The sequence below is a fragment of the Gouania willdenowi genome, chromosome 6 (genome assembly GCF_900634775.1).
Source record: "Gouania willdenowi chromosome 6, fGouWil2.1, whole genome shotgun sequence".
NCBI classification, from domain to species: Eukaryota; Metazoa; Chordata; class Actinopteri; order Blenniiformes; family Gobiesocidae; genus Gouania; species Gouania willdenowi.
This window is the reverse complement of record NC_041049.1, coordinates 72,005,705-72,149,883: the sequence shown is the minus strand read 5'-3', so window position 1 is coordinate 72,149,883 and position 144,179 is coordinate 72,005,705. Positions and strand designations below refer to the sequence as shown.

The 144,179-nt window shown below is 36.5% G+C and overlaps 7 protein-coding genes, 1 non-coding gene and 1 pseudogene across 13 annotated transcripts in view; 2 read left to right on the top strand and 7 right to left on the bottom strand.

The window, feature by feature from the left end:
- Positions 1-4,164, bottom strand: part of LOC114466019 (transmembrane and coiled-coil domain protein 3-like) — a 26,150-nt gene extending 21,986 nt beyond the window's left edge. The window contains exon 1 of the mRNA XM_028451440.1: positions 4,119-4,164. Coding sequence (XP_028307241.1) covers positions 4,119-4,121 — 3 coding nt within the window. The 5' untranslated portion in view covers positions 4,122-4,164. The remainder of the gene's footprint in view (positions 1-4,118) is intronic.
- A 6,955-nt stretch (positions 4,165-11,119) lies between these two features.
- Positions 11,120-31,754, bottom strand: nr2c1 (nuclear receptor subfamily 2, group C, member 1). Of its 3 annotated transcripts, none has more exons than XM_028450865.1 (14): positions 31,473-31,754; positions 28,022-28,161; positions 27,693-27,908; positions 27,495-27,573; positions 25,646-25,825; positions 25,411-25,561; positions 22,194-22,290; positions 19,766-19,953; positions 16,512-16,665; positions 14,142-14,263; positions 13,899-14,041; positions 13,672-13,809; positions 11,886-11,991; positions 11,120-11,800 (listed from the first exon to the last, which is right to left on the bottom strand). In XM_028450865.1, the coding sequence occupies exons 2-14, from the start codon at positions 28,091-28,093 to the stop codon at positions 11,629-11,631; spliced, it is 1,818 nt and encodes a 605-aa protein (XP_028306666.1). In that variant the 5' UTR covers positions 28,094-28,161; positions 31,473-31,754; the 3' UTR covers positions 11,120-11,628. The 3 variants fall into 3 exon arrangements, with proteins under 3 accessions (XP_028306666.1, XP_028306668.1, XP_028306667.1); XM_028450867.1 differs by having other exon boundaries at positions 19,766-19,950; XM_028450866.1 differs by having other exon boundaries at positions 28,022-28,144.
- Positions 31,755-33,091: 1,337 nt separating this feature from the next.
- On the bottom strand, positions 33,092-50,558 carry LOC114465920 (FYVE, RhoGEF and PH domain-containing protein 6-like). Of its 3 annotated transcripts, XM_028451289.1 has the most exons (21): positions 50,408-50,558; positions 48,058-49,900; positions 43,890-44,052; positions 43,262-43,314; positions 42,949-42,979; positions 40,322-40,473; positions 38,945-39,101; positions 38,773-38,860; positions 38,330-38,380; positions 37,795-37,853; positions 37,649-37,720; positions 37,446-37,514; positions 37,281-37,364; positions 37,115-37,188; positions 36,902-37,004; positions 36,078-36,224; positions 35,826-35,931; positions 35,660-35,754; positions 34,542-34,670; positions 33,779-33,918; positions 33,092-33,694 (listed from the first exon to the last, which is right to left on the bottom strand). In XM_028451289.1, the coding sequence occupies exons 1-21, from the start codon at positions 50,415-50,417 to the stop codon at positions 33,658-33,660; spliced, it is 3,663 nt and encodes a 1,220-aa protein (XP_028307090.1). In that variant the 5' UTR covers positions 50,418-50,558; the 3' UTR covers positions 33,092-33,657. The 3 variants fall into 3 exon arrangements, 2 of the variants coding, with proteins under 2 accessions (XP_028307090.1, XP_028307091.1); XR_003674365.1 differs by lacking the exon at positions 33,092-33,694 and having other exon boundaries at positions 33,899-33,918; positions 35,660-35,714; XM_028451290.1 differs by lacking the exons at positions 33,092-33,694; positions 33,779-33,918 and having other exon boundaries at positions 34,511-34,670; positions 35,660-35,714.
- An 8,720-nt stretch (positions 50,559-59,278) lies between these two features.
- Positions 59,279-70,229, top strand: LOC114464847 (methionine aminopeptidase 2-like). Of its 2 annotated transcripts, XM_028449466.1 has the most exons (11): positions 59,279-59,426; positions 59,954-60,076; positions 60,229-60,291; positions 61,948-62,050; positions 62,772-62,933; positions 65,565-65,746; positions 65,833-65,927; positions 66,181-66,277; positions 66,348-66,451; positions 67,699-67,814; positions 69,485-70,229. In XM_028449466.1, the coding sequence occupies exons 1-11, from the start codon at positions 59,303-59,305 to the stop codon at positions 69,735-69,737; spliced, it is 1,422 nt and encodes a 473-aa protein (XP_028305267.1). In that variant the 5' UTR covers positions 59,279-59,302; the 3' UTR covers positions 69,738-70,229. The 2 variants fall into 2 exon arrangements, with proteins under 2 accessions (XP_028305267.1, XP_028305266.1); XM_028449465.1 differs by lacking the exon at positions 59,954-60,076 and having other exon boundaries at positions 59,302-59,426.
- Positions 70,230-73,378: 3,149 nt separating this feature from the next.
- LOC114464314 (netrin-4-like) lies at positions 73,379-86,096 on the bottom strand (annotated as a pseudogene).
- A 1,528-nt stretch (positions 86,097-87,624) lies between these two features.
- On the top strand, positions 87,625-87,711 carry trnay-gua (transfer RNA tyrosine (anticodon GUA)). Its single transcript is given in 2 exon segments — positions 87,625-87,661; positions 87,676-87,711. It is a non-coding gene; the product is annotated as a tRNA-Tyr (tRNA).
- Positions 87,712-89,176: 1,465 nt separating this feature from the next.
- hal (histidine ammonia-lyase) lies at positions 89,177-105,024 on the bottom strand. Its single transcript, XM_028449872.1, is given in 22 exon segments — positions 89,177-89,477; positions 89,561-89,630; positions 89,707-89,815; positions 93,713-93,847; positions 93,969-94,134; positions 94,202-94,267; positions 94,423-94,503; positions 94,591-94,649; positions 94,828-94,923; positions 100,570-100,602; positions 100,605-100,716; positions 101,513-101,560; positions 101,731-101,870; positions 101,995-102,120; positions 102,233-102,270; positions 102,362-102,428; positions 102,507-102,536; positions 102,539-102,578; positions 102,654-102,728; positions 102,815-102,842; positions 104,222-104,282; positions 104,397-105,024. Coding segments are annotated over 22 exon segments (1,968 nt in total). The 5' UTR covers positions 104,644-105,024; the 3' UTR covers positions 89,177-89,336.
- Positions 105,025-110,458: 5,434 nt separating this feature from the next.
- Positions 110,459-123,808, bottom strand: cav1 (caveolin 1). Its single transcript, XM_028451023.1, has 4 exons — positions 123,534-123,808; positions 122,687-122,854; positions 111,590-113,529; positions 110,459-111,267 (listed from the first exon to the last, which is right to left on the bottom strand). Exons 1-3 carry the CDS (start codon positions 123,567-123,569, stop codon positions 113,188-113,190), a joined length of 546 nt encoding a protein of 181 aa, XP_028306824.1. The 5' UTR covers positions 123,570-123,808; the 3' UTR covers positions 110,459-111,267; positions 111,590-113,187.
- A 3,396-nt stretch (positions 123,809-127,204) lies between these two features.
- cav2 (caveolin 2) lies at positions 127,205-132,206 on the bottom strand. Its single transcript, XM_028450316.1, has 3 exons — positions 131,848-132,206; positions 131,148-131,335; positions 127,205-128,365 (listed from the first exon to the last, which is right to left on the bottom strand). The coding sequence occupies exons 1-3, from the start codon at positions 131,968-131,970 to the stop codon at positions 128,215-128,217; spliced, it is 462 nt and encodes a 153-aa protein (XP_028306117.1). The 5' UTR covers positions 131,971-132,206; the 3' UTR covers positions 127,205-128,214.
- Positions 132,207-144,179: the final 11,973 nt, after the last annotated feature.

The following is a 144,179-nucleotide window of genomic DNA, read 5'->3' as shown; positions in this document are numbered from 1 at the left end:
TGAATGATAGTAACACGATCAGAATCACTGAACAAGACAAACTGATAAAGAGGATATTTGACGCATGGTGGAGGTTTGTTTTCTTAGGGTTAAGGTTAGGCTAACCCTAACATTAGGGTTAAGATTAGGATTACTATTGCATCAACACTCAGTAGGGTAAAACTAACCTGTCTCACAATGGTCTAACCCTAACATTAGGGTTAGCCTAACCCTAACATTAGGGTTAGACTAAACCTACAAGTGACATGAGTAGTTAGCAAAGGAAACTCTAATGCTAATTAATAATAATCTGTTCCATGCAGAAAGTAGTAATGTTTTTTAGCCTTTGTTTTGATACTTTAAAAATGTAAAGTAGAGCTGTAAATGAAGTCATAGTTTAAAGTACAAAGCTAAACTGATCTAGACCAGATGATCTAGACCAGATGATGGGTTTGGACCTAATACAGGGTTAGCATAACTGTGAATAAACACTATTAGAGGGTGGAGAGAAAACTTTACTAACCATTAACAACATTTTTAAGACACACTTTTATTTTGAAAGTGTATGAATTTGGTGTTTGATAAGACAATCTTTAAGTGCAAAATATATTAGCCACGCCTCTGTTGAACTGTTTCTGTGAAGCTGTGGCTGCAGATGTAGTTTACCTTCACTGGTGTGAAGGTGTGAACCCTAACCCTAACCCTGGTGTGACAGAATACTAAAACATTAAATAAAAGAGCAAAACAAATCCAAGCTATTACAAGAAAAATACACAATTTGATGTAAAAAATGTTCTTTCTTTCTAACTTTGACATTTACAAGTCATTGACTATGTAAGAGATTTAATGTGTTTATCATTAGTGTTAAATTATGTATGTCAGCATGTTTATCTTTAATAATGTTAGTTATATTATTGTTTATTCTATCGTCATGGTAGTAGTAAAAATGTTCCTCATTGTTTTAATCCACTACATTTTTTACAAGTTGTCACTTAGTAGTAGTTATTGTCACGACTATTATTAAGTGACAATAACTAGACTATGACTAATTAAAAAAAAAATACATGTGAATGAAAACTATTAGAAAATATATTGATATTTTTGTCAACTAATAAAAAAAAAACCTAAAATGTTCACAAAGAATCTAATCAAAGGAATTCAATCAAAACTACTCTTGTTGCATGGAAGGCGGGACAAGACGGTCAGTCATCCAATAGGAAGCAAAGACGTCTCATATGGTCTTAAATTAGTCTGTTTAATTACAAACATTAATATTATCCCATATCACGTTGATAAAGGTTATTTAATCTTTAAATATGTTTGTAAACTCTTATTCTTTATATTTTAGTCAACAATATCTGTAACAGATTTAGTCGACTAAAATCTTAATATAATTTAGACTATAACTAAAATAGTCCTGATGACTAAAACCAGACTAAAATGAATCAAATGTGTCAGTTTTTTGAATAGAATAAACTAAAAATACTCTTTACCTTCAAAACAAATCTATAATTTTTTACAAATACCCCAAAGGGAACCCTTACCCCTGTTTGAGAAACACTGCCTTAGAAGGTTTAGTTATACTATTTTTATTTACACCTTTGAGTTATGTAATAACATTAATAATAATTAATAATAATATAAACATTTATGTGTATACGTACACAGTTAGACCGACCATGTAAAACTTTATGCTAACATTACAAACCACATGTTGACTCACTGACGTTGAAGTTAATACTTCTATAATTAGTATCATTTGTTTAATACATGATATTATTTGTATAGATATGTGTGCTATAGATATGTGTAAACTATAGATATATGTAAACTATAGATATGTGTGCTATAGATATGTGTAAACTATAGATATATGTAAACTATAGATATGTGTGCTATAGATATGTGTAAACTATAGATATATGTAAACTATAGATATGTGTAAACTATAGATATATGTAAACTATAGATATGTGTGCTATAGATATGTGTAAACTATAGATATATGTAAACTATAGATATGTGTGCTATAGATATGTGTAAACTATAGATATATGTAAACTATAGATATGTGTAAACTATAGATATATGTAAACTATAGATATGTGTGCTATAGATATGTGTAAACTATAGATATATGTAAACTATAGATATGTGTGCTATTGATATGTGTAAACTATAGATATGTGTAAACTATAGATATATGTAAACTATAGATATGTGTGCTATAGATATGTGTAAACTATAGATATATGTAAACTATAGATATGTGTAAACTATAGATATATGTAAACTATAGATATGTGTGCTATAGATATGTGTAAACTATAGATATATGTAAACTATAGATATGTGTGCTATTGATATGTGTAAACTATAGATATATGTAAACTATAGATATGTGTGCTATAGATATGTGTAAACTATAGATATATGTAAACTATAGATATGTGTGCTATAGATATGTGTAAACTATAGATATATGTAAACTATAGATATGTGTGCTATAGATATGTGTAAACTATAGATATATGTTAACTATAGATATGTGTGCTATAGATATGTGTAAACTATAGATATATGTAAACTATAGATATGTGTGCTATAGATATGTGTAAACTATAGATATATGTAAACTATAGATATGTGTGCTACAGATATGTGTAAACTATAGATATGTGTAAACTATAGATATATGTAAACTATAGATATGTGTGCTACAGATATGTGTAAACTATAGATATGTGTAAACTATAGATATATGTAAACTATAGATATATGTAAACTATAGATATGTGTGCTATAGATGTGTGCTATTGATATGTGTGCTATAGATATGTGTGCTATAGATATGTGTAAACTATAGATATATGTAAACTATAGATATGTGTGCTATTGAATGTGTGCTATAGATATGTGTAAACTATAGATATATGTAAACTATAGATATATGTAAACTATAGATATGTGGGCTATAAATATGTGTGCTATAGATATATGTAAACTATAGATATGTGAACTATAGATATGCGTAAACTATAGATATGTGAGCTATAGATATATGTAAACTATAGATATGTGAGCTATAGATATATGTAAACTATAGATATGTGAACTATAGATATGCGTAAACTATAGATATGTGAGCTATAGATATATGTAAACTATAGATATGTGAACTATAGATATGCGTAAACTATAGATATGTGAGCTATAGATATATGTAAACTATAGATATGTGAGCTATAGATATATGTAAACTATAGATATGTGAGCTATAGATATATGTAAACTATAGATATGTGAACTATAGATATGCGTAAACTATAGATATGTGAGCTATAGATATATGTAAACTATAGATATGTGAGCTATAGATATATGTAAACTATAGATATGTGAACTATAGATATGCGTAAACTATAGATATGTGAGCTATAGATATATGTAAACTATAGATATGTGAACTATAGATATGCGTAAACTATAGATATGTGAGCTATAGATATATGTAAACTATAGATATGTGAGCTATAGATATATGTAAACTATAGATATGTGAGCTATAAATATGTGAGCTATAGATATATGTAAACTATAGATATGTGAGCTATAGATATGTGTAAACTATAGATATGTGTGCTATAGATATGTGTGCTATAGATATGTGTGCTATAGATATGTGTGTATGTGTGCTATAGATATGTGTGCTATAGATATGTGTGCTATAGATATGTGAACTATAGATATATGTAAACTATAGATATGTGTGCTATAGATATGTGTAAACTATAGATATGTGTGCTATAGATATGTGTGCTATAGATATGTGTGCTATAGATATGTGAACTATAGATATATGTAAACTATAGATATGTGTGCTATAGATATGTGTAAACTATAGATATGTGTGCTATAGATATGTGAACTATAGATATATGTAAACTATAGATATGTGTGCTATAGATATGTGTAAACTATAGATATGTGTGCTATAGATATGTAAACTATAGATATATATGTAAGCTATAGATATGTGAGCTATAGATATGTGAGCTATAGATATGTGAACTATAGCTCTTTGTACACACACGCACGCACGCACGCACACACACACACACACACACACACACACTCACCATCGGCTGCTGACGGTTCGGTTCCACTTCAAACAAACTCTGGATCGCGCTGCCCCCCCCCCCTCCTCCTCCTCCTCCTCCTCCTCCTCTTCCTCACCTCATAAACCTGGAAACAAGTCCATGTTTGAAGCTGGTTTACGCTGCTCCAGCTGTCCCACACACACACACACACACACACACACACTTTACCCTGAGTCCCTCCTTCAACATACAAAAAGTGTGTGTGAACACAAGCTCCGCCTACTGGGTGGGAGGAGGTTTAACTCTTTCAGCGGCTGATAAGCAGCGTTGCCCGTTTGGGCGGGATTTCCGGCCAATCGGGTTGCATTAGGAAAGGGGTGGAGCTGAGCGATGAAGGCACATTTCTGTTTTTAATATTCAATCAAAAAATGTGCTTTAATCAGAAAGAATAATAAGAATTTCAGTCAAAAAGAAAACAAAACTGTTTAATGAAAAGAACAAATGTTTTAATGCAAATATTTGACAACCAAAAATTTGTGTTTGAAGAATTTTTTTATTTCTTTTGATCAAAGTGATTTAAAAAAAAAAAAAATATATATATATATATATATATATATATATATATATATATATATATATATATTATATATTTATTTTTTTTTTTTTTTTTTTTTTTATTGAAGTCATCATTTATGTATTCTGGTCATAGTATGATTCATTATTCAATCTCAACAAAAAATAGTGTTCAATGTTTTTTTTTTTTTTTTTTGCCTTAAAAAACGTTTTATTTTCTTCTCATTTTTTTCTTCTTTTGATTAGAGTGAAGTTTTTTTTTTTTTTTTTTTACATTTTTTGATTGAAGTCATCTTTTTGTATTTGCGCTATGTTACAGGTAGAACAGTTTCCTCTTTATAATTCAATCCTCAAAATATTGCCTTAATCAAAAACAAATTCAACAACAAAAACCTCACTTCAAAAAAACAAAAACATTTTCAATTAAAGGAGAAAGTGTTCAAATGCAACTTTTTGTGTTTCAAATATTTGTTTGCATTTAAACCCTTTTTTCTTTGTTTGAAATTGTTTTTGTTTTTTTTATTGAAGTTTTTTTGGTTGATTTCTTTTTGTTGTTGTTGATTGAAACGTTTTTGATTGAAGAAAAGTTTAATTTTTTTATTGAAACATATTGTGCAGGTTACAAGGTCAGCTATTGAAATGGTTTCTCCCGGCAGAGTTTAGCAGGATTAATACAAAGTGACAGACATCATATTTACACAATTTTCAATACAAATAAATAAGTAAATAGTAATAATTAGTAAATAGGTACAACACAGCACTCTGCCTTTGACTTACCTGATGATAGATAATGTGGCAAGTTCCATTAATAGCTTAGTAAATAATATAAAATACATTTTATTAAACATTTTATTTAATATCTGGGTTGTATTGGATTTTTATTAGAATGTTCTCCTAAATAAATGGCTTTTGGAAAAATCTGGAGTCTATTTAAGAACCAGCGTTAGAGGTGACAAAATGTATTGTTAAAAAGAGTGTGAGCTACATTTTCAGATGATTATAATGTAAAATTAAAGCTGTAAGCAGTGATGAACAGGCCTTAGCAACCACACACACGTCTGTACGTGATGCACGTTGAGGTGTGTTGATGTTGGGGCGTGGCAGAAATGTTAAAGTGTTGAGACGTAGCTGATTATTTTGAATAATTATATCACAAACTTTCCTGCATTGTTTTGTGCAAATATAATGTCTATGATTTCCTTTTACCAATAGGTGGCGCTATGACTATGAATGACAGTTGGGTTAAACTATAACTCATTTTTTTTGGAATACAAATGAAAGCTGCTATACTTAATTAGCATCTATTAGCTCTACAAACTGTTAATAACTTCCATAAACATAGCACATCATCCTAGTGAACAGGCTGCTAAGAGGAATATTTACATCTATAAACATTAAAGATTAAATCGGGCTTTCGCCTTTAATCGGCCATGTAATGTTAGTACATTAATGGAATTTGTCTTCTGCACTTAACCCATCCCTGAGGAGCAGTCGGCAGCCATTTTGCGGCGCCTGGGGAGCAGTTCGGGGTTAAGGGACTTGCTCAACATCCCACAGTGACGGCCCGGTGAGGCTTGAACTGGCAACCCTCTGATTACAAGCCCAGCGTCCTTAATCACTAGGCCAACACTTCCAAGATTGTTTAATAACACAACCAAATAAACATGTATGTTTAAAACAAAAATATGAATGTGTGAAGTACTTTAACAGTGCAGTGTTGGATGCAAGACATATCTCTATAAAAGCAAGGAATCTGTCTATGATGATGATGTCATCACTGTAGAGAGTGATGATGTCATCAGTGCCAGCTGGGAGTAAATACAATTTTCATGGAGGCGCCATTGAGTCGTTTTGCCATTTACATGTACAATTCCCCCAAAATATCAAATTTTTTGCCAGTCCTAATATGTTTTTGAACGTGTTTAAAAATGCGATCACTTTTTTGTAAGAATAATAATAATTACAATAGGGTCCTACACATCATGTGCTCGGGCCCTAATAATAACTGCTTGACTAATGTGTTTGTCTTTATAAGCAGTAGAATGTGTTTTTTACTATAATTATTTTATTTAACCCTTACATGACTTTTTGAATAAATTATATCTTATTGTCTTTAACCCCTAGAAAATCATGTTAAAGTTGTCAAACAACTATTTTAGCTTTTATTCTACTTGCACTGATAAACCAAGACATTAAGGATAATAATCATATTCAACAATAGCTTATATTATTTTTTATCACTTTTTATGTTTCATTTCAGCTGCAAGGGTATAAGTTTATTTCCAGTGTGTTAAATCTAAATGTAGAAACAATGCTTCAGCTGAAAATATACGACATGAAAAATAAATAATTAAAATAAACAATTTAGGTTTCAGGTTCTAATCAAGATCATTTTTATTATTATGATTTACATTTATTTATTTTTTTAACAATATTTTTTATTTAATTTTTGCATTTTTAACAAAACATAAGCACAAACATCCACTCACATGGTGTCAAAAAAACAATTAAACACAAGATGGCAATAAATAATATTAGTAAATTAATTTCGGTGAATGAACAATTATTCTCTTCACTGAGTGACACACGACTTATTAGCCATAAAACTTCTCTATATTTACCAATAATCATATATGATCATTTCTTCAGTCTCATTAACTCTTTCTTCCACATTCCAAACAATGGTGGTTCTGTATTTTACAGCTTAGTGATGATTTTTAACTTAAAATAAATACATAATAAAACTAAAATACTCCCTATAGTTCCACTGCTTACCTGCATTTGAAAAACCAAATAGGTTTGAGTTGAAGAATTTAAAGAATCGGCTTATTTTAGTCATGAGATGAAATTTGATGAGGAAGTGAAAATGCCTGTAGGCTATAGTTGGCAGGAAATGACTGATACATAAGAAAGTTCACCAAATAAAAGTTGACGTTAAGGTTTCTTGTGTGTGTTGCACCACAACCTCATCCTGAACTTTAGGTTATTCACAAAACCCCGGTTCTCTGATTGTTCGTAGTGTAATGACTTAAGTCTTTAATATTCATGCTGTAAACTGTTATTTTGTCATGGCTCCTGTCTTTTATTGTTATTGTCATGTTGTCATGGCAACGGGATGGCAGTGGGCCTGAGGGGAGGGTTATTAGTGAGTGGATTCTACGAGTCTCACTAGTTTGACTTCTTTTTGTTGGCGTTGTCACGGCCCACAGTGACATTTGTTGTTTGGTTAAATAAACCTGGTTCCTTTCACTGTGCAGAGTGTCACAGCATATTTGGTTTCAGCTCCGAAAAGACGAGTCAGGAATCACATAGATTTCACAACTCTGAGGTGGAGCAGCTCAGTGCGTGAATGTGAGTGACCTAGTGTCTATGGGAGGGTCCTACACGGTGACCGGGATAGATAGCGAGGTTATGTTCATAGTGCAGAAAGAAAATAAAGCCTGTTCTTTATACGCGGTCGTGACGGTACCAACTTTGACGAGCGTGAGGTATACGGTAGTTAACCCTGGAGGAAAAGCAGCCTCCGCCCTGGATGATACATATTTCCCGTGTCTTTGAACCAGGGTTGGGAAACTCAACAGAAAGGTTTTAACTTGAGCAAGAGATGGAGTAGTTTTACTAACACAAGCTGTTCGATGTGAATCTCCTTCAGTGACTTTAAAGAAACCCACAGGTTGACTTCCTTAACAACACTAACTCTTTTTTATGACTCACCAGAGGAAACATCCTGACTCCCATCCTTTCATAAACAGAAAACCTTTTGGATGATGTTTGGATTCCCAGGCCCTGTGGTGACATCTGTCACATTAACACTCCATGACTCTCCAGGGCTGTGAAAAAAAAGCCTCTTTTTCCTCCAGAACAGAAGGACAAATAAAATCTTCAACTATGTTTGAAAATCACAAAAAAATAACATAGTAATAATTCATGCAGAAATTGAAAATGCACACGTTGTCGTATGCAGCTCTTTTCAGGTAATTTCTCTACCCAACAGAAAGCTTTTCTTCTTCTCTTCTGCTTTTCAATGAAGGCAGTCGCACTCTCTGTTTCTCCCTCCCTTCCACCCTTATCTCTCCCTGCTGCTGCTTTATCTGGTCCTGTGAACCTAACAAGAGCCTCTCTCTGTGACTCATCCAAAACTGGAATAATGGAATGAATTAGTTGGTCTCTCAGTGCCATCGACCAAATTTTTTTTGACAAAAAGAACCGGGGGTGGTGAACCCGCATGTCCAAGCGGGATGTTTGCAGCTGGATATGCACTTGACCCTTGGAAAAAGTGGCGAGTTGTGTGTTGTGTTCTTCATCCTGGCCTGGGCGTTCTGTATTGACGGAGCTGCAGCCGAGGCTGAAGGCTTCCCGGGCCAGCCGGTCAAACCGTGTTGAGACGGCGGGGCGGGGCACAGATGGTCTTGGTGCTTTGAACTGCGAGCACTAAGGAGCAGCCTGCGAAAACATCTTGCGCCGCACAGGTGGAGATGTAGCCGGGGATTTTCGGTGGAATGCCTCGTGCTCCCTCTTTTTGGCCTCATACTGTCGTTACATGGAGGCCAACGTGGAACCAAAAATCTCCTTCAGGACTACGGTCATAGCGAGGATGTCATCCTTTTCTTTTTAAAGCTACTTTAGGTGTTGTGAATAAACGTGTCTGTTGTATAATCTGGGTCTTCAGTTTCTCAGTTGTGTAAGACGGGGCATGTTTGCAGAGGTCAGAGGTTACTTAAATCATTTGGACAAATAAAGTGACTCTACAGAGGTCAAAAGTTGATGAGTTTGTCTTTCATCACATGAAGACATCATTCATTTACTGTAGTACCAGGAAATGCTCAGTATATATATATATACATATATATATATATATGTATATATATATATATATATATATATATATATATATATATATATATATATATATATATATATATATATATATATATATATACATAGTATATTTCAACACACTGATTCTCTGGGGGCTTTTATTCATCTTGTGTTTATATATAATAATAATAATAATATTACATTAATTTTATATAGCGCTTTTTTGGGAACTCAAAGTTGCATTACAGAATTAAGGAATTACTCTTTCACTACACACTTAGTGGTGGTAAGCTACTATTGTAGCCACAGCTACTGACAGAAGCGAGGCTGCCATAGTGAACCATCAATATATGATCACTAACAGTTTGACTCTGAAGTTCTGTATGTTTGAAAACAGGTTTATGTTTTAAAATCTACAAAGGTTTGAACTTTGAGTGTTTAAACAAGAGAAATGTTCATTTTTGTCTGAGAAAAGTGTATAAAGTGTTTGGTGAGGGATTTTACAGCCTTAAAACATGTATATAATTGTAAAAAATAAAGCTGACTATTTTGCAGGTTATTTTTAGAACGTAACCCCTGCGATAAACGAGGGACTACTGTATATAAGTTAAGAGAAGTTTTTTTGGTGTTAAAATACATATATGTTCAGGTGGAATATGCACATCATCAGTTTTGTGAATCAAAGCATAGTATTGCCCAAGTATTTGTACATGTTTTAATGATTTTTTTTACATTAACCAATTAGATTTTTTCATTCTAGAAAGCAACAATAGATGTAGGAAGTTATTTATAAAATCTAACCTCAAAAACCACATTGTAATGACTTAAGTGTTTAATGTTCATGCTGTAAACTAGCTTTTATGTTATTGTCATATTGTCATGGCAACGGGCCTGAGGGGAGGAGTTATGAGCGAATGGGATGCTGGGATGAGGAAGTGGAAAGTGTGAATTTACGAGTCTCACTATTTTTCTTTTTCTTGGCAGTGATAATTTTTGTTTGGTTAAATAAACCGACGTGTTGAGGTCAAACTTTTCTGGTTCCTTTCACTGCAGAGTCACAATATATTCACTTATTATTTTATTACTTAATGTTATGCCTGTTTTCTATTTGTATACAATTTTTTACTGTATTTTGTTCGGTTTTCAACTTTAAAGTGTATATAAATATATTTCCAATTAAAATGATAAAAAAAGGTTTTTGTCTTATTGCTAATGCTATGTTTTTATTTGCTTAAGGACTGTGGGTGCAAATTAGCATTTTGGATATAACCACACATTATTACATAAGTTGTTGTTAAAACAGATATTCATTGATGTGTACTGTCTATATGAAATAAAAAATAAAGTATACATGGCACCATGTTTCAAAATTCATGATTATTACATAACTGTACAATAATCAAGTTTTCCGTCAGAATTCAGGCTTAATTATCTTTTTTTAATAGCTCAGTTATTAAGGTTAATAATGTCGTCTGCATGAGCCCAACTCAGTTTAATGTAATGCTTCATCCAGACACTTAACAGCATGGTGCATGCTGACTCAGCATAAAAACATGCAGTAAATAAACCATGAAAAAAAACAAGTTTTTGCTGATACTGCCACACAAAATAAATATATTTAATACTAAACTCTAAAGGAAAAACAACAATGACTGAAAGAGATTTTTATTCTCAAACACAATCACCTGTTCCATCCAATATGATTTGTCCAAAGAGGCGGAGTCTGTCCTTGTTATAAACACAAGATAATTCATATAATGGCATATATTTGATAAGTGATGCAAGCCATGTTTTTGATCAGCAAACAAATGGTAGAATCAGTTCACATGATGACATCTGTGGGTTTTTTTTTGCCTCAAAATGTTTTTTTTTTTACAAATTAAAAAAGCAAGACCCTGTAAGAAAAACAAACAAACTCGACTCATTCGACAACGTACAAATAAAATGTACAGGGAAACAAACAAAGGCATAAAACATTATGTACGATAAAAGCAGCCGTTCGAGGGTTGGTTCCTGATCGGGGTTTGATTTATTTCTTCCTCTTTGGGAAGAACTGAGTGGTTTCTGAGGTGAACTCAAGTCATACTGAAAGCAGAGTCATAAATATGGTACGTTAAGATCCTTCAGTCACTGCTGACCTCACAGTTCAACGCTGGTGTCAGACACCAGCGACTGTCTGACTATTATAATCTGTGGATTCCATTTTGAGGATGTAAGGAATAATGCTGTCGATCTGCACGTTGCCAATGAGCCCCGTAAAAAACAGCTCCTCGGTGACGCCGGCACTGATCAGCCTGAGGGCAGGAAGACGCAGCAGCAGTTTGGACAACCTGAGAGTGACGAGAAACAGAAGAAATGAGAGACAAACTGTAAATGAAAGTATCTTATTATGTGTGTACGCTAAAGCCTACAAACCGATAGCAGTCTTCAGGGTAGGTCTTTGTCACATAGTCCTGCAGCTCCATGTAGGCCCTTTCCTGGAACAATTCAATCTGTAGGACATTCCCAATTCCAGGGTGATCTGACAGAAATAAATCATAAACATTAGAAACTGTCCAAAAGAAAATGGCCTTTAAAGGATCTTCCACTGTTTTCACAAATGTGGCCTAAAATCTTTGAAATGTCCTTATTAATAAATCAATGCCTAACAAAATACATTATTTTATACCATATGCATTTTATTAACTTTTAAAAAAATGGGACTATTTTACCGTTTTAAAACCTCTGTTACACCATTTTAAAATCACATGATTGATGACGTCACGAGGCCCCATTTTCCTGTAAACATCCCATTGTTTCCTTTTAGAGAGAAGATTCAGAACTAAACCCCTGCCTTCTGCTGACCTGCCACTAGGGGGAAAATTAAAAAAAGGCCTTAATCTCACACACGCACACAATCATGATGTGAAGCTCACACCGTGCACACGCAGTAGATGGGAAAGGCGGGAATACACACACTGTGTCTGTAAATACACACATAGCTTAAGGAATCCTCTGATTGGTGCAGAATCTGCTCTTTATAAAAGCTCAGAGTCAAAAACATCACGGAACACAGTGAACTTCCTCATTGCCTGTCAATCAATGCTCACTGAGGGCTGTGATTGGAGGAAACCATCTCCCTCCTTTCAGTTTTTATAGAAGGGGCGGGGCCAACAGTGAAAGTTGATGACACAGGGGAATCTTAAAGAATCTGTTTCAGCCAATAGTAAAATCCAGTTGTAATAGCAGCGTTCAACCCTTAGTGGCCAGTATACCAGACATTTTACAGCTAAATAAAGCTGTAAAATAAAGGTGATTCTGGTTGAAATTATCGTTGTGTTTTGACAATCACGTCTCTGTGTCTCTGCTCGTTCTCGACCCTCACATACACTGAAAGCATGTCACCGCTGACAGAGTTAAAACAGAGTTTGGTTAAAAAACGGTTTGTTTTTTTTCCATTGGTTGAAGTTATTACAGATTTACAGCCGCTACAGATGATGGATTTTCTTCGTTACTTTTTCAGAGCACATCTGGATAAAACTGCCTACTCTAGCTTTAATAAGCAGCATTACGTAATACCCAAATACACGTGTTCAGCAGAAATAAGTGGGTTTGGGGTTTAGTTACTATTTAAGATCATTTAGCAGCTTTTTTGGTGAAAATACCAATTTGTGCTGCTTTTGGTTTCTCTAAATAATCAGGAAACGTTAAAGATGTCGATGTAAGCCTCTTTGGTTTATCGACAGAAGATAAAAGCAGTAACCCAAAAAAATATCTATGGCCGCAGGGGGCGACAGTTCCAATTGTGCGGTTTGGTAGTAGACGATGAAGCAGAGAAGAAGAGCTCAGGTTCAGGTCACAACTGTTTTTACCGTCTTTTGATAAAACCAAAGAAGTTTTACATCTTTTATCTTTAACTATTCCAGATTATTTACAGCAACCAAAGCAGCACAAATTGGTATTTTCACCAAAAAGCTGCTTCACTCCAATAAAAAAAACAATGGGATGTTTACAGGCAGTGGGGCCGTGTGACATCATCAATCACTTCATTTCAAGATGGAGGAACACAGGTTTTAAAATGGTGAAGTACTACAGTCACATTTTTAAAAGTTAATAAAATAAATACGCTGCAAAATAATGCGTTTTGTTAGGCATAGATAATAATAAGGAGGATCCTCTAAATCTAACTTTCATCATGTGACCTAGGAATCCGTGTACGCACCAGGACTAAAGAGGACGATGGCTTTGAGATAGGCATATTCGTAAGAGTCTGGAGACAGACAAGACATGCTGTTACAAAACTCCTGCATTCTCCAGATGTGCTCCATTACCACTTTAACTCTCTCAGGGGTCAGCTTCTCTGGAGGACACATTAAAAAAAGGTTTAAAACAAATCCCCACAAATGCATCGGGTGTTGTTTTTTTTTCAGATTCAGACATGTACCTCACCTTCCTGCAAGCTGGTCTGTAAATGGTTGATAATGGCACTTAAGATCGTACCAACATTCATAATCTTGGAGCACTGAGCCAGACCCAGAGCGAAAAGTTCATTCCAGCAGGCTTTCATTAGGTTAATGTCGTTCTCCTGACCACTGTGGAGAGAGAGGAGGAGAATCCAGTGCCTGCTTTCTTATGGAGGTTCTTCTTCTGTTCAGGACCAGGACAAGGCCTTTTTAACAGCAGCTAACTTACCCAAGCATTTGAAAGGCAGGGATGGAGCGTGCCCAATGCATGGAGAGAAAAAGAAGCCTAGAAGCCGACTCACAGATATAGTTAACGTTGAGGAACTCAGGTACAGGCAACGGCATCATCAGCTACAGAGAAGAAGAGCAAAAATACAGCTTTACTGCAAATGTATTTGTGTAGAAATCACCTACACTTTCACAATTCATTATGACACAGTTCATATTTACAAGTAATTTTAGTTTTGTTAAGTAGTAGATACTGTAAAGCTGATCTGATCATTCACACTTTAAATAAATCACTTTACAGTGGGTTAAATCCAAACAGTTTTTCAAATGATTCGGTGGGTAATGGAGGAACCAACCCGACATAACCAAGTCATATTTTACAAAGATTAGTCAATTACATATTTAATATACGTCACTTATAACATTTACATTTTCAAACAGAATCAGTTTATTGGCTCTAAAATGTAATGAGATTAGGGCTGGGCGATATATCGAATATACTCGATATATCTCAGCTTGTAGTCTGTGCGGTGTTGAAAATGACCATACCGTTAAACTCGCGGACTTTTTTTTTTTTTTTTTTTTGAAATGTCATTGTAACCCACGTCATAAAGAAATGTATTATATTTATATTATTTAATTATATTATATTTAGCAGAAGTAAATTTATTATAACATCTACTCTTCAGTTATTTATATACAATATTATTTCACCGCACTAATAGACTGCACTGACGTCACTCATCCACACGCACACACGCCAGCCAATCACAGACCAGTATCCTAGTATAAACAGGAAGCATGAGATACGGGAGGAGAAGGCTTGAATACGGGAAACGATCAAGCAGCAGCTGAAAACGCAGCATATGAACGGTAGCACGCACACCCGGTGCTCAGCAGACAGCACTTTACTAACTGTGCAGACCAGCGGTTGTGCCTTGCACCTGACAAAAGGAGCGATCGGCAGCAGAACGGAGGACTTTGTATAGGCGACTCAGATTGCATCGGCCAGGTTTTTTAAACCCCCCATGGATCTAAAGATGGTGAACTACCCACGGAGATGACGTAGTGGACGGTGAACTGCAGGTCTACCAGAGCGGTAGGACCGCCGCACCGATCCTCTTACCAGGAACGCATGAACTTCAATCCTACCAGGGTGGTAGGATCAACTTTATTTAATTAGGTTCTCTTCTAGTGGACCAACCCAACGAACTTCAGTCCTACCAGGGTGGTAGGACTGACTTCATTTTTCGTTTGAGTGGAACTATTTTTTTTCCCCAGGCTGTGACGCCTTATGAACTGAGCTAAATCCCAGCGGGTGAACTGGAGTCTGTTTTGAGACCACTTTTGTTTATTATTATTTTCTGTAATATAATAAATCCATGGTACTTATTTTCTATAAACAACAAATTGTCTGTCTATTCTCTGCACATCTTAGTAATCATTCCCAACTCACACTTGAACCTAGAAACTAATCTCAGAGAAAAAATTTATTAACCAACAGTAAATGTACAATTGGCTACATCATCTTAATGACAACATGCACAAAAGGGCACTATTTGTTTTAAAATATTGTAGTGGCATTATGTACAAAACGTGCACTTTAATTTTGTGTTTTGAAATGCCATGTGAGTTGCATCCTGCACTAATGTCTTGTTTTGAAATGTCTCTGTGACAATTTTGCACAGAACGTGCACTTTCTGTTGACAATTTTATGTTTGAGCCACTCACTGTTTAATAAATACAGTTATGTCAACTTTGACTTAGTTGTGATATCCCCTTTTTTGCATGAAAGTTTAAAATTGGCATATATTAATGCAGTATGATCAAGAATGTTTTAATGTAGACATATAGAATCATCATACTGGTGTGATTTTGTGCATCAAAGTGTTAATTCAAGGGTAATGCAAAATATCGAGATATATATCGTGTATCGTGACATGGCCTAAAAATATCGCGGTATTTATAAAAGGCCATATCGCCCAGCCCTAAATGAGATCTTTTGTCTTTGGTTAAAACCCTTTAAGCACTTTTGACGTTACAGACAAACAAAAAATAAAAACAAACGCCAGTGAAAAGTCATAGTCACACTATATAGACAAGTAGGTTCATTATTCACCATAATGTGAATTACGTTATAAATATAAAAATGTTGTTAAGAAGCAACAACACTCAGCGAACAGAAAACATCACAACTAAGAACTAAGTCAGGTTTACAAATACAGGAAAAAAACAAGCACAAAATATTGACATAATGGCCTTAATTCCCAGAAAAAAACATTTCAAAGCAATTGCAAAAGCATTTTTAAACCTGTATTATATTATTAGTACTGTATAGAAGCTAGGTTCACTGTCTATGGCTGGGATTTACCTTGAAAGGGATGTGACCCTCTGAGAGGAGGGGTCCGTCCAGCTCCACCACAGGACCCGACTTGTTATCTGACATCATCTGCATCGTAGCTTCTAAAGAGTCGCCTGCTGAGCCGTCACCAGGATGAAGGACTTTGGCCAGGGTGTCAAACGCTCTGACGACAACCAAAGAGCAACACAGAAAATGTAAGTTATTTTATTCACGCACGCATCGCGTACATACACACAGCAGTATATTTCCTATCCATCCATTACACCTCCAAAGTAAGGTGACTGAGAGAATGGCCTCCACTGTGGAAAATATCAGCTCTACAGGCTCTATAGGCACAGCACCCTATGCTTCCATCAGAGGTTTATATATATGTGATTGATAATAACCAGTAGTGAGAGGAGAATGTAGAATGACCAGTAAAATGAGAGTTTAGCTTGGGATGCAGAGCAATAGAAAAGCCTGGAACGGTGACGACATTATGCAAACCTCTAACCCCAACCTGATAACCTTACAATCACCAATGCACAAAAGCCCACGTCATTTCCATTATTCTCATTTAATGAAGTCAACAAGAACAGAGGAAAATTAACAAATGAAAGCATTAAAAATATGGGGTTTTATGTTTATTTTCAGTTAAAATAAGAGAAAAATATACTGAATAATAAAAAGAACAGACAAAAAACAACAATGTAATTCACAAAATGGCAACAAAAACACACTAAATGAGAGAAAAATTCACAAAAATAACAGAGAAACACACAAAATGACATAAAAAACAACCAAACACCAAAAACGCACGAGCAGAAAAAACAAAGGTCAGGAAAAAGTGACAAGAAATAATAAAAACTATAGAAATAAATGTATTCAGGAGGCATTAAATTCAGTTTCATTCACTTTTTTACAAAATGAGATCCTTTAAAATGTGTGTTATCACTCATTCATTCCATCTTTATGATCTATAGATGTTTTTAAATAGACTAGTACAGAGTCTGTTGGAAGTATGTATTCATGTGGGAGTTGTCAATTATGGTCAAGGTGTACATACTCTGTAGTGTTATAAAGGGGTTTATGTGCAGGTGCAAAGTAAAATGGTTTAATTCTATTGAACATGCACGTGATAAATTGATAAAGTTTGCACCAATGCAGCGGTTTAGGTAAAATCTGATAAAAGACACATACATTTGTACAAATAGAACTATTTATTTAGTATTTAACATTTCTTAGTGTAGGGGTGCTTATCATCCATGGTTAGTAATGAATATACAAACAGATTACAGGTGAATGTGAACTCTGTCTGTTATGAGGTAGGAGAAAATTCCACAAATGAAGACAAAAAGGAACCATAAATATCCCCTGAAGGAACTGTTTTCCCCAAAGTCCATCATGCAGAAGAAGAATACTTAGAGACTCTGAAACTAAAATGGGTAAAATCAGAATTGACCAGTTTTCCTTTACTTTCATCATCTTTCCCTAATTAGATTTTATTACTGGTTATTAAACAACCAGACATTTTGCTAAACATGCTTAAATATGATTAATTACATGATATCAAGTAGTGCAAGATTTCATGCAAGATTTCATGCAAGATTTGACATGTCTGTCAATTTTTGCTGCACTTACTAGACATTGGGCAATTGTGTGATATTGTCCCAAAACATCTGGGAGAGACTTTAGTCCAAGTCATACAGCTATTTAAATTTCTAGATGTTAAGTATTGTGCTCACCCATTTCCAGGGTAAAATTGAGTGTAAATGTGTGATAATTAGATGTTGACTAATATATCGACCAGCTGATATATGGACTTTATTTAAGATTGGCCAAAAAAATTTAGAAAAATAATTTTTTTTGACCATCATCAGCCCTCCCTAAAGAAGGGTAAGAAACACTTTATTATAAGGAGAATATAAAGAGAGGGCAGTGTTACATCTAAGTGAGGGGGAAGGGAACAGGGAAGAGGGAGTCAGGGTAGAAAAATGTAAAGGGTGGGGAAGAGTCGATTATTTTAAAGTGAGAGTGAGATGTGATGTTGTAGTTGTGCATATGATGACAAGTGTGAAACTTAGGTATAATGGTGGAGGCTGTGAACAAAGGGAAGGAGTGAGTGGTAATTAGACAGGTATTTAGTTTAAAACCACTACTTACACATTGTATATTGTTGTCATGCTTTATTGCTACTTCCCCGCCCTGTACTTTTGATTTTACTTAGTTGTGTACGGATATATTTAAAGTTCAATCAATGTTAAGAGTTCTATTGGTGTATTTAATTACATTTTTAATATATACATTTATATCATGAGTGTTTCAATTGTCTTTCATAATCAATGTGCTTTAAAAAAAAGTATATCGCCCTCAAATATTGGCTTTAGATATCGGCCATCAGCTGAATTTTTATCTTTATTTTTAAATCGGAATCGGCCGTTGAAAATCTCATATCAGTCAACCTCTAGTGATAATGTCCTAAAACCTGGGTTCCTAAAGTGGGGTACACAAATTGTCATATGGGAAGAAAAGTTAACGACGAGACAACATTGGAAACTAGAATATAAATCGATAGGAGTTTCCATATGCATTGCCTCTGTAGCGCTGCCCTCTGGTGGTGACAGAAAGGGTGATGAATATGTTGTATTACTGATATATGTTCAATCAACAAATGTTTGGTAGATTTCTTTCCCCCCAAAAAAGAGATTGTTTCTCACTGAAAATGCCAGTAGGCTAATTAATTAATTAATTCTCAATAAGATGTTTTATTGTGCACGTACAGATTATTATATATCATTTCTCAACAGGAAAGCTAAAATTCAGAGACAAATTTCACCGTAGGGCTACATTGTTTATGACATTACATGATTATGTTTTTAAGTGTGCAGGAGTAGGGGGTACATGGATTTGAAGGGTTACAGGACTGTGAAAAGTTCAGGAACCACTGTCTTAAAACATGCATATGAGGGTATATTTCCTTTCATATTGCAATTTCCGCTTGATTTTGTTAAATAAATAAAAGAATAGTAACAACATTGCAGTTTCCGTCTCAGTTTCCTGCAGTCATGTATAATCAGAAGCCCTACGCTCTGTTGGATCCTGCAGCAGAACAAACCAATCTAATCAAGTCTTAGGATCTGTGCCACATGGCCCAGCAGGAAATTCAATCACAATTTTGTAACACAAAGAGAAAAACAGGCTCTGCATTGTCTTGTCTTCCCATGTGTAAATCTCCTGCCTGTGTAGAAGTGTAATTTATTCTGAATCTGTGACATCTCTCTCACCTCGTGATGTCACTTGCTGTCTGCTCATCTTCTTGGATGTCAGTCATTGAGCTGTCACCGTTGCTAAGCGTTTCAGCTCCTATGAAGTCATTCCTGCTGTCACACGTCTCCCTGCTCTTATTGAGGTGGGCGAGCGATGTCACAACGTTTGCCAAAGTACCGAGGTCCCCATGGCATGGGTCGTCCTGCTCAAGATCATATACAAATTTATAGTTACATGCACATATTTAATGAATTAATAATCATTTATTTCAAAGACATTAAGTTATCAATTTATTATATCTACAAACTCTAAGATTATTGTATTAAGAAAAATTAGGGGTGTCCCGAATTTGTCAATGTTGATATTGACCCAATATTATAGCACTGTTAATATATATAGTTTTATTACTCATTTTGCTCATGTGGAATGTTAGAAAAGCCTTGACAAAGTGATATTACTCAAACAGAGAATAGTCAGAGAAAAATGTAACCATTTATTATTAAACAATAGGTTAGATACATTTTAACTTTAAAGTTTAAAGATAAGAATATTGTGCAAATTGAATAACAATAAATAAAAACAAAATGTGAAGATGTATATTATTTTAAAGAGCAACTTAATCCCTGATTTAACTTAAATATATTCTACAATAGAAAAGAATAAATAAAAAATAAATGTCACTGAAAAACAACCCCAATAAATCCAATAAAAACAAATGATGTATTGAGCACGTACAGTGCATACGGAAAGTATTCACAGCGCTTTGCTTTTTCCACATTTCATCATGTTACAGCCTTATTCCAAAAGGGATTAAATTAACTTTTTTCCTCAACATTCTACACATAATTCCCCATAATGACAACATAAAAACGTTTGTCTGAGATTTTTGGCAAATTTATTAAAAATAAAAAACAAAGAAATCACTTGTACATAAGTATTCACAGCCTTTGAGATCAAGCTCAAAATGTATCTGAGGTGCATTCTGTTTCCACTGATCATACTTGAGATGTTTCTACAGCCTAACTGGAGTCCACCTGTGGTAAATTCCATCGATTGGACATGATTTGGAAAGGCACACACCTGTCTATATAAGGCCCCACAGTTAACAGTGTATGTCAGACCACAAAACAAACATGAAGTCCAAGAAATTGTCTGTAGACCTTTGAGACAGGATTGTCTGAAGGCACAGGTCTGGGGAAGGGTACAGAAACATTTCTGCTGCTTTAAAGGTCTCAATGAGCACAGTGGCCTCCATCATCCATAAATGGAAGAAGTTTGGAACCACCAGGACTCTTCCTAGAGCTGGACGTACCTCTAAACTGAGTGATCGGGGAAGAAGGGCTTTAGTGAGGGAGGTGACTAACAACCCGATGGTCACTCTGACAAAGCTTCAGGGTTCCTCTGTGGAGAGAGGAGAACCTTCCAGCAGGACGACCATCGCTGCAGCACTCCACCAATCAGGCCTGTATGGTAGAGTGACCAGACGGAAGCCACTCCTTAGTAAAAGACACATGGCAGCCCACCTGGAGTTTGCCAAAAGGCACCTGAAAGACTCTCAGACCATGAGAAACAAAATTCTCTGGTCTGATGAGACACTGATTGAACTCTTTGGCGTGAATGCCAAGCGTTATGTTTGGAGGACACCAGGCACCGCTCATCACCTGGACAATACCATCCCTACAGTGAAGCATGGTGGTGGCAGCATCATGCTGTGGGGATGTTTTTCAGCAGCAGGAACCAGTAGAAAAGTGAATGCAGTAATGTATAGAAACACCCTGGAAGAAAACCTGGTCCAGAGCGCTCTCAACCTCAGACTGGGGCGAAGATATGGAAGGAGTGGCTTCAGGACAACTCTGTGAATGTCCTACAGTGGCCCAGAGCCCAGACTTGAATCCCTTTGAACATCTCTGGAGGGATCTGAAAATGTCTGTGCACCGACGCTCCCCATCCAACCTGATGGAGCTCCAGAGGTTCCGTAAAGAGGAATGGACCAAAGTGTCCACAGATAGATGTACCAAGCTTGTGGCTTCATATTCCAAAAGACTCGAGGCTGTAATTACTGCCAAAGGTGCCACAACAAAGTACTGAGCAAAGGCTGTGAATACTTATGTACATGTTATATTTTCATTCTTTATTTCTAATAAATCTGCAAACATTTAAAAAAAATGTTTTTCATGTTGTCATTATGGGGTGTTGTGTGCAGAGCTTTGAGGGAAAAAAATGAATTGAATCCCTTTTGGAATAAAACTGTAACATGATGAAATGTGGGAAAAGTGAAGTGCTGTGAATACTTTCTGTATGAACTTATAAAGGAGATTTTAGATACAGGCTAATATAATCCAATACCCAATTTTATTTTTTCCCCGCTGATATCGGACCAATATTATATTGGATTGCGACACCCTTTTAGAATTTTTTTAAAAAGTCAGACTGATTCAGGCTTACTTTGTCAGGAGATGTTGGAATCAAGATGGTGTTTTCCAACTTTGGGAAAGGTTGTTGGATGTTGAGCAACATGCTTGACTCCAGCAAACTTGTCGACCTGAAGTTTGGACAGTTACAATTTAGTGAACATTCAAAAATAACACAAATCATTAACAATCAAACATCATTTTGGAATAAATAATAAAAATGTTGTGCATTGTTGAATTACAATAATGAAGGATTCTACTTCATACCTAATTTAAGAAAGGAATTGTTGATTAAGAGCAATACAATAAAATGTAATATTCCGTAACAACAAACATGTAGGAAGATACTATTACTGTAATTTCTAGACTATAAGCCGCTAGTCATTTCCCACGCTTTGAACCCTGTGGGTTAAACAATGATGCGGCTTATTTGTGGATTTTTTCGGTTTTCAAGCTTAATGCCACCTAAGAAATGAGCCCCGCACAATAGACCAGGTGGAGTAATGAAACTGTTTACATTAATTCATTCGCGCTCCCACTGAATCATTCTGATCAGTCATTTTGTCATGTACACATTATGTCATCATGGTAACGACACGGAGAAATGTTGTCAGAGAGAGAGATAGAGAGAGCGCTGTGGCAGCCTGTATAAAGTCATAAAGTAATAAAGTAAAAGTCAGCCAGTTTGTAATAGAAGGAAATAAACTGCTTAAAAGGTATTAAATCACTGCGTTAGTTTTGCTCACTAACAATCGGTGTTCTGGACTCTGAGGCTGGTGGAGAAGCTGACGTAAGGAGGACGGACAGACGGAGCAGAGATAGACTCTGTATCCAGGCTGTTCTGATCTCCGCTCCGTATACAGTAAAACCAGCGCTTTATTGTGCAGAAAAAAAAACAAACAGCATAAAGTTGCCAAATCACCATGTTTAGTTTGTTTAGAAGCAACAGTGTCCGTATTCTGACTCAGAGTCCGACTGGATGTGGTCGCTCTGTGGTAGTTCACGGTAAAAAGAAGGGATGAAGCGGTGTATCAGTCTGGTTCCAGTAAAAAGTGACCATAATAAGCTGTAAATGGACTGATATGTAGATGTGTGGTAGTGAGGAAGAGAGTCTATGTGGAGAAGGAAACTTATCAGTTGAAACAAGAAAAACTATGTTAACCTACACTTGAGTACAGCAGCCCGCCTACCTGCCCGTTCTGATTGGCCAAGTTCTTTGAAGGGCACCCTCATCAGTAGGACTATTATTATTAGGGGGCCAAACCCGCGGGGCTGGTCCTAGGAACCGAGAATGTAAACATACACGGTTCTTAGCACCAGTGGTGCTAGGAACCCTATTGTAATCGTAAGGATTATCATCATTAATGTTTCCTTTTATAGTTCCGTTGGTAAAAGTGTAGCTGCAGGCTAAACCGTGCAAGGTAAGACCTTGGACGCAAAAATTCACATATGTCCGCCAGCAGGTGGCGCTATAGCAAAGGTCAACGCGTTTTGGCCCATAACTCCCACACCGTTTGTTGCAAATTTAAAACCTTCATATCCACAGATCCCTTGAGTAGCACTGAATCACCTGGGCTAGGCCACGCCCATTTCCGCCTAAACTTTTGTCGGCACAAAATCGCAAAAACTGGAAAACCTACTTTTGCGAACTCCTCCTTGGGTTTTTGTCCAATCAGCGTGAAACTTGGCACGTAGAGTCTTCATTTGGACTCGATCTAAAAATAATTTTGTTCGGGTAAAATATGCGTAAATTATGAACGAGTAAAATTTTCTAGCTAGCTATAAAAACACGAACTGGTGCATATCTCGGTCAAAATAAATGCTAACAACACCAAATCTGAGATCCTTGGTTGGCATGTGACTGAGGGTGTATAAGCCAGATTTAAATAAATTAGGCCTCTAGGGGGCACTGCAATTATGAGAAATGTATATCTCCTAAATGGCACATCTGATTTTTACCAAATTTGGTGGGTATGACCTTGGGTCGCTACTGGGATTGTATCTCGAAGTTAATCGCGTCAAAGTGGGTGTGGCTTATGACTACATAACATAAATAAACAAACCTTTATTTCAGCTGAAGTATTATGTTGAGGGCTGTGAAATTTACAGGGTAACTATAGAAGAGCACACAGATCACCCATCCCAAAAAGTGCACCACTAGGTGGCGCTATAATGGGTGCAAATGCATTTTGGCCTGTAACTTTCACACTTTAAATCACATTTTCCAAAACTTCATATCCACCTGTTCACAGCAAACGACACGTTGGCCTGTGTCCGGACGCCACAAGCCCGTCATCCTTCGTGACGTACTTCCACGGGCTCCGTGAAACCTGGGGGCCGAGTCGCGCGGGAAGGCTGGGCCCCCTTTCTTAACTGCTTGCAGTTCTAATTATAAACTATTATTTCTTAAATGATTAATCTCGCGATTCTTTTTTCGATGCATCAATTAATCTAACAATTCATTTTTCCAGTACAATTCGATTCGACTAGCTCCCCATTAATTGACTAAAAGTAATTTATACATGTTGATTTACATATCTAAAATATTTTACAATGCAATATATGTTTATTGCTCTTCAACTCAAAATTCCAAAATAAAGTTCAAGTAAAAATATAAAAGTAAAAAATAATGCATTCAGAGTCAGAAGTAGCATTAAAATAAACTTTCCTTTTACCTTAAAAAGTGTGTGTGTGTGTGTGTGTGTTGTCCTTTAGGAAGTTTAAATAAAAGATGATTTCTATGTGTACAGCAAACATACATTGTGTTTAATTTACAAATCAGGACAGACTACTCGGGTATCAAAGTGGTATGTAAATATGTGTGTGTGCGGCTGCTGCTGCCGCTGATGTCACAGCGGGTGTTTCCTCCTTATCTCGTGAATGCGCTACTGTCTGGTCACACCCGGGACAAAGGACGAGGGTTACGGGGAACAGATACCTTCGACGAATGAGTACGTGCCTTCACTGCCTTGAACTTTTGAAACTCGGAGGAGCCACTTACGCTAGTTATTCTCCAGCATCGCCATCTTTGTTTTGGTCAGACGACGCATTGGCGCACATTTTGTGTTGTCCCGGCCCTTCTCATCAGCCAATAGGGTGTGGCCTATGTAACGCTGCGGCCTTTATGTGGATTTTTCGTAGAAAATTGCTAAATCATACGAATACGCTTTATAGCCCCGAAATTACGGTATATATAACACTTAAACAGATGGTTCTAATAGGAGAAATAATGTTTTTGATAAAAGACATACCGAGTAGTTTCTTTGTCTGATACAAAAGTGGGCGTGGCAGCCAGAGGGCTGCACAGGTTCTTGCGGATGTAGATTTTTTCAGTCGAGGCAGCACAGTTGACCGACTTCTCTCTGGTAGTCACCTCTACAGGTTTCCTCTCACACTGCACAGCTGCGAGACAAAAACAAATCATCCGTGTTCAATAGCGACAACGCTTCTGACCACAAGCATCTATGTTCTACACGTTTGTCTTACAATCCTGCTTCATGCCCAGTGAAATGCAGCGCTGCAGTCGGCAGTACTGGCAGCGGTTTCGGTGGACTTTGTTGATGGCACATTCACCAGAACCCCTGCATGTATACACCAGGTTTTTCCTTATACTGCGTTTGAAGAAACCTTTACAGCCTTCACAGCTGACGGCTCCATAATGACGACCTGTGAAGAGACAATGGATCAAGTTAGCACCTACATCATAGAGCTGGGCAATAGATCAAGATATATTGAGTTTTCTATTTTGGTGATATACAACATTGCCTATATCCATGTACCGTAATTTACGGGCTGGAAAGCACACTGTTTTATTAGCTGCATTACAAAAATTTAGTAATTTTCAAGAAAAATCCACACAAATGCTGCAGCCTAACACAGGCCGCACCCTATTGGCTGATGATGGTGCCCGTCAGACAACTCAGCCAATCAGAACGGGTAGGTAGGTGGGCTGCTGTACGGAAGTGTCCGTGTTTCAACTGATAAGTTTCCTTTACCACATGAAGTCTCCTCCTCACTGCTCCACGTCTACATATCAGTACATTTACAGCTTTTTAGGGTCACTTTTTACTTCAACCAGACTGATAAACTACTTAATCTGCTCTTCTTACCGTGAACTACCACAAAGTGATCACAGCGAGTCAGACTCTGAGTCAGAATACGGACGTGATCACTTCTGAATAAATCCAACGTGGTGATTTGGTAACTTCATGTTATGTTATTATTACCTCAAGAATTGTGTGTGTGTGTGTGTGTGTGTGTGTGTGTCCGGAGCAGATCAATTATAAGCTGTAGGCCGTTTTGGATGATTGGCAAAATAAACGTTGTAGTCCATATTGACAGGTGGACAGTGGAGGCGGGGTGCGCACACACACATGCGCGTTTCTGTGTCTTGAAACGGACAGAAGTGTCTGCTGCGAAAGCAAAAGTAAACGGAAGTGCATCGCTCCACTGTAGGACTCTCTCTTTGAACATGCTCATACTCGTGTGTGTGTGTGTGTATGTGTGTGTGTGTTGTCCTTTAGGAGGTTTAAGGGAAAAATAAAAGTTCAGACTGCAAAGGAAAAACTCCAATAGATGTCTATGTGTAGAGCAAACATACATTGTGTTTAATTTATAAATCAGGACAGACCACTAGGGTATCACAGTGGTATGTAAATGTGTGAGGAAACGACCGCCGTGTTTCCTCCTTGTCCCGTCAACGCGCTGCCGTCCGGTCACACCTGGGATAAAGGACGAGGGTTACGGGGAACAGCTACCTTCAACAAATGAGTACGTGCCTTCACTGCCTTGAACTTTTGAAACCCGGAGGAGCCACTCATGTTAGTTATTCTCCTGCGACGCCATCTTTGTTTTGGTCAGACGACGCATCGGCGCACACATTTTGCTCCATTGTATTTTTTGCGTCGAAGTCATCGATTACGCCGACGTGTTGTCCCGGCCCGAGTCCGGAAATTACGCTATATATTTGTTATAGCTTATTTTGTTTTAAAACACTTGTTTAATGAGTCACTGCTTTCACCACTTCTCATAACAGAATTAATAATACAGTTAGATGGATTACTGAGTGCGTTCTAACCCAGACCTTTCCCTAAACAAGCCACACTACAGAACTCACTCACACGTGCTGTCCTTATAGGAAAAAAGCCAAAAGTAGCACACTTTCTGGTAAGACCAAAATTTGAATTTAAACTTATTGAAATTTATATCGTAAATCATTATTTTGAGAAAAAATGTTGAGATATGAGTTTTGGTCCATTTCACCAAGCCCTACTATATCTCACTCATAATAGTGCACTTAAAGAACATACAGTATGTACTGAAACTAAAGTCTTACCTGAGGCTTTGTCTCCACAGACAACGCAGTACTCCACAAGAGGCTTAACCATAGACTGTTCTGAGCCTTCAGCCACAAACTGACACACAACACAAGACAATGCTAATAGGGTTAGATTGCAAACTCTTCAGTAATTTGATTATTTAAAAAAAAAAACACTAAACAAAGGAAGAGGTGGACAGTGTTTTAGGAAAGTACCTGGATCTGTTGGCCTAACAGCAGCTGGTTAACCCCTGAGCCGTCTGGAGAGGCGAGGATGACCTTGTTGGGAGAGCCTTCTTGCTTGGCCACAATCACCTTTCCCCCAGAAGAATAGTCAGCATTTGCCAGAATGAACTGCTGCTTTCTGGGAGAGGATGACTCAAGTGCTGTAACAATCTGAATCTTCTGTCCTGTTTGCTGATCAGTTACAATCTTTGACACAGAGAAAAGGCCCCGTCATGAAGGTGTATCAGTAGGTTCAGAATTAAATGAAATAAGGTTACAAAAACATAGATAATGTAGTGGTGAGTCTGCTTTGGCATTACCTGAATTCTGTGTCCCAAGGCCATGTTGTTGTCTGCAGACACAAGTTGAATCCTTTTAGTCTGTCCATCCATTTTGACAAAAACTCGTATTTGCACGGTGTTCACATTGGTTCACACAAAGGGCTGTAAGGCAAGAACACCTGTGACATTAAGCATTGGTGTTATTATAGTCTAATCAATATAATCAGAGAAACCATAGAATATTCCATTATTTTCAATCAAACCCTGTTTGTGAAAACATAACATAAAACATTGGCTTCATTTCTTTAAAGCTTTGCTTTCCAAAAAATTCATTTTACAAATTGAAAGATTGTTTGAGTGGGTAGAGCGTGCTGAGCTCATCAGACGTAGTGTGGAATGGCGAGTAGAGAGTGTACACGCACAGCACATACACGATTCCACACCAAAGAGGAGGACCTCATCAGAACCATCATGGAGGGACCAGAACTGATGGACTATGATACCAGGACAGATGTTCAGCTGTGATTCTACCAGAGCAGGGGTCTGCAACCTGTGGCTGTGGGGCCTAATGTGGCCCTTTACTCTTATACAATGGCTTTAAAAAACTATTAAAATAAATAGTTATTTTTTACAGAGACTATTAATGATTAATGACAAATAAAATCATGATATAACAATTTATTAACCTAAAATAAATCACGTTGTACAATGACTCAGCACATTCCTACAACATCTACAGACCATCAACTTTCCTCCACCTGTGACTAACCTTAAGTTTTAAATCCCTGGTAAGAAACTAAACCAACAAAAACACTATTTCTGGAAGAAAATACAGATTTTAATTGTGTGGGAACAGATTCATTTAACCACCAATGTACAGGTTAAATATGTATGTTTTATGTGTGACATGAAATGAGTAATTAGCATGTGTTGATCACATGATCATGTGTTATTATATTCATGTTACTTTTTATAGACTTTCATATACATTAACTATAAAAATCTACTTTATAAACATTGTGTTCATATAAACTGAGATGTGTAAGAATTTGAAGATAAAGATACTGTTTTATTTATTGATGTTAATTTATTTTATTTTAAACTGTTTTTAAGTTTCCATTTACATGATCAATATAAATCACATTAAATCAAACATTATTCTATATAATTCTAACTGTATATAATGTAATACACTGTATTGTCTTCATAGAGAAGGTATTTATGGCTCCAGGAGGACTTTAATCCAGGTGAGATGAGGTTCAATGGTTCCTTGTAGAGTAAAGGTTACAGACCCCTGACCAGGGGAAGAGGGTTAGGAGACCCCACTATCAGAGCTGGACCCTCTGAATTTAATTCATGGGGAAACAATGCAGATGATAAGTTGGTTATGTTACTGTTAAATTAATTCATGTACAGCATTTCTGTAAAACACAAATAAAAACATGTAACCTGTTTTTATGCTTTGCTGTGATGTAAAACATTTTTGTTACGTCTTTTAAAATCATATAAAAGAAATGACCTGATATTTCAGCCACTGCATGAAAACTTGTAATTGACACGCAAACATTAAAACATTTTACAAATATATCTCGAGTCACTGTCCATCTCACCTTCAACTAAGGTATGTCAGTTAAATCAACTATTCATCTGCATGCATGGCTTGAAAAAAGGGTGCGACCAAATTCTGTGCTGGTGCGACAAACTGAGAAAGTTAGTTTGGCCCAAATGACAAAGTTAATAATTACCACCTATTTATAGTTATTTCGGAAGAAAATTTGACTCCACATACATTTTGTTGACAATAAAACTATTTTATGTAATTACCATAAAAAAAGTCTTGGAACTTTTAAAAAAAAAAAAAAAATTGAAACGAGGTTTATGTATTTTTTGCATTTTCCCAGTAAAGGATTTTCTTTTGGTGACATTTTCTCATCACTGTAAACTAAAGTGAAGGATTAATTTGTAGAATGAATAGTATATGCACTTCTTAGTTTTGCACCATGATCTCAATAAATCTGAAAACCAAAACATAACAAAAACCACACAATTAAATAACATTTTTTTTATCTACCATAATCTGCAGAGGAGGTTTTGTACTCTTACCAAGGGTTAAAGCATTATAGTTTACAAAATCATAAATGAATGGTTCATTGGTAATATCAGTAGCCTAATGTATAACTGTAGTGTTATTGTAACACATGTAAAAAGATGTAATCTATTGCTGTTTTGTTTTGATTTATTTTGTGAGACAAAAATGTGTTCTTGTTTATTTCTTACAGTTCTTTAATTAATAAAAAATGTGAATGATTGAACCAAAAATAAAATTTAAGGAAAAACCTATGAGTACGTATCACTTTGTGATCTGTTCCTTAAATACATTTGTTGCAATAGTTGATCAGAAATGTATCAAAGAACAGATTTATACTTAGGCTTATAGTAGAAAATATTTTATATTGACAAGCATCGCATTCAATTTGAATTTCATAAACCTTAAAGTTTCTAATATGAAGTGTGACTTTTTAAAATGCTACTATGGAAAACAACCAATAACAAAAACATTGTTATTTTATGTCACTGATTGAAATCAAAAGAGGTAAAAATCTTTCAGCAAATAAACTGTGAACAGACACGTTTAACTAATAAAGAAGATTCTCACAAACAGGTTAAGATGTTCTAAATTAAATACTTAGTTTTCCAGTTGTATTTTATCAGCATGACCCAACATTACAGTAAGACATTCTCCAAGTGCTACCCTGTATAAAACATGACTTTATTTGTAACCAATAGGATGCTAAAACACTGACGCACTAAACTGCCCATTATTGATAGTAAACATATTGTCAACCTGGGAAAAAAAAACCTACATTTTACAGCAATGCTGGGAAACATTGGTGTAAAAAATCTAAAGCTGATCTGAATTTAAACATCAATTAAAAACGATATTTTTCAATAATGTGGTCTATGCTAAGCTGTGCGGCTAATGCTAGCTTTAAACTGAACCTGGCCTTGTTAAAAAAACTAAAGTTAATGTATGAAACAAATGATATTTCCGAGGCTTTAGAGTGACAGCTTTGAATGAGACGATCTGCTGACAGCAGGAGGTTTGAAGTCGATGCGGAAGGTAAAGGTAATTCTTTTCCTGTGGGTGAAAGGTCAACATTGAAGGGTTAAAGCATGCTAGGGTTCAGGCCTGGGAGAAGCGGTGGATTTTACCGCCCAATCACATCCTGCTCTCATCCCGAGACTGGACTTTGAACACATAATAGACACAGATGGAGTGACACTTACGGATTATAGCAGACAGTGGTCCTGTCAAAGAATTGTAACTTGTTTTGGCCTCATTCTTGCTATTAGCTAGCATAGCCGCACTGTTAGCTGACGAGGCTATTATCGATGCTAACAATTTTCCTTGCTCCCAACACAGATCACGGATTATTAACCAACACTGGCAGCATTATTGCGTCCCGCCAACGATTTATTATGTACTTACCAGACGATGGTTGTTAGTTTTTCCTCTCCGCTTCAGGTGACAGCAGTAGCTAGCTAGTAGTTAGCAGCGTGCTAGCTGTAGCTAGCTGTAGCTCGGCTCTGTCTGCTGAACACCCCCACCCTTCCTGTCTCACACCTCCCGGTGTCAGCAGCAAAAAACTAACTCTTACCACCGAAAGGTCCACAGTGAAAGCAAGAAGCGTCTTTGATTAATTAATATTTCAGATGTTTACTGCAGTTAGTGGGAGGGTCAGAGTTCGTGACCTTTCGTCATTACCGATTCAGGCGCATGCGCGTTAGCAGTGTTTTGGCACCAGACTGTCTAGATGTCAGTGAGTGTGAGAAATCAAACCTAATTAAATATATTGATTATTAATCCCTCAGCGTGACGTTTAAGCCTCAGCAAACAATTGTCCAATGCTGCTATTTTGTTATTGTACTGCCTGTGTTTCCAGATACAGCTGAATATAACAAACTGTCGTTTTTGTTTTGTTTTATCTTATTTCTACTTTTTTTTTTTTTGTCGAAATTTTAGCTAAAATCTAATAAACAATGACACATGAGGCCAGAACAGCCCATAAAAAACACACACTGTCAACAAATTAGTGTTTACATCTGCATATTCAGATTTGCAGATTAGATTTAATCCCTTTTTGCCATAATAGGAAACTTCAAATAATTTTGAAATGGATGTTTTAACAGATAAGACAAACAAAATACAATTATAACACATTTATTTGTGCAACTTTCGTCCCCCACAAAAACAACAAACTTTATTCAAATATAACAGGCATCTGATGTTTAGCTGATATTAATACCAATCGGTCGTGGTGGGTTCACATTCAATATGCTGTCCTTTGATTGAAATAATACACAACTGTGACCAATGATTTTAGAAACACTATCAGAGTTGAAATTTATATACATGTAACATTTGAATTCAAGATTTAAACATTTTTTATTTTATTTTTTGTAAACACTTCACACTGCTGCATAAAAATCAAGCATTTAATTTTGAAAGAATGTGGGCTTTAAACTGATTTACTGTAAACATACATTTCCTCTGGTTTACGTTTTAAAAAAGGACATTTTTAAACATATAGCTATAGCTGAACACAAGAAGACTGCTTGAGAATAAATGTACAAAGCTTTGTCAAGCAAGTGATTATAAAATTCTAAATTAAGTTATATCTTGCTTATTTTAAAGACAGAAAATTTGTCTGAAAACTAATTGAACTTTGTTAATTCAACCACACGTCTCCATATTTAACCTCTAGGGTCCTAGAACTGACATATTTACTCACCATTGATGCATAAATGATCAGCTGTATCCTCATAAATGGATCTATCTCATGGATTTTATAAATACATCAAATCAAGTGTCACAGATTTTCTGTCCTTTGTTGTAATCATACAATTTTAAATAACTTGCATTTGTTTTTTTTTGCATACACCCATGTGTTCACACATTAATATCACACATTAAAAAAAGTAACAAACAAGTATCAATAATAATTAGTATTTCCTCCTGAAGTCTCTTCAGTAACTCAATGGGAAACGTTGAATATGAATATGATGAGATCATGAAAAGACATTTTCACACAATGGAAGAATCTAGGCTGTAAAAAAAATCATTTATTTTAACTTTGGTACATTTCATTAACAGAAAACACTGGATACAACACAATTATGGCCCTTTGAGTGAATTATGTACAAAACATGTCACAGTGCAGTGAGGACGACACACACATTATTCAGTAAGAATTATCAATAGTGTAAAAGGTGAAAACTTTGTGTTTACTAACAGTGAAGAGCAAATCATTCTCAGAAAAATTCAATCTTTCTTCTAATTTCTGAATATAATTAATAAAAAACACAAAACTGTTATATCACAAATCTTCCAACTATGGGTAAATATGAAAGACTCAAAGTGATTAATGCATAAAGAAATGTAACGCTGCAGTTAATTTAAAACATTTCTACACTTTACGTTGCCTTTGATTGATTGTAAAACTATTTATTCTGAACATATTGTAAATATCCTAACATTGTAAGTTTAAACCTCCATGGGAGTGATCTAAATCTATAGACTGTAATAAACCTAATAAAAACAGTAAAATAAATGGTGTTCAACAGTTCACTGAAGTACGAGCTGCTCAGAAAAGACGTGCTACAATCCACAGACGTTAGAGGACAGTGGCTTCTTTAAAAGAGTCCATCCATCTGTTCAAAGAAGAAGAAAAAAACACAAAAAATATTTACCATGATGTGAAAACATCTAACGTGAGCTCCGCCCTTCCCCCGTACCTCTGAGCTGTTTGGATGTCATCGGCTTTAAATATGTAATAAAGAGTTTTTTTGTGGTAGAGCTGAATGGAAAGTGTTTGTGGTGAATCAACTTTCAACACAAACCCTAAAAGAGGCTGACTTTCCAAAGCAGCGACGTCCTGGGAGAACAAACAGAGTGAGAAACAAGGCCATTTCTGATTATCTGAAAACAAACATCGTGGATGCACTGGCCTTAGTCTGTGGGATAAAACTGGTACTGGGCTTAACTTCAGACACGTTGATCCCAAATATCTGTTCTAGGTATTACCACTCACTCCTTCCACCATTATACCTAAGCTAGGTGCTGAGTCACCACCTGACAGTTACACACTTATCACCACACAACACAATAAGCACAACAATAACATCACATCTCACTTTAAAACAGTCAACTCTTCCCCACCCTATCCATTTCCTACCCCAACTCCCTCTTCCCTGTTCCCTTCCCCCCTCCCCTAGGTGTACCACTGCCCTCTCTTTTTATATTCTCCTGATAATAAAGTGTTTCTTACCCTCACAAGTATGTAATAAAATTAATTCATTTATTTAACATTGCATTATATAGTGTTGACCTTTGACAGTTTGTGCAGACAAGGTTAAAAACAATGACCTCACCCCACGTTACGTACATTTATCCAGTAGTTAAAGAAACTTTGGACTTTTTTTTTTTTACGTAACCTCAACTCTACAAAACTATTAAAACCCAGCAGAGAGGAAGAAGAGATGTTTTTGCACAGCTCACCTCACTCGCTGCGTAAGTGTACAGAACTTTGTCTTTGATGACAAACCACAGCCTCTTTCCCTGCTTCTTATTGCTCTTGGACCTCATTAAATAGCCACTCATCGAAGAGTTTTCTATGTTGGCAGAAACCTGAAGCATGTGGAGAAACACAGATGGTAACGCAGCTCCACAGTAACCATTTATACCAGTGGTTCTCAACATGTTCAGGCCATGACCCCCAAAATAAAGGTTCCATAGAGCAGGGACCCTCCAAAATAAAGGTTCCATAGAGCAGGGACCCCCACTGTAGCTGAAGGTGGTTGAACACAGACATGAACATTAAAGAACAGTCATGTGGAGACAGGACCATCTATAAGGGGGAATAAAGGAGAGATTTTTGGGGTCCATCCATAAAGTCAGTAAAATGATGGTCCATTGTTCTATGAATCTGTGATAACCACATTTATTTATTCATCTGAATAATATCCACTGTTATCCAGGAATGTTTATTATTATTATTATAGTCATCTTAAAGATGGAATTCCTGGTTTTAATCACAAATAAAATGGTTCAAAGTGACCAAATATGGTGGAAAAGGAGGTGAAATGAGATTTTAAAAACCACAGAAATTGGTTAAAAGTTGCCAATTGTGGGTAATGGCATTAAAAAATGTATGGAAAATATTGGGCATGACAAATGATGAATGTGGTTAAATTGACAAGAATAAACATGAAATCTGGTGAAAAGAGGTTAAAAGTGACAATAATGTATCAACATATGTGACATTAGGTGTAAAAGTGGTAGAAATGGTTTATAAGTGATGAACATGTCTGGAAAGTAGAAAAAATGTGTAGAAAAGACATTAAAATGTGATGTAAAAGTGTCAGAAATGTAGCAAATATACATTAAAAGGAGCAAAAATATGGCATGAAATAGTGATGAAAATATGTTAAAATATAGTGAATTTGATGTAATTGCAGAAAAAGAATAAAAATAAACAAAAATGGGCTCAAATTGTTCAAAAGATATTCTTAGTTTCTTGAAGGCATCTGGCAACCCCAAATGGGGTCCTGACCCCAAGGTTGAGAACCTCTGATTTAAAGACCTGAACATGTCAAACAAGTGCAAACATCTTGTACCGCTTTGAGCGCTGCTGGTATTTTCTTCTGTTTCCTGCTGAAAGCAAAGGATGATCTGCAAACAGGAGACACAGCCGTTACCGAAGCCCTCTCACCTGAAACACACACACACACACACACACATTATTGCTCAGATTGCAGGTCACACGGGAAGATGTAGACTTACTTCTCTCTTTCTGAAGGGTTGGAAAACAATGGTCACAGACTCGAGCTTCCTGGTTCTTTAAATATTCCAGGGAGTGTTTGTTGGTGGAACATGTGTGACACACCACCTGATGGGAAGAAAACAACTTCAATTGTATGATAATGCAAAGAAGCAACAAACACATGTATATTTGCTTGATATAATGTTACAGAAGCTGTAGATGCTCGTGGGAGAGTTGACGCGCTCTAATCTGAATCAGGTTTTTTTGCACACCTTTCCACATGCACGGCAGTGATGTCTTCTCCAGGTCAGAGAGAACTCACAGGTGCAGATCATACACATGGTGGCTCGTGGATCAGGGATCCAGATAGGAGCTTTGGATCCTAAAGGAGCTCCAGCTTCCTCATCACTTAACGCCACCTGGATTAAAGTTTGAAAATATTAAAAAAATGACAATGTTCAAGAAATCTATTCCAATTGACTTTTTAATGTGTAATGACAAATGAGGAGGTAAAAATGACTTCATATTAATTTATTTATACTGTGGAAAATACAACAAAGTCATTTCAAAGCGCTTAACAATATAAAATTCATAGTAAGAAAGAAAGAACCCAACAAGATCCACATTAATGAATGTTAGCAGTTAGCGTAAGGCCCATGTGTCAAACCCAAGGCTAGGGGGCCAAATCAGGCCCTTCAGAGCATCTGATTCGGCCTCAGGAGAAAGTGAACTTAACAGAGAAAACATGAATCATTGTCACTTGTCAAATCATTCAGATGTAAATTGTTACTGAAAAACTCTTACATTTTCCAAAATGCTGCAATTTTTTCTAAAATGATTCCAAAAAATCTCACCAAAAAAAAATTGTTAAAAAAAAAACAATCTGTCAATTATTGCTTAGAAATTGTCGATGCCTTCCAGGTTTTGCGTCTAATTTATAACTGGGAGGACAAACTTGATGGCACATTAATGTTGGAATAGTTTGTTTTCTTGCCTAAAACCTGGTGCCCACTAGTGATGTAACTGGTCCGTATTTGGCCCCTGAACTAAAATAGTTGAACACCCCTGGCTTCAGGACTGTTAAAGCGTAATTTACCTCATGTAAAGGTTTCCCAGATACGAAGCTGATTTTTTTCTTAGTGTAATCGTTGATGGCTGTTGATATAGCATGAAGCCACTCATCTCTCTCTGTGGCCGAGCTACGGAGAGAGCAAACAGGAAATGACATCACCACACGGTGGTCACAGTTGCCAAGATTTCAAGTAAAAACCGCTAGAGTTAGACACCACAGGATTCTCTGATTCGTTACCTCGCAGAGAGGATGAAGGAGCGCTGCACGCTCTCGATGTTCAGCTCGTTCACCTCCTGACTCGGTTTGCTAACCTGTAATTATTAGAATAATCAGCAGTTATTGAGTCTGTGCATCATGAAAGAAAAGAAAAAGTGACCAGAAAGGAGGAAAGAAATGCTCTCACCTTCATTCCAGACAGAGAGAGCATGTTGTTGAGTCTGAACTGACCCGACTGAAGGGGAGTGGTGTACAGCAGTGTGTCGTTAAACTGAAAGACATGCTTTACAATTAAAACAAAAGCTTTGAATGACTAATGGTCACATTTTATTTCAGGAAAAACGCTGAATACCAGGAAGAACATTCTGGGCTGCATGACTTTCCTGGACAGTTTCTTCAAGGTGCCTTCCTTCAGGAAGATCTGAAAGGATTGGAAAATACTAGATTACTCCTCTTTAGTTTGACAACCATCAGGTTTCAAGATTAAAGTTAAAAAACAAAACAAAAATGTGTATTTGTAAAGGACACATTTAATAAAAAAAGTTATGGTCGTACCCGCCCAGGTTGGACGATTTCATGCTGACCGTTGAGACGACACTGCACCTGAATCAGCTTCTGGAAGTTGTCCTGGTAGAAAATGAATGAAAAAATCAGAGATTTATGTTGGAATTGTGGAAAAAGTTTGAATCCTTTTCTCTCACCCCTTGTTTCATGATGTCATTGGCGTGATTGGCCACCTCCTTCACTAAAGCAAGAGCAGCTGAGAGACAAAAAGAGGAAACAGTCACACACCTGACTGACAACGTCACCATTCCCCTGACAAAGATATGGGCAAGTGGCGGCTTGGGGGCTACATGCGGCCCTTGGCCTCATTTTGTGTGGCCCCTAAAACAAATCCCCTAAAAATTGTAATTCAAAAAGTTTGAAGCAATATGAAGACAAAATATACAAAGATGCACAAAATGTTAACAAAGTACACTGAGTAATAAGAAAAACACAAAAAGATTTCAAAAATGACAAAGACACAACAAAAAACCCACTTAAACACACAAAACGACAACAAAATTAGACTTAAATTAAATTATTACACAAAATAACACGAGAACTAACAAAATAACAAATAACAGACAAAGTGACAAAACATTTCTGAAAATGAAAAATGCACAAAATGACTAATAACACAAAACCACACAAAAAGAAAACAATTTCCACCTCTTAAAAACATGCTGTGTTTACCTTGAGTGTCTTTGTAGTCATGTGACTCTTCAGACAAGTTTTTTAGATAATCTAGAAAAAACAACACACACACACACACTCAGTGTAACAGGTGTTTTGTTTTTTTGCTAAATAACGTCTCAGAGACCTTTGGGTGTTTACATAATGTACCGATACAGGAGTGACGTACGGAACATTCTTCACATTTCTGTTGTAAACCCTGATCCATTACATTCCTAAATCACGAGGTTTGCACATGTTAAAGCTTGTGTTACGTCACCTGATCAATCCTATTACAGTTCATAGAGAAGCAAAAACTTCTAACTGTATTTCACTTTGTGGACACCAGAGGGCAGCACAACACATATGATTCAAGCTCACAGTTAACTTTACTCTGATAATGAAGTGTTTATTCAGCCATAATCATAACAAAGCAAGAGTTGCTAAACAAACAGTTTGTTTACCTGTGAGCAGCAGCTGATACTGAGGAATCCTCTGAACAGGTTTTAGTAAATAATGCTTCAGTGCCAAGTTGGCACAGCGTGAACTCGCCTGAATATCAAGTGACACATATTAACCAATGAGAACCTCCCCTCCAAACACATTCCAACAACAGGTTCTAGTTTGCATCACTACCTCAAATGTCTGCACCACAGCACCAAACGCAGAATTCCTCTTCATCTGTTCGTCCAGCAGAGCCACATTCCTGTCAAACTCCCTGATGTAAGTGGAATACATCTTCAGATAAGGTCCTTTCTTCAGGAAAACATCTGCAAGCTGGTCGTTGTCGTCCCTCCAGAATACATAGAAGTAGAACAAGAGAACAAAGCTTATCAGTTTGATCAAAGGTTATTGATTGATTTGAACTATGTGTTAATAAAACTATTAAATGTATAAACCAGCATGTCATTATGAAGATACCTGAACTGTTTTATTACACTGCTCAGCTACAGAGGCTTTAATGGACCTGGTCCAACACCCATAGATCATCAGTGTGCAGCACATTACAATATGCACACATTCACTACAATATGAAATAAAGGTGATAAATCATAAAGCGGTTCGTACACAGAAGCACTAAATAACATTTGAAGATGTTAAATTAGAGGCAGATGTACTTCTCTGTCTGCTACAAACACATTTAATAATGTTGAAAACTCAATAAACAAATACAAATATTGTTTAATAAACTTTAAAACCTAATATTATTTTTTCCCCCTAATTTAATGTGTCTGCTCCGTCAGGACTTTGCTCTTGCATGGAAAACGTCATCAGCAGGTCTGAGCTCCTGAGCAGTGCTGTGTCACCACACGCTCGGATGTGAACATTGATCCATCGCTGCGTAAATGACGCATCTGATCAGCTGATTCTGGCCTGACGCTTCTCGCCATTAACTCGACAAGAGATTTATGGTCAAAACATGAAGAGAAAGACAGACGCACTGGAGCGTGATGTCACTCTGGACGCACTGCACACACACACACACAGCCTGGTGTGCTCAGCTGTTTCTCTCTCACACACACACACACACTTTAATCTGCATTTTCTTATTCCATGGCTGTTAATATTGACTATTGTTTTATTTAAATTATTTCCTTATACTAGAAAGGTTAACTGGAGTCTTTTTTTTATCTCTGCTGTGTTTTGTGTCCATTTTTACAGCAGCTGATCTCTGCGTGTGTGTTTGCACTGTTTGTCAGTCGTACTGAAAACAATCACAGCAAACAGTTCCAGATTTGATGAATTACATTGCATTCACTGCATTGATTTATCTGCATTTCCTCCTCCCATTTTTCTGCACCCCTCATGAGATCCGCCTACTTTACATATTCATCAGAGGTAATCGCGCTAAATGGATTGTGGGCGTATTGTGACGCTCTAAAGAGTTCAGTCCTGATTCCCTGAGGTTTGTACCCTTTATTAGTGCAGAGTGACGTTTGCACACGTTTTTAATCCGTAAACAAACACAAACTACAGGAGTTAAACTGGCAGGAAAGTTGATGGTTTTTGTACCAGTTGGACACTCTCTGCTTCAGCTCCAGCAGCAGGTCCTGGTTCAGTTCATAGAGCTGAGGAAGGTAATACAAGATCTGGTTGAGAAGTCGCTCCTCAATCACGGGTTTCCCACTCTGACGAGACGCTTGAGACACGACATCACGAAAGTCCTGTTTGTGAGACAAGAACAAGATGGAAGCTGAAAATACCGTAGTATCGTAAAGGTGACGAGAAACAGAGAAAAGACATTAGAGTGAAGACGTAAAGCTTTTAGAGATAAACCAACAAAAACACTATTTCTGGAAGAAAATACAGATTTTAATTGTGTGGGAACAGATTCATTTAACCACCAATGTACAGGTTAAATATGTATGTTTTATGAAATGAGTAATTAGCATGTGTTGATCACATGATCATGTATTATTATATTCATGTTACTTTTTGTAGACTTTCATATACATTAACTATAAAAATCTACTTTATAAACATTGTGTTCATATAAACTGAGATGTGTAAGAATTTGAAGATGAAGATACTGTTTTATTTATTGATGTTAATTTATTTTATTTTAAACTGTTTTTAAGTTTCCATTTACATGATCAATATAAATCAAATCAAACATTATTCCATATAATTCTAACTGTATATAATGTAATCCACTGTCTTCATAGAGAAGGTATTACTTTAATCCAGGTGAGATGAGGTTAAATGGTTCCTTCAGAATAAAGGTTGCAGATCCCTGGTATAGATTGTGCTGTTTATGGTGTGAAAATGTGTCGTCTATGATGTCTTTAGGTTGGGAATGTTGTGTATATATCATGTTAATATTGTAGCAGCAAAGTGTCAAGGTTATCTTTAGTATAATAATAATAATAATAAGTCATATATAAACTATCTACTAATTTCAGCCTCAACACTCAACCATGGTTAGTCTGCCATCAAACTATTATTATATACTATTATATACTATTATTATACTATTATTATTCTGCATGTTCTTCTACTTTTTTGTGCAAACAATCACCAAATGTTGCACAAAGATCTCGTCCCATGCCAGACTGCTGCAAAACAGACCAATAGTCCTACAGGTGGCGCTATAGCAAGACTCTAAAGTTTAACAGTTTGAAAATTCACAATAAATCAACCATATGTGCTACAGATTTACAACTTTCACCAAATTGTAGCCCAAATACTGAAGAAACTGTTGTAAATTATGAAGTCAATTTTCTCAATAAACTATAAAACTTTTCTTCTCCAACAATTTTTGCTTAATTGACACCAAACTTGCTACAGCTCATGTTCAGACTGTAATCCACAAATGATTCACAAACAACTTGCAAATTTAAGCAAAATACATTATCAACGTTCACAAAAAAATGACAGCAATTTGGAGTTATCATAAATTATGTTTGGAAGAATATTTGAATTTTATCTTACAAACTATCTTTCTATAAATATACATCATATATTTCTAAACATCAGTTTCTCACTTATGGATTAGATGCGATGTGTGTATTTTTGATGGGCTTTAAACGCTAACGGCTGCTGTCTTACGTACTGTACAGATGACTCACTTAACTCACAATTAAACTGAAAATTTCTTATGCCAGAAATTGTCAGTTTAAGCCTCAACTGATGGAAAATGAACATTACAATGTCACCTTTTCCATCTTCCTGTATTCTGCTTGTTGATCAGAATTGACTGATCTGGTTTAAAATTGCCTGGCCCCAAAAATTGCAGCACAGCAGCTTTAATTTGACTTGATTTTACAAAAACTCACTGTGACTTTAACACGACATACAGTATGTAACAGATGGAAGGAATAATGAAGGAGGTTCTAGTGGAGCAGAAAAGTCTGATGATGAAGACGTTTAGTTGGTTTATGAGGCCACATGACATATAAAAGTACAAGCTCCTGCTGATGTAGTGTGGGAACTTTTTAACTTACAGTGACAGAAGAAGTGGGAATTATTTCATAAGATAAGATAAAAATGCTGAATATATTCATAAGTAACCGTCAACTAATCCCTCCCATTTCTGTATTTCTAGGGTGAAATAAACATTGTAAAATCTAAGCTTTATTAATGGCTGGAGTGTTTGTTTGTTTGTTTGTTGGTTTTGCTTTAAATGAAATCCAGAGAAACTTTAACATAATTATATACGTATATTCATCACAATAACTCAAACCAAACATCTCTCACACTGTGTTTTAAACAAAGGTTAAAATAAAACACGACTTTTTAAGATGATCTTCAACAAAAAACAAAAGCTGATCCTCACTTTACTTTATGATAATGATTCGTTTCCTCTGGGGGAAAAGATACTTTATGTGTTTATTATATACAGTACGAGGCAAGATAAATGTGGAATAATACAAAAATACAGCAACACGTTGAGCATTTCAAGTCCCTGCTTTGTTACATGAACCTGATTTTTATCTCCACAGGATAAAAATATCAACACATATGAAACCTTAAAATGACATTATCATCATCATTATGAGGGACTCGAACTATAATTATAAACTAAATTATTAAACTACCATTTATGGCTCACACACAAATAAGAAGTAGTTTTACTGTACATGAGGGATGTACAGTAGTTATTAAAAAAACTACACTAACTACACAGTCACAACTCTTACCACATGAAGCAGCTTCAGGACGTCGACAAATCTGAAGGAAAACAATAAAAAGAAAGGAAATTAATACAGTTAATTAATATAAAGAAACGTATTATTATCAAAAACAAAAACAAAGTGTTTTATTCTAATATTGTCTAATATGAACTGGACTTGTAACTATTTTAAGTGTCAGATTGATCAATAGTTTTATTAATCTAGAATTGATCATTTACTTCTTACAGAGTTGCTGGTGAGGCGTGGGAACAGTTTATACTTTTTTACTCTTGAAAGATTGTTTCTTATTCTACGAAAAGAAAAGAATAATATTTCTTACACTTTCTCAGAGTTCATGATCTCAGTGACAATGTGACGTATCCTGGTCGTCTTCTGAGCGTCAAACAACGGTGAGAAAACATTAGCAAACATTCACTGGTAAATATAATAAAACACAAGCAGAGATGGAAATAGTACTGATATATCTACTGTATATAAAGTACTGTTACTTGATTGAAATTATGCTCAAATTCAAATACAAGTAAGTCATAAAATACTCAAGTACAAGTAAAAAGTAGCTCAAATAAATAATATTCAAAGTAAAAGTTACTTTCACCTCCAACGTTTATTGTTGGTAATAAATATTGTCATACATTAAACATCTCACGTATAAACTTAAAAATGAAGAGAACTTAATTTATTTTCCACACATTTTCCATGTATAAAATAAAAGGTTTGCCAAAATGTACAAATCTTTTTAAAATAAAACCAATTCATTCAATTCAAAATAAAAATAAATTCTCAGGCTTTAAGTATAGCTAGAATTATGAACTCTAACACAGTTCCAACATAATATAATATAATATAATAAGTAAAAACCACAACCTGAACCAGACAAAGTGGCGTTGCTTTGATAAACGACTAAAAACACATGTTCAGTGAAAATGTGATTAATCGTGCAGCCCTACCGTCTTCTCCTCTGTGGGCTCAGGGTTACTTTTACATGAGGTGGTGCTACTGTCATCATCATCATCATCATCATCATCATCATCATCCTCGTCTGAACTGTTGGCTGTGATGTCATCGTCTGAATGGGCCTCATTTTTCAAAGCGTCCTCATCCTCTGAGCTTCTGTAGAGACATTAGAGGAAAGTGGACACTTTGTAAAGTAAACCCTGCATAATATACTATTTTTATTATTATTATGATATATTCTGTGTGAGCATGAGTTTACAGTGGCCTCTATGATTTCATCCATTATTGGTCCAATAATAGTATTTGTGTTATTTTATCCCAATAAAACAGATGGAACTAATAAATGGAGGTGATAACAGAGAATACTGGAACACCCTCCTCATCAGGAGCCTCCAAAGATCCAGTTTGTTCAGAACAGTGTTGCTGCCAGAACACGAGCACATTGCCCCCATCCTCCGTGCACTGGCTCCCCATCCCCAACCCTCCTGCACTCCCATCACTGTCTGCACGGTGCAGCCCCCACTTACCTTCACTGAACTGCTCACACCACACCCCTCAACCAGGACCTGGTCACGCCCAGGACACGGCTCAAAACAATGAGTGACAGGGCCTTTGAAGCTGCTGCCCCCCGTCTGTGGAACGCCCTCCCAGACCACCTCAGGGCCCCACAAACAGTAAACACTTTTAAGAAAAGACTTAAATATCACCTTTTTACAGAAACTGGTTTTAACAGTTAATGCCTCTGTTAGTCCCGTCTTTTAATATATGTTGGAATGTTTTAATCTTGTAGCAGGTTTTGTATCAAATGTAAAGTGCATTACAAATAAAATGTAATATTATTATTATTAATAACCCATGCTATGTGTTAAGCTAACAATAAATGTGTGACTGAGAGCTGGTATGGAGTTTGTTTGCAGTCAGAAAGGAAAAAACTCCTGTGAGTAGAAAGGTTTACATTGAGGTGTCCACATGTGTCCACATGTGTCCACATGGTGTTCACATGTGTTCACATGTGTCCACATGTGTCCACATGTGTCTCCTCCAAAACCCTGAAAGCATTTGGAAAGAATGACCTTGACTTTTAATAAAATCTGCTTAAAGCTGAGGAGATTCTTACTTTCTTTCAGAAACAGGATTAATATCACACTTTGTGTCTTTCCTGTAAAACTTAGTTTGGCAGGAATCAATTTTCTCTTTATTTCTTTATAAAACACTGACCTTTTATTGGCAAAAGCAAAGATGTGTAACTTTTGTCCCAATGGGGGCCAAGAAAATGATCAGCATTTATGTCCACATTTAAAAATAATGAAAAATCTGAGCATTAATACAGGAAAGAACAAAAGGTTTGTGTTTTTATTGTCATTTTGTATATTTTTCTCTAACTTTGTGTATCGTAGAGTAGTTTTGTGTATTCATGTTGTTGTTTTATGTGTATCTTAAAACTCATGCCACTTTATTGGTAGTTTAAAATGTTTTGTTAGTTTGTCCTGTAGATTATTATTTTATCATCTTCCCCAAACCCGGTGATTTTCTTTATTTGTAAAACTAAATACTGCTGACTGTGCACTTTATTTTAGTCAAAGAGCTGTAAACAGATCAGCAGTGGAACCTGATGGACACGTTTATTTAGTTTATAAAATGTGAAAAATGAAAGAGTAAAGGAAGTGATATATTTTACTATTTTGGACAGCAATGTTCTAAACTTTTAATCTATATTTGAGATAACAACAACAATTTTGCATTGTTTCGCAGGTATTGTTCAATGTTTTATAATAAAAAAAGATTGGAATATTCAAGGTGTTTGCTCTGTTAAAAAAAAAAAAAAAAAAAAGTGATTGGCTTTTCAGGCTTTTAAAAAAATCAGTGATTAGCCATAAAATTGCAATCAGTGCGATAAATTAAACTTTATCGTTATGTAAAACATTTGTTTTAGGTCAAACATTTTTTCTTCTTTTTAACGGATTATTGACGATCCCTGTCAGCGCTACTATATGCACACTAAGACAATAGAGCTTCAAAACTAGAACAGACAATAATAATTAGTCACTTTGTTTCCCCACAAACATTTAAACAGAGCTGTACCAAAGATGCATCACATATTAAAAATGTTCATTTCTACATAAGGCATGACTTCCTGGAATGCAAATTACTTCAAAAATACAAAACAGTCAAGATAAATACAACAAGAAGCTTATAGTTTAGATTGTGGGGTGCCTCAGGGGTCAGTCCTTGGACCCAAACTCTTTATTTTCTATTTTAAAACAATATTGTAAATGTTTCCGTATTGCTTCTACTGTATGTATTGTGTTTGCAGACAATACTATAATGTCAATAAATGATCTATGATTCTAGATAAAACATGAATAACAGGGATTGAAGTGTTGTTGAAAAGCTGAGCTGGAAATCAAAAATATTACTTAAACAGGAAAATATGTAAAACAATTCCTCAGATGATCAAGCGTTTCCGTAAAAGGAATTAACTTATGGAACAATCTCTACAGAGAAACCAAAAACTCTATTCTTCTGTTTTAAAGAAACATTAACGCTTGTATGAAGTGGTGGATGTAATATTGTTTTTCTGTTTGTTAATGTTTTAATTAGGAACATGTTCCAGGATATAAGATGCTGTTTGTTTATTATATTTACGTTTCTACTATGCATGGTATGATTTCTTATATTTGGATTATATTTATCATATATTTATTATTATTAATTTATATTTATTATTATTTATTAATATTTATTTCTAATGCATGTTTGATTTGTTGATCAATATTTTTTTATATAAAGCTTTTCTTCATTCTGTTCCTTTTTATTTAAAAAGGAAGTTATTTTTATTTATCCTATTGTTATTGAATGAAATAAATAAATGGGTCTGTTTGTTCACAGCTCGTGTGTTTTTAAATTCAAACATGTGATTGTTGAACTGCTAAGCCGTACATACAGTTACACAAACTATAATCCTATTTCACCAGCTGACTTTTGTTCATTCACAACTTTACATTCTTTATTTACTACAAGCAAGAATGTACGTTAGCAGTGGTGCTAAAACTGGGGGGGGGGGGGGGGCACAATCCAAGAGGATAGTAAGGAAAGCTGTGTGTTAATAGTGGTGGGCGGGGCCATTACCAAAAATATATATCAACATATACAAGGCTACTGCCTTGTTCCATTTATTTTAATATTTGGGGAATGGTCTACCATGTGATGGTCCGTGTGATCACAGAGCCACATTATTAACGTTTAGAATAACGACCAATCAGATTTTTAATAGAGGAAAGATCAGGGTTTTGTCTGTTTTTTGTTATTTTGTATAATTTTCTCTAACATCCGTTTTGTTTTTTGAAATTATATTGTTTATTTTTGTTGTTTTGTATTTGTTTGTGATGTCATTTTTACCCTATAAATTTCTGTTTTTGTTTTTATTTTGTCTGCTTTTGTTTAATTTTGTACATTTCTGTTGTTGTCTTTTTAATATCTTATTTGGAGCAATTTTGTGTATTTTGGTGACCGCACAAAATTGGAAGGAGGGCCCCATTTGGACCCTGGACCACCAGTTGCCCATGTCTGGTCCACCCATTGAAAAAGTCTAACATTATAAAGATGGTTCGATTAAGAACAAAGACATTGATTTTGGCCAACAATGATAGTGATTTTTTTTCATTTTTGAAACTGATACGTAATCAATATATTGATCTAAATCTCTTCCCAAATGTAATTCAATCTTCCACGACTTACGGTCTGTCTTTGGTTTAATGTTTGTTTAAATGTGTTCAATAATTTTGTCAATAGTCAAACAAACAAATCAATCAATGCCAGTGAAAACATCACCTTTGGTGGAGGAAACAAACATAACGTGTACAGTAGTCGTTGTTTCTGCTTCTAAAACTGGGTTTGATGAATGACTCATAATCAACATATGCATAGTTGCACAAATCAAAGTCTTTTTAAGTGATGTTCACGTCACCAACCAGTTCTGCCTCTAGTCAGTTTATTAAAGCTGTCACTGTCTTACAGTCACATGACAGCATACCTGTCAGACTTCCTCAACAGGATTTTAAAACAACACTCAGTATCTTGTGTTGAAGCTTTTTCTGAGAGGAATGAAACCCTCACTTCAGAGCAACAATAGCAACTATAGCGTAGAAGAACATGACCTACCTCAAAGCGCCTGGTGGGACACTCTGTTGTTGACTTGTGGTTTTTACCAGGGACATGTAAGGCTCTTGTTCTTCATAAATGCCCTCGTCACTGTACGTGGAACTCGTCCAGGAAGGAAGCGACACAGCTTTCCCGACATCCACATTTACATAGTCGGCTATTTCCTCGTAGTGATTGACGTTCTCATAAGACGCTTCCCCTGGTCCAGGAGAAAACACATCTCCATCCACGCTTTGCTCCACACCGATTAGCGGCCACGATGACTTGCGTTTAGATCTGCTGGGATCCTCTTGAAGGTTTGTGTGATTGTCCTGGTTCATCTGAGGACTCTGTCCGTGGTCCCTGTCAGACGAGTCCGAGCGTTGGCCTCTCAGCGCCGTCAGCTTGGGGAGCATCTTTGGCACGGAGAGCTTCAAGTCCAGCAGTCTCCGAAAAGAATTCCTCCTCTGGCCGTCAGAGCGAATAAAATCAGAGGCAGAGAAGGACTTAGATTTAGGTTTGATCAGGTTAGAGCGAGGAGGCTTGAGAACACTCGGTGTTAAAGAGTTTTTCCTTGTTTTCTCCTTCAAAGGCAGCTGTTGATGTACCGGACTCTTCATTTCATCTCCTGATTGTTGCAAATCTTTCTCTGGAGGTAAACCCTCTGCCTGTGAGCACCTGAGTCTCTGGGGCTTCTTTGGAGCTACTTTAGTCACCACGTTATCCACTGCTGCTATGGTGATGACAGGAAGCCGGCAAGGCATTGCTGGTAGACCGACAGAAGGAGTGTGTGGGCGATGTGTGAGGTTCTCGTCCCCTGAGTTTTTTTCGTCAGTTCTTTTCCAAAGCAGCTCTTCTTCCCCATCATCCACGGATATCTCCATACCCCAGTCCCACCCTCTATCATTCACGCTCTTTGGAAACACCTGAGCCGAGGTTTGAGCTGTTTCAGGTTTGGAGAGAAATGGCTTCTTCCTGGGGGGCGGGGCTGGCGGAGCAGAAGCATTTCTTGGCATTCTGTTTTCACTAACTGGCATTGACGAGTTGCTCCTCCTTTCTGATGACATCTTCACCTCTTTAACATCTGTTTCTCTCCAATTAGGAGTCTCTTCCTTATCCTCCTTTACTGTTTCCTGATTGGCCAGGGCAGACTTCCAGGGTTTCCGTGGAACAGGGACTGGATTGTTAGGGGACACTGGGACTAGGTGGGCCTGGGGAATGGGATCATCTTCCTGTGGTGCATTGTGAGGTAGAAGGTTTGCATTAAGCTCATCACTCCTCCATCTTTGAGGGCGGGTCACTGGAACCAATGCGTCAGTGCAGATGTTGATACGTTCGTCTGAGGGCGGGGGATCTCGGGGGGCTTTGTGGTCAGTGGCTTGAGTAGTGGTTGAAAAAGTGTCTCTCACTTGTTGACTCAAGTTGTCTTTTTTAAAACGTCTGTTTTTGGAGATTCCTTGTGATGTAAAATGAGTTATTTTACTTTCTTCAGCATCATTTTGTAAATACGCAGCTTTTAAGTCTCCTTCCATTTTTGTCACGTTTGTAGACGAAGTCCTGATACACGTGCAGTTTTCTTGGCTACAAAGGCAAATGGGAATGATGTAATCCCAGTCAGGCTTTTTGTTCTCTTGTGGATTTACATTCTGAGAATTATTAAAATGAACAGTTTGATGCTTGGATTCCACAGCAGGGCTGAGTTTAGACAGGCAGGGTTTGGGGGCCAACGCTGGTTTGGTTCTCCTGGGCGTGCCGAGACATAACGGCGAGTGGCCACTGCCCTGGTGGATTGTGGGTGATGATGACCCGAGGGTGTCATCATGGGGCAGCTTTGGTTTGGGGGCAACAGGTGGTTTATAAATGCCTGAAAAGAACAACATGATAAAGTTTCTACTTTGAAAAAAACAAAAGACAAGTCATATCTGAGTTGAATGTTTGCAATAAAGAAATAAATAAAAAAAAAACATTAAAGCTACAGATTTATTATCAACCATTCTAAGAGTATTGATCCTGTAATCAGCCACGTGCTCTGTTCTATCTTTATAATCATCTTTACAGCAATGATCCTAAACTAGTGATATGTTCATGTATTAAACCGTGTCACTGGTTTTACTGGTAAACATTAATACATTAAGAGATACTGTAACAGATGAACGTGTTTCCTTAAAACCAGTTGTAGAAACTAAATATTACGATCATCTAAATCCGGTTTTTTCCTTCTGTTTTTTTTTTTAAAGCCTCATTTTTTAATAAAACACAGCCTCGTACACAAAAAGTTGCACAAAACAAATGTTTTAAACATTTAAATCGCACTGAATAAATAATAAGATTAACTTTAAATAAACAGCCGTAAAGTGACGTCATTACTCACCTGCGCTCATTTTTGTTCCATTAAAATCACAACAGCGTCAATAAAAAGTCACACAAATGTTCAGCAGTTTGTTCTCAAACCATATATTAATATTATTAATAATAATAATAATAATAATCTGTGTGAGTCCGACTCGAGCCTCTTCAACAAACAGCTCCGACTGAGTGACGTAACAGGACGGGTTGCCAGATAGTGTGGACCATTCCCCGCCCTGACACAAAAAACACCAACTGCATACCTTAACCTGCTGTATATACTGAATGTAAATTACTCATTTTATTTATTGAACATTTTTACATCACCTTTCAATCTGTAATAAGCAAATACAAAACCGGATTTGTTCGACTTGGCAACGTGTTTCCTGCGTTCAACTATTTTATTCTAATCAGCATTAATTTTGTTGACAAAAAGTATACGTCAAACTTTTTTGATACACGTGAACAAAAACTATATCAAAATATATTGTTATTTTTGTTGACAAATAAAAACTGATCTATAATATTCACATGGGACAAAATCCAACTATTTTTTGTTGATATCCAATCAAAAGTACATTTGTGACGTTGAAGGCGGGACATGAATTCATATCATCCCATTTCAGGTTGATAAATGGTAATTAAATCATAAACTTTTATGCTTCATATTTTAGCCAATAATAACAGATTTATAAATCTTAATGTCATTCAGCTGAATAAAGCTAGATTATTATGACTGTTTATATTAATACCAGTCACTGCTACAAAAATACATCATATTGTGTTTAAAACAAAACAAAAAACTTTTTAACACGTACATTTTCCAACTCCATCATCATCTTTAATAATAGAAACTGTGTGAGTAATAATCTGCAAACAGGAGAAGCGTCACTACAGTACGTTTTTTAAGGAAGTAAAACTCATAATTCTTCTTGTCAGCAGTGTTTTCATCATCACAAAATCATTTTATGAAACTGTTGAGACTATGACAGACATTAGACACTAAACATAAATATCTTTATGGAAATAATAATAATAATAATAAAGGTTAAACCTACTTTTAATGTGAGGAATACTTATTCAACTTTAGTTATGGACAAAATATCATTTTTTAATAAGGCACATATCAGATTTCGATACATAATAGTGATTTTGACCTATAATGCATATTAGGCCTAGTATTGATTGATAATCTTGCACCAATATTAAACCATGAATATTTTAGAGAAACGTTAGCAGCTGCTGAAGATCTTAAATGGATGAAACTTTGATCCTGTATTAAAGTTACAGATTAGAATTATCACTAGTGAGCAAAGCAAGCAGATGATACACCTACACTTTGATTGCACTTTAAGTATGAAAACACACTGTTTATTATAATAAATGGAAATTCATTTCATGTGAGAAGGAATTTTTGGCTTCATCCTGAAGTCGTACTGTGGTCATAATCAACAGTTCTATTAAGAGAAAAGACACAATACACTCAAACAATATAACATTTAATTATTAAAAATATTCAGTTGTGCTTGTTGTTATATTTTCTTTAGACGCTGTCAACGTTGTTTTTGTAAAGGTTGTTCATCTGTGCTTCTCTTCATACAGTTGCTGCAAAATAAAACATGAAAACACAGTTCATGCAAAACTTGACTTTTGAACATATTTTGTTAGTCTGGATGGAGGCCCAGGGCTGATCTTTAGTCTCTACTGGTTTGTTCTGAGCTGAGCCCACAGTGTGACCCATGAAGCTTCTCTCTGATGGACATCTTTGAAAAGAGAAAAAGTGGAACAAAAAGGAAGACAAAAACATCACAAGACTCTCAGTTCTCAATATTTTTTTGTTTTTTAAATTCCTAATGTAATGTGCTATAAATATATATATATATATATATATATTCAACCAATGACCAAAGCTTCTATTCTCTTATGAATAATCCACCAAAATAGAACATTTCATATTATTAGTAATCTTGTGAGAAGCTGTGGTCATAACTTTGAGTTAAAAGTCTTTCTTCATTGATGTTTAAACCAACAAAACCACGTGTCAAACTCAAGGCCTGGGAGCCAAATCTGGCCCTTTAGAGCCTCCAATTTGGCCCTCAGAAGACAGTAAACATGACAGTGAAAACATTAATCATTGTGTACATTACTAAATCATTCAGTTGTAGATCTCTACAAATTCAATGAAACAATATTCCAAGAAACTCATAATATTCTTGTGCTTTTACGAGAATATTATATTATAGAATAAATGAAAGCATTCATTTTTTTATTGCACGTTTTGGAAAGAAATCTATATATTTCAAAAATTTTACAAGATCTTACAAACAATCCCACAAAAATACACAAAAAAATTACACAAAAATTGGTCACAAAATCAATAAACTTTGATGTGAAAATACAGCAGAGACTGACACATTAAACGTTAAAGGGGAATATACAAATGGAAATGAGTTAATTTGGCATATTTACTTACTGTTACATTATTAATATGCATTGTTGGTCCTTTCAGAATAAAAACAATTGAAATGTTTTACTTACATACTGTTTATATTTATATCATGAACATATATATGAACAATAATGTTAAAATTGCTTTTTCTCCCTAAAATCCACAGCTGGTTTGAGATCAAACTAGTCCATATTTGGCCCCTGAGTGAAAATGATTTGACACCTCGATACTAAACCTTTCAAATAAAAGGCTTTTAGTGGCAAATAAGTCAATTTCTCACCATTTCTATCCTGCGTGACTCAAACGCTGCTGCTGCCACCCAGTGGGTGTCACAGAGACATGCAGAGTGTTTAGTTTAAACTGTAGTGTGTTCTACTGACCAACACTGCTGCTGTGTTACTGGGTCCCCTATTGGCCCCTCTGTCCACATCTCATACCTCACCAGACCAAAAGAGTCCAACTGACAAAAACTAGCTTTTAGCACGTTTTCAACTGTATTTGTTCAAACTCTGATGTGAGTGTGTCACTGACATACTTGTGTGGTGTGTGTGTGACTGCAGTGCTACAGTGTGCATTATGTGCTGAGTCATTGCTTTAATCAGCAGTGAAGTGTGGATTTCATATTAGACACATACACCTGGGTGCTTCTGTCTTTGTTCCTCTTCCTATAAACCTTCCCCAGAACATCTGGACTCCACACTGAGTGCACATGGACGGGTGGCGGAGGGGGCGTCACACACACTACAAGCATCTGTTGACTGTGTGGAGGCTAGCCTGCTACATGGCATCACTGCAGCGCTGCAGCAGCACCTCCTCCTCCTCCTCTGCTGCGGCACCTCCCCAAGCAGGACAGGACACAGTGTGGGGGGGCCACAGGCTGCCAGCAAGCAGACGGGGGGCTTGGAGGAATCGTTGCTGTGCAAAGGAGACATTGTAGATGATTTGTGGACAGAGCGTTCTTGTTGTGTTACTGTCTGTAAAGTAGGTATTCATCATGTACAGGTACCACCACTGTAACACACTATGTCACTTCTTCGTCTGAAGAACAAATGGGACAAAATAGTCACTTGGGTCATTGACATGTTTTATGTCCTAAGTTCCCAAAGTGGGGTACACAAATTGTCACAGGGGGTACGTGAAAAAAATAAAAAAATAGTGTGACGACCTTAGAAACTAGAATATAAAAACAAGTCAATTTATCTGACATTGTATTAACTAACATTTAAAACATTCAGCACTTCATAATATGATCAGATATTATTTTATCAGTTCAGCATATGACTTTGTCCTGCATGTGACCAAATAAACACAAATAATAATCATGTCCAATCGTGTGTGGATATCCATCTATTTTCCTTGCTCCTTTTTGGGGTCACAGCGGATATCTACATCTATATCTAGATATCTACAGATGTCATGTGGGATGAGGCGGGGATACACCCTGGATAGGGCGCCAGTCCATCGCAGTGCAACAAGCACACAGACAGATAACTACTCACACTACGTAGTTATTTAGAGACTCCAAACCACCGAACATGATTGTAGATCGTGAGAAGAAACTGGAGTACTTGGAGAAAACCCTCACAAGCACAGGGAGAACATGCAAACTACACAAAGAAGTGACTTTCTTCCTGTGAGCCAGATGTGCTAACCACTAATCCACCTTGTGAAAAGAATTGCACAACAGAAGAAGAACCAACCTAAAGTCTCAAAAGTTTGCGATCATTTCACTGAAAACTTACGCTATACACCTGAAAAAGCATCTGTGACATGAAACTAACAGTAATACCTTAGAATCAAAGCAGCAGAAAACAATTTAACAATTTTTTCAAATGAATTTGGAAAAACTGTAATGAAAACTTTTGATCAATTGGGGGGGTGGGGGGTGGGGGGTGTGTGACTTCTTTAAACAAAGCAAAAAGTCTTGGCACTGTGTGCAGGTGTTAGGTCCTGTTGGAAAATGAAATGTGCATCTCCATAAAGTTGGTCAGCAGTAGGAAGCATGAAGTGCTCTAAAACTTCCTGGTAGACGTCTACGTTGACCTTAGACCTAAGGAACCACAGTGGACCAACACCAACACATGACATGACACCCCAAACCATCACTGACTGTGGAAACTGTCAGGTCAGCAGTTTTCTCCATGATTGTGTAGACCTACAGAACTAGACTGGAGAACATTTAAAGGTCTTTGTAGAACATCAGGTGTCTTTAATATTCAACCTCTCCACAATATTAACATTTTCTGAGATATTCAATTTGGGGTTTTCATTAGTTGTCAGTTATAATCATCAACATTAAAATAAATAAACACTTGAAATATGTCTGTAGATCAATCTAGATAGATAGATCTATCTAGATTGATCTATGAATATACAGATCTCTCTATCTCACTGAGAGTACCGCTGCAGCGTACGCCCTGCTCGATGGGTCCTGGGAGCCCCAGCTGGGGTTATAGGCAGCAGCAGAGTCCATAAGAGCCGTGTTCTCTACGCTCGCTGCGGCAGAAGCGCCGTGAGGCGGAAGAAAGGGGGCCGAGGCTGAAATCAGACGCGTCAGCCTATGACGGAGTCTGCGTGCGTCGAAGGTGCAGTGCATTCCATCCCCACGGAGCCTCGGTTCCCATCGCCGCTTGATGCAAGAGGGAAAAGCAGGTGGATTAGCTTTTATGCTACCACTTGGGTTAGGGTTAACCCTAACGCAGGTGCTAGCAGGGATGCAGGACAACGTGTGCTGGACGTCTGAGACATTGGGGACAGCGTTGACTCTTTTTGAATGGTAGCTGAATTTTGGGAGCTCGGGTACTGTGATACGGAGCTGGAAAATTGGCCTTATACAATGGTGAAGGCTCGGGAGAGAGCCCGGAGGACGTCGAGAGTCATGATCTGGGAAGTCAGCAGATGTGCTGGGGTCCGTGAGCGCTGACCTTGTGGCACAGAGCTAGCAGAGTGAGAAGCTGCTCGAGGACCAACGTGCGCCGAAGCGACAACGCTGGAGGAGAGCCAACAGCCGGGGCTCTGAATTTCACTTACCTGTGAGGGAGCAGCACTTACTGAGCAGAGCAACGTAAGTCCCATTTGCTTCTCAACCTGTTGTGGTCCACGCAATGCGTTTATACTTACCAGCGCCCGGCGACTGGAAAACATGAAGAAATTGCCGCCTGTGGACAGTTTAGCTGATAAGAACCCAAGATGTGCATGAGAGAGAGAAGAGGTGTTTGAATGAGGAACTGAGGGAGTGTCCTCAGCCAATCAGGGCTTGGCAGATTGAGAAAAGTGCTTCTGAAGGCTACAGGGAGTGTGTATCCAGTAGTGAGACATCTCACAAAATATTATGAAATAGAATTAATGATCACAGCAGAGTTGAGGTTTGGAAAAAAAATTATGTGACAAGTATTTTTATTATTATTTTATATATATTTTAACTTTACAGTTTGACCAAAATCCCATCCATTATCATTGAGGATGGAGCCTATGGAGCCAAGATAGAGGGACATTTTATGTCCACTTGGAAACCTAAAGGAGGACAAATTATAAATGTTGACCCATCTTTGCCAAATGAACTTGTTGAACCTGTTGCGTTTCCTGCCTGTAATGAGCAGAGGAGCTTCACCATCCTTGAGGAGGACGTCCACAGGCTCCTCTACAGGACTAAAGTTAGAAAGCTCCAGGACCAGACCGTGTTCTTAAACTGTGCTCTGAGCAACTTGTTCCTGTTCTGACATCTTTTCAACATGTCACTCAGGAAGTTCCACTGAGCTTCAAAAGATCAACTATATCTCCACCTGTGACGTGTCTGAATGACTAATGACTAGTGGTCGTCACGTCTGTGTTAATGAAACCTTTGATGCTGGATTATATCAGAGAATAATGTGTGTGTAGACGCTCTAATTCACATACAGAAAAAACACAAGTGTTGAAGACGCCATTTCCTTTGTTTTGACCTCTGTCTACAAACATTTTGATAATAATAAATCATATACACTAGAATGCTATTCATAGACTACAGTTCAGCTTTTAACTCAATGGTCCAACAAAGCTTATTCATAAATTCAAATATCTTGGACTTGATGATGTCATGTGTAAATGGATTTTAATTTTTTAACTTTCTGACCACAAAGAATTAAAACCACTGGTTGTATTTCTGATGAGCTGTACTAGCACTGGTTCCCTTCATGTATTTAAGCCCTCTGTTGTTTACCATGTATACTGTATATACCTGCTAGCATCTCATAAAAGTAATGTGATAATTAAATATGCAGAGTTCATCAGCTCTAAAGATGAAGCACTTTATCATGAGGTAGAAAATGTTGTTTAATAGAGAAAAGAAAACAATTGACTTTTGAACACATTAAAAACATGAACTTTAGTCACAATAGAAATACAAAGAAACATTGCTAATAAAACATCACCTCTTCCTTTTACACACGCTTCATGACTTCATCCAAAATGCTAAATTATTTTAAACTTGTACTATTGTGTAATTAATAGTGTTTTAAACAATTGTATTATTGTGTGGTTTCATAATCTCATTCTGAAAGAAAGAAATGCTTTAAACAAAGAGGTTGGCTCATCCAGCAGCACCATTGGCTCCTGGGGGCCACACATAAAGCCAGACTCTTAAATCCAGCTTTACTATTGGTTAATGACGCCTCAGGCCACACCCTGCCAGGGCCATCTTTGAAATACTTCCTTCAGGGAAAAGGTATCGTTCCATCAAAGGTTCTACTGCTACAATCTGTACGAAAGTGGGATCTTCCTTTCATTCTCTTCACTCTCCGCTAAATTTAATCTACCCAACAGCCACCTTTTTCGTTATTTCCAGATTAGACATTTTGTGCAGGGGTTGTTCCCCCATTTCTCCAATCGACCTCCCGAATCGGAAATTGACCAGTTTCTTCTCCTCTCACCGAACCATAAGCGAATCATCTCGGTTGTCTCAGGCAAAATGAACTCTCTGAACTCTTCACCTGTGATCTCTCTTAGAGAGTCCTGGGGGAGGGATCTGGGTATCTCTATTCCAACTGAGCAGTGGAACAAGATTCTCTACCTAACGCAGTCCTCGTCCATCTGTGCCAGACATGGTCTATTACAATGTAAGGTCCTTCATAAAACACACTACTCCAATGACAGACTAGCTAAGATATTCCCAGGTAAAAGCAATGCATGCAATAGATGCAACCAAACCCCAGCCAACCATGTACATATGTTTTGGACCTGTTCTAGGCTGACCAAATTTTGGTCAGACATATTCAAAACCCTCAGCCAAATTCTTGCTGCCCCTGTCCCCCCTGATCCACTGACTGCTCTTTTCGGCCTGTCACAGACTCCTGACTTGTCTTCTGCAGCGAAACGTCTTATAGCTTTTACGACTCTCCTGGCCAGACGTGCCATTCTTCTTCAATGGAAGCTTGGGCTCAAGGGGATTAAACTACAGACACTTTAGACATTGTGTCAGGCTGTCAGTGTTTTGCTTTGACTCCTGTAACTTTCTTTGGCTCCAATTGTAAATGTTTTGCTGTGATTCCTATTGTTTGTCTGTTGAAAAATCTAATAAACACATTTTGGAAAAAAAAAAAGGTTCTACTTCTCGTCATTTCAACAGTTTCTTCCCACAAGCTGTGATGACTTTAAACAAGTCATTTTAAATTTCTAGGACTTTTTATTTTACAGAATCAACCTTATAGTATTTTATGTGACTCTTTATTGTACAGTATTTTACATTACAGTGTTTTTAGTGGCATTGATTGATTGATTTTTGGTTGTTTTGTTTTTTTATTCTGAAATGTTTTTTTAAATGTTGACAGTTCCTTTCAATGTGGTTTTCATACTGCAAATGGCTAATAAACTGGAGGCGGAGCTTATTACCTATACTGCAGCCAGTCAGCAGGGGGAGCTCTAAAAATAAAAGCTTCACTTGTCGGGAGGATGTCCCGTCCATCTTTTTTACAGTCCATGGTTTTAATGTGATTGTGCTGGAAATCGTCCATCTGATCTGGAAACACTGATTCCTGATTTTACTTGTGATGTCACAAATGTAGAAAATTTGAAATGGAGCAATATTCTCTGTGTTGTTAGACTTACAATCACCACAAACAAACGACTGGATGGATTTATTTCACATTGTGTGCTGAGTTACCTCATATGTGATCAAAAACACTGCAAAAGTGGATTTTTTATAATATGTCCCCTTTAACAATAATTCAAATGTAAATATGTGAATGTAAAAGTATAAAGACAAAACAAACGTTTACAGAATAATAATGTCATAATTTGTTAGAATATGAAGTTGTTTTTTTTTAAGTAGAGCACTGTGTGATTATATGGAAAAGAGTAGATTCAGTAATATTATACAGTATAGTCAGTGTTTGTATTATATATGAGTTCTCAGGGTTAAGGTGTTTATTGGCTCCAGCTCCACTGGAGACTCTGAGCAGGCTGTGTGTGCGTCACTTCATCTCCTCGACTCTGACGATGGCGGAGCTGCAGCACGATCAAGAAGTGCAGCCCCAACTTCTCAACGGCAGCGAGAGAGAGGAGGCAGATATCTCCAAGAAAAGGAGGAGAAAGAAGAGGAAGAGCAAGAGCTCAGCACCAGGTGAGAGGATCATTCACATGTTACTGTAGTAACATAACATAGAGATAGAAGTACAGCAACATTCTTTGAATCCTGTGTCAATGCAGAAATTGACTCATTTTGTGCTCAAAAAAGTTGAATTTAATCAATTTAGTTCTGTTAACTTGAAATAACTCCTGTAGATAATCAGCAATAGATGAGCTCTAGTGTTAAGAAATCTAGTTAAAAACACATCTATGAAATATAGATAGATATTAAATGTAGTTCACACAGTGCTGCATCCAAGGGCTAAATGTCATAATGCTGCAAAGAACAAGGTAGGCTGCACATGCCCTTGAGAATATCCACTCCAAATATATGAAAAATATTCCCATTGCCTGCCAACTTTACGTCACAGTGCATGACTTTTTATTTATTTATTTAAAATAGTTTTTGAACTGCAGATAATTGTATTACTTACTCTCTGTGTGTGTGTGTGTGTGTGTGTCTTGTGCATGCTTAACTGTGCATCACATGCATGCACATCCATGTCATGTGTGACTTTGCAGCAGGGACAAATGAGGCTAAGGGGGGGGGCGGAGAGGCCGGAGGAGGTGTCGCAGATGTGATAAAACAGCTGGACCAACAAACGCTGGAGGAGAAAGAAAAGGTTGAGGATGGAGAAGAAGAAGGTATCTCTTTTTAACGCAGACTCTGAATTAAAAAGTGCACCTTGCAGCAACGTGATATTTGATTTTCAGCAGAACTCTGGGAACGGTGCCCAAGTGCCTGTCGATATCACTTACAGCACAAACAGCTTGGAAACTAATGATGCTTTCAACAGATGGAGACGAGGGAGAAAACTCAGCTGGAAAGAGGAAGAAGAAGAAGAAAAAGAAGAAAGGATGTGAGTTGTTCATCAGTAAAAGACGTGTCTGTGTTAGTCTGGGTTAAACACACACTTTACACTCAACCACTACATGGTTTAGATGTTAGATTGGAACACATAAAAAATCAAATTATAGGAAAAAATGTAAAGTGACAAAGAAAACACCAATCATTGCGTAAACTAGTACAGTACCTGTCAGAGGTATGTATTCATATAGTGGGAGGAGCTTAAGTAGAGTTGTCAATTACATCCAAATGAGTATATGTTTGAAAGTTGTACATAGAGGTGTACATACTATAAAGGGTTTATTTATGGGTGTAAAATAAAATAGTGTGTGTGATTTATCTGGTTTATTTCTATGAGACATGAATATGATAAATGTGTTTGTTGTTTTTTTTTTAACTCACGTTTATAATTTTTTCTTTTGGTGTGTTTTTCTGTAATGTATGTTTTTTTGGAGTCATTTTGTGTATTTATGTGTCTTTTTGGTGTAGTTTTGTGCATTTCTGTTGTCATTTTGTGTATTTTTTGTATAAATATTTAGTTTTGTGTATTTTGAGTCATTTTCATATTTTTGTTGTTGTTTGGTGTATTTTTCTGTGTGTTTTTGGAGTCATATTACGTGTTTTTGGAGCCTTTTTGTATATTTTTGTGCATTTTTGTTGTCGTTTTGAGAACTTTTTATAAATTATTTATTTTTTTTTGTTTTATTTTACTCATTTAGTATATTTTTTATTATAAATACCTTATGAGTGGTGAAGGTGTGTGTGTGTGTGTGTGTGTTCCCGTGAAATGTTTGAGACGCTGATAACCAAACTCCATAGCCATTGTAGCGCCAATCAGAAAAACAATAAAACTACATGAGTGAATAAGAAAATTAAAGTATTATCTACAATTTTAAAAAACCATGAAATATTAACTTAAATATCTTTTAGCAGTACACAAACATTTTTAATATTGAACATTTCTTTTTGAACCCAAACAAACTGCGACGTCATGAACCCTGAACCAGAAGTAGGGCGCTCAATATGGAGAGGGCCGTAATCTTAAAATTAACGTTTTGAATGTTTTTCTACACCAAATTACTCCAATATAACAGATACACACACTCAGGTTATTTGGAACCCATTCACTAAGTTTCAGGTCGAACTCACACCACGTTGGGGAGAAATTCGCTCCACGCACGCACACACGCATGCTAACGCTGCAGTTTCCCTTTGATTGCAGTTGTTTTGAATTTGAAATTGTTGAACGAACTCACAATTCTTTTAAAATCCTGCAATTTTTCTTTTTTATATTCCACAAAATTTCTAAATAAATAAATTGACAAATAATCAAGTAAATGTAAGTGAATATTCTACAGGTACTGATATCTGTCACTTATTGTTTGAAGAGTGTCGATGCCTTTACATATCATTTATTGTAAACTAGGGCACATTAATGTTGAAATTATTCATTTTCCTGCCAATAATCTGTGGCTCCATATTTGACCCCTAAACTAGAATAAGTTTGACACCCCTGAATTAGATGAACCTAAACGATACACCAAAGTAGTTTTTACACTGTTGTCCCTAATAACTCACCCCTAAAGTGTTTTTCATACAACCAAAGGGAATTTATTGATTTCTATACATGATCATAAATGGTAAGACTCTCTTTTTCTGGGCCACACAGTGAAAGGACAGACTGACCCCCCCTCCATTCCTATCTGTGAGCTGTACCCCCATGGAGACTTTCCCAAAGGAGAGGAGTGTGAATACCCCCCATCAAAAGACGGGTGTGTGACCCCCACTGAGATGAATTTAAAGTGTTTTATCACTAATGTTCTAAGTTTGGAGCTGGGCTGGTACGGGTTGACAAATGTCCTATATCAGTGGTTCCCAATCTTCTTTGTCCCATGTACCCCCTTTGCATTTTTGTTAAATCATGTGTACCCCCTCCTCATATCACAAGTACCTTCTCTATAATTTCTGCTTTTTTATTTGTGGAACAGTGGGCTCTCCTACACCCCTAACTGTGTCTAGAACATATGTTCACTAAGGCTTAATCTATAACTTCAAAACAATGACTGTAATTTAAAGTGGAATTTATTTTATGTGATTCAATATTAAGTAAATACAGTCTCCTTTGTAAAATGTAGCTAGTTATTGTCTGCTATTGTCAGAAGTGTAATAAAATGGCATCTCCAGTATAATATAATACTGTTTCAATATATTTCAAGAAAATATAGTATTTTATTAAGCAATAGTACTGTTAGTTAGTGGTGAGTTTGCCCATAAAATAGAATTATGAACATTTCCCAATTATTTTTAAATGAATTGTTAAATCTTTCTGAGTACCCCTTGCAATGTGTTTCTGTACCCCTAGAAGTACACGTACCCCGGTTTGGGAACCACTGTCCTATATTAAGGAATTTTAGACAACCTAAAATGCCCACAGTGCTTTGACCTTTTCATCACACAAGTGAATAAAAAGAGTTGATCTCTCCTCACGCTCAGACGTAGTGCTACATGGAGAACTTCCAGTGAGGAGAAGCGAGTCCTGGACAGAGCTAGCGAGGAGACGTGGAGTGACTTCAGACAGGCGGCCGAGGCACACCGGCAGGTCCGCTCCTACGTCAGAAGCTGGATCAAACCAGGGATGACTATGATCAACATCTGGTGAGAAACCAGGAACCTCCCTCCTAGTGTGCAGCTGTGTTAAAGGTCCAGAATCCTGCTATTTTTCACACATCTTCATTTGTTCTAAGAACCCCAACAACATCGTTTTTGAGGTTTATTTTCCCAAACTCGCCTGTTTTCTGGAGTTTTAGCCTCTGAAAAGTCACTTTCAGATCACTCCTAAAAACAGGCTGTTTTGTGGCCTTTGTGCATATGCGTAAGTGGGCGTAAACACACGCGCTGCTTTAGCGTGTGTGTGTTTATCACAGGGTTAGGTTTAACCCTAGGTTTAACCCTAGGTTTAACCCTAGGTTAACCCTAGGTTAACCCTAACCCTAACAATAAATCATTAACAGTAGTCAATTTAAGATAATAGTCCATTGTTTTGTTTGACCGCTGCGTCGCATTGAGTCATCCCATAAAAGTGCTCTTTGGTTTATCTATACTAGGTCAGTGCCCGTAGGAAGTATATATTACTACAATAAAGTGGGAGGGGCCAGTAGCTTTTTCATGGATGTTAAATGAGGTTGTGTTTAAAGGTGAGACGTCAGAAACATTTAAGTTAGTTATGAAATGTGTACAGTGATAAATATTGTGTTTACATATAGTTTGGCTTTTAACAAGAACACTGTAGGGAGTTGAACCTCATCTATTCTGATTCCAGTTTGTTGTCCTCACAAATCAGGATCTCCTCAGACCAGAACAGACTCAGTCTGGACTCGTTTAGTGTCGTTAATCCACAACCGTCAGTTTAGATACACACGGAGTTTGTAAAGCGTTTATTAAATCTTTGCTTTTATAGAGATTATATAGATTTATTAACGGTATCATTGCAGCAGCCATGTTGAAAGTCTCAGGTCAGTCTGAGCCTGATTCACAGAGATATTTGAGGAACACACACACACACACACACACACACACCCTTGCTTTTATAGAGAGACTAGTACAGTGCAAGTCGGAAGTATGCATTCATATAGTGGGAGGAGCTTAAGTAGAGTTGTCAATTACGTCCAAATGAGTATGTGTTTGAAGGTTGTATATACATAGAGGTGTAAATACTCTGTAGTGTTATAAAGGCTTTATTTGTGGGTGTAAAATAAAATAGTGTGTGTGATTTATCTGGTTTAATTCTATGAGACATGAATATGATAAATGTGTTTTTTTTTTTACTCATTTTTATATTTTTTTGTTTGGTGTATTTTTCTGTAATGTATGTTTTTTGGAGTAATTTTGTGCATTTTTGTTTGTTGTTTCTGTTGTTTTTCTGTGTATTTTTTGTACAATTATTGTTTTTTTTGTTTTGTTTTACTCATTTAGTATATTTTTATTATAAATACCTTATGTGTGGTGAGACGTGAGCGTGAGTGTGTGTGTGTGTGTGTGTGTGTGTGTGTGTGTGTGTGTGTGCTCCCATGAAATATTTGAGACGCTGATAACCAAACTCCATAGCCATTGTAGAGCCAATCAGAAAAACAACAAAACTGTTCCAAACCAAAACCTAAAGCTCTAAACTACATGAGTGAATCAGTAAATTAAAGTATTATCTACAATTCAGCTGTTTTTTTTTTTTAAAAAACAAAAATCATTGTTTACCTTTGAACCGAGTGGTCAGAGTTTAACTTCCATACACGGCATCACAGAGAATCTGTAGTTTATCAGATGAAGTAATGAACGGGTTGAGTTCACTACCGACTATAGTGAAACAGTGCGTTAGTGAATAATTACACAGACAGTTATATGGTTTATACTATGGGAAACTTGTCTGTAAAAGACTCATCAGTGGCTGATGGTTTCATATGATCTAGAGCTCCATGTTTGAGACGCTAATGATAGCATGATACAGGAGGAAGTGGAGTCTGGTACAGAGATGGAGATGGAAGAGGAAGTGGACTCCGTAACCCGCAATTTAAAGGAAGTTTGGAATCATGGGAATAATTTTAATTAACCATGAAATATTAACTTAAGTAACTTTTAGCAGTACACAAACATTTTTAATATTGACTGCGACACAGTGACGTCATGAACCCGGAACCAGAAGTAGCGCGCTAATATTGCGCTCATTACCGAGAGGGCCGTAATCTTAAAATTATGTTTTGAACGTTTTGCTACACCAAATTACTCCAATATAACAGATACACACACTCAGGTTATTTGGAACCCATTGACTAAGTTTCAGGTTGAACTAACACCACACACACACACACACACACACACACACACACATGCACGCACGCACACACACACACACACACACACACACACACACACACACCTTTTTTGCTTTGATAGATAGATTAGTAGATACTGTATAATCCATATATTGAACGTAAAGATATTACTATAATATCAACCTGCCTTTGATATGTTTGTTTTAGCTGTGAGGTAGTTTGAAAGGGAGGAGCTCAAATTCTTATAAGGTAGGAGGAGCCTGGGTTGTCAGGAGGAGGTGTTTCCACATAATGATGTCACAATGAGAGAAAAATCCAACTGTCCCGTTTGGAGCTGACTTTGTACAAAATGTGGAATAACAATGGAGGAGGAAACTTTGTCCCTCTGAATGAGGCTAAAGGATGAATGAACCATTATAGAGTGAATTTATTAGACTTCTTTTGTGCTGCTTCATCCTGGCAGTGAGCGTCTGGAGGACTGTTCCAGGCAGCTTATCAAAGAAAACGGCTTAAAGGCCGGTTTGGCGTTCCCCACTGGCTGCTCCATCAACCACTGTGCAGCACACTACACCCCCAACGCTGGAGACCCCACTGTCCTGCGCTATGACGACGTCTGCAAGATTGACTTTGGGACGCATATAAACGGTATTTATTGATTCTCACAGGTTTTTATACTGCCTTGATTATTCTCAAGAGTAATTAAAGCTCACTGTAATGTTTTTCTTCTTCAGGTCGAATCATAGACTGTGCCTTTACCGTTACTTTCAACCCTAAGTATGATCGACTGTTGGAGGCTGTGAGCGATGCAACAAACACTGGCATCAGGGTAAACTACTGCACTGTGCTTCAACATGGGATAAATATGAAATATGAAACCAAACAAGTACAAATAACAGAATTTAAACATTATTTTAGAGGTACTAATGAGTATCTGGGGTTAGGGTTAGGGTTAACCCTAACCCTAACCCTAACCCATTTGTCACCAGATCTATCATAGATACACTTTACTGCCACTGTGTGAAATTAGGTTTTTCTTAAAATAATATAAATGTGTAAATATGTATTATGTAAATTCTCAGGTAGCTGGAATCGATGTACGTCTATGTGATATAGGTGAGACTATTCAGGAGGTCATGGAGTCGTATGAAGTGGAAATTGATGGAAAGACATACCAAGGTAAGTCCATTATGGTTTTTTCTCTTTGATATTTAAAGATCAAACCTTTTATCTTCTGTCTCTTCTTCAGTGAAGCCCATCAGGAATCTGAACGGACATTCAATAGGACCATACAGGATACACTCAGGAAAGACAGTTCCTATCGTTAAAGGTGGTGAAGCCACAAGGATGGAGGTTTGTACTTTGTGCTATATTTAGGTCAATACATGGATATTTTTTATCAATTCCTAAATAGCATTTTGATTACCTCAACCAAGGAAGTCATATTTTATTTATTCCTTTGTTTGTCTGATTCCAGGTTTATGACAAGTTAAAAGATATTGACAAAATTTTAACCAAAGACAGACCTTATGCCATAGAAGATTCCATTACATTTTGGAGGGGATCCGGATCAATAATCAATATACTAATTCTGGATCAGTTTCATTGTGTTTTTTCATAAAAAGGGAGGACCTACTGTATTGTTATTAATGAGTATGAAACCTTTAAAGTATGAATGATTAGAATAGAATCAACGCTTTATTTTCATTGCACTGGAAAAAATACAACAAAATCTTGTTGACAGCTGTCAATCATCAGCAGAAATATGAAAATACTCTAAAAAATGTGTGGTTATTATAAATAGAAGTAAATAGTAATAAATAAAGGCAATATTAAAAGTAGCAGCTACAAGGCACAAGCATATTAAAACCTGAGTTACATAATGATCAGATCATTGATCCAGATAACTGCTAATATCTGGAAAAGACAATATTTGGGGCTTGTTATGTGTACTTTTCTCCTGAGCTTAACTTTACAATCTTCAACCCTCAGCATATTGTCAAAGACTAGATCTATAACATGGATATTCAACTCTTGTCCTTTAATCTGTATCAATTCTATTATATGGGTTTATATATTTATCCATATTTCACCTGAAGAACGATGAGCTATGCATAATAAACACTAAGTGATGTTCTCCATCTTCCTCCTTCATGTCTGCAGAACGTGACTTCATTTGGACAGAAATTATAATATTAACAAACTGCTGCATTGAGCTTTTTGGCTGATGGCTCCTGAAGAGCGAGTGGTGGGGGGGTGGGGGTGGGGGGTGTGTGTGTGCTTATGCTGATGTGGCATCTTTGCGTATTGTGTGTTTTTAGTTGCAGAGCGTTAGTGTAACAGAACCACGACCTTCCCTGTGAGAGCGTGCATGGCTGCTGGGCTCGCACTATGACTGATTACCGGTGCAGTGGCCGAGGGCGTCGCTATCTTATCAGCTAATACCGCCGCAGGCTAACCACAGCCATGTGCTGATACTGAGCCAATGAATGGCTCACGCTAAGTGTTGCATCAGAAAAAACTGAAGCACCGTCACAACAAACACATTATTCTTTAAAAAATGGCTGTATTTGTGACACTCGTGAATGTTTGTTTGTCAGGAAGGTGAAACATATGCTATCGAGACATTTGGCAGCACAGGAAGAGGTGCAGTCCACGATGACATGGAGTGCTCCCACTACATGAAGAACTTTGCTGTTGGACATGTACCAATAAGGTCCATATCTTACTCTTATGTCACTTTTCATAACTTTCACAAAGCTGCGTCAGTTCACCATGTGTGTGTTAAACTGCTGAGATAACAAAACTGTCAGATTGAAAATAAATGAAAGTAGTGCAGATTTAATCTAGTTAGTTTATGATTTGAGGATTTCTATTTGTATTCTCTGTCTATGTCCAGTGCTTTTCTGTTCATCCAATAGCACAAACTAAAATATTTCTAAACTATTTTTGCTTTAAAAAAAACAATTGCTAACCATCGCTACCTTTCACTTTCTTACCCTAAAATAGGCGTTAGGGTTAGGATTAGGGTTAGGGTTAACCCTAATCCTAACCCTCTGAGATACTGCTGACTGTTTAATGCAGGTAGAGGTGTTTGATTAAGAAGAAGATTTTTATCTTCCACAAACTAACACTGATAGTAAAGTAAGTGGTTAACTGATGGTGACCAGTGCATCTGGTAAATATTAAATAACTAAGAAAGCATTTTATTATCTCTCTCTATTAGCTGTACCTCATCAATATTTGAGCTCATGTTAAACTAATCCAAACTTTTCTCATTTTAATTATTTAATCTAATGTGAGATCCATTCATTTCAGCCCCTCGGCCTTGTAGTACCAGTGTTTGTCAGAAGGTGGTGTGGTTTACCTTTACAACTGTAGGTTGGCCTTAAAGGGGACATATCATGGTTTTAAATCCTTCCTTTTTACATATAAATCATACAGTTGTGGTCTATATAAAGCAGAACTGCAATGCTTAGGTCTGAATTCCTCATTATTATAGCTCCACCCCTTTTTTACCCCTTTTCTGATGTGCTTCTGAGAGCAACTCGTTTTGGTGCTGTCTCTTTAAATGCAAATGAGACACTTCATACCCCGCCCCCTCTCCAGGTTGCAGAGGTGACACTCGGTTAGGGTTAGTGTTTCTACTGGTGGAGGTTGATGAAGCAGTCATCATTGAAGTGCTTCACACACACAAAAATGACCTTATCCACAGATGTGGTACATTTCTATAAAAAATAAAACTCAACCAGACACTTTGAAAAGGTTCTGATGCTGGGAGACGGTGTAATGAAGCGTGTGGGTTACTACATCCAACAACCCAACATTTTGACTTATCCTCTCGTAACTTCTGCATCCTGGAGCTTGGACTACAAAATAAAAGCCAGAAATAAAAATGGTGGATTGCTCGAAGTGTTGGACCTGGAGTTGATGAACTAATTTAGCAGTTCTGCTGCAAATACTGTGATGTAATAGTTCAAAAAACGTAATAGAGAATAGAAAAATCGAAACAGATTGAAAAATATGATCAAAACAGAAAATAAAGATATCTACGGAGCACCTGAAGAGATTAATTTGATTTTTTCTGTTCTTCTAAGCACTATAAATATACAACAAAATGCATTTAAGGGCTAAAAAAGTGGATTTAACATCATATGTCCTCTTTAAAGCACCAAGAAGAGATGAATAAATAGCAAATAAAGTCAATGCTACCTGCCTTAGCATTGACGGTGAGGTGGTTGCTATAGCTAAGCATGCTAGGATAGGTTTCAGACATCAGAATGTCACACATATTTAACAAACTCTTGTACTATGTGATCTTTAAAGAAAATATCTGATAAATATTACACACAAATCTTACGTGTAATGCCTTTAATTTGACCACAGACTTCCAAGGGCTAAACATCTGCTAAATGTGATCAATGAGAACTTCAGCACGTTGGCGTTCTGTCGTCGCTGGCTGGACCGTCTTGGTGAGACCAAGTACCTAATGGCTCTGAAAAATCTGTGTGACCTGGGCATCATTGACCCATACCCACCTCTCTGCGACATCAAGGGCAGCTACACTGCGCAGTACGAGCACACCATCTTACTCAGGCCCACTTGCAAGGAGGTGGTGAGCCGTGGAGACGACTACTAAGCAGCATGCAACGAACCTCAAATGGATAACCTTCATGCAATACTTGGCCTAACTCAACCTCAATGCTTCAGTACTTTAAGAGTTTGACATTGTTTGAAATAATGTGTCAAAACAGTATAATTTAGTCATTGTTGGGTTTTCCTTTGGGATCAAGCCTGTAGATTTAGAATGAACATATTTTATTACCAGGAATGTATTCACTAGTGTAAAAGATGATTTATACATATTTTCAACATCTGCATATGATCAAAGGTCTATATGAAACTTCTTTGAATGACTTACCAGAGGTTTCCAGTCCTTCCTGTCACAGCCTATGATTGTGAAAAAGTCTCTTTCCCTATAACTAATATTTTTACAGGAATACGGTGGGCATTGAAGAGCTGTTTGTCTTTTACCCAAATGAATAACAATAATAATTAAAAAAACTATATATGTTGCACCTTTTAAATCATTTCATTTTCTGGGTAAATGAAAAATGTTCCTGCGGTGGAAAAAAGAGCACTATTATTATCTCTTTATGTTTTGAATATATGCAAGATATGTTTATGCAAAGTTTAGGGAGGTATTTGTGTAAAAACACTATTCTTTAATGCCTTGATAATACCTCATCAAAAGTCAATACGCTGCTTTGTTACCAGTTTGATACAAAATAAAGTGTTTTAACTGCTGCCGTGAGTTATTTAAAGGTTTAAATCTAACACCTTCACACACTCAGACACAGTATGTTTGGAACGTGACCCAATCACAGATTTATTTGTCTTAGTTTTATTCAAGGTCGTCCTGTGAGAGCAGCTGCAGAAAGTGCTTCAAAATGATAAATGTGTTCATCTTTCTGGGTTTTCACCAAAGGAGGCCGACACCTTCATTTTAGAAGTTAAAGCTAAACAAACACACACTCAACGTCTCCTGCTTTATCATGAAGTAAGTCAGGAACAAACCAATCCCTTAACATTTTAAAATAACTGCACTGATGTATAGAGTCAGACCAACTACTGTATATATGCTGAGATACAGAAATACAAGAATCACACAAACAACAGGACGTTTCCTCGCACAAAATCACCACTTTGTCTCCCGAGGGAATATTTCCATCCAGTTTGATCTTAATTTGGTAAAGTCTTTGGACAAGGACATGGGAAGTGATGTCATAGCTGTGGAATGTATCTTGACGACAGTTTGTCCTTCTCTTGGAGCCAAAGCTCAACTCACAGGATTCACACTAAACCCCAACATTCAAAGTCATGAAATAGATGAAGTAGTTTATACTCAAAGTTACAGAAAAACTTCTACTAACTTTATTATGTCAAGTTGGTGTAAAACGTTCTTCCTTTCTGAGTAAATGGAATTCTATTTGTTTAGAAAGTACCATATTTTTATGACTATAAGGCTCACTTAAAATCAAAAATGGACAGTGCACCTTATGTATGACATGAACTACTGTGCTTCAACATATTGAACTGAATAAGTGAGTCTAATGTTCTGTATTTTATGTGTTAAACCTGAACAATGTTGAGAGTTATTGTTAATGAGTTGAATAAAGTTTGACTTATTTGACTATTTTATTTTGCTCAATGCGTCTTAATAATAATAATATTAATAATAACAACTTATGTATTAAAATAGACCCAGTGGGGTCCATTCATTGATAGCCTTATAATCCAGTGCTCCTTATAGTCCGAAAAATACAGTAAGCATAACTTAAAAACACCACTTTACTACAATTTAATAGAATTAATTAATTACATGCTAAGAATGATAAAGTCCTGTTATTCCTTTTGTTTCCAATAGGGATTATTTAAAAAATAATTCATATAATCCATTTTTTTCCTTTCTTCAATTTTTTTTGGCCACTTTTCATCCCAATAAACTAACTTTTGCCCAATAAATACCACTTCTTTACTTTTCCCCCCACATTTAACCTCTTCCACATTTTGCCCCTAACAAGCCATTTGGTTCCTCTTTATTTGATTATTTTTGTCACTCTTGACTGTTTTTGTTCCATTTCAGTCACTTCACTCTTTTCATGCCACATATTTCCCACTTTTGGACCATTTTTTGCCACCTGTTACCACGTCTGCCTCCACTCGCTGGTGGTAAAGAAAACAAAACGACCCACCAGGACAATGGCCGCTATGCCGGACGACCAGTCCACCTCTGCTCTCAGGCCCAACCCCCTCCAGGTCGTCTGATTCCATCCTTCTCCTCATCCAGGAGGTTTACGTGTTCTGACCTGCTCTCACTGCCCACCAAGGGCATCAGCCATGGTTATTATATCCATACGCACACCCATACATTAATAATAACAGTAAGTGCAGCTTTGCTGGAGTTGAAATCAAACAGTTTTGATGTGTGTGATGTTAGGGACTCATTATCTAAGGCAACAACTTTGCCCTGAAAATGAAGTTTAATTAAAGTTTTTAAAATGCACTTCTTGGCCTTTTATAAATACTTTGTTAAAACTATAAATCTGAGGCTTTACATCAGCTTTGTCTGGACATAGTCTTTGATCTTGTATCTGACTCACTGGGAACAACCACAGTTTTCTGGGTCACCAGGCCCAGCACAAGTGAAAGAAGTCTAGATTTTCTATTCAGAGTCAACGCAAAGCCTGAAACCAGAGTCCGTCTGTCACCAGAGGTCATTTTACAATCCTGTCCCTCATCATCCTCATCGTGAAGAATATCCATCACATGAACAGTTTTTCCTGAGGATGTGAAGGATCTTCTTTCCCAGGCTCGTCCTCCACGCTTTCACAAAGCTTTTGGTGTTGAGCGTGAGGTGTTTATGCCACAACGTATTCAGATCCTAGAGAGATCATTACATGAAAGTAATGAATTATAATTACTCACGTTACTGTAATTGAGTGGCTTTTATGGGTATTTGTACTTTTTTGAGTATATTTGTAAATCAGTCATTGTACTTGTACTTAAGTATGTTTTAAAAGAAGTAATTACAGTAGTTACATTTCTACACCAACCATTACTGAGTATTATTATTATTATTTTCTTTTAAAATCATCAACAGACATTGTGAAACTATAAAAAATGAAATGATCAGACAACAATCAAACGCATCACATGCATGGAGCTAAAATAGCACTGAATGGAGGTTATTTTATCAGTTTTAGAGTTTATAAATGTAGTTATACTTACATTTTGAATTGAATTCATTGGTGTTATTTCATTAAAAACATAATTGTTTATTTTAACAAACCTTTTATTTTATACAGATGCCTTTGTGGAAAATACGTGAGAAGTTTACTGTATGTAAGGGAACGTTTTATTACCAACTATAAACGTGGGGGTGAAAGTAACTATAGTAACTTTTATTTTGAGCTACTTTTTACTTGTAATTACAAACTTAATCCAGAAACACAACTTCTACTTGAGTAGATCTATCAGTACGCTTTACATCTCTGATGTTATACAGTTACAGGAATAAATGACTTTTGATGGATAAATCTGAAGTTTAGTGACGTTCACTTAAAAGATGATTATTTAACGTTCAGTGACATCAACCCTGAAATAGTTTAACATCAGAGAATTATCTCTATTTTGAAGTGTAACTGTCCAATCAGGTGAGTGATGCCGTCCTGAAAACTGAGTCTAATCATTGGAACAAAGTATAACAGACTTTAGTCGTCAACAGGAGAACATCACAGCTGGGTTAAGGATGGACATGTGTGGTCCAGGACCTTCTGAACCTTCTGCATGAGAACCTTTATCATGGGCTGACAACACCTTGACCACCAACACTAAAAAACAGAGAAATGAAAGTTTAGGAAAGTAAAAGTAAAACAACTTACAGTATTATTATAGTTATTCATGTGTAAGAGAAAAACAACTTTTGCAAACTTGTTCACACGTGGTTGAACTTAATGTTACAATAACAATTAAAAAGCCTTTGTAAACATGTCATATAAAAACAGTAACTTTATTTTTCTGATAAAACAAGTAGTAAAAAAAACACAATAAAACAAAGAAACTAGATTTAACAAAAAAAGATATAAAAATACCGGTAACTACGGTACATAGATCTGAGATCTACAACCAGAGGAATTTGACATAATGACTTAATAAGAAAAATAATAAACTCCAGCCCAAACTCAATCTCAGGACTACATTATGTTGGTATGTTTTTATAAATATGAAAGTGTTTCTATCATTTTATTCCTCTAGGTCATGTTGCTGAGCCAATAGGAACAAGTCTGAGAATTATGTTTTAAAACAATGAAAGAAATACCAAAAATATCCCTGACAAGGTCTTAAACACAGTGATAGCAAACGTTTGGTATTTATATTAAAACTGGTATTTCACCATGTTTACAGAGCTCAGGATCTACTGAAGGTCTGCTTTAGTTTCCAATGATGGAGCACAACTCAACACATGTCAAATGTATTCATAAATGATAATTCACCAAACCATCATAACTTTTATACAACGTCAGGGATTCTCCTGTATACTGTTAATTAGATTATTTATAAAACTAAGAACCATTATCTCATCTTCACAGTGAAGATAATATAGTGCATAGAATGTAATTGTAGGTCTACAAAAATACACATTTTATGTTGTTTGCTAATTTCTTGCCACATATTAATCATACATATTAAGCTGGAACATCTGCAGTTAAAGGAATCCATTCCCACACAATTAAAATCTCTATTTTCTTCCAGAATAGTCTTTTTTTTGTTTTTGTTTTACTTATTTTATCAGGGATTTAAAGCTTAAGGTTATGGTTTCAGTGGGAAGTGACATAATTATAGCAGGAGGTTATTTTTACTTTGGTCGACAAAATGTTAAATCATGATTTTATTTGATGTCAATGTCATAATCATCAATACACTCCATACAAAAAAACCCAATTATTTATTTCATTATTTTTTAAAGGAGCCATTGTAAAACAGTCAAAGAGCCACATGAGGCTCCAGAACCACAGGTTGCAGACCACTGATCTACTTTAATTTTCCTTATTACCTCCGTCAAAACTGACGCATAGAAGTGCAAAGCAAAGAGCAGTAAAGGTTATGTTTTATCAGTCAGTCTGTCATTGGATGACATTTTCAGGAAAATTGATAAATGTAAAATTACATTTTGGTGATGTTCTGGCTACCAAAAAAAAACCAATTATATATAATATATATATTATATATCCCATTCATTTTCTCATCCACACTGTGGAACTTGTGATGATGTCATAGGTTCTCTTAGAGTCAACAGCTCAATGTTGACAGGTAGTCATGGTAATCCTGAGCGTGTTAGCTGAGCTAGCGCTGCTTGGCAGAGGTCTGCGCTCTCAGAGTGCTTTGCTAGTCTTTTCTGACAAAATTGTGCTAGTCGTCACTTTCTATGTCCAACAATCTGAGCACCTTCTGTAAACGAGTAGTGAAGCTTTTACTCACTGTAGTCAAACATGGAAGAGCTTTAGATACTCAAACATTTAAACAACAAACTAAATTAAAACATTGAGTCAATCATTAAATTCATGTTCTATCTTCATGTGTGTGTGTGTCTGATGTGTGTGTTTTCAATTACCCATGTTCAATTACAAGTCAATTATGATTACACTAACCAGCAATTTTTCCAATTACAATTAAATTACAATCATTTTTTATCTTCAGAAAGTCAATTACAATTACGTTCTCAATTACTGGTACAAAAGTTCAATTATAATTAATCACATTTGCTGAGCCTGAATTAAATAATGCAACCTTCCTCTTGTGTTAGCTTTCTGTTAGCATCTCTAATGCTAACGGGTCCTAAATCAGCTGTAAAATACCCTAAAAACTAATATCTATCATCTAATTTATTTCCTCTCTATTGATTACCATGTTAAGCTTCATAATCAATGAAAATATAAGTTTTAATATTTATGATGTGGGTGTCTGAGCCTTTTTTGTTTCAGTATAGCCCGAGATTTAAATACTTTTAAATGTCAAATGTGGGAAAGCTTGATATGGAACATATTTTAATAATTGTTAAGTACATATGTGTAGAACTGTTTCCCAGTTTTGTGTAAAATTTTTGACAATTTATGTCGTATTTTCATGGCAATTACAAAGTTAATTATCTGAATTACAATTGAATTGTGTGTGTGTGTGTGTGTGTGTGTGTGTGTGTGTGTGTGTGACTCACCAGAATGGTGCAGTGCAGAGAAGAAAAGCTCCTCTACTCCAAAGAGTGCAGTGTCACTGTTAAAGCTGCTGGGTGTGAGACCCCCACATCTCAGCTGTACCACAAAGGTTCAATAAACAGTCAGAAGGAATTATTTTATGAATATATTGTGTAGAAGTCACTCAGAAACACATTGTCCTGTGTAAGGGACACATGGACCATGTAGGCCAAAGTATCCCGTCACACTGGGGGCCAGGCTTACAAGTGCACTGCCCGTTGCTAGGGTTACACAGGCCGAGACCACCTGAGCCGACTGGATGGCAGGAACAGGCTGCAGAGGTTTATTATTTATTTATTATTATTACACAAGCAGAATATACATATACAGTATGAGTCAAATATTATGGTGGATCACTGGCACTTAACAATATATGAATAGGCCATATTTTCCAAATGACTCCTCCTCCATTAATGCATTAATCATTAAATCTGGCTGTAATTTGACATGAATATTCTATGAGCGCATGTCTAGACTCTAGACATCCGCTCTAGACTCTAGACTCTAGAGCCTCTCAGACCTTTTTTTACTCAGTGGAACCGAGTCATGTGACTGAATTCTGGTTCTGCAGGTCCGTCTGTAGTTCATCAGAATTTGTTCTTGTACTTGAGTAGAATATGTCAGTAGTGTTTAAACCTCTGAGTGTGAAAACAATGTACAGAGAACAAGTGTCACTAACGCTGCTAAACAGAATAATAAACGTTTTCTCAAAACAACCCTTTTTAAAAAAATCTAAAACATAACGTTTTTCATGGAAAAGAGAAAAGAGGGGAGAACGTGGTCAGATGGAGCGTGGGAAATTCCTTTATTTTTATAAATACAGTCACAGTAAGATAAATGAATATGTTCTTATCTGGCAGTATTAATAAAATCCTATACACTTGTTGGTTCAGATGCTCTGTCTGTCGTCTACAGGCTCAGCATTAATATTAATGGGACAAATACAGAACAGTTTCATCTCTAGTGGGCCACAGATTTTATTTCTATATTACTGTGCCATAGTTTGCACTTCTACGTATACATAAAATATAAAATATGCAAGAAACCAACCATATCCAAGCAATAAATATCAGTCCCAACAGGATGTTCACTTTAAATTTCCTAAATTTTGTGACCAATTTGAATTGAATAAAAGTAAATTAAAGGATTTTGTAAGAATTTAGAGTTTTCATGCATTACAAGTACCAGGAAAACTGTGAGTCCCTGCAAATATTGTTGAGTTTCATTTACACATTGATTCATGTTTTCTCTGTCATCTTTACTTTGTCCTTACAGGCCAAATTGGAACCTCCAAAAGGCCGGATTTGGCCCCCGGGCCACGAGTTTGACACATGTAATCTAGCAAGAAAACATGAAGCCAATCCAAGGGTGTCCATCCTCAGACTAACCCAACACCATGACATGCTTCTTCCTTTGCATTTGATGTTGTTTTAAATGTGTTGAATGTATAATTTTCATATGACTGGAGGAGGATTCTTCACAGGAACAGTGACAGTACGCAGGAGTCGTCGGCCGTCCTCGGTCTCTGTAGAAACCGTTCTTACAGTTCTGACAGTGACGTCCGTCCGTGTTACGGCGACAGTCGTCACACACGCTACGACTCCGTCTGCCCGACGCCAGCCACAGTCCTGGACTAAAGTGACAGCTCTGGGCATTGACCGTTACACTTACTGTACACACTGTACACACTGTTTACAGGTGGACATAGAATGAAATAAAATGTGACATCATTTAGGAACCAATAGAAGTGCTGAGTCGTTATGAGTCCAAAGGCTGCTTATAACACGTGTAGATAAATAGACATGCTGTGTGTCCTACATGTTTGACTCCATCACTCACTCCGACAGTCATGTGATGCTGCTGTGATGCCATTGGTCGGTCATTGTAAAGAAGGTCACAGTGGTCACCTGCAAGACAAACACAGATAAACACCAATTACGTATTGTTTCATTCTCTTTATATATTCTATTTTTGTCAATTACAGATTTTAGATAAATCGTATTATATACAAAATAACTCAATATTTTTATGTTTTATATTCAATGTTGAATGTATAAACTGTATATTAATGCATGTACCAGTATATATAACATATTCCATGTAATTTGCTTTAACTTTGCACTTTTTGTTTTTCATTTTAAATACTTTTTGCTTTTCTATTTCTTATTAATGGTTTAGATTCATATAGTTGTTGGATGTTGTTTTTATTTCTCCACATTCTAGTCTTCAACTACAGATTAATGGATGGTTGGATGGAGGAATGGTTGGATGGAGGAAAGTCTTGTCATGTTGTTGTTCTAATTAAACATATGTAGAAAATGTTGTTGATTGAAAACATCTGTAAATCAAACATATGTTAAACTATTAACATCTGTGACAAACATAATTGATTTGTTAACGTTGTGTCTGAATGCTATAATAGAAAATGGTACCAAAGCCTTAACTTATTATTTGAAATGAAGGAACACATATCTGCTCTCCAGCTGAGAAACCAGGGAGTGGTTGGATGACAATGTGAGACCTTCTTACCATATGATGGTGGGTTCCTGGTGGTTGGGTTGGTAACCTTGGCTTGTACACAGTGGTCAGCGTGTCTGTTGCAAAGGCAGCAACTTTTGACGATGAAATCATAGACGGGAAAGTATTCAGTTGTGAAGCTTGGAGGACGTTTAGCTTTTGCAAGGACACGGCTGAGTCTGCAGTAGGCGGAGTCTCAGGTTGGTGATCATGAGCTGGTCCTGGGCAGCTGGACCATACGAGTGCCACGATGACATGGCCGATAGATGACCTGAAATGTACAGAACAAGATGTAAAGCACATAACTGGTATAAAAAAGGTTACTGCACTTTAAATAATATTAGCTTGTTCACTTTACAAAACTTAGATGTACATTTTAAAATGCTGACACGTCACTACAGTCAACATATTTGCAGGCGTTTACATTTTTATTCACTATGAGGAACTGGAAGGACATAAATAAAAAGTATAATCATCAACAAGTGAAGTTCTGGGAGGACATCAAAGTAAAGCCCCTTCACATGAGGAGGTGGTCTGGACACTGTTCACTGTATAGAGACCCTCTGTGGTGTCTTCTTTGAAGCTCTATTGAATCACTTGGTTGACTTAGGAAACATTGGGATATCTAAAGATAAAGTAGAGGAAACTTCCTGTCAAAGTCTCTATATGGATGAACTGGGTATGAAGATACCACAGAAAGACCTCACCTCGCCCTTGCTGCAAGGATAGACTCCTGAGTACTTGGATGTGCACGTTGCTCCACTCTGGCTGACCGTTGACCCCTCTGCCACATCAAACACCTCCTTGCAAAGTATCTGAGGGTCTTCCAGGTGTGACCGTAGTCCTGGGAACGCTCCAACACTATTACAGCAGAGCGAGGGGACCGGAACACCAGGATGAGGTGGGTAAAAAGGAACTCTGTCTCCAAGTCCAATTAGAGCTCCTCCTCCATTGCCGCCTCTGCAGAGGAGTCACTCATGTCTGAAGGAGGGCGAGCTTTGCTGGGGATTGCAGCGTTGCAGTGACTGCATTTAACTGCAGGGCAGGACTTGTTGATGTGACAGACACTGGTGTGTTTGTAGAAACAGTGAAGTTCTGATGTTGGATCCACAGACGACTGCGTGGTGAGGAACCTGCCTTGGGCCAAGTTGCCCATCCGTGGGTTTCAGGCTCTACCAGAACATCGTCTCTTCAAAGGTGGATTATTGAAGCTTTCTGTGAGAAGAAATGCAGTGTCAGCACTGACGAGACAACAAACCACCTTTTGGAAGGTTTTTACTTTTAAGAGTTTTTCATTAGTTTTGAGTCAGAACATTAATCTCTACCGTCCTCCATACCAGGGGTGTCATTTTAGTTTAAATACACACTGTTTGATCTCAAGATTATACACGAGTAATTCTAACATTATTGTGCTCTAGTTTTTGCACTTCCACCTATAAATACTGTAATAATAGCACCAACAATATTGTAAGAATAAGTGACATGTTTTAGTCGCTGCAGGCTGATTTTGTGACCAATTTTTGTTTAATTTGGTGGGAATATTTTAGGTAACATTAAGTTAATTCAACATTTAGCAATAAAAATGTCATTATTTAATATAAGCATGGGAAAACTGTGAGCCATGTGAATATTATGCAGTTTCATTGACTGTGTGCATTTGGAGGGATTGAGATATTGTGTAATTTACATGGTTCATGTTTTCTGTATCATCTTTATTTTCTCCTGCAGGCTGAACTGGATGTTTGTAGGGGCCAGATTTGGCCCCCGGGCCTTGAGTTGGACACATGTGCCCTCTAACTAACCAGCTGAATACATCCAACCTTTAAATATGAGTCAGTATTGTTAAAATATATTTACACGTCTGTTAAAAGTATGTTTGCAAAGTTGAGCAGAACAGAACAAAAATATTAGAATCCAAAGTATCAAAAAAACCAAAGTATCATCCTGTAACTGCACATGAGTGTTTGCTTAAAATGAAGCTTCATCTATGTTTATGATTATAGTCATAATGCACATGTAGAGGCTACTGTATTATAATAATCCATTCTGTGCCCTCCTCAGACTGTGCTGTGTTTCAACAACATTTGGGGTAATGTAAAAATTAACCCCGCCTCTTTTCCCTGGCCCTTCCCACTTAGTCCTGAAATCAGATCCCAAAATAAGCAACGTCACAATTTAAGAAATATTTTAAAAATGTGCCTGTTTTTTTTTTTTTCTTTTAAGAAATAACAATAGTTAAATTGTCAGATTATGTGATTCACACTAAAGGTATTTTATTTATTTATTACAGATGCATCTGGTGCCTTCAAACACAGCAGCAGCAACACCAGGCTTAAGGATCACACACACACACGTCCATGACGTCACAGGTGGGTCAGAATTTATTGCATCATTTGATGGAGGATGAAAAACCTGAAGTGTCGACCAAATGAGATTTTATCAAACATGAGTTGAAAACCAAAGACAAGACGTGAGTCTAACCTGTGGAGAACATAAGGTCAGGAGTAATCCGTTGTCATGGTGACAGTGGTCTGTCAAATGAATCATTTTCACACATTAAAGCAGCCATAAAACATCCAGGAAAACTGACAGGATTCACGTCTGTGCATTTTTAGATTTGCTCTGGGTTTTTCTTTTTTTGGTTTTCTGTCCATTAAATTAATTAAATTAATTTAATTAATTTAATTAATTGACACACATTCTATTTGTACATCAATACATGTTTTTACTCTACTGTCAATTCTCTATGAAAAATGGAAAAGACAGGAATGTCGGAAGCAAATTCCTCTCACGCTTTTTTATCTGTGGTTTTTCTTTGTTACAGAAACTCATTTTATTAAAGGGGAAATTCATCTTCAACATGATTTACAGTAAAACACTGGAGCAATTGTTTCTCAGAAGAAAAGTCATCCTGAAAAATATACAAGTCATGATCAGTTAACGTTAATAACTTGTGACGATAAGGTACAGTACGGCCTTTTTATTGATGAAGCAAGACTTGATTAAAAAATAAGAAATAAAATAATAGTTTGGAGTTCCACAGTTTGGTCTAATCCATGGCTTTCCAATGTGGGGCCTGTGGGCCAAAGTTGGCCTGCAAGTGATTAGTTTTGGCCCGCTGCTCAAATTTGAAATATTTTTATATTGTTTGTAATGAAGCAAGTCCATTATTTGTTTACAAAAGACACATGGATATTATCTTTGTAAAACAGATGTTTATTGATTGTCTTTTCCTATGGTTGTGGACCTGCAACAGAGAGTAAAGTATGAGTGAAACTAAATATAAAATGTATAATTGTCTGATAAATGAACTTACTTTGTATCTCTGGTCTGGTCCCAGGTGTTCCGGCTAAAAGATTCCCCAGAGAGCCGGAGCACCTTAAGAAGGTTCCAGGAGGGACCATTGTGTGAGGAGCAGGAGGGGTGTTTGATTTTAATGTTGTGCTAAATTAGATGTTTGTTTTAATGTAGATATCATTAACTTAATAAAACATATATATTTGGTAGAGGTAATGAAATGTTTTTACATTGTTAGATTTGTAAGGTATAGTGTGAAAGAATAAAATTGTTGTTTTTAAGAACTTTCCTGTGCTGCAGAAAAGGCTGGGACTTAATCATCTGTCAGCCTATAAAAGCTGCTCAGCTTCATTGTTGAAGGAGAGTGCTGCATGATGGGAGCTATGTTTGGAGCTCTGCACATGTTTTAACCTTGTTTTTTTTTGCCTATTTCTTTGTAAATACTTTTCTACTTGGAAATCATTAATAAATACACTTTGGTCTGCACCTGGAAACGTGGCCTTAGCTGTACTCTGTTCCTCCAACCGCTTAAAGGAAACGGCCTATCTATGACATTGTTTGATATTTTTTTAAATATAAAAAAAATGTAATACAGTACAGTGATTAATAAGAAAAAATGTAAAGATTCCTGTAAAGCATCTTTGAGTTTCCTTTGCAAAGCGTATATATATATAAAACTGATTTATTATTATTATTATTATTAATAATAATAACGCTGAGGTCCAATTACATTATTTTTCTCAAGTTTCTAAGGCTTTTTCAAGGCAGGGAAAATATAGTGTTTTGATGTCTTTGAAGACATTTAGATGTTTCATAATTTTATGCCATAAAACACAATAAAGAAAAGTGTTCTTCAATTTCAAAACTACTTTAAATGTTTATTTTGCACAGTGATGTTATTGGCATCTTTAATTTCATGCATGGGAACATGAATGTTTAGTTTTTGCCCTTCAATGACCCTGGTCTGTCAAACCATGTTATTAAAACAAAAAGCTATTTTAATAAAAAGTGCACAAACACAAAAATAACAATTACTCATGAAATTCACTTCCTGTTGATAAATCACAGGCTTCTGTTTTACGTCATCATCCAGTGACCAATGAGACGCTAGAAATGAGGCCACGGGCGAGCTTTATTTCCAGCCTGTAAATGGATAAGGTTCATCCCTTCTAGTGCTACGTCACGACGTACCTTCACCTCACTGAACCGTCTCAGCCTCTGTAAGTCAAAACAAAAAAAAGTGACATGATGAGGGTGAGTCGTAAACAACCGCTGTCACTGCGTCTGTCTGTCATTCTGATCAGTGACGTTTATCAGTGGTATCTGTCTGCAGTGGTCCCAGTCATAACACCCCCTCCCCCCATCATTTCATCTGTAATGACTAAATAACTACAGACTGAGATAAATGTTTGTTCTTCTTAGAACCTGTTGTTCAGAACCATCATCCATTGCTCCTTCTAAAGCTAATGTGTTTCATTTCCTTTTCTTTAACACTTCAATGACTCAGAAACTGTATTTCTATTATGATAGAATGGCTCCGCCCTCATGGATTAGATGGTGGTAAACAGATTATTCACCAATGTTTCATAAATATTAACAGCAGAAAAGAAGAAAGAGACACATATTAGACACTATGATGCATGGATTTATCCATTAGATCGATTAATAAACTTAGAATCCCACAATCCAACTACATCAATCTGTGCTCAGCTAGTTGGCCTTACAGATGACATTAATCAATCTAAAATTGTTTTAAAAGGTAATCAATCGATTGTATCGATACAATGAAATAATGCATTGATTTCAGCACTGCAGACTTTGTATGGATGTTTTAATATGTTACAAACATGGCAGCGATCGAGTACTGAACCTTTTCAGGCTGTGGTTCAGTTCTTCTGCATCAGGTCAAAGGTCAGAGGATGATGGGTTTGGAAGAGATTTACATTATTTTACCCGTTGGAGCTTTGAGTCCTTGAAAGATGGCATCAGTCTCAGAGGCAGAAAGACCGAGTTAGCTGCTAAAGCTAATGCTGCTACACCTAATGCTGCTAAAGCTAATGCTGCTACACCTAATGCTGCTAAAGCTAATGCTGCTACACCTAATGCTGCTAAAGCTAATGCTGCTACACCTAATGCTGCTAAAGCTAATGCTGCTACACCTAATGCTGCTAAAGCTAATGCTGCTACACCTAATGCTGCTACACCTAATGCTGCTAAAGCTAATGCTGCTAAAGCTAATGCTGCTAAAGCTAATGCTGCTACACCTAATGCTGCTAAAGCTAATGCTGCTAAAGCTAATGCTGCTACAGCTAATGCTGCTACAGCTAATGCTGCTAAAGCTAATGCTGCTACAGCTAATGCTGCTAAAGCTAATGCTGCTAAAGCTAATGCTGCTACAGCTAATGCTGCTAAAGCTAATGCTGCTACAGCTAATGCTGCTACAGCTAATGCTGCTAAAGCTAATGCTGCTACAGCTAATGCTGCTAAAGCTAATGCTGCTACAGCTAATGCTGCTAAAGCTGCACACGAGCTGAAAATTCATGTTTTTCCTGCTTTTTAAAGCGTTACTTCAGTTCACTTATCGACCTGTTCATCTTGTGAACTTCCTTCAAATTTGTAAATTAGATTAAAATAATAGGTTAATAAAAATAATCATGGACCTGGTTAGTGAATTTACCTTTTCACAGTGAGAACTCATACTGTCCTTTTCACACTCTTGTCCCATCAATAATAATATATTTTATTTATAAGCATTTTTAAAAAACACTTTATAGTTGTTAAAATAATTACACAAGTCAGAAAAAGAAACCAACAACAACAATAAAGTAAATAGAGAAAATACATGACAATCAAAAGTTGAAAGCTTGGGAGAAGATTGTGGAAAAAGTCTGTCACTGATACTGTTTCTAACATCAGTTTTACTAAAGTGCTCAGATACGAGCATCATTCCCAGGTAGAGAGGTATACTAGTCTGAATATGTGTAATATTAATAATATCAACTATTAAAACACTAATGATCTCTGGAATAACATTACAAACGCTGTTAGGTTGGAATTATCAACAGCTTGTTTATGTTTATATCCCTCTCAACATATGGGTCGTGGGATGTTCTAGAAGCACCAGTTAAAAGTCTGACAGCAGCGTCTGTACGATCTGGAGTCTGTTTAGGGTCGACTTATTAAAACATTAAAATTACAATAGTTAATGTGTGATGATATAAATGTGTGTATGACCAGTTCTAGATCTGATTTTAATAATAAATGTCTGACTTTAGAGATATTTGTCAGATGATAAAACAGTTTTTAGTCAGTAGATGACAGTGACCCTCCAAAGACATGAACTGATCAAACACAAGGTTTAACAGATGAGCCCAGATCACCAAGAGACTTTTAATCACATGATCAGAGTTTATGTTTTATTAGAATTTATCTGGAGATCATTTGATGACAGACAGTTTTTGATACAGGATATACAATCTAAGATCTCTGATAAAAAGTGAAACGCTGAGTCATTAAAGGAACAGAACAACTGGATATCATCAGCATAAAAATGATTAGATATATTTTTAAAACCATGGATCAACGACCAAGAGGCATCAGATACAATAAAAACTAAACAGGAACCAGAACAGAGCCCTGGGCTACTCCACATGACAGGTTGGACATATTAGACATTACATCATTAATAGTAACATTAAAGGTTCTTCCATTTACCATAATTTCATAACTATAAGCCGGTACTTTTTTCTCTCGCTTTGAACCCTGCGGCTTAAACAATGACGCGGCTAAATTGTAGATTTTTCCTGGTTTTATAAACTTCATGCCGTCACAAAATTGAGCTCCGTCACATTAGATCAGGTGGAACAATGAAATTGTGAACATTAAATGGTTTTTGATCGCACAGAATCATTCTGATCACTCATTTTGTCATGATGCACACTGCCTCGTCATAGAACATACGTGGTTTTTAGGACCAGCTGATGCAGAGAAAGAGAGAGAGTCAGCAGCAGCAGCATGGATGTAGTAACCCTAACCCTAACCCTAAGCCACCCGTGATCCCCACCATGATGACGGGGAAGGCGTCTGTGGAGCAGCGGGAGCCACGGGCTGAATCCACTGTAATCCATGTGATAACTGGCATCAAGGATCAGACCCAGGGTTGGACCTCCAGAATCCTCCAGAGAACAGGTCGTCAGGTGCTGAGGCCAAGTGAGGAGGAAGTCTGGATGTTGGATGCTCAGACGTACCTCATGTGAACAATTAAGATCAATAAGTGCCTGACGGTCGTATGCGATCAGCGCAGTGATGTTTTGGCACAGAATACCGATCAGTGCGGATACAAACAGAAGTTCCAGCAGAGCAGAACGACGCATGCTGGAGCCATCTTGGATCAATGTCAGGAAGAATGTTTTTTTTCACAGTCTGATGCCTGTGAAAAGCTCACGAGAGACTAGTGACTAAATAACAGCACTGATCCCATCTCAGGACTGCTGAATTTATAATATGTCAGAAGAAGGAGAACGTTCCCTCTCAGCCTGAGTGAACTGTAGACTAAGTTACGTGTTGACAGAAGGAGACCTTCAGGATCCAACACGTTGTGGTGCCACAGACTTTGGTTGTTAAAAGTGTTTATTTAAATCATTGTTTTTTTCTATCATCTCAACACTCTGGTCATTTTGGACCATTAACTGTTGCTAATCACTATGTTCTATCTTGTGTTTTAATGCTTCTTGTTGGAGGAACTGAATGTACTGGCTGAACATTTGGTTCTTGACTATTTTGCCACACATGAGTATTTACAGTACAACAGGTAGACTATACATGACCTCACTTTGATTAAATTGTTAACAAGTTAACCCAAGGAGAGAATATTGAGGGTATATTGTTAATTTTGATGGATATACCGCCATCTAGTGGTAGAAAAAAAATCAACTGATTGGAGGCTGTTAATGTGTTCATTCTTTATTACCTCAGCTAAAAACTATTTATTAAACCACATTTTTATTTAATGGTACATTTATATTACTGAACTTTTATTCGTCCCAGAGGGGAATTAAAATCTAACCCATCCTGTGTGGAGAGACTTGCTCGACATCCCACAGTGATGGCCCAGGTGAGATTCGAACCTTATTTTTCTAATGTTTTTACAGCTACAATGTATGTAACACTTATTGTGTAGATAGATATTGAAATATTAACATGATTTATTCTGGGAATAATCTGGTTATAAGAATATATAACTTGATCCTGGAGTGAATGTAACAGGAGGATTTTCTGAATAAACAGGACAAACATTTACATTTAACTGATTTTGATCAGTTTACTATGAACATATATTTACACACAGGTATCTGTACTGAGACGTCCCGGTAGCCACAGGATAAAGTGATAAAATACAGAAACTAGCTCATGGTGTAAAATAAAATACATCTCATTTACTTTCACAAAAGAAAAAACATTTTCAGCAAAGTCTTCCATTGAATGACGTCATGTTTACAGCCTGTCTGAGGTGGATCTCAGCTTTCTCTGTTTTCTGAACTCTTCATCTCTGGAAACATACATAGTATGTGAGAAGCTAAGCAACTAAGATCAACCATCATTTAGTTTAATAGGAAAGACTTTGTGGTTGTTTGGAGGCTGGTTTTACTGAGGGAATGATGAACTACTTAAAATGAGCCACAGTCACAAAAATCTGCTCGTAAAGTAATTATAAAATGACCAAATACAAGCAGAAGTGTTTTTCAGACATACCTGTGAAAGGTAATCCTATGAGATCTAGTTTGGACAATAAATCGGCTGCTACAATTCATCGCAACACAGGAACGAAGCATCTTCTTCATTCGCTCTATGATCAGGATCAATCGGTCACCACTTTCCAAACATCACCATGATATCATCGTCCCTTCGATAGCTCAGTTGGTAGAGCGGAGGACTGTAGAGGTTAATGCTGACATCCTTAGGTCGCTGGTTCGAATCCGGCTCGAAGGAGACATGTGTTTTTTTTTTTTTTTTTTAATACCTTAAATGAATATAATCAGTATTTTGTTTATACAGTTTCCTTTTTGTTCGGGTACTTCACTTTATTTCCTGAGGTCACTTCCTTTCTGCTTTATGCATTCTCGTCATAAAAACTGTGCTATCATCACACTGATGATGTCACCATAAATCATGGTAAATAGATGATTTACAACATGGATAAAGTACCCTTGGATGGTAATTAACATTTAAAATATCAAAATGTCCTGAAGGGGACATCATGTATTTATAAGAGAAAAAATACTGGACATTTAAATCTTTTATGTTACATTTATTTGATTAGTTTTATTAACAGTGATGTCAGACTGAATTAAAAAAAAAAATACAATCAAATTTCTTTGGCTTTGAAAACATACATTATTAGAACATGGTACTGAGGTAGTCACTAACACATCATCATCATGATCTACAGAGTATAATAAAGACAAATACAACTTTCAAATGAGCAAATCATTCTTTCTCTTTGATTTTATGAATTAATGAACATATTTTGCATTGGTTTGACCTTTTTTCAACCTCAACGTTTCAGGATTTCATTTAATAGCAAAATTATTGATTATTCATTGGCAGTGATGTGCAGTCAGGTTAGGCTGGGTAGGCAGTGTCGACCCAAGGATTAATTGTTATTTTGATTTTTTGTTTTAATTATCATATAAGAATAATTAAATTTTCAATTTCCAATAGCCTACATTACCTATAAGTTTGCTTTTCATGGCCCAAATGACTAAACATCGCTATTTCCTGGTAAAGTCTCTCTGTTGTAAGGCAGGAGGAGGAGCCAGGAGAAGGCCACACCCCCTTCCAAAAGCACATTGCTGCTCTGCCTCTGTTCCCATAGCGTGTTTTTTTGTGTTTGCACATGTGCAGTCAGTTCTCCAAGATGAAAACCAACTATGCTAAATGCTATACGTACGTTCACAGTGCATTAGTGAATTGATCCAGCGTGGCTGCTGCTACGTTCTCTAGCTAGTGGGTGGGATTTATTTATTTATTTATTCAGTTTATTTCCGACATGGTTACATTCACTTTTTTTTTTTTTTTTTACATTTTTTTGTACATGCCGAAAAAGGAGACGAGAGAAGCAGTTTGCTTATCTGGGTCCCGTCCCGTTTTACCATCGCAAATTTACATGGGTTTACATGTCTCTCTGGTCAAACATTCTTGAGTTGTTGGGATGACAGCACTAGAGACGATAGAGAAACTTTGTTTTGAGGAAAAACGACAGCTTTTAAAAGACCAGAGCTTCAGCAAAGATAAGGTCAGAACATTGTTGGTACTTTCTACAGTGAATGGAACAAAAGGAAGGATTGACTTTTTGGATGCTCCTCACTGAGGCTGAGTTGTTGTTGTTGTCATTTTCTCCATGTTTCTGTGTTTCCAACACAAACAACAGATGTGTCATGAGATATATGTTGTTGGGAGAGTATGGAGGCTATATTAAATAATTGTTTATGTTTATTTAATGGTTTATGATGTTGATTTTGTTTGATTAACACTTGTCAGCAGAATCATATGAAACTGTCATTGGTGTTGACATTGGCCTACCCAACCCTCGTGATCACGGCACTGTTCATTGTTTACTCAGGATCTGAATAGCGAACACGCTTCCTTGGAGATGGTGGAGCATCCAGGGAAAAGCCAGTAGGAGAGAGGGGGCGTGTCTCAGGAATGTGCTCAGTCTGATACTTGTCAATGTAAGGTTTGGCTACGGTCCACACCTAAGCAAAAACACAAAGAATCAGATTAAAAGTTTTACAGTAGCATGAATAAACATTATCATCATCTAAGTTACAAAGTTTACCCTTTTGTCAATCAGGAGGCGGTGGACAGCTTCGATGTCTGGAGACATGAATCTGTCTTTGATCCATGGTCTGAAAACAGGATAAAGATGAACTGTTGTGTCCATTATTACAGTGACCTTACATTGGCGGCTCTTGTTTGACTTACTTAACAACACTCCGCACAAGGTCGTAGACCTTCTCCAGTGGAGTAGTAGTACGCAGGGGGCGTAGGAACTCAATACCCTGACACGCTGCCAGCAGCTCTATAGCAATAACTGAGCACACAAGCACTTTTATTTTGGCAATTATTTCAATCTAAAGCACTGTTATTGGTAAATATATTGAGCATTAAGAAAAAAACAATTTCTTCTCACATTAATAACAGCAAGTAATATTTAGACAACATATAAAGCAGAGGAACTTCAGAAGATATTCTCATTAACGATTTCAACAGACCATTCATTTTTAAACTACCATGGAATAAAGCTAGGTAAGAGGTCATCATTTCTAGTCAAAAGAAGACATTTCATAGTTAATTATAGTGTGTGAGTATAGATATGAAAATACTGCAAATGATTTGAATTTGCAGTTTTCTTGAATGTCTGTAATCTATTACGCACACAGACATATTCTCTCCTCTGGACTTAAGCACTTTCTTACACGTCTGCAGCTTCGCTCCTGTGCGTATTCTCTGGTCCAGGTTCCTGACACGCCCACTACACATAAATCGACCAAAAGCACGTAGTCTGTGAATGAAGGCGGTCGGAATTCAAGGAGGCGGGGCCATGATGTCTTTTTTTTTGGGCTGTCTAGAAATCATGGAACATGGAGTTTTCCCAAAGCTTGTAAATGTCATTGAAATCCGTAAAAATGAAAAAGTTCACAATGTAACAGGTTGATTTGATCGGATTATTGATCAGATTATTGCAGTGTGACTGAGGATCGGCCGCATTCTTCTGTCTGAGCCACAATTAAAATCTCTCTTTTTCCTCTCATATTTATTTATTTATTTGAACTAAGACAATACATATTCATTAACATGTCAGCATAGAGCAACAACGTAAATATGCTGGAGCACGACGACTAATTTCATCCGTTGTCCTAAGGCAGGTTAGTACAGTAGATATTTAACAGGACACGATACAAAAAATACATAAATCACAGGACATTACACGTTACAGTAGACCATAGACAAGTTACATATAGATTAAGTTTAAGACTTTGAGGTCCAAGTAAAAAAGTGAATAATCTAACTGAGTGCATGTCGTTAATATTAACAATATATTAACGTTTGTTAGTGGAATGCCTGATTTGATTAACTTCTTACATTCAGAAATAATCAGTGCATCATCATCATGTTTCACTTATTTACTCTTGTAGTGAATCAAACTGTGGCTTTACGTTAAACACAGAGTTAAAATAGTTGAAGATCAATCTGACGTCTGTCAGAGTTTCATTGTAACGAGCTGATCAGCTGAAGCACACAGCTGATCAGCTCCATGACGCTGCTCTCACCCACTTCCAGGACAAGGAGTCGGCGGCACGGGTAAAAAATAATTAAATGTAACATTTTATCCCATTTAGAAATGGTAAATTTAACATATTAGAAATGCTGATGTTCAATCCTTTGGCGTGCTTGTGTGACTCCTCCCACCCCTGTGACAGTGTGAAAGTGTCACTTTGGGTAGATTCTTTCTGGGAGTCTCTTCTGCAATATTATGAGTGGGTGTGGCTTCAATTGTAACTAAGTCCATATTTCTAGTGCAATATAATGTTTCACCTTATGGGGGCGCTGCACTTATTCCAGGTTCAGAAGAACGTAAGAGTAAAAGAACTTACATAAATGGGAAAATAAGACAGATTTGAATGGGAACGCCCACATTTCAGGGAGGCTCCGCCCAGTGTGTAACTGGGATGTAGGTACGCAGCGATTGACTTAAGTACATGTGGAGAATAGCACGCAGACAGAAACAGTGGGAGAATAGAGCCCTCAGAGCCCAAAAGACTTTGTATTAGTTTGATTTTAAAACTCACTTAAAGTTGCAGTGTGTGGAATCTGTGAGACTGGAATGGAAACCATTCCTATTCCAAATTCACTGGCAGCCTCATGAACGCTATTAGCAATGTTGCTACCTTGGCAACTTTCCATGTCCTCTTCAGGACTTTTTTTCTCAAAAGCGACTAACGACAAATCTAGCGACAAATCTAGCGACTTTTTCTTGTGTTAGAGTTTTCTGAGGTTTTTAGAGACTCTGATACTAAACACTTCCTCCAGGATTTCCAGGGCTGAAATGCCTGATTTCATGGGCCATTTTTCAGCCCTAAAACATACTTTACTCACAATTAAGTTAATTTTGTTCTACCAATTATAAATACATATTGACCAGACATGTATATACAGTATATATATTTATCTTATACACTGAACAAACCCTGAATGCAAAAGGTGCAACAGTTTTTAATCAAAATAATCATCAGAAGTTTAAGTCTGTAAACAATATTGCATAACATGAACCTGTCACAGACATATTTCTTTAGGCATTACTAAAAATAAAAATACAAAGCATTAATGAACATACTGTATGTAATGATGGTGTGCTTCCTGTTTGTCTCCACATGGGGTTGTGCACTGGCTTTCATTCTCTTGACGCGCTTTGCTGAAGCAAAATGTTTGTCCACGTTTGACTTCCGCTTGTGCTCGATGATAACATTGTGTTTTGAACTAAAAGTTTACCTCCATTCTTATGAAGCGACGTTGGGTTCTGTTTTGTTTTTGCGAAGTGTTTCTATCGCACATGACTCCATTGAATAATTTCTCATGGCACTGGTTGAAAACAGGATGTGACGTAGGCATTTTCTTCTTCATAAGTTCCTTGTAAGCAAGCAGCACAAAGCATAGACATAAGATATGTAGACGCACTGCTCTAGTGGGCGGTAGCAATCGATGAGGCATCTACGTATAAATGTCTATGGTGCAAAGCCCATAGTACATTCTCAGCTACTTCCGTAGCAACTACAAGTGCTAAAATGTCAAAATTACAATAAACGGCCGCATATTTATACGTTTTTTTTGCAGGGAAGTCGAGGAAAAGTTGCGGGCTTTTGGAAAAAGCCACAATGCCGCACTGATTTTGTGGAGTTTGCTTGATTTTGTGTTAATAGTTACGATCTGGCCTAATCCTGGAGGGACTGACTAAAGCATATATCACTCTGTAGTTACTGTCCTCAATGAGCAGCAGGTGTTGTTGTGTTGCAGGTCAGAGCAGAGAGGAGACCCACACCACTCCACGTCCACACTGTAAGTTACTTGTACATGTTATCTCCACTTTGAATATTCAATATAAGCCTGTCATTGCCCGATCCCATTAGATCTCAGAAGATAAGCAGGTCTGGTCCTGATCAGTAGTTGGATGGAGACCACTGAGAATTCCAGGTGCCACAGTGGTATCTGTCATTGTGTCCTTGGGCAAGACACCACACCCACATTGCCTAGGATGAATGTAGTGTGTGTGTTGGTGGTGGGAGGGGTCGATGGCGTTCCTTGGCAGCCTCGCTTCCGTCAGTCTGCCCCAGGGCAGCTATGGCTACAATAGCAGTTTACCACCACTAAGTGTGGAGTGAAAAAATAATCCCTTAATTCTGTAAGGCCACTTTGAGTGTCCTGAAAAGTGCTTTATTATTATTAGTCTGTTATCACTCTTCCTCCGAGACTCTCGCTTCTTCTTGCTTTGCCATGTAAGCCGTTGTGCTTTACACCAAGATTTCCTGCCACCTGCCATTGCACCTTCACTACTGATAGGACGTGAACGTGCATTGGCTTTAGTCAAGTAGCCAAGAGTAACACCCAAAAGAACACATGGACTACTTGGTTTGTAAAACGATCTACGATTGGCACCTTGATTTCTAAACCTTGAATAGAGCCAAGAGAAGGTCCAGATGTCTGTCAGAACACTTTAAATTACAATATGCTAAAAGGTTATTATAGATTTTTCACCAGATGACACATATTTACATACTGCAGTTTTATACGTTTTGTGAAATCATTTTGAAACAACTTGTATTTATACAGTCTTAATGAAAACAAATGGTGTAGTTGTTGGATGTAACAGTTGAGCAGTGAATGTCAACAGTGCAAACAATGTGATCCATTAACAAACCTAAATAAATATTACCTTGCTCAACATGCTCAATGACCCTCAGCGCCTTCCTGGCAGCCCAGCCTCCCATTGACACATGGTCCTCAGTGGCAGCGCTGGTGGACAAGGAGTCCACAGACGATGGATGGCACAAAACTTTGTTCTCTGAAACTGAAGAGGAGAATAGGAAGAAAACTGGGGTTGGTTGCTGTTGTTGAGCCTCAGTGGTTAAATAGAAAAAAACTTGAGAAAGACAGAGTTTTTGTGAAAGAACTGCTTATTTCAGTCCAACCTAGGGAAGCAGCTGTGCAGTGGGCAATCATAAACCCAGAGTTGAGTCCACCCTCATTGACGAGGAAAGCAGGCAGCTCGCTCAAAGCTGGGTTGACCAACCTCTCGATTCGTCTTTCGCTGATAGAAGCCAACTCATGCACTGCAATGGCTAAGAAATCTAGAGCCTGCATGAAAGAGAAAGACAGAAGTTTAAATCCCAACAAACAAAGTATGTTTTAAGTAGTCACATACCTTAGCTGGGTACTCGCCATGGAAGTTCCCACCTGAAATAGTCTCACCTCTTTCTGCAAAAACCATCTAGCGGGGTCGTTTAAGCAAATCAACAATGATTTCTGATACAAATACAACAAATCTATGTCTAGTTTCATTTCATAATAAGACTTTGAGTCAAAACCCAAATCTTTGTTCACATGACAGTATTTTGTTCTTGTGTAGTGGCCAGGAAAGGATACAGGGTTGTCAGTAGCACTGTTGATTTCTGTGTTAATGATGTTTTGGACAAACTTAATAGTGTCGACAGCAATCCCATGAACCTGTGCATAATGGTAACATTCAGTATCTATCATTTAGATTCTGTTGCTGTGGTTCCGCCATTGGAGGAGTGTTCAAACAATAGATACCTGGGGACAGCATCTCAGTGTGTAGGCATCCTGGACTCTTTCACAGAACCGATGACTGTCTGGGAGAACAATGCCAGTCACGTTTCAGCATTCTTTGCAGGACTTTACCTCAAGTTATCTTTTTACACTAATTGATCAATCTTGTTAACTTAGAAACTTTTGCCAACAAGAACTTTTTTTTAAAACAATAAAAAGGTAGACAGATAAACTGAAACAATAAGGGGTTCACATTCTGACCTGCAATCTGTGACGGGTGGTGATCAGAGTCTAGCAGAGAGCGGAAGCGTAGCGCCACCTCAACCTGTCCAGCATGGGGCCGCAGAGCATGGATGTCTATGGAGGTACACGCCCATGCTAATCAGCAACTTCTTCACAACATTAGGCTTCAAACGAAGTCATTAGGTCCAAGCACCACGAGCTGGTGAAGGGATTATTGCCCTCGTAGTGGCCACACTATGAGAGAGGGGCGGAGCCTATGTGAACGCCATGTGCCCGTCAGTGACAAGGGACCCTTGTCATGTCGTAGGCATGCCCTCGCGCTTTCTGAAAATGTATAGTTCATGGTACTCAAAAAGGAGGAAACATTGTTATTGGGTTGGATTATTATTCTTTCTTTCTCGGCGTCAGAACCAACTCACCTACTTTTCACACACTGAACCTTTATGTAGAATCTCAAAAATGTAAACAAAATTCATTCGCACGCTTCTCTAATTACTGGCTATTTCCGATTTTGAAAAGGCAAAAAATTTGATGCGCCAGCGCCCCCAAGTATGCCAAAAATGCATTACGAGATAGAATATCCCAAAAAAAATTATTAATTGTAGAATCATGAAAATTGACACAGAAGTAGACCATAACAAGACAAGTAAAAAATATTTTAAAACCAGGCCAAAAATTACACAGGAAGTCTAGAATCTTGAATTGAATATTGAAAATTACAAAATTGCTATTTTCGCTCATGTTGTATTTTAACGCATTTCTCCTAAAACGTTTCACTGACGGGTTCAAAAATCACTGGAGATCATCTAGAGACATGGGACACCCAAAGTTACCCATGAAGTTTTTATAACTTTTATAAGTACTACTACTATTAGTACTACTACTACTATTAGTACTACTACTATTAGTACTACTACTATTACTACTACTATTACTACTACTACTATTAGTACTAGTACTACTACTACTATTAGTATAACTATTACTACTACTATAACTACTACTATTAGTACTACTACTGTTAGTACTACTACTATTAGTACTATAACTACTACTATTACTACTACTATTAGTACTACTACTATTAGTACTAGTACTACTACTACTATTAGTATAACTATTAGTACTACTACTATTAGTACTACTACTACTAGTAGTATAACTATTACTACTACTACTATTAGTACTACTACTATTAGTACTACTACTACTACTATAACTACTACTATTAGTACTACTACTATTACTACTATTACTACTACTATAACTACTACTATTAGTACTACTACTATTACTACTATTAGTATAACTATTACTACTACTATAACTACTACTATTAGTACTACTACTATTACTACTATAACTACTACTATTAGTACTACTACTATTAGTACTAGTACTACTACTACTATTAGTATAACTATTACTACTACTATAACTACTACTATTAGTACTACTACTATTACTACTATAACTACTACTATTACTACTACTATTAGTACTAGTACTACTACTACTATTAGTATAACTATTACTACTACTACTATTAGTATAACTATTACTACTACTATAACTACTACTATTAGTACTACTACTATTACTACTATAACTACTACTATTACTACTACTATTAGTACTAGTACTACTACTACTATTAGTATAACTATTACTACTACTATAACTACTACTATTAGTACTACTACTACCACTATTAGTACTACTACTATTACTATTAGTATAACTATTACTACTACTATTAGTACTACTACTACTACAATTACTACTAGAACTACTACTATTACTACTATTAGTACTACTACTACTATTAGTATAACTATTACTACTACTATAACTACTACTATTAGTACTACTACTACCACTATTAGTACTACTACTACTACTATTAGTATAACTATTACTACTACTATTAGTACTACTACTACTACAATTACTACTATAACTACTACTATTACTACTATTAGTACTACTACTACTATTAGTATAACTATTACTACTACTACTATTAGTATTACTACTACTATTAGTACTACTATTACTACAATTACTACTATAACTACTACTATTACTACTATTAGTATAACTATTACTACTACTACTATAACTACTACTATTAGTACTACTACTACTACTACTACTATAACTACTACTACTACTATTAGTACTACTACTACTACTACTATAACTACTACTATTAGTACTACTACTACTATTAGTATAACTATTACTACTACTATAACTACTACTGATACTACTATAAACTACTACTATTAGTACTAGTACTACTAGCTACTAATTAGTATAACTATTACTACTACTACTACTATAACTACTACTATTAGTATTACTACTACCACTATTTAATACTATAGGCTACTACACTTACTACTACTACTACTAATGTTAGTACTACTACTACTATTAGTACTACTACTACTGTTAGTACTACTACTACTACTACTATTAGTACTACTACTATTACTACTATAACTACTACTATTAGTACTAGTACTACTACTACTATTAGTATCAATCAATCAATCAATCTTTATTTGTATAGCGCCAAATCATAACCAATGGTATCTCAAGGCACTTTACAGTAGAGCAGTCTTAAGGACGGACTCTTCATTTTATGGATACACACATATGCATATATACGTATATACACATACATATGTATCCCACACCCAACATGAATTCATCATGGCGGCAAGGAAAACCTTCTGTTAAGCAGCAGGAACCTTGTGTGGATCCCATTCCTATGATGAACAGCCATCCACGTTATGCTGTGTTGGGTGAGTGCAGAGAAAAGGGTGGAGACAGAGCCGCTGAGTCTCTGTAACTCCACACTGAGGATCCCACGGACCTGCAAGACAAAAGCCAGAAGGAGTACAGGAGCAACACACAAGGGAGTAAGCAGACATAGAGGGAGTGTTTGAAAGAGGAATGGGACCCTCTCCGGTCCCTCTCTAACCTAAATGACCTCTCTCTTACACGCCCTCTCCAACCTCTCTCCAACCGAGCATGCCAGACCCCCCCCCCCCGGCAGTCTATGCCTATTGCATCTTAATTATGAGCTATGAGCTGGTTCCTAACTAAAAGCTTTATCAAAGAGGAATGTTTTGAGCCTAACCTTAAAGGTAGAGAGGGTGTCTGCCCCCCGAACCGTGGTTGGTAGATGGTTCCAGAGAAGTGGGGCCTGATAACTGAAAGCTCTTCCTCCTATACTACTTTTAGAGATGAATGGAACAACGAGTAGTCCAGCATTTTGAGAGCGTAGTGTTCTGGGGGGATTGTATGGCACTACAAGCTCCTTGAGATAGACTGGTGCCTGTCCATTTAGGGCTTTATAAGTGAGAAGAAGAATCTTGAATTCTATTCTATATTTTATGGGAAGCCCATGCAGAGAGGCTAATACAGGAGTAATGTGATCTCTTCTCCTAGTTTTAGTCAGTACACGTGCTGCAGCATTTTGAACCAGCTGAAGTGTCTTAAGCGACTTGCTCGGGCAGCCTGCTAAAAGAGAATTACAATAATCCAGTCTAGAGGTAACAAAAGCATGGACTAGTTTTTCGGCGTCGCCCTGAGACAGGATAGATCTGATTTTAGCAATGTTACGGAGATGAAAAGAAGGCAGTTCTTGAAGTTTGTTTTATGTGAGAGTTGAAGGATAAGTCCTGATCAAATAGAACCCCAAGGTTTCTAACAGTTGTGCTTTGTGCCAGAGTAATGCCATCTAGGGCAGTTAGGCTAGCATAGGTTTCTCTAAGGTGTCGCGGGGCCCAGTACAATGAGCTCAGTCTTGTCTGAGTTGAGAAGAAGAAATTTTGGTCCATCCAGGCCCTAATGTCCTTTAGACAGGCCTCAAGTTTAGATAGCTGATTTGTCTCACCTGACTTCATTGATACATACAGTTGGGTATCATCAGCATAGCAGTGGAAGTTAACAGAGTATTTTCTCATAACATTACCAAGGGGGATCATATAGATACAGAGAGGATTGGACCTAGCACAGAGCCCTGAGGAACCCCGTAGCTTACTTTAGTGTACACAGAAGACTTATTATTCACGTGTACAAACTGGTACCTATCAGATAGGTAGGACTTAAACCAGTTTAGGGCAGTCCCTGTGATTCCAAGTAATTTCTCTAATCTCTCTAGTAGAATATAGTGATCTATGTGTCAAAAGCTGCACTAAGATCTAATAAAACCAGCACTGAGAGTCGTCCTTCATCTGAAGCCCAGAAGTAGATCATTAGTTACTTTAACTAAAGCAGTCTCTGTGCTGTGTTGAGCTCTAAAGCCTGACTGGAAGTCCTCGAACAGGCTGTTGTTTTGAAGAAATTCCAGAGCTGAGCTGCCACAAACTTTCTCAAGAATCTTTGAAATAAAAGGAAGATTAGATATAGGCCTGTAGTTTGCTAAAGTGCTGGAATCAAGAGTAGGTTTTTTGAGAAGGGGTTTGATTACAGCTACTTTAAGGACTGTGGTCACTTAGCCTATTGATTAGGGATATATTTATTGTCTCCAACAAAGATGGGCAGACTAGGGGAACAACTTCTTAAACAGCTTAGTTGGGATCGGATCTGAAAGGCAGGTCGATGGTTTGGAGGATGAAATAATAGAGTTAAGTTCCTGAAGTCCTATATGTGTGAAACAGTTTAGGTTAGGCCTCTTTACATTTAATGGTACAGCAGGCCCAGGTGCAGGCAGGGAGTGGCTAATTTTATCTCTAATCTTGTGAATTTTATCGTTAAAAAATGGTCATAAAGTCCTCACAGCTGAGGGCTAGAGGAATCATGGGCTCAATAGAGCTCTGACTTGGTGTTAGCCTGGCTACAGTGCTGAAAAGGTACCTCGGATTATTTTTATTTTCTTCAATTAGTGAGGAGTAGTATGTAGATATTAGTATACTATTACTACTACTATAACTACTACTATTAGTACTACTACTACCACTATTACTACTATTACTACTACTATTAGTACGACTACTACTGTTAGTACTACTACGACTATTAGTACTACTACTAGTACTACTATAACTACTACTATTAGTACTAGTAATACTACTACTATGAGTATAACTATTACTACTACTACTACTAGAGCTACTACTATTACTACGACAGTTACTACATTACTACTTACTACTTACTACTATAGTACTACTACTATTACTACTATAACTACTACTATTAGTACTCGTACTACTACTACTATTAGTATAACTATTACTACTACTACTAGACTACTACTATTACTACTACTACGTTACTACTATTACTACTACTACTACTATAGTACTACTACTATTACTACTATAACTACTACTATTAGTACTATTATAGTACTACTACTACTACTACTATTACTACTACAGTTACTACTATTACTACTACTACTACTATTAGTACTACTACTATTACTACTATAACTACTACTATTAGTACTATTATTAGTACTACTACTACTATTAGTACTACTACTATAGTACTACTACTATAACTACTACTACTACTATGTACTATTTTAGTACTACTACTACTACTACTATTAGTACTACTACTAATAATGCATTGATAGTATAAAATTCACTGTTATATTATGTCTGTGTAGAAACTTGAGGCAGCGCATCAAAGGCAACACGGCAAAGGTGTCGCGGTGAAGACGAGGGCCATTTATCTTTGCTTGTGGGTATATTTTAATGTTGTTCCTGGTTTTGTTTGTTGTGTGATGTTTACCACTGTCAAAGGCCATAGTGGTGCCCTTCAGCAGTCTAGAGTTAGAGCTGCAACAATGTCTGCCTGCTGGGCGATTGCCAGGGCTCGCTCTACTGCTTCTGCCCCAAGAGAGGTAATCATCTGGGTCCCATTGATCAGAGCGAGGCCCTGTGAGGAAACACCAAAGAAGAACCCAGATACTGGTTAATGAACTCCACAACTTTGAAGAGAGAAAACATGAGAGGAAGACTTCTGGCTACTAGTCAAGAGGCATTGAATTAACTACTGGAATTGATACATACAGAGTTTTACCTGTGAAATCTGAATTATTAAACTCTGAGTCAGTGGTTCTTAACCTGGGTTTGCTCACGGGTTCATTGTCAGTCTTAGAGGTCAAGACACAGTAAAAATGTGTTACGCAAAATGTTCCATGATAAGCTAGTTTATTCAAAGATACATTAGATACCAATGTTAAATTTTAGGGTTCAGTGAATGCACGTATTAAGCTTCCAGGGTTCAGTACCTCCAATAAAATAAAGATCCACAGGTCTAAGTGTTTGATTCACTTCAAAATAAAAAAAGCCTTTTTGGACTGGAACCTTCTTTTTCAGGAAGTCTATCACATCATAATGATCTATTGGCTGAATTCATAGCCTCCAGCTGTTTAACAGACACAAGCAAAAAGGATTATCTCTCTTTTTAATATACAAATAATCACGGTACAACATATCTTAAAGATTTGTTAGGTAATAGCTTATTTTTATTAGAACTTTGGCTCAATAAATGTAACTAGCTTTCAGTGATCAAACAGGCAGCCTTTGATCTTTGGCTTAAAACTTTCATATTTATTGAGATGTGTAATCAAGGCTGGTTTTGGTAAATTGTGAACTGTCCTATTATTATAGTGACCCTTCTGTGAGAGAGACAAACTGTAGAGAAAAGTCAACTTGTTTTTAAACGTTACCTCCTTAGGTTTTAATACTATGGGTTTCAGTCCATGGGCCTCCAGGACCTGCCCAAGGATGAAAGAGAAAACAACATGTGAAAAGTCAAAGATCATCAGAATGCAAACATGTTTTCCTTTTGGACATGTTGAACTTTCTACTCATGTTTGGGAAAGACACATTTCAGCTATTATGCAAGTCTTTGTTGTACAACCATGAAAGACAGACTGGTGCTTACATATTTAGCATCTGCCCATCCACTCTTAGGAGACCACATTTTACCCTCCCCAATCAACCCCAGGGCCAGGTGGGAGAGAGGTGCAAGGTCTCCACTGGCACCCACTGTTCCCTTCTCAGGGACGAAGGAGAGGCATGATGCTGCAGGGGAAAGAACCAGATGAGAACCAGAAAACTCAATGTGGATGAGCTCAGAGTTGATTAAGCTGATGAATCTCACCAGCAGACCTAAGATGGAGATGAAGGGGACATGTTGAAAACCTACCATTGAATGCCTGAATCATGGCATGGAGAGTTTCCAGAGAAATCCCACTGTAACCTTTGGCCAGAACATTTATCCTCAAAGCTAGCAGCATGCGAGTCCTCTCAGGGCTGAGTGGGTTACCAACCCCTGGAATCAGAACCAGTTGACCCAACAAACACCTAAACTCAATCCTAATGTGCAACAAAATCTATTGAAATGTTTGAAGTTTGAGTCTGAGTATCATAACGGGTTTGTTTACCTGCGGAGTGAGACCTCACCAAGTTCAGCTGAAGCTCCCTGGAGATGACCAAAGCCCAATAATCAAAACATAAATTACTTTCAACATTAATGGTTTAAAAAAAACTTAAACAATAAATGTTTGCATTACTTCAGTTTGCTGACAGGAATGACGGTTCGGGCAAATTTTCCAAAACCTGTTGTGATACCATAGACAACTGCAGAAAGAGGAGGAGCAACATCATTTATGAACGTGTCTATGGATTTGCATAAGATTGTGTCACATATATTTTCACCTTTGTTTTCATTCACTATAGTGTCCAAAGCTCTCTGGATTTCACAACTTTATTCTCTGCATCTGAAGTGAGCTGAGAACAGTGATAGGATTAAGTGAAGTCAGGTGATTGCAACACTAGACAAATGCTGTGTTTGTTTATTGTTACCTTTATCTTGTAGAGTCCCTTGCCAAGGTTTACCAGATCAGCTGATGTCAGATTGTTGCCATCCAAAGCAAGAAACTGCATGGAGAAATCACGAGTTACACAATATCAGTCAATATGTTTGTGGTCCTGAAAAGCAAAACAAAGAGTTGGAATACACTTACTTGTCCAGGTTCTTTGTATGCTGCAGTGCTATTTAACAAGGTCAGTTAAGGACAGGAAGGGTTACATGTGATCATTTTAGAGTTGAATTTATTGTAAATTTATTGTAAAGTGTTTTGCTTTTAGGCTGAATGGAGGACCTGTGATAATAACAAGCACTCAGTGCAAACCTCCACCAAGCTCCAAATCTCCTCTTATCTGGACCACTGGTCCTGATCAAAGTACAATGATCATTCACACTTGGCATGGAAGAAATTTCTATCACCATTATTAAAAACACAGTAGGTCAAAATGTAAGAGCAGCCCCATTTTTTGGAACCATCATAATGTAATATGCATCCAAATCTGATCTGGATTAAACCCAATGGGATAATTGAGGAGATCTATTACGAACCAGTAGGAGTGAACGTGAGTTTGAGTGGTTGTCTGCGCATGTGTTGCCCTGTGATGGACTGGTGTTCTTTCCAGGGTGTACCCCCGCCTAACGTCCATTTAGAGCTGGAAATAGGCACCAGCAGACCCCCGTGATCCTGAAAAAAGGAACAAGTGGTTCTGAAAATGGAATGATATTGATTTTGAAAATAGAGTGACTGTTCGAAAATCAATCTCGTATTCTGGGTCCCCTCCAAAATTGAATGGAACCTTCCAATGACGTAAGATTTCTCAATTAACATTTTTGTCAAATAAGGTTTAGTACTTTTGACGTAAACCTGCTAACAGACAAACAAACAAATGCCAGTGAAAAATGTGTACGATATATAAAATCTATCTATTCATCCATTATCCAAACCACTTGCTCCATTGTCAGGTCTATTTCTCATTGGGCGCTAGCCACCTAGCGTAGGGTACAACCTGGACAGGGTTTCACTACTACAGGAAATCTAGAAACTAACAGTCATGTTAACTACCCAGAAATAAACCCACACAAACACAGTGAGAACATGCAAACTGCACACAAAAAGTGTCTACCCTTGGGTTCTATATCATTAGAGTATATCCTGTAATAAGGCTGAGCGATATGAACCAAAATTCATCTCAGTATTTTCCTTAAAATGGCGACATACAATAAACATCCTGATCATTTTAATGGAGTCTGACCAGAAGATAATTCAGGGTTAAATTTGCTGTAAAATGCCACACAGGCACGTTTATTAAGAAACAGTTCCACAAAATGTGCCACTTTTGGCTTTTTCTCCTATAAGGACAGCACGTATGAGTGAGTTCTGTAGTGTGGCTTGTTTAAGGAAAGGTCTGGGTGAGGACGCCTAAAACAAGTGTTTTAAAACAAAATAAGCTATAAAATATATATCTATATTAAAATATATTGCAAAAGTAGAAAACACGATATATCTTGAATCCTGATATATCGCCGTGCCCTATAATATAATAACATGGAGGCTAAAGGTTACATATGAGAGACCCCAGGCTCGCAGGGGATGAAGTCAGGTGACATGGTATCTCCCTCAATAGCTGAGAAGAAAAAGAAGCAGATTATTTGGGGAGATATTAATGTTACTATAATACATTTAAAACAACTTTAGAAAAATACATCTGGTGCTTTTCACACATGCATTGCATATTTACCAAGCTCGATAAAGTCATTATCCTCCAGAACTTCCTCGATGGCGTCGTCCACGTCCAGCAGACCCAAACCCTGGCACCGACGCACCACGAAGCGCGTGTCGCTCACAGACGTGATGCCGCCGTTGTCCGGTTTGTTCTTAATGTAGCGTTTCAGGGCTTCTGTTCCCAGCCACAGGATGGATTTGGAGGTGTCCTGGCAGGGCACCGCCAGCCACTCATCTCGGATGTGAACCGTGAATCGAGGCATGGTGCTTGTATGGGGACTCCGGTGTTAGTCAGCGATAAACGGTTAGTAAACCGTACTCTGCGTTCTCCAGGTAGCCCGTCTGCAGCTGGGGCTCTGGCCACCAATCAGAGGCAGCCTGGGAGCCTCGCCTGTCATCGCTCTGTGGACTGTGGACCCCCTCCCCAACTACCCGGTCACACTGAGGCTCAGGAGGAGGATCATGGACTAATATCCACACACTGACCAGGCTGAATGTAGGAAAACTATCCTGACTGTTTGCTTTTCCTTCTCAATCCATTTAGAATTCCAATCAGCTGAAAACATCTGTCCCACATCAATAAGGTTGTCTTTTAGGAATAGGAAGTATGGAGGTACATTTGTGTCTTTTATTCAATCAAAAAATAAAACATTTCAATCAACAAAAACAAACATCAATCAGAAAAAATATTTTCAATCAACGAAAAAAAGTGTTCAAATGCAATTATTTGGGTCTCGAATATTTTTTTTTTACATTTGAACACTTTTTTTTTGATTGAAAACCCTAAACCTTTGTGTATTTTTGAATACTTTGTGCATTTTGCTGCTGATTTGTGTGATTTGGGAGTTATTTTGTGTTATATATTATAAATATGAGTTATATTAGGCTTTGTATTCCTTCCAACTTCTTGAATTACAATTTTGAGGGATTTGCTTTGGGGGCCACAAAAATGACTGCCACATGTGGCCCACATCTGCCTTAGTACATTTTATCTTTCAAAATAATGCACTCTTCTTATTTCAGCAACATTGTGATTATATTTAGATTTAAATGGGATTATTTGTTAGTTGACAGAACAAACCACACACGTTCCCTCTGATTGGCTCCCGTGGGGGTTCACAGCCCAATGAACTAAGTCACATCTCCAAATGGCGCAGGGTGCACTACGCCCTTTTAACCAGTAGATGTCATTGTTTGACCTGTAATCAAAACATCACCACTAACAAGCATTTGTTGTTTCTAAATAAGCCTGTAAGTATTTAAACCAGGGGTAACTGGTCTCACCCTGGGACCCAAAAGGAAAGAGGACTGATGGCTTCTCTAATGTCTTTTTTCGGGATGCAACGATTCCTCAAAGTCCTCGAATAACTCAGTTACATGAAGCTTTGTTTATTTAAAATAAACTAGTACAGTGCCTGTCGGAAGTATGCATTCATGTGTGAGCATAAGTACAGTTATCAATTATGACTAAATGAGTATGTGTTTAAAGGTTGGATGTACATAGAGGTGTACATACTCTGTAGTGTTATAAAGGGCTTTATTGGCAGGTGCAAAGTAAAAGTGGGGAGTGGTGGCCTAGTGGTTAAGGACGCTGGGCTTGTAATCGGAGGGTTGCCGGTTCAAGCCTCACCGGGCCGTCACTGTGGGATGCTGAGCAAGTCCCTTAACCCCGAACTGCTCCCCAGGCGCCGCAAAATGGCTGCCGACTGCTCCTCAGGGATGGGTTAAGTGCAGAAGACAAATTCCAATAATGTACTAACATTACATGGCCAATTAAAAGCGAAAGCCCGATTTAATTAATTTAATTTAATTTAAAAAAGTAAATGTGTTTATTTTTTATACTCATTTTTATATTTTTTTTGTTTGATGTATTTTTCTGTAATGTATGTTTTTGGAGTCATTATGTGTATTTTTTTAATCTTTCTGTTGTCTTCTTGTGCAATTTTTTTGTATAATTATTGTTGTTTGTTGCCATTTTAGTGTGATTCTGTTGTCATTTTGTGTATTTTTTGTATAAATATTTAGTTTAATGTATTTTGAGTCATTTTAATATTTTTGTTGTCGTTTGGTGTATTTTTCTGTAATATATGTTTTTTGGAGTCATTTTGTGTGTTTGAGCCTTTTTGTATATATTTTTTGCATTTCTGTTGTTGTTTTGTGTACTTCCTGTATAAATATAATGCATTTTTTGTATAATTATTATTTTTGCTGCATTTATAGTTTGATTCTGGAGTCATTTTGTATCTTTGATTCGTGTAGTTTTTTACATTTTTCTGTTGTGTTTTGTGTAATTTTTGTATAAATATTTAGTTTTGTGTATTTTGAGTCATTTTCATATTTTTGTTGTGGTTTAGTGTGTGTGTGTGTGTGTGTGTGTGTCACCAGTCCATCCACGTGTACCTGTCTAACGTTCACTAAACGTCTCTATTGTCAGTAGTTAAATGTAGAGGCAGGTGTGACGTAAGTGAAGCTGCAGTAATCAGGTGACCTTCACTATGTAACATGTAAACACTTAGATCTGACTGTAACACTACACTCACTACCACCCTATGGACGGGTGTAGTGACACAGACTGTAACCGGACTAAATGGTGGTCTGTTATACACTCACATACCTGCACACATGTCACGTAGACGGTGATTGATAGTGAAGCACACCTGATCAACGTGTGTGTGTGTGTGTGTGTGAGACTCTACCTGAGACTCTAATCTCCACGTGCTGCTGATAAATGTACAGCTTTCAACACAGCAGCCATTGCCGTCAATCACTTCCGGGTGAGGTCTGTCTGGTCTAAATAGTGAACAGTCAAACTAACATGAAAATAAACGTTTTGAAACGTCATCATCAAAATATTGATGATGAAAATATTGATGAATAAATTGATGAATAAAAAATATTCAAAAGAGAAGTCCACAGGAGCTCGTGCACACACCGGAAGTGAGCTGTGTAGTAAATAGATGTAGATGGTGCTCTAGCGCCCCCTCACACCCTGAGGTCAAAAGATGAATAGGTTTCACTTACCGTGCTGTCCAGAAGGGAAATAAAATTAAAATAAACATTTGGAAATGACCAAATTTAACTATAAAAATAACAGATGCACAAACTCTGGGTATTTTGAGATGTTGACACAGTTTCAGGTCGAACTGACAACATGTCTGGGAGATATTAGCTCCACACACACGCACACACACACACACCACACACACACACAACACCAAAACAAACACACACACACACCCACACACCACACACACACACACACACACACACACACACCATCCTTGAAATATGGTATAAATATACTGTATATATAATTCAGTAATTCATACTTTTATTTTAGGTTGACGGCTCATGTATTGAAACCTGTTGTGACAATTTGCATGTTTTTTTTCTTTTCTACTTGCATTTTATGTATGTAATAAATTAATGGGACCTTTCTTTAATATAAAAGATAGTTAAAAATCATTAAGTTATTGGTGTTATTTTTGGTTGTATATTTAAAAAAAAAAAAGAAAACTCAATAGTATACATCAGTGGTTCCCAAACTTTTTGTCCCCCTTTTGCATTTTTGTCAATTCATATGTGCCTCCTCTTCATATCATAAAAACACTCTTCATAATGTAATATATGCTTTTTCATTTGTGGAACAGTTGTTCTCCTAAACCTATAAATGTGTCTTAAACATTGTTTCCCTATGAGGCTTAATCTACAATTCAAAACAATGAATGGAATTTACATGGAATTTTTTTTTATTTATTTTTGTAAAATTACCCAATGCAACTTTTATGTAATTACTTCAAGAGTAAGAAAATTAGTTGAATTTGTCCACAATAGTCTAAAAAAGGAACGAGGAACATTTCCTGATTATTTTAAAAATTAATTATTACATTTTTTCTGAGTACGCTCTGCAATTTGCATCTGTACCCCTAGGGGTACATGTACCCCTGTTTGGAAGAACCCAGCCCCCCTCACCCCCCCCACCCCCTCACCCTGGGAGACTCTACAGTCAGCTCCGTGGAGAACTTCTGCTTCCTGGGGACCTTCATCACTCAGGACCTCAAGTGGGAGCTGAACATCAGCTCCATCATCAAAAAGCTCAGCAGAGGATGTACTTCCTGTAGCAGCTGAAGAAGTTCAGTGTTCCAACAAAGATGATGGTGAACTTCTACAGCTCCATCATCCAGTCCATCCTATTTTATCCTTTATTCTCTATCTATCCTTTATTTATCCCTCATCCTTTATATTTATCATTATTATTATTATTATTGTTGCTGGGGCTGTTTCTCTTTGTTTTTTTGTTATTAATTTTTGTTGTTGTTTGTTTTGTTCACCAACTACCAAGACAAATTCCTTGTACTGTCCTTAAAACTGTACATGGCCATTAAAAACATTTCTGATTCTGATTATATACGTACTATACTCTATACTATTAATTTAAAAAAAAAAATCATAAATTCTTTACTATCGATCAATTTCAGGGATTATTATTTGTGGGTTTTTTACTTGTGCTCCAGCTTTACAGTACATGCACGTTACTTAATGTCTGATGATCTGAATTATGGCTCATCAGATGAGATTTTCTTTGGAAATAGAAAATAGGGTAACAGTCTGACCCTGACACAGACACTGAAGCCCAGGGTTTGACTGACCTGACACAAGGGGAGACAAAATGGGCGGGGCTCCTAGAGCATAAGATCGATATTGTAAAATCTCCAAAGAACAATCTGTGCTATATGCTAACTGCTAACACACTATACCTCTCTATTGACAATTATCTCAATCCAACCTATTTGCCACAGATTGCAGAGTCAACATGTGCTGGTTTTTAAAAGAGGGGCGGAGCCAATAATGGTGGTTTGTGATGTATGAAGCCACCAAAATGTCACAAACCTCTATTCTCAGCAAATAGAAAAAAATTGATTGTAAAAATGTCAAGAGGTAAAATAGGTAAAAATCAACGACACTATTTCATTCACAAATGCATTTGTTTTCAGCAGAAAAAAGTGTTTAGTTGGTCTTGAAAGTCTTTTTGTATTTATAGTGAAGTGGTTAAAACCAGGGACCTCAGTTTAAGACCATCTTCTAACCTGTAAAGCTGGAGTGTAAAGCAGTTTGTACTGCGTGTCTCTGTTTACCACATGCTGTGTAATTAAAATACTTTCTTTAAGTATAAAGTTTACAAGCATTGCAAAACAATTTTTATTAGTTTTTTGGGTATCTAGAGTGGTCTTGTGCCAAACCTAATAAAAGTCTGCCACATTGTCCTTATTAGACCTCACTAAACTAAACTAAACTAAAACTAAACTAAACTAAACTAAAACTAAACCTAAACTAAACTAAACTAAAACTAAACTAAACTAAACCTAAACTAAACTAAAACTAAACTAAACTAAACTAAAACTAAAACTAAACTAAACTAAACTAAACTAAAACTAAACTAAAACTAAAACTAAAACTAAACTAAAACTAAACTAAACTAAACTAAAACTAAACTAAACTAAAACTAAACTAAACTAAAACTAAACTAAACTAAAACTAAAACTAAACTAAACTAAAATAAACTAAACTAAACTAAAACTAAACTAAAACTAAACTAAACTAAACTAAACTAAACTAAACTAAACTAAACTAAACTAAACTAAACTAAACTAAACTAAAACTAAACTAAAACTAAACTAAACTAAACTAAACTAAAACTAAACTAAACTAAACTAAACTAAACTAAAACTAAACTAAACTAAACTAAAACTAAACTAAACTAAACTAAACTAAACTAAACTAAACTAAAATAAACTTAAACTTAAACTTAAACTAAGAAAACTGTTGCTGGTGGAAAGTTTTCTTCAGTTTTCTGCTCATGTCCTCCTTTTCCCCACAAAGTGACTTCAGATGGATGGTCTGAGCTTGGTCAGATAAAAGAAGCTCTAAATGTTCAACATAGAATCATTTCCTCATTTCATTTGCAAATGAGTCAAAATCACAAGCACAGTAACGAAGAACCAAAGAACCGCTGATCACATGAAAGTGGTGACCTTTCTGCTTTCTGTAGCTAATGAAATAAAACTACTGCACGCAAGATTATATTAGATTTTTTATGTGCACAGCGTGATATTGTACAGTAAATGCAAGACAGAGAAAAAAGTTTTTATCAAAATATCACCTTCAAATCTTTTAAAAACTCATTTCAAGCACAAGGTGCTGGAATAAAACCATCCATGTAGGAAACAGCAGTAGACGGACGGTGACAAGATTCAAAGCAAGCTTAGTGTCTTGATAATAACTCTTCCACCCAAACCATCACTAGGGTTAGGATTAGTTAACCCTAACCCTAACCCATCCCTTAGGGGTCAGGGTTAGGATTAGTTAACCCTAATCCTAACCCATCCCTTAGGGGTCAGGGTTAGGATTAGTTAACCCTAATCCTAACCCATCCCTTAGGGGTCAGGGTTAGGATTAGTTAACCCTAACACTAACCCATCCCTTAGGGGTCAGGATTAGGATTAGTTAACCCTAACACTAACCCATCCCTTAGGGGTCAGGGTTAGGATTAGTTAACCCTAACCCTGACCCATCCCTTAGGGGTCAGGGTTAGGATTAGTTAACCCTAACACTAACCCATCCCTTAGGGGTCAGGGTTAGGATTAGTTAACCCTAACCCTAACCCATCCCTTAGGGGTCAGGATTAGGATTAGTTAACCCTAACACTAACCCATCCCTTAGGGGTCAGGATTAGGATTAGTTAACCCTAACACTAAACCCATCCCTTAGGGGTCAGGATTAGGATTAGTTAACCCTAACACTAACCCATCCCTTAGGGGTCAGGATTAGGATTAGTTAACCCTAACACTAACCCATCCCTTAGGGGTCAGGGTTAGGATTAGTTAACCCTAACCCATCCCTTAGGGGTCAGGATTAGGATTAGTTAACCCTAACACTAACCCATCCCTTAGGGGTCAGGATTAGGATTAGTTAACCCTAACACTAACCCATCCCTTAGGGGTCAGGATTAGGATTAGTTAACCCTAACACTAACCCATCCCTTAGGGGTCAGGGTTAGGATTAGTTAACCCTAACACTAACCCATCCCTTAGGGGTCAGGGTTAGGATTAGTTAACCCTAACACTAACCCATCCCTTAGGGGTCAGGGTTAGGATTAGTTAACCCTAATCCTAACCCATCCCTTAGGGGTCAGGGTTAGGATTAGTTAACCCTAACACTAACCCATCCCTTAGGGGTCAGTTATATCTGGGATCAGAGCCAAAGATTCAAAGCATTTTCTGCCATCATTTGAATTCTATCCACAGTTCAAAAACACAGGTAAGCAAATAATCACATCAACGTAATAGCTTAGAAATGCAGTTGAAATAAAGTTTTCACATCACATTGTTTTTATCCAATTTACAAAAGCTGGTAGGTTTGGACAGTAAAACATCTTTCATATGATTAATGCACTGGGATACGCCATAGCTTTTTAAAGTCATCTGTATATATATATATATATATATATATATATATATATATAGGGTATTAACGCAATGATATTTCAATCAACATGTCAAAGTTCTTCATTTTTGCTTCGTATTTCCAAAAACCAGTCACTACAGAGCTTTAACAATGCACATGAAAAAGCCTTGAGTCTCAGGGAAGAAGGTCTTATAATATATATAATATTATATAGTTGTTATATAGTGCTATGTTGTTGGCCTGGTGTGTTCAACCTCACATTATGGTAAACATTGTCAATATGGAAAAGTTGCCGACTAATATCAAGGTTCTCTGAAACCAGAGTTTTCCTTCTTGGTACCAAGAGGGAAAACTTAACATAACACACAAAAAAATGGCTTTGAATCAAATATAAAGTAATAAGAATTCACTGTCTGTGAGCTAACCGATGCTAATGATGATTAGCTACTAGAGGCTATTGTATTCTACAGATCTGTTGGTACTACCAGTAGCCTATTAGCTATCTTTGGTTTAGCATAACTGAACATTGGTAGTGTTTTTTAGAAAAAAAAACATCCATTCTAATCATATACTCATGCTTGTTTATCCCCTAACCCTGTCGATGAGGATGATGGTGAGAAAAGTTTGAGGTGGAATTAAAGTGAGAAGATGGTGTGGTGGGAAAGAGCTAAGCTTGAGATGCAGAGAAGTCATTGTGCAGACATGGCGGACGGCAGCGTTGCCACAAGGCATTACAAAGTGCATGCAGGAACAAGGGCGGGTTCAGTGTTTCAGACTGCTGGAAAGCAGGGTCAAGGTGGAGATGGGTGGGAAGGGGATTGCAGTCAGGGGTTTGAAGGTCATATGGAATAATGGGAGGGGTGCCCCATTCGGTAGTACTGCTGAGTCGCTGTAACTTTCTCTCTGTTTTGACCTTGACAACCCACCGTCCTGCCTCTAGGCTCCAAAAGACAAATACAGTCAAAAAATAAACACAAGCGTGGTCCACCCTGGAATCTGTTAGGGTATGTGAAGCTTTTCATAGAAACAGCAAAAAGAAGGTAAACGGTGTGAAAGACTGAAAGGAAGGAAGCTTGGTTGTCTGCAGATACAACCATGAAGAATAAAAACAAATCAATGAAAACTCTTAGAATTTAACCCTTAGATCCCCTGTGCTCACATATCAGGAGAATAAAGACGCGATGCCATGTGACCCTCCACCCAACTCTGGAAAAGTGACACCTCTCATTTTCCAGAGGTCCATATTTCCCTCCATCTGCATTGCCCCTCCCCTTCATTCCCACCCTCTTTTTTATTTTTAAACAACATCTTGTTTTTTGTTTCTTTCTCTGTTGTTCTAGGAACTACACTTCCTTGGTCATGCGGACTCGAATACTACTGAAGCACTTGCCCATGGCCTCGAACAGCGGATCACAGAAGGTGTGCACACAGATGGAGTAGACGCGGCTGACGCAGTGAATCTCAATCAGGTAGCTCTTGACGCATGGCACGACTGCCCAGATGTGCAGGAAAGACAGAATGGCGAAGAATATTCCCCAGATTATTGCCAGGGGGATCCCAACAAGTGCCGTCAACAGCCGGTAGCACCAGTACTTGGTGACGGTGAAAGTGGTGAAGCTGGCCTTCCATACGCCGTCAAAGCTGTAGGTACCAGCAGGTTCTGCGATCACATCTTCAAACTCCACCTGAAACAAACAAAGCAGCAACATTTCATTTCAGTCAAGGTTTGGACTCGAGAGAAGAGGATCCAGTTGAACATCGTTCTGACTGTGTTAGGGGTGGGACAATAGACCGGGTTCACAATGCGACACAACGTTTTTGGAAATGTAAAAAAAGACCAAAAAGAAATTGCATTTGTAACAATAAACATGGTTTTATTTGACTGTAACTCTGGATATGCTAACATACTCAGTATGCCCTTCTCAACTAAAAAACATTACATTCTGATTTGTAATAAATCGTGTAGATTTTTTTTATCTGACTTCCACCACGTAACACCACTATGTTTTTCACAACAATTTGTTGTAATTTAATTTTATAAATGAAAACTTTATGTTTTTGTTTTGTAAATGTCACAAAATAACAAGTTTTTGGGACTAAAACAAATACTAGAATATGAGTTGTTTGGTGCTCTATTTATGAAGATGTCAATGCTGTGACACCTCAGCACTAATATTTTACATGATTGTTTCTTTGTATTACAGCCTCAGTGAGATGATTTGTCTGGTTTCTAGACTTTGTAAGATTTACGTCCCTCCGTGTACAGACTGGTACGGCCCCACCCTGAATACCAAAAGCTACACTCACGCTCTTTCTTTTATTCTTTTATTATTATTATTGTCTCTGGAGTGTCTTGTTTTGATTTTAAACAAATACACTAGAGAAAGACATAAATTGTGTTTCAGTCGAAGAATAAAGAGTTTAATAAAAAGTATCAACAAAGAGGAGAAAAGTGAGCGCTCATTATTTATTTTACAGTTACTTAGAGACGTCCTGTCCAAAGGCTCTTTATCTTTAAGTCATGCAGATAATATCCTGTGTGACAGTGAACATTAAAGTGCTGCATTCCAGTCTCTGTAAAACATAAAAGTCTTTGGTTTAAACTGTGTGAGACATTTATATAAAACATGTTAGGATTTAGTTATTATTGGACTATGAAAGTGAGCTCATACTAGTAATGAATATGTAAACTAATCTGGTGACATTTGATAAACTAACATGGATGGAGTATTTACACCTCCACATACTGTACAAACACATGTTTCCTTCAGGTTAGAAGCTTTAGTTATATATTCATTTATTTATTTTAACTTTTAATCACCTGCACTGCCACTGACGCAAACTGTTCCATTGAGTAAAAAGAGATTTGTAGCCACTGAAAGTATTTTAACCTAATGCACCCACATACAGTATATACGTAAAATATATATAAGTATAACAATATGGAGAAACATGGTTTTACTACTGTTCACAAACACAGCATTAGAAATTGTCCTTTAGAACATATTTTATCTACAACAGCTGGACGTCAAACTCAAGGCCAATCCAAGCATTCCATCAGGATCACATGACTAATAACTAATATAAATAACTAATCACCAGGTCTATTGAAAGGTTTACATTTTAGGAACTAATAGTGAAAAACACAGTTATTTACTATAATATAATTATGCACTTTGTTTGCTTATGTGTTAAATATAAATATAAAAAAAGGGAAGTATTTTGTCTTATTTTCTGAAGAAATGTTTCTGTTACAAACACATTAAAAATAGAAAATAAAGTAAACTATGTGTTTGTTTTTAACCTTTGGAAGTAATCAGAATGATTCTAAAATCAAATGCTAAGAAGACTTTCAACATAAAGAAATGCAGTATTTTGTCATTTTCCAGTAAATCCTACATTATAAAGGTGGTATGTCATTACAAAAGAAAAAATAAATGTTTTTCCAAACCTAAACAGGCTATTTTCAACCAGTATCCAGACAAAGTACTCTGTTTTAAACTATAATACACTATAACTGTGCAGCCACAAAACCAGAACAGCCTCTATTTAATTTTTCCACAGCTACAAACTGTAAAGTGCTGGAGCTTTGTGCCAGTTTCCAGAACTATTCACTAACTGCATGAGGCACAAACACAAGCCCAGTGGTGCAGAGGTTAGTAGTGAGTATTTAACCTTCTTCTATAACCTTTATCCTGTTCAACATAGTAACGTACACGTGTACAGAGCTGTACAACTTCATATTAGCTGTTATTATTTAACATTAAAGAAAGCGTGAGCTTTACCTAAAAACATATGTGGACAATAGCACTTTAAACATTTAGGCATAACAAGCTATTTTTTATTTAACTGTAGAAAAATAAATGAATTTACATTTTGTATAACAAATGAAATTTAAGCTAAATGTGAACAAACACATTTTAACAGATGGTTAGAGGTGTAAAGAGTTCCCATATACAGTATCTACTCATGTACAAGTACAAGTAAGTCATACATAAAATACTCAAGTACAAGTAAAAATTAAATAGTACTAGTAAGTAAAAGTTACTAGTTACTTTCACCCCCCATGTTTATTTTAGGTAATAAATCTTGGTACGTTCCATTAAATACTGTAAACATCTCATGTAGAAACGACCGACACATTATTTGTATAAAATCAAAATGTACAATTATTTTAAAATAAAATAAAACTAATGAATTAAATTCAAAATAAAAAATATATCAGGCTGTAAGTATAGATACATTTATGAACATTAAAACAACAAGTGGCGTTAATCACAAATAGCACGACTAAGAACATATTGATTATTGATTATGTTCATTGTGACCATTGAGACCATGAAATAAAATAAAGAATAATCACAAAAAATTACAATTTACTCAGTAATGGTTGGGTGTAGAAATGTAATGAATTACTTCACTTATCTTAAAATATACTTAAGTACAAGTAAAATGACTGATTTAGAAATATAAGTACCCATAAAAGATACTCATTTACAGTAATGTGAGTAATTGTAATCAGTTACTTTCACCTCTGCAGATGATGATGATGTCATTCCAACTAAAAGTTTAATAATGATACATTTAAGTCTCAGAGTCAGCATGTGAGTGGTTGTCAAGGCAACTGTGTTGAGTAAATAAGATAATAATCCTTTTTCTGAGCATGAAGAGACAAAGAAAAGTAATGGTTGACTGAGCACAGATTAAGATGACGGACAGATCAGACAAAACCATGGGCGGAGCTTACTGAGGCAGGATTAGAGAGTATTTAATTATCTATCACCAAAAAACTTTTTACAAACCACATCCTGAAAGATTCAGGAGAGAAACGGAAACACTTTAGTTTCCCACACATGCTCACACTGATTAAATTAAGGAAAAAAGAACCAAGTTTAATTCACTTCATCCTTTTCAACAATGTTTGATTATATATGTTGTTATTTTTCATTTTTGAAATGAGCACTTTTATTTATTTATTTATTTATTTATTTTCTACGTAACTTTTTTTTATTTAAACATGTTCAAATAAATAACAATATTGTAAATTCCTCAACTAATTTTAGTTTTTTATATTTATTTGTTTAGGTATCATAAAAAAATATGTCAAGGGGCGACTTATTTACAGTAAAAAAAAGAAGGTATTTCCTGACATTGTTTTCATCCTATTTAACGCCACTGGTTTGTACCTTTAACATTTATTTCATTTGACTATCATATCAAAAGGAATTATGACGTTTTAACATATTGGTACATTTAACCTAAAGAGCTTTATTTCAGATGTGTTCACACAACTTGGAGAAGTTTGGAGGATTTCATAAATGAGTTGAAGTGGAAATATAATAAAGTCCTGTTTCTGCTCCAGAGGGAGTGTTTCATTCTTTTCTGACCTTGAGAACGTTGGTTCTTCTGCCAGGGCTCCGCCCTCCTGAATATTTCCTCATGTGGGGGCTCTTTATTTCCACTCACACCCCCCCCTCACTGCTCGATTAGAAAATAAAGCGTTCACAGCAGGACAAACTCCATATACAGATGTAATGGAAGTAGTTTAGATGTAATTCACAGCATGTGTTGGTTTCATGAAGAACTCATGAGTGGGTGTTTGTTTCCACATGTATGAGCACGTGCACGGTGCATGTATGTGTGTGTACAGTGTGTGCTGTCACGGTGCTTTGCAAATTGAGGGTTTGCTTGAAGGGATTCCCTGCTTACGCTTTTCACGAGACTCTCTGAAAACACACTTCCTCTTGGCAGCGTCGCCTCGCTGACCTTAAAAAACCTCTGCACTGAAAAATACCTTCATCTTTCTGACATTTCAATCATTCATTTCTATCATACTAATATTTATTTTCCAGTGAATATTCTTGATTATTCAGATATATTTGAGATATATATAAATAACACTGTCTGGATGAGACGTAAAAGATATTAAAAATAAGATGTAAAGATGTATTACATACATAATGCTAGAGAAAGTCATACAAACTTTTTTTATTGATTGCTATTATCTTCAGAAAGGTTTTAAGTTATTCACTTTTTCTAATAAAATCTCAATCTTAAGCACAAAACACTGAATGCTTTAAAAGAAGCTCAAACATGACTTAAATGTTTACTTTAAGTGGTTAAAACAACTCTATGGTATGAATGTCTTTGTACGGCTTGACTTTTTACAGTGTATGCAGATGTTTCCCCAGCTGTGAGTTGACTTGATTAGAGGGAGGCGGGGCTACCATAACACTGTGTTCTATTCTGGGACTGAAGGAGAGTCTGACTCATCGTCACAATGGACATGATTTAAAAAGTGTATTTTCTACTGTCAATGCTTTTCAAAAGCTTTCATTTACTTTTAAAAAATGACAATAAATTATTTTGACTACTTGTTGCTACGTATTAAGTGGAAACTGGGTTTTATAATATTTACCAAAAATATAATTCATGTACACTTTGTGAAGAACTTCTGTGTTAACAGAGAACAGGCGATGTGTGCCTCATCACTGACTGTACTACATTATTTAGTAAAAGTACATTGTTTATCTATCTTTAAACTAACAGAAAAGTCTCAACAAACAAAACAACCAGAAAAACAAACAAAGCCTTTGTTCTTTCCTGTATTAACATGAGGATGAGTCAGCGTTCTACATGAATGTTGATCAGAGAATCATATTTTGTGGCTAGGGTTAGCTTTGCTGTGATAAAAGTTGCACACATGTATTTACAGAGATCAATAAACATGATCATCAAACACAACAGAAGGTGAAGTTAATCCTAAAGGTGTTTATTAAGTGGGAGGAGTCTGAACACAGCTTTAAACCACATGTAGATAAATGTAAACATCAGCCATCCAGTGTTTTTATAACAACAGTTTGAACAATATTTAAACTGTTTTTGTATAAAAGTGTAATTTGAGTCGTTGGGCTACAGTAGATGAGTGAGTATGTGTTATTTTATTAGATACAATCCAACAGACGAGCTACTACAGTATAAACACATCATTGTTGGTTATGGTCCACTCAACATTTATGATTATTATTATTAATAACTAATGATGAACTATACAGTATATGACGTCACTGCACAGGGTATGATGAACTTTACTACATTACCTCCTCAAATTAGTTTATACAAAAATGGTGGATTGTCATTATCATAAATAATAATAATAATACTGATAATAAATACAACATCAATAGGAACATTTAAACCACATCTACCGTAAATGATATTTGTTGTTCAAATCATTTCTCTTTAACCTCTAGTCTAGTCTAGTCTAGTCTAATCTAATCTAATCGAATCGAATCAAATCTAATCTAATCTAATCTAGTCTAATCTAATCTAATCTAATCTAATCGAATCTAATCTAATCTAATCTAATCTAATCTAATCTAGTCTAATCTAATCTAATCTAATCTAATCTAATCAAATCTAATCTAATCTAATCTAATCTAATCTAGTCTAATCTAATCTAATCTAATCTAATCTAATCTAATCTAGTCTAATCTAATCTAATCTAATCTAATCTAATCTAATCTAATCTAGTCTATTCTAGTCTAGTCTAATCTAGTCTAATCTAATCTAGTCTAATCTAGTCTAATCTAGTCTAATCTAATCTAATCTAGTCTAGTCTAGTCTAATCTAATCTAATATAATCTAATCTAATCTAGTCTAATCTAGTCTAATCTAGTCTAGTCTAGTCTAATCTAATCTAGTCTAATCTAGTCTAGTCTAGTCTAGTCTAATCTAATCTAGTCTAATCTAGTCTAATCTAATCTAGTCTAGTCTAATCTAATCTAATCTAATCTAATCTAGTCTAATCTAGTCTAGTCTAATCTAATCTAATCTAGTCTAGTCTAGTCTAATCTAATCTAATCTAGTCTAATCTAATCTAGTCTAATCTAATCTAATCTAATCTAATCTAGTCTAATCTAATCTAATCTAGTCTAGTCTAATCTAATCTAATCTAATCTAATCTAATCTAATCTAATCTAGTCTAATCTAATCTAATCTAATCTAGTCTAATCTAGTCTAATCTAATCTAGTCTAATCTAATCTAATCTAGTCTAGTCTAATCTAGTCTAATCTAATCTAATCTAATCTAATATAATCTAATCTAATCTAGTCTAATCTAGTCTAGTCTAGTCTAATCTAATCTAGTCTAATCTAATCTAATCTAATCTAATCTAGTCTAGTCTAGTCTAATCTAATCTAATCTAGTCTAGTCTAATCTAATCTAATCTAGTCTAGTCTAATCTAATCTAATCTAATCTAATCTAGTCTAATCTAATCTAATCTAGTCTAATCTAGTCTAGTCTAATCTAATCTAATCTTGTCTAATCTAATCTAGTCTAATCTAATCTAATCTAATCTAATCTAGTCTAATCTAATCTAGTCTAATCTAATCTAATCTAGTCTAATTTAGTCTAGTCTAATCTAATCTAATCTAATCTAATCTAATCTAGTCTAGTCTAATCTAATCTAATCTAATCTAATCTTATCTAATCTAATCTAGTCTAATCTAATCTAATCTAATCTAATCTAATTTAGTCTAATCTAATCTAGTCTAGTCTGGTCTAGTCTAGTCTAATCTAATCTAATCTAATCTAATCTAGTCTAATCTAATCTAATCTAATCGAATCTAGTCTAATCTAGTCTAGTCTAGTCTAGTCTAATCTAATCTAATCTAATCTAGTCTAATCTAGTCTAGTCTAGTCTAGTCTAGTCTAATCTAATCTAATCTAATCTAGTCTAATCTAGTCTAATCTAATCTAATCTAATCTAGTCTAATCTAGTCTAGTCTAATCTAATCTAATCTAATCTTATCTAATCTAGTCTAATCTAATCTAATCTAATCTAGTCTAATCTAATCTAGTCTAGTCTAGTCTAGTCTAGTCTAATCTAATCTAATCTAATCTAATCTAATCTAGTCTAATCTAATCTAATCTAGTCTAGTCTAATCTAATCTAATCTAATCTAATCTAATCTAATCTAATCTAATCTAATCTAGTCTAATCTAGTCTAGTCTAGTCTAATCTAATCTAATCTAATCTAATCTAGTCTAATCTAATCTAGTCTGGTCTGGTCTAGTCTAGTCTAATCTAATCTAATCTAATCTAATCTAGTCTAATCTAATCTAATCTAATCGAATCTAGTCTAATCTAGTCTAGTCTAGTCTAGTCTAATCTAATCTAATCTAATCTAGTCTAATCTAGTCTAGTCTAGTCTAGTCTAATCTAATCTAATCTAATCTAGTCTAATCTAGTCTAATCTAATCTAATCTAATCTAATCTAATCTAGTCTAATCTAGTCTAGTCTAGTCTAGTCTACTCTAGTCTAGTCTAATCTAATCTAATCTAATCTTATCTAGTCTAATCTAATCTAATCTAATCTAATCTAATCTAGTCTAATCTAATCTAGTCTAGTCTAGTCTAGTCTAGTCTAGTCTAGTCTAGTCTAATCTAATCTAATCTAATCTAATCTAGTCTAATCTAGTCTAATCTAATCTAATCTAGTCTAATCTAATCTAATCTAATCTAATCTAATCTAGTCTAATCTAGTCTAGTCTAATCTAGTCTAATCTAATCTAATCTAATCTAATCTAATCTAGTCTAATCTAGTCTAATCTAATCTAATCTAATCTAGTCTAGTCTAATCTAATCTAATCTAATCTAATCTAATCTAGTCTAATCTAGTCTAATCTAATCTAATCTAGTCTAATCTAATCTAATCTAATCTAATCTAATCTAATCTAGTCTAATCTAATCTAATCTAGTCTAATCTAATCTAATCTAGTCTAATCTAATCTAATCTAATCTAATCTAATCTAATCTAGTCTAATCTAATCTAATCTAATCTAATCTAATCTAGTCTAATCTAATCTAATCTAATCTAATCTAATCTAGTCTAATCTAATCTAATCTAATCTAATCTAGTCTAATCTAGTCTAGTCTAGTCTAAACAATAAATTGATAACCGCTGCTCGAGAGCAGAAATTTATTTTGTTATGTGTCTTTTTGTCCTCATGGGCATCATCTGTCAGAATAATCATCTTTTGTTTGTCATATGCTGGTAATAATAATAATAATAATAATAATAATAATAATAATAATAATAATAATAATAATAATAAAATAAATAAAAAGTATCATCAACCTTTGAAAACTATGTTTATGAATGAAGAGAAAACAGCCTGTTGTGTTCATATGTTGTTATGATTTATAAAAGTTGTTTTTGTTTTTTATTCTAGATTATATTAAAAGTTTCTCCAGCAATATGCTCGTGTACCACTAGGGGCGCAGTTCTGTCGTTCAGCTGTTGAACCTAAAGATCAGGAAAATATTAACTGGAAAAAAAAAAAAAAGCTATTGTTTCACTGCAGGAATGCGGGGAGGAAAGTGGGTGGGGCCAGTGAGGGGGAGGGATATGGGAGTGGCTAGGGATCCCCATTCCTCCTGTGCACAGCAGTGTTTGACCTCACGGTGGGTGACGTAAAGACCTCACCCTGCATCTTCCATCAGATGCGTCACGTGGTTTCCACCACATTTCCATAAATTAAAGAAACACTTTTTAAAATCTTACAGAAATAATTCTTCATTTTCCAAAAGCAAAGCGTGTGTGAAATGTTTCCAAACAACAGGAAATCCTAACGTTTCCTCTGTTTTTGGAAAAACAAAGACGCCTTATATTTATTATTATATGTATTTACCCATTGAAAGAATATTTCATATTCTTTAATAAATAGGAGAAGATTCCGCTGAGCTCATTAAATATATTTCTGCTTTGTAAAATGGTTTCATATTAAAACTATACTTTTTTTCTCACAGTTAAAGAAATGAAATAAGTTAAACTCACCTTCACCACGTCGTCATTGATGTGCTTCGGATCCCGGTTGACCAAGTCGATTTCTTTGGTGTGGACATCCTCCATCGTCTTCTCGTTCACACTGTCGTTGTCCATGTCTTTGTTGTTGGGTTTATAAATGTTCCCTTGTTTTCTGATAAACGGTGAGTGAAGAAACTCCTGTGAGGACAAACAGCAGAGCAGGAAAGAGGAGTTGGTGCTGCGCGCTGAGGGGAGACCAGCCTCTGCCCCTAACAGGGATGGGTTTCACTGGATCAAATCTAAGGCACCACACCCTCTCTGTACAGCCGCAAGGGGTCCTCACCACCCAGATGGAAACACAATCTCATCACCCGAGGATCGAGTTTATTCATAAAGGCATGGAGAGAAATGCGTAATTACGCACAGCCTTCTACTGCCTCATTCTAAGCTTCTGCTATAATACAAGCTCTGAAAAATTACACTTTATTGAGTCAAATATTCTTAATCAATATATTACACCACAATATTCTAATACATTGCGTGGAAATTATCTTAAAAATGAGCGCGTAAAGACGGTCTGTTAATGTGGTCCCTTTTCTTTTCTCCAGGACATTCTCATTCATACACAGCAGCTTATGGTTGTATTGACTGGAGTCACAGCTCGTAGTTCATCTGATAATAAACGTTTAGCTAAAAAACGTCTCTTTTCTTTCACCGGCAGTGATAAGTATAAATAACACAGATAAGTATAAAAAACACTTTTATATTTACGCACCACAGCCTCACAACAACCACTATAATAGGAGACAAAGCTGCTGGTGTTTCTTTACTGTAGATGAATGAAGGCAGTGAGTTAAAGAGGAAATGAAGCTCGTACCTCGTCTACTTCCCCGTCCTTCGGTCCTCCTGTCATTCCGCAGCTTTGCTGATCAACACTTTAGGAAACCAAGCAGGAGGTGCATGTGGAGCACCAGGTTGTTCTGCCTCAGGGTTGAAATAGAAAAGTAATCCCAGCCCTTTTTTGATGGACGTGCCTGAAATGTTAACACAGCTCTGACCTATGGAGGATTGGCTCCTGTGGGGGTCAGACTGGGGGCCACACCGTGTGACCCGCAGGCTGGAGGAGAGACGGGCTGTTTGATTTAGAGATAAAACACTTTCTGTTCCATGTTGTGTGTGTGGGCGGTAATTAGGGATGTGAGCCATACCCTCGTCTTTACTAAGATGAAACAATAACAACAACGTTTGCATTTTTAAACAAAATGTGTTTTTTCAAGCAGTCAAAGCTTTAACTTCAGGATCTTTTTTGTCTTCAGGTGTCAAAGGAATTCACTTCAGTTTGTAAAAACCTTTGTAAACCTGCTTTTTCTCCTCATGCTTTAGTTTAGTTCCACTCTGGTCTGTTTACATTCTTATATCAGCTGTTCACTTATGCTTTATATTTTAATGAACACATTTAGTATAAATTTTAAGGTTCTATAAGTTACTACTACAGTATTTCCATGTGTGCTTTTCATGTTATTGAGGATGTTTTTGCCTGATTTTTTCATCTCCATTTGTTCGTGTGACAAAGTGAAAAACACTGTTGACTTTTGGATGAATTACAGGTTCAGTTTGAAATGTTAGTTATGTAGTTAAACAGCTTTTAGGCTCAATAGGTGGAATTACTCACAGCATGTATTTTTTTATTTCAAAAAATAAATTATAATTGCTTTCACTTTGTAAAGAGACTCTATACTATGTCACTACTCAACGAACATGAACAGCAATATTAATTGACCTAAAATCACTGCTTTAATAAACAGGCAGAAATATTGTGTTGAATTTGCTTTATTAAAATTATTATCATAAAAAAGCCTCATTGATAAAAATAATTGCTGACTCATTGTTGCAGTTGTGTCACAAAAGAAAGATCAGTGAAGTTTCATTTCCATCAAAAAAGACAACACAGCCATTGTTTCACAACTTGTGGTAAATGTTATTATTACCCAATAAAACAGGCATGTGAAACTGGTGGCTTGCGGGTCACATGTGGCCCTCAGTCTAATTTTGTGTGGCCCCAAAAACAAATACACAAAAAGTTTCCAAAAAACCCAGAAATTATCAACCAAAAAAGAAAACTTCACCAAAATGACTTTAAAACCACATCAAACAATAACAAAAACACTGAAAACAACATTAAACACAAACAAAAAATTACAACAAAATACACAAAAAATGACAGAAAAACAAAAAACAACAGATTTTTGTCTTTCCTGATTGGTCAGTATTTATAATGCTGATATTGTTTTGGTAATGTGACCCTCTGATCATATAATCACAGTTGGACGTGAGCATCTTTATCATGTAAAACACATGTAAATAAGAGGGAGCGTGTGCACTGGTTGCACTACTAAACAAATAAAAAGCCAGTCCTGCAGTCGTACTGTACGTCGTACTGTACGTCCTCATAGATGTTAATAAATGTCCAGTGATGAAGGTTTTATCAGAAACAGTTGAAAACACGTGTGTTATTAGTGTACTTTTAGTGTTGCAAACCATGAACATCATATTTCATATTTTGTGACTGTTACACACGTAGAAAACCTATTAGTTGTTGATTTAAAGAGAAACTAAACCACAAACCACTTTTTTCTGCTAAATACAAATATATTTGTGTATGAATTAATGCTGTTGATCAATTCTCAATATTTTAGTCAAACTATTTTAATTTGTCGTAAAATGTCAGAGTGACTGCCCTCTATGGGTTGAAACCAGGATATTACAATTGATTTTTGCTATTGGCTGAGAATAAGATCATGTGATGTTTGAGGACCCTCTTAGCCCCGCCCCTTTTATAAAACTATCTCTGTGGGCTCTACAATGTGTGGTGAGAGAAGATTGAATAGAGAGCTATAGTGAGTAATGAGTAGCTAGTTAGCATAGCATAGATTGTTCATTGGAGAGTTTGTAGGACAGAGTGGGCGTGTCTTAACTGCTCCAGGAGCCCCGCCCATAGTCAAGGCATTTCTTGAATTTCCCTCCTAGTGGCAGGTCAGGAGAAAGCAGGGCTTTAGTTATTCTAAAGAAAACAATAATCCATCACGTTGGTAAATCATTATCATTGTAAAGCGTCTTTGAGCACTGTAAAAGCGCTATACAAATAAAATGTATTATTATTATTATTATTATTATTAATATGTCACGGGTCAATAAAGCTTTTCTTCAACGTTCTCAGGATGACAAACCCTAACCCAATATGATTATCTGTGAACATGGATCAGAACAACAGTGGAGGACATTATAGCACAAACTATGATATTTAATATCAACATGAGGAAGTATTAGAGTTGTTATCTTACATATACATAGATATACTGTATATCCTCACTCTCACAGAGACGAGAAGCCAAACCAAACTTTTCATGTAATTAGTAGAAATTATTTTTTTTCTATTTAAAGTAAAGAAAACATATTTTAAATAACTGCCTTGTCATGACTAATCCTCAGCTGATGGATATCATATGTATTTTCTTAATGTTACACATACTGTACATAATCAAGCAGCAATATAACAATTTAACTAAGCTGCTGATTTCCCTATTATCTCTGTTTTATAGTTAATATTTGGGTTATTGGGTCTCATTTTTTCTGCTTAAATAAAAGTCCATAATAATTTTTTCCCTCAACGTTTAAACAAAACACTTCCTTGGTTGAAGCTTGAACGTGATTGGATGAAAGTTGGTGTTTTACAGTGAAAAGCAGGAGAACATTATTATTATTTAAAGTCTGTTGTAACAATGTTTTTAAAGGTAAACTGTAGTTATTGATTTGCTGAATGAGGGCGTCAGTGTGCAGACGTGCACCACCACAGCCTCAGGTCATGTTCCATTCCCTCACTGCTCAGCTCCGTCTTATGAAATCCCTTTTTCTGGGACTCAATCATGTACTGAAAGATGACTCACTGAGGAACTGTACTTTCACCACTAAAGTCTTTATTTGGATCTGTTAAAAATACATATTACAATAAAAAAGTCATTTATGAGTCAGAAATGAATCGATAACAATGAATAATGAAGATGAGCAGAAGGAATGTGTGATGTCAGCACAATATTAAACAACTGTACAAGCTTAACGTAGCATAAACGCACACACAGCTAATTATTATGTAACTGTATTTAACTCCATTGTGTTCTTTCATCCAGAGACACTTTACAGAACTCATTGAGTTCATTGGTTAGTGATGTTAGCTGCTGACATGGCACTATTTTAATGTCTAACTACTGTAAATAACCAAACAACTGTTGCTTTTTTCTTCTGTTATTTGTTTTTTTTGCTTGACTTTTATTTTGTTGTCAATGTTTTTCTTTTTCCTGTTTTCTGCTCCGTTTCAAAGTTTTGACATTCCTTTATTTTGTCTTTACTTTTATTATTATTATTATTATTATTATTCTCTTTAGTTAAAGTTTAATTGTTATATCAGGGTCCTGTGATGGACTGTACCCCCGCCCAGTGCCCACGACCCTGAACAGGATAAAGTGGGTCTGAAAATGAATGAATGTTTTATCAGGATTCTTCTTTTTCAAGCCCTTTAAGGGTTTTTTGTGTTTTCTCTGGTACGTATTGATTTCTGATCATGTCTGTCTACTGTTGATATTGTTATGGTTCGTTGTATTTTCAAACTGTGCCAAATAAAAAAAATAAAATCTTAATGTCTCATTTATTTTCTGTTTGTATGATAATGTCCTTTTGACCTCATCATGTTCTGAACATACAGTAGAGGTCTTTGTATTTAAAATCATTTTTATAGCTGGAAATACAGAAAATGTTTACAATACTTACACAAAACTTTTTTAAATACTTAAAAAATTAAAAATTGTCTCTCCACTGTTTGCACGTGTTGGTTTTACATGCTTGTGTATGAAAATCATCTTTTTCAAAAACAAATCACAAAGCTGATTGTCCTGTTTCTCCAGTACAAACGTATTCCTAAACCACGCCCACAAGTTTAAAGTTGTGCAGCAATGACCAAACAAAGCATCACTAAAATATGAACATATCAGTCAGAGCAAAGCTTCAGAACATCTTCATCACGTCTATCACCAGACTTCACCAATCAATGCATTTTCAATAAATTATAATATCTGATATTGTGACCAATTACCGTATTGTCCTCTTTCCGTTAAATAAGAGTTATGTTAAATCTCTAAGGATAAACAATAACATTTGAAATAAACTCCTGTCATGATGCAGGTCTACTGTGATTAATTACATTCAACTTCTATCTGAGTTATTAGCAAAATATACAGTCAATATTTCAACATAACTAAATCACACCTCAGCTTGTCAACAGTCTTAGACACGTTTTGATCACAAGTCGTTTCCTTTGGTCGTAGAAAGAAACATTACATTAGAATATACAGCATGTCATGAAAAACATGGTTCAGATTAGGAAGTTGATTTAGTCACAGAAACTACTTTAAATCAACCGGTTTAGCCTTGTTAGCATGACTTTCTTCTGTTTATTTACACCATGAACATCATCTCCACCTCCTGTTCCTCAGTGGACAGAGATGATGTCATTCTTCTGTAGCTTTGACCTGAACAGACGACAGGCTCCTCCCCATGCTGTAGTAGAGCGGTGTTATGAACATGTCCGTCAGGCTCCTCCACACCACCTTGATGGAAGGTAACAACATCATGAAGCTCTGGATGAAAGGCATCACCAACCTGGAGAGATAGAGTCACAGTGTGAATGGAATTATTCTATAATATACAGTATAATACAGTCATCAATAAACCAAAACTGCAATAACACATTTCTACAGTGCTTCAAACTCTTTACTAGGTGTCAATAACAACATGTATTTATATATAAACATATTTGTGCAGTGAGTCACTGAATAATGTGATGCATTTTATTCAGTTTTATTATTATAGCGTATTGTTCCGTGACATGTTTTGACCAATAAGATCTCAAAATGTGTCAGAAATACAGCACAGCTGTACTTTTGTGATTTGTAACTTTAGTCAAAAATAATTTTTAGCAATGTTTACGTTCCAAAATGTTTATTATAATAACAGGAAAGTTCAACCATTCAACTTTTAAAATATTCAGCTTTCTGTTGTCTTTCAACTGTTTTCTATCTTTAACTGTGTTTGATTGACAGCCCTTCAACTGCACTTTTACAGTGGAATGAATGGATCTTCTGAATCCCATCATGCAGCGTTCTGTGATGCAGGGCAGCAGCTGCATCATCACTTACATTTTCTTCAGGAAATGCAAATATTCTAGTTGATATTGCGCTAAATGCCTGAAATTCTGCCAACAAAACAGTTATGATCTGTGTTAAAGGTTCAGGGTTTATTTCTGTTCATATTTTCATGTCGTGTGTCCTGCCTAAAGCCATTCTCAGGTCAAAACAATCAACCAACCATATTTTTCAATCATGACATTCCATTAAACACCTTTTGTAGAAGCTTTTCCACCCAGAGTGTTTTTGTTGTTGTTGCATCATTTAGTTCATCCACATGTTAGCCAAATGCTAAAGTATGGTTAGCACCATATATTGTTGGTCTGACTACAAAAGTAAGCATTGAAACTCATATTATACAGTGTTATTGGTAGAAACGTGTGAACAATGTGAGCATTAACTGGTTGTTTGATCTCCCAGGCTGACGTTCCAGATGTGTCTACGTGCTGTGTATCGTAGCTACGTATGTTATTGATAAATATCTAACTTCCCCCTGAACTCATGACCTCAGCTTTCAGAAAGGTCAAGCAAAACTAACTCAGTCACATCTGATGAATGTCCCACTGTGGTCTGAAAAGAATGGTTTTCTGCTAGTTTTAGTCTAGCTATGTTGTTGCCATAGAAACTCACCATTTGCCTTAAAACTTAGCGTGTTGGGTTTTTTGCTAGAAATAAAAAAGTAATTCCACAAAGACTGCATGGTTTGTGTGTCCAACATATTTAATTCAATAAAGTACAGAAGTGTGACATAATTACCTTAATATAATATAATATAACAGAAAACCAACAAAACGTTTTAATGTTATACTGTGCATGACGTGAACTGTACAAACAACTTAAGTCAATGTTTGCTCAAAGAGCCAAAGGCAGAGGAAAACTCACATAATGTTCACTGAATGATCCTATGGAAACAGAAGCTATGCTAGGACGTTAGCTTATGTGTAAAACCTAAAAGTTGCTCAAACACATGGTTTATGTCATCACTGACATGTTTTCAGTTCATTTGGATTTAACCAAAGTTACTTTTTACTAAAACTACTAATCTGAGTATTTGATGAGTCAGTTCTTTTCCAACACTTACTTTTATAAGTGAAATCTTCAAATGTTATTATTGACTTTGTACAAAATATGTTGAAGCTTAATTAAGAAAAGTATGTGTTTATTTCTCTGAATACAAAACATGAAAATCTACATTTTTACTTTTAGGAACAGTTGATGTTCACGTCTATAGAACCTGAATATGGGTTTAATTCACTTTGTTAATCACAAAAATGTACACAATCATCAGCATTATATATTATATCACTATTATATCACAAGTGTAAAACCAGAGACCACCTGGTGTTCCAGACTGTGACCCCCAGACTCTGGAAGAACCTGCACCAGTCTCTCAGGGAGCTCAACTGTGTGGTTACTTTTAAAAAGACTTTACTTATCAGAAAAGCTTTTAGTTACTGGATTTTAAATGTTTTATTATTCTTTTATGATGCTGCTCCTGTTGTTTTCATTTCTCCTCTTTTCTGTATTTACAGAACTTTGTGATTTTATCAGAAAAAGCTCTTTATAAATAAATGACTTACAGGTTTTATGGTTTTAAACCAGTGTTTAGTGTCACTGGTGATAATTCTTTTAGAAAGTAACATTCATTTTGTGATAAATCATCATACTTGTATTAAATATATCATTTCATTCGTCCCAATGAGTCAACATTGATCAAATACTGATATTGTCTGTACCAGATTAGAATGTTTTAAACACCATTTAACAAAGAAAAATATCACCAAGGCATTAATAGATTAATATTAAATTATTTACAATTTTGAAGCATCTTCTGTAAATTTCCAAGAGATTTTGGTGAGAATTCATCATTTAAAAGTGGAAATTATGGAAATGTGTTCATTTGTGCTGTAAAATAGTGGTTTTTTACAGTGTAGTTCTGTTCAAAGGATTTTATATTCATCCTGTAATAAGAATATTTTATAGCGCTTTTAATGACTTTCATGACTTTACAAAAAACATTCATCATTCACACCAGTACTACCAGTGGTGGTAAGCTACACCGTAGCCCAGCTGCTGTTGGGCATAAAGTGCGGCTGCCAATCCACCCTCCGGCCCATTCAGAGCAGGATTCAAACCATCAACCCTTCAGTCATTGGAAGACCCACTCAACCATTGAGCCACTATGTGCCCAATACTGTCAGCCTTCCTCTAAGGTATCTGCATAATAGAGAACCCTACATGGGGAACGTTCCTCTTACCAGATGTGGATGCAGCTGAGGACACCAAGAACCAGGCCGAGGATAAAGGCCATGGGCACGGCCAGCAGGACGGTCAGCAGGCGGTAAAAGATGAACTTGACCAGCTCGAACAGGGCGTGGCTTCCTATCCACACTTGGTCAAAGCTGTGCGTGGAGGCGGGCTCTGCGATGACATCTTCAAATCCCACCTGTCACATCAACAGTCGTCATCATACATTTATTTTATCATCAGGACTATTTCACTTAATGTTTAACGTTAAGATTTGAATCGACTAAATCTGTTATTGATGTAGTCGATTAAAATATACAATATAGATGGTTCATTTTTTTAAAGATTAAATTCTGATTTAAGAACCTGATATTGATATGTTTGTAAACACAAACACATTTGACGTGATTAACAATAAGATCACGTGATCACATGAGTTCTGATTGGATTTCGTCCCATGAGGCGAAATTATAGTTTTTGATCAACAAAGAGATAAATATATTTTGATATTGTTTTAATTATTATTATTTTTTACATTTTTAATTAGTCATATTCTAGTTATTGTCACATAAAAAATAAAGATCTTTTCTCGGAAAAGTGAGTAAAACTCAGTGATTGAAAGGATGTGTTTATAGATGTATGTAGATAGATTATTAATCTATTAAACATGTGTAAAGTACAGTTAGTGTTTGTAGTTTCTAGAATGTTTACCTTCAGATGTGCGTTGATGTCGTTGGGGTCTCGATCCAGTTCCTCTGAGAACACGTAGTTGTTCTGAGACAGAATAGGTTCTATGGACGTGTCCATGTCCGCTTTCTCCATTTCTAAACCCATGTTGTGGAGTTAAATGACGGTCTGATCCCCCACCACGCCCCGGAGCTCAGCCCGAGCACCGAACACACACTGTGCGCTTTAAACCTCCAGTAATCACACGTTTACCTTATTATTTACTCCAAATGATCGATTCTCAACCGGTGGGTCGCAGACAGCTGGTAAAAATAAACAGTGGTTTAGTTTTGAGCACTTCCGGTTCAATCTGTGTGAAGTTTGCATGTTCTCCTGGAGCCCCGCCCACAAACACATGACGTTAGGTTGAGTGTTTGGCCATAATAGTGAGTGGTTGTTTGTGTTCAGGGGGTACAGTGTGAGCTAGAGACACTGGGGGTACCCCACAACCCTGAGAAACATGGTAGACTTGTCTTTTATTTTGAAAGGCATACTGTTAAATGCATGTTGCACAGGAAAATATATAGATTATAAATGTGTTATTAACAGCTGTTTAAAAAAACAGTGGGTCGTGATGTAATGACCGTGGGAAAATGTGGGTGGGACCAGTTGAGAACCCCTGCACTAAAGTTAAGTCTGTAATGTTTTACATTTTTATTTAATATACACATTAGTGATGTTTATTAGCACATGGCAGTGGCTGATTGTGACTGTCATCATTATTATTAATTATTAATATTCATACATACATTTTGCTCCTTTTTTCAGGGTCTCAGGTATTATTATCATTATTATCATTTTTTATTAATGCTACTATGATGTTTCTTCACTTTTTCATCCTTTGTATTGATTAGTTACCCTTGATGGAATATAATAAATACACAGAAATGTACTTGTAATAATGTGTAATTAATGCATCAGGTTACAGTATATTTATCTCTACAGTATATGAGATAAAAGTATCAATAAAGCAGTGTTTATGATAAAATAGTGGAAGTGATTCTTATAAAAGTCACTAATCAACAAAGACATTTGATGATACATATCTGATAAACTACAGTCAAGCCATAACTAGTCATAATCTAAGGTAAACATGTATCATGATGTCATAAAGGAGTCGTAAAGCAAACATAGAATGTTGTGGTAATTTTAGAATTTAAACCAAATACTATTTAGAAGCAAAGTTTAACATGTAAACCAACAATTTATGGATCAGTTTAAAATATACACTAAGATAATAATAACTTACATGTTCTTCTTCTGTAGGATGTTTTTGGCTGGTTTTACGACCTAACGCCCCCTATCGATGATCTGTTCATGTTGCGACGTCACTTTGTTTTTTCCATTTTTTAAATTCTTTACCCAACATGAATGTATTGTTATGTTTTTGAAGTTACCAATAAAAATAACGTTAACATTGTTTGAATAAAAGCAGGTCTACAAACAGGAAGCTGTTTCTCACAGTGGAGTCATTGTTCTCAGCTATTGGCACTATGTGTTGTTTTCCCATTCACTGACTGTTAGAGTGGTTTGCTTTACACTGGAGTCTAAAGTGGAACTCTGAATTATGACTTTATATACAATTTAATGCACATAAATAAGGTCATAAAAAGCTACAAAGTTGCTGCTGTGTCACTGCCTGGAAAAGTGAAAATGCAAAAACATTTTACAATTTTTTAAATAAATGAACTAATAAAGTGATGTTTGTGCATCTGAAAGCTGTATGTTCAAAAACATTAATCTTATTTTTATGTCTCAAACCATATCTTGTATGAATTACATACTTAGGATATTCCATGTAGTCTATCTAATATTTACAGAAAGCTCAGCTAAAATAACAGCACATTCACACTTCCTGGAGTTTTCCTGAGATGTTTCCATGAGTCAAGCTGAGTTTACTACGCAGTGAAGCAATGTTCAGTTATTGTGTTTCATATTTCTAGAGCACCTCAACTCTGCACAACGGCAGCTCCTTTAAATCAGACCTGCCAACACTGTCGTCTAATGCAGCTTCTTCTAAATGCGTATATGTTTTGCATGTTATGTTATATGTAGTTACAGTATCAGTATTAGTAGTAGTCTTTTGTACATTTGTATTGTCATTTAGTGTATTTTTCTGTTATTGGGTGTGTTTTTTTATTTTCTTTGTGCCCTTAATTTGGAGACACAACAAATATTGATCAGGAGTCACATGTGGCCCCCGGGCCGCCAGTTACCCATGCTTGATCTAAGAGATGATGAGACTGAATTTTTTTTTGCGAGGGCCAGAATGTTCTAAACCTGGGCACCATGTGCATAAGAAAACACAGAAAGTAGGTAAAACGTAAGAAGGAAAACAAGTGATGATTGACTGCATGGATGGCTTTATATTTATTATATATTTATTATATATTTGATATATTTTTGATCATGTGAGGAAAGGACGAGAACGGCGTTAACGTTGTTATTTGGGGGTTAAGAAAGGTTCCTGACTCAGGGCACTTCATTGTGTTTAATCCTCATGACTTGGACCACAGTGAGGACTTTGTTAAGGTACTTTAAAAAGTGAGTAAAGTTAGACCTTCCTGAGACCTGAGGCAGCTCTTTGGAAAACTGTGGTGTCATGCTGGGATAATCCAGGTAATGAACACAGAGGAAGGGTTTGGGTTTATGTTTCCTTTGAATGGACACGGCACCACAGCTTCCTGTGTGACCACCTGAAGCACAACCTGCCATGCTGTTCTTCACTTTGCATGCGATATGTTCATGTGACGAGGACCTGCTCATTAGTGGCCGAGTTGTTTTGCTAGGACACTAAGTTCTGGAATGACAAAGAGAACAAAGGAAAACAGGCCAGTGCAGTGAGCGTCAAAGCAAAACTCAATCAGCATAACAGCGGGATGCTGAGTCAGCAGACTGGCCAAAGTGCACCGTCACAAACACACATTTAAACAGACAATTACGTGGTAGAGAAGAGGTTTTAGGCCTGGGATTGGAAGAGAGCTCAGTGTTGGAGTGTGTGAAAAAAGAGGAAATTGTTTCCTTTGGATACCAACGTTATGAGATAGTAACACAGGCAGCAGCAGAGCCTAATAAGGATGTAGATGTGCTGCACACTAGGTTAGTCATTTTCATAATGTTCAAAATAAACATCCATGATCAGCTCTAATGATAACTGCTATATCAAAATGTTACAACAGAGGATTCAAGGTTTCCTTCATGATTCCCAAATTATTACATCTTTAGCACAGTAATAAAATAATACATGAAATTAAGGCCGACCGACAAACTTTTTTACATGTCATTAATATTTTGAATATGTATAAATAGTCGTGCTTCTCACTCATCAGGGATTTCATGTAACAACTTGTGTCACGACTAATTGACCTTTTATTTGTGCTGCCCTCTTGTGGTCATTGCATTTACGACAGAAGCAAATGAGAAAGACGAGGTTGGAGCAGTGGTCCCCAAAGATTTTCTGTTGCGCCCCCTTTGGAGAATGAAACATTGTGATTACTCTTCTTCAAAACTCATAAAAAACAACATAACATATGTAATCACACACACTGAACAAAAATATAAATGCAACACTTTTGATTTTGCTCCTATTTTTCATGAGCTGAACTCAAAGATCTAAAACATCTCTCTATAAAAGCAAAGAACGTCTGTGTGTGTGTGTGTGTGTGTGTGTAGCAAATATCTCCTCAAAGCGTTGTCTGTTCAACCTGAAACTTTGTCAACGGCTTCCAAATACTCCAAGTGTGTGCGTCCATTTTTTTTGAGTAACTTGGTCATTTCAAAACATTTATTTAAATTTATTTTGCCTGGACGGCACATCCACGTTCTCCAGAAGTGAAACCTATTCAGCTTTTGACCTCAGTGTGAGGGGGCGCTAACACATAATCTACGTCTATTTCATTGCACAGCTCTGCTTTGGTGCGTGCCAGAGCCAATCACAGCGGCGAGTTAGAGTCACGTGTGCGACCAGAGCCAATCACTCGCTGAAGAATAGCACCAGACCTGTACGCAGACACACGAGTGAGAGAGAGGAAGTTTTGAGCTCCTGTGGACTTCTCTTTTACGTTTCAAAACGTTTGTTTGACCATTCGTGGTTTAGACCAAATGAACCTGGAAGTTATTGATGGGCAATGGCTGCAACTGTGTTAAAATCTGACAGTGAAAAATGCACATTTCTCTGCAGACACGGAATAATAAACACTGATATTTTCATCATGTTCTATAAAACCAAATGTTCACCTTGTTTAGAGAGAGATTTGTGACAACGGAAGAGTTCCCGGAAGTTTCAAATAGTTCCCGCGGGTCCGCACACACACACATCTCAAAACACGCCCCTACCTCACATAAGGTATGTATAATAAAAATTTATGGTAAAATAAAAGAAAAAACTAAACAATATTTATACAAAATTACACAAAACAACAACAGAAATGCACAAAAATATACAAAAAAGCTCCAAAAACATACATTACAGAAAAATACACCAAACAACAACAAAAATATGAAAATTACACAAAATACACACAACTAAATATTCATACAAAAAATACACTAAATAAAAAGAGAAATTCACAAAACTACATCAAAAAAGATACAAAAATACACAAAATAATTCCAGAATCACTACAATGGCAACAAAAAACTATAATTATACAAAAAATGCACAAAAACACAACAGAAAGATACAAAAATACACATAGTGACTCAAAAAAACATACATTACAGAAACAAACAAAAAAATAAAAAGATGAGTAAATAAACAAACGCATTTATTATGTTCATGTCTCATAGAATTAAACCAGATAAATCACACTATTGTCAGGGCAAAATTGTTAGTTATGTTTATTAACATATTTACTCATAGACCTTATTCTTTTTAAGGCTTTAAGTTGAGACTTTTCATTTCTGCTGTCTCATGTTTTCTGCTCTCTTCTCGAGGTCAGCTTCCCAAAACACATCTTATACCTCAGACACAGAGGCGTCACACACTCACATGCCTACACACACACATAGTCACACATACACACCCAATACACATCCATTCATACACACAAACACCATACACGCACACACCAACACTCACGACAATCAGGAGATACCAGAGAACTGGTTGTTTTGACCCAAAGAAGAAACTGTCTCTTTTCACCCTCTTCTTTCACTTTCACTTCGGTCACTAATTTTGTCCATCTTTGTACTCCTTTTTATTTAGTTTTATAATAAACCTTTTTTATAAAATCATCAATGCCTCGCCTGGACTCCATCATTCAACCAGAGCAATAAATCATGTCTCCACATGAGGTCAACCGCAAATTTGCCGTGACTATTTTATTTTACACCCATAAATAAACCCTTTGTAACACTACAGAGTATGTACACCTCTATGTACATACAACTTTCAAACACATACTCATTTGGACATAATTGACAACTCTACTTAAGCCCCTCCCACTATACGAATACATACTAGTTTATCTATAAACACTAAAGACATATTTATCTCAAATATTGTTGATAAATGTGTGTTAGTGAGCAGAGATAATCCCTCCCACCTCACAGGTGTGGTATATCAACATGCTGATTAGACAGCAGGGTGGCCACAATAAAAGGCCACTCTAAAAATGTTGAGTTTAATCACAGCACAAAGCTACAGATGTCGTCAGTTCTGATGGAGCGCGTAATTATCACGCTGACTGAAGGAATGTCCACCAGAGCTGTGAATGTTCATGTCTCTACCATAACACGTCTTCAAAAGCGTTTCAGAGAATCTGTCAGTACATACAACCAGCAGGACCTCCACATGTTCACCTCCATGAAGGTCTGAGACCAGGACCGCTGCTGCAACCATTGCTTTGTATAAAAGTAGGCCCGCCCCCGCCCCCGCCCCATGCTGTCTAATCAGCATGTTGACATGTCACACCTGTGAGGTGGGAGGGATTATCTCTGCTCACTAACACACATTTACACACATTTATCAACAATATTTGACAGAAATATGTCTTTATTGTTTATAGACAATGTTTTAGATCTTTGAGTTCAACTCATGAAAAATGTGAACAAAAACAAAAGTGTTGTATTTTAGAACAGTAACAATAGAGTTCTTAGAGTGCAAAGAAAAATACATTTTTAAATTTTTCATGCTCAATGTTCAGCTCGACCATTTTCTCAAAGAGTTTTGTTTTGTTTTTGCGGTTGTTTTAGAATATTTTTGTTGGTTTGTATGTCTGCGTACTTTTGTCTTTTTGTTGCGGTTTTGTGTGTTTTTGGAGTCATTGTGTGCAGTTGTTTGAGGAAATGCAGTTTTTTAGGTTGGTGAATAATAATGAAAGCACCACATGTTACGAGGAATGTCATGGAAACATTTGATTGAGTTCCTGGTGCACAGAAACACCGATTGCTTCCGCTGACTTCATAAGTACAGTGTGGCCATTCTCCAGGACTTTCCAAAGCTAACAATGGTATGAGTGAACTGAAGGACTTCCTGTGTGTGTGTGTTTTACACTGTGCAGTGATAACCTTTAACGCCCTTTGAATCAGTAACAACCACAAACTTGGAGACATTTTGCTAAATCTGTTTGAACAGTTTTATAAATAGAGGTTAGAGATGTAAACATAGAGTGTGTGTGGATGAATGCTTCATATTTCACTATCATCACACTATGTATCAGGTCTAGCCTGGTTCGTCGTCTGTCGACGGCTCATAAATTCACATTAGATTGTACCAAACTGGATAATAAACATACACACATTCATTCTATAAGTTTCATGCAGGGTTTCATGCAGTCAATGTTCCAGATTCAATATTTTTCAGTAATCACATAATCTGCTTTGCTGAAAATGTTGATACCCAAAATATTATCTTTCCCTTTCAGTATTTAATACTTTTTGCACACAAAACTACACAAATTTACTCCTAAACTGTTTTCAGACAAAAAACCTCAAGTATCCTCTTCGTAATGAGCACACGTTAATAATAAAATAATAGAACTTACTGATGCTCAGGTAACAAAGTGATCATTTAGAATCTCAAACACTAACACTATTTAATAAGTAAATGCTTATTTACCTTTTTTTGTTCAACAATGTGTGGATGTATAAAGTAGCTCACACATGACGCTCTGCGTTGCCAGATACAACTGGTAATTCTAGCCATAAACTACCATAATGTAGCATACACCTCTTCCTTTCTAAACTCTAAACCCAACCTGGCAACGCAGCTTCTGCACTTTCCTGTCTGTGTTTCCTGTTTACAGTGTAAATATGTGTCTTTTAATGGGACATTATTTGTAGTGTTTAGATGAAACATGTGTTTGTTGTGTGTTCGTCAGCTTGTCCTGGTTGTTGACTCTTCTTTGTTTGGACAGTCACAAGCCCCCACTTTCTCTTTCTTCTTTTCTCCAACCCCAGAGGAATGTCCTTCTCTGGAATAAAAGCAATATTTCTAAATGTCAACAAAGTATAATTGCACTTTGAACGTGTTTCCATTGAAGGCTTTTTTGGGGAGGAGCCTCGTAACTCTCGTGAAATCTCATCCCGTGAGGCCCTGGTGTATTTTACATGGTGATATATGTATTTATTATCTATTTTATTTGTATTTATTAATTAGTTATTTATTTTGTAAGTAATGTGCACATTGTGCAAGTAAACACATGGTTGATCTCCAAACAACTTGAGCAATATGTATTATGTTGGTATTTATTTTAGTTTCTTACTGATACATTTTTCCTCTGGGCATCAATAAAGATGTATTCTATTCTATTCTATTCTATTCTATTCTATTCTGGACAGATATTAAGCAACGGGTTGGTTCAAACAGGCACAGAAGTCAAGCTAGCCCCGCCCCTTCAACAGCATCCATACCCTAATTCAGTTAATTATTCAGCTGATCATGTACTACACTTCCCATTAATTAGAGTTGGTCTCAGTGCTGCATTTAAACCACGGCAACACGCCTACTTTTGCACGCTTCGTCCACAAACGCATTGCAACCCACCCCCACCCCAGCTCCTCCTCTTCTGTCTAATTAAATGTTGTCTTCTGTTGCCATATAATGTCTGTGCTTGTGTTCCAGGGGGTCCTGCTGACCGCTCTCTCTGCTTATGTCTCTCCATGTAGCTCGGGCTTTCCACGCAGCTGCTGAAAGGTCAGAGAGGTTCCAGAACAGAGCTTTCATCTAAACTGCATGCTAACCAATGTGACTAAAGTGATCCTGACTGAACTCACAAAATGTGTGGAGGTAGATGCAATTCATTTTGCACATGCAATGTGATTCACCAAACACAGAAACAATAAGACGTTTTTCCCTTTCATTTACCACGTTTGTCACGCAGGTCTTAACTATCAGCTTCACGCAAAGATGGCGCAATTGTTGCGAGAAGGAAGTGTAAAAAACAATTGCCACGAAGAGATGGGATTTTCTTTTTTCTACTACCTTTCTTATGAGATATCATTTCCCTTATTTTTCTTCTACCTGTCCATCTTTTCTTCATTTCATCTGCTGTTCTTCTTGTTTTCCCCACAACATTGAGAGCCTCTATTGTGCATCTCCTGCTTGAAATCAGATAATTATTCAACATGTTCTTTCACTAAAGCACCTCTGACTTTATATATAGTACGTGTGGTCGCTCTCTTTGGTCACTTGTGTGGCTGTTATTAACTAAGTAAATCACAGACAACAGTGAATGTAAATATATTTTATTGAAAGCTATCATTGTTTGTTCGTTGTCTCTCTGAGCACATGCAAAGCTCATTTTTGGAAAAATGAATTGGAATGGATTTTGAATGTTTACTGAAGGCATATAATAAATTGATGAAGGAGGGGGGGGTTATAACCATTACACTCCATTGAACAGTCAGCTTTGTAGCATCTGTCGTGGTCATTTTCACATCACACTTTAACTTTCATACAGTCACACTTAGTGATTTAACACTTTCATAAACACAGACACCAATCCTTGTTGTATGACTATCAGATCCATAATCAGGAATTTTAATAGGAACTTATGATCTTTACCTTCTCACCTTATGATGAAAGCACTTTTAAAGATGTTCTGCCCAGTGTACAGTAGATGATCTTCAGATGAAGAATGACTTTTACCCACTGATGTTTTTCTTCTCTGTGAGAAGGATTTGGTGTCTGCGTATCACGTGAGCAACATAAGATGATAAGAGTGGAAAGTATGCAGTGCAGCTGTTTGGTCACGTACAGACCCACAGCAGTTTACTGTAGTGTTGAGTCAGACGTGTCTTTTCATGGACAAATTCATACACAGAAAAACTCGCTGTGAGTGAAAACCAGTAAAAACTATATATAAATGAAAACTGGGACATCATTTCATAATTTTTCGTTAATACAATATTGCATATCTTTAATTGAGTTTAATGTATTTATTTTTTGTTTATTTGACAAGGACAATGTACATTCATTAACATTACAGTAATATATTTTTTATCTGCTGTAACTACTTGGACAGCTGTTAAAAGTCACCCTAAAACCAAAATCTGTCAATATTAATACAATAAACAAACATCACATTCTCAAACAGCATAAAAACATTCATAAAATGTTATAATTAACTTAACTAAAAAAGGCAGTTTCATTAGTTAAATAAATATGTTAGATATAAATATAAAATAAATTGAGAGAGAACTCATGACTATCAGGGCTGATAATTACAGTTTTAATTACTCAAATCCATTTTCTAAGCTGGGTTTTAAATGAATTATATGTGGGAGTGTCCCTAATATTTAAAGGTAATATATTAATGGAAAGCTTGAAATGCAAAGTACGAGTGGCCAAATGCATTGTTTGTCATTGGGATTGTTACGCTGAGTGACATTTCTAACATCATATACTTTATTTTTAGGAATAAAAGAAACCAACAGAGCATTGCTCATGCTTCAGCGCTGACATGAAGATCCACCAGCACTGACACGCCCCAAATCCTTCTTTAGAATCCACTCATCCTCCTAAAACGTGCTCACCCACCAACATCTGCACCATCCCACGTTCTACGTCCCAAACCACAGCAGCTCTGACTGGAAGCTGTTACGTTCACTTTAACCTCTGTGAGACACAGGAATGTGAGGGTGTGGCTTTCTCCTCATCTCTCCACATTTAGGCAACAATTCAACCTGAAAATAAAGCAAACACATGAGAAAGACTTGTGTTTTCACTCTTTGTAGCAGGCGTTCTATGTGTGACGTATCACAGAGGAGAACAGAGGTGCTTTGAAGTTCACACATCAGGGCTTATGGTGAACTGGAGCTCAGTGGACTGAGCACTTACTGTGGAGAGAACATTCACAACTACAGGTAGCTTTGGACTCTTGGACTGTTCTAGATCATCTCAATGTGTTTAATGCATGAAAACACAAAGTAACTTCAATCCTGGGTCTGTTCTGCACTCAGAAACGTCTCCTTCTTCCTTTTTCTCATTCCTGTTAATTCTTCTTCATCTACTTTATCATCCTATTCATTTTTAGTTTTACTGATTTTTTTTTGTTTTCCCAATTTTTGACTTTTCTGTTTTACCCATAGTCAAATTAAATATATAGACTGTGTTGAGATTCACACCAACCACAATGTGTGCAACATATACAATAATGCAAAAATGATGAGTAACATCATTTATGATGTTGACTCATCGATGATCGTTTAAAGGTATAGACGAGGATTTTCCCAAAGTTTAGAAAAGAAACTTTTTGAAAAAATACACATGGACAACACTCTACCTGCTCCCAAGAGGACACGCCCATTAAACGTGCACGAGCTCAGGGCTCGTATCGCTAATCATAGCTTATATGAGGATAAACTAATCTGCTAATAACTACTAGGTTGATTATTGTTAAATCTGAATCAAAAGTGTACCATCACCATCCTCTTCTGAGTCTGTTTCCTGTCAGTGACTCCTCCTCTTTTAAAACCTTGAAAGTGAAAACTCACTAGGGACGTCAGAATGATTGACATTTAAGAGGACTAATAGTCTTGATGATCCACCCACAATTTGAAGCCAAAATAACATCCTCCACAATACCTTTCACGTTGTAAATTCATGATAAAATTCATTTTTGCTGCAGTACCATACATGAACTGCTGGGGGCAGTGTCGCATCATCATTTACAAGAGGAATTGCGCAACAGAAGAACACCAAAAAACGTATTCATTTATCTATTTATTTTTAAACTAACAATACATTAATTCATATATTTTTTACAGTCACTGTGTTTTATGGTACTTAAAATATTTTTATATTATGTACATTATAATAAGAATTTTATTTTTTTGAATGAATTTGGGAAAACTGTAATGAATTTTTTTGTCCGCTAAGGGGGGAAATGCTCCCCCGCCCACTACGCAAACTCCGCCTATCTTTTCACCCCTATTTTATTTCTTTTTCCTTCTTTCTTCTCTTCTTCTTTTTTAAATTATCTTCCGACTCGTCTGTTCCTGTTTAGGCTCGTAGGATGCTGATGACCATTTCTATCTCTCAGCGAGGTTACACCCTGGACAGAGCGCTTTAGTCCATCACAGAGCAGATTTACAAGTCATTTAATGACTCCAACTCATTTAAAGGTGCAGTATTATGAAAAAAAAACTTTCTAATGGTTCTGCTATAGTGATACCCATTCCTTTAGCCTCATTCAGAAGGACAAAGTTGAAAACGTTCTGTTTCCTCCCTCCCTTGTTATTCCACATTTAGTAAAAAGTCAGCGTCAAATGGGACAGATGGATTTTTCCTAGTGGAAACTCCTCCTCCTGATAATCCTGGCTCCTCCAAACAAATGATTATCACGTAATGCACTAGTTCTGTAATCAGTAGTGGAGAGGAGGAGAAAGGGACGTAGCACCTCTGGTGAGTGTTTGAAACATCTGAAACAGCTGATTGACTCCGCTGCTGCTGCCGTGCACACACACCCTGAAACAGTGTTTTTCTGACTCACAATCACAATAGCCACTTAAATATCCATGTGTTTTACTGTAATGTGCAGTTTTTTTTTGGTTGAAAACAATAACAAGTGTGTGCATGGCTAAAGAAAATCACTAGTGATCAGCTGTTGTGTGGAGTCAGTGTCTACAGACACGCCCACTCATGAATATGCATAAGTAGGCCCCAAAACAGCCTGTTTTTAGAACTGCTCAGAAAGTGACTTTTCAGAGACTAAAACTCTGGAAAACAGGCGAGTTTGGGAAAATAAACCTTAAATACAATGTTGGGGTTCTTAGAACAAATGGAGATGTGTGAAAAATGGCATCATACTGGACCTTTAATATACATGATGGTTAGCTTTGTTAGCAGTGCAGATAAAGCATCATAAATCATA

Coding starts and splice junctions, on each gene's coding strand:
- nr2c1 (XM_028450865.1), bottom strand. CDS start 28,093: ATGGATGGACAGACTAAAAGGATTCAACTTGTGTCTGCAGACAACAAC. Junction 13,810..13,898: donor ACAGACCAGCTTGCAGGAAG/GTGAGGTACATG, acceptor TGTGTCCTCCAG/AGAAGCTGACCCCTGAGAGA. Junction 11,992..13,671: donor CATCGTCCTCTTTAGTCCTG/GTGCGTACACGG, acceptor TATTTCTGTCAG/ATCACCCTGGAATTGGGAAT.
- LOC114465920 (XM_028451289.1), bottom strand. Junction 43,315..43,889: donor AGCCCACAGAGGAGAAGACG/GTAGGGCTGCAC, acceptor TTTGACGCTCAG/AAGACGACCAGGATACGTCA. Junction 42,980..43,261: donor ATCATGAACTCTGAGAAAGT/GTAAGAAATATT, acceptor GTTTTCCTTCAG/ATTTGTCGACGTCCTGAAGC.
- LOC114464847 (XM_028449466.1), top strand. CDS start 59,303: ATGGCGGAGCTGCAGCACGATCAAGAAGTGCAGCCCCAACTTCTCAAC. Junction 60,292..61,947: donor GAAGAAAAAGAAGAAAGGAT/GTGAGTTGTTCA, acceptor TGGGCCACACAG/TGAAAGGACAGACTGACCCC. Junction 62,934..65,564: donor ATGACTATGATCAACATCTG/GTGAGAAACCAG, acceptor TCATCCTGGCAG/TGAGCGTCTGGAGGACTGTT.
- cav1 (XM_028451023.1), bottom strand. CDS start 123,569: ATGACAGGAGGACCGAAGGACGGGGAAGTAGACGAG. Junction 122,855..123,533: donor AGGACGGGGAAGTAGACGAG/GTACGAGCTTCA, acceptor TTGTCCTCACAG/GAGTTTCTTCACTCACCGTT. Junction 113,530..122,686: donor TCAATGACGACGTGGTGAAG/GTGAGTTTAACT, acceptor TGTTTGTTTCAG/GTGGAGTTTGAAGATGTGAT.
- cav2 (XM_028450316.1), bottom strand. CDS start 131,970: ATGGGTTTAGAAATGGAGAAAGCGGACATGGACACGTCCATAGAACCT. Junction 131,336..131,847: donor ACATCAACGCACATCTGAAG/GTAAACATTCTA, acceptor TTGATGTGACAG/GTGGGATTTGAAGATGTCAT. Junction 128,366..131,147: donor CTCAGCTGCATCCACATCTG/GTAAGAGGAACG, acceptor CTATCTCTCCAG/GTTGGTGATGCCTTTCATCC.